Raw genomic sequence first — 112,947 nt, forward strand, 5'->3', positions numbered from 1 at the left:
CTTTGTTTATTTTACCGCATTTCGTAGTTCGTCTTTTTAAATTGCGATCTTAACCCAAATCTTAAGAATTATACAATTTCTCACATAGTCTTTATATATTTGTCATTAAATTTTCCTGTTACTTTTTAATTGTGCCACCCACTCTATTCCCAAATGTTGACAGCCCCAAATAAATTTTGTATACGTGTCTGTGCTAATCCTCTCAATGTTAATTTTCTGCTAGTCCCCCTAAGGCCATTCGAGACCTTCAAATCGTTTTGCAAGCTTCAGCGTTGGCGGACCGTTTCAAATACTAACCAAGGCCCCATTATCAAATTTCTCCAGCACCACAGGGAACACCAAAAGCTACAAAATTATTTAAATGATATTTCCTTAAAAATTTTGGTAAACCTTGATAGGGGATCTTAAATGTGTCAATAGTTCGAAAAGCTGTTGAGAGGCTAAAATAGAGTTTAAAGTTTAAATAAAGAGAGTTTAAAATAAAGAAAAATTTAACTTTTTACTTACTGTTAACCAAAGCGCTGTGTAGTCAATGTACTTACAGCATAAATAATACGTCCAAGCTGTCAAATTGCTCAAATTGTATTTCCTTTGAGCTGATTTTTAACGTTTTGCTAGTAGGCGTGTTGGAACATTTTTAGGGTTGCCCTTTCCTGAACTTTAAAAAGAAAATTTTCTTGATTTAATCGAAAAAACTAAATTTACTCTTTCTAATGATGTGCACAAGTTTCGTTAAAACTGAATATCTATATTTTCGGCACAAAATACGAGAAGTTGAAAAGTTTTTCTGAGGTTTTCGGGAAAGTGGGAGTCGGCTTTTAGGTTTATGTCGTTTATTAGGATTTCTTATCCAAGCTCTAGGAGTTATGAAAAACCGCCTAATCAATTCTAAATTTGGCCAAACAAACGTGATTCTTTAAGGTGCCCCATCGCCTTAATTCTCTTGGTGCAATTATATTTATTTAAACCAGAGGATTGGCAATGAACATGTTAGAGACTCAGCCATGCACATTTTCACTATAATTAATGCTTAGAGCAAATAAATCATTCAGTTAAAAATTTGAACAATTTTAAAGGCTTGCTTTCACTTCTTGGCCATTGCGACCTAAATAAACAAATTACCATGCATAGTAATCATGCAAGGATTTGGAAGACAATTTTTTCTGAAATCTATCTGGCACAATTTTACCTTTAAGTGGTGCAAAAAGTAGACTATGTATAAACAGAGTAATTTCAGACAGATCAGACTTCAATCCCCTGACTGCTTGTCATTCTGCCTGGAATACCTTACCTGAATGGCTATAGAGAGTGTCACTCGTTTGGTGTCTTTAATAGATTTGTAGCAACATTTTAGATCTCTGAATATTTTTTAATTTAATTTATTATTCTTTATCTATTGTTTTCCATCTTTAACGTCCAGGCACGGTTGATATCGCTGGCCCAAGTTGGAATTGCGAGTTGCTTTATTTATTGGGCAAGGTACTTTGTTCTGGCTTTCGGCGAATAGTCGATGGTTGCTTCTTTCTCCCATTATTACCAGTCATAGAGTCTAGCAGAATGGGGAGGGTATTTGATGGCTGATGAAATTTTTGCTGACTATTAGTATGGCATGTTTTTTGTTTTAGTAAAAATAATAAAATCTTATTTTGTTAAATTTTCCAGCAAATTTCACACAAAATTAACTTTGCGTAACGGTAATTTTTAGTTTTCGGATAGATTACCATATTCTTCTAGCTGTAAGGACCACTAAAATTATTCTAACGTTCAAGTCTTCAGGAGTCATATATAAAGCGACTGAAACCCCTATACCTTGCTCAATACAGGTTAGTTTACACCTTTTTAAATTAGGTTAAAGCACTAATTAATATTATTTAATGCTTTTTATATACGCGTGGCAATTAGTCTAAGTGTCTTAGTATGCCTCAAAAAATTAGACCATTGTACAACTTCACTACATCATCGTTTGCAATGATTATTGAACAGTGGTGAGATATGATAGCCAAGCGATAACAAAAGGTAAGTCTTGGTCGAACGTAGATTGGCTGTGTCCTCTATGCTAAAGTTTAAGATTTGTGCCTATTTTCCTCAAAAAACCTTCATTCTTTACAAATTTAAATTTCCGTTTCGCCCGCATGCCCATCGTATTCCCGTCACTCTCAGCAGTTCTGGAGACATATCTTTGCTTCTGAGACAGGCACTCATGACAGTACTTTGACAGACAAAATCAAACAGGACGTGGTAACTAACTGTAAGTAAGGAGCGACTCATCTCATTAGCCGAGCCAGAAATTCTAAAAACTAGAATTTTGATATTAATAGATAATCAAAAGAATTGGTTTTCAATGCTGATTCTAAATATATAACTCATTAAGTTTATTGGTGCCCATCAAAAGCTACGAGCCTGAGAAAAATTGCCTGATTTTCGAAAAAGGGGAGAAACACCCGCAAAAAGTCAAAGAATCTTAATGAAAACTAAATCCTCAGATTTAGCGTATCACAGAACCCTACTATAGAGGTTTAAAGCTTCCATAAGCAAAAATGTGGAATTCTTTTTTTTTTGCCAGAGGAAAGATTACAGATGCATGTTTATTTATTTATTTTTGTTTTTCCCAGGTGTGATCGTTTTGATCCAATGATCCTGGAACATCAGAAAAGGGCACATTAAAACGGCAATTAGAAGTTCTAGTGCTCTTTTTAAGTGAACGAGAAGATTGGAGGGCAACTAGCCCCCTTCCCACGCTCCTTCCCCCTAAAGTCGTCCGATCCAAATTTTGAGATAGCCATTTTGTTCAGCATAGTTGAAAGATCCAATAACTCTGCCTTTAGGGGTGGATATGAGCCCTACAGCCCCCGGTGAAAGTTCTCTATTTTATTAAATTTGCCATTTGTGTACTTATAGAATATTTGCTATTGGGAAGTATACAGACATTTTTCAGGAGGGGGAAATTTTCTGCTGAGGGTGGATTTACAAGGGAAGACTTTTTCGTGGGAAGGCAACTTTCCGAGGGTGAATTTTTCAGGGGAAACTTTACAATGGGGGAATTTGACAGACTTTCTATACGGAATTCTTTTTATTTGTCTTACTTTCTCTTTGCCAATTCAATTTTGCATGTGGAGATATTCCAGGGGAATTTTCAGTAGGATTGGAATTGTCCGGAGGATTTTCCCGTAGGGGTGGGGGATTTTCTACCAGAGAAATTTCCTGGTGAAGGATTATCTGCTTGAGAAATTCTCCGTGGGTGAATTTCTCGTGGAAGCAGCTTCCGACTGGGGGGGGAGGGGGGGGAGGGAAAAATTTTCAACCGGAGAAAGATTTCCCGAATGATTTGAAAAGTGATCAGACCGATTTTCACATTAAAGTATGCCAAGGAGGATTTTTCAGGCGGAATTTCATAGTGGGGATTTTCAGCGAAGATGGAGTTGTCCAGAGGTACTTTTTGGGGGCGTGTATTTTACATGGAAATAAGGCTCCACGGAGGAATTTTCTTGAGGGGAGGGAATTTTTCATGGAGGGGTAGCCAGATTTCCTGGCATCATTTAAAAAAACACAGAAATTATATTACAAAAAAACAAGTTATTTCAACTGAAAGTAAAAAGCAACATTAAAACTTAAAACTAACAGAAGTTACTCCGTATATGAGGGGGTTGCCCCCTTTCTTAATACCTTCGTTTTTACGTTAAAGTTTGACCCTTTCTCCCAATTCCTTAAGAACGATTCTTAAAACACAAGGGCCGTTTAATTAGAATAAGCACCATTTTTAGAAGTACTAAAAAACTTTAGCGTGAAAAGCAAGGTATTAAGGAGGGGGACACCCCTTCAAATACGTAATAATTTCTGTTCGTTTTAAGTTCTAATGTTGCTCCTTACTTTCAGTTGTCAAAACGTTATTTTTTAGTAAAAAATCAAATAAACCTTTGTTTCAAGCCAATATTTCACCAGGATTAAATCCATAGGCTAGGGGTATTTGCAGTGTCGTAGATTTAGCGATATCCATGTACGAGAAGCATTATATTAGAGCGTTTATTTGCATGTCATTTGAATGAGTTGAGAGACACAAACCAACGTTTATTAGGCGAAATCCAAAAGAAGTTTGGTTGCTCGCGATTGATTACGAAGTAAAACTAAGATTTGACGGCGAATTGCAGTCTATTTGATATCATACAATGAGCTTGGTATGAAAATCAAAGAATATAAAACTTTCAGCGTTCTATATGGGATAATCTCTGCTCGTTTGAAGCTTTATTGTTACTCTTTACTTTACTTTGAAAAAAAAAATTAATTTCAGTATTTCATAGGTCAAATACACTATTAATTACTTTTTTGTCTTATATGTTAAGATCTATACTCAATTCATAGTAAAAGTGAGACTCCCGGTGCAAAGTCCACGCGGCTATGGAGTAATTCAGACGACTACGCATCTAGCAGCAAATGTTCTACGAGTTATTGTATTGGGCTTAAGGTCCTGGAAAGCACCTAATAATGTATTTATGTATAAGCCTTATCTCATTTGACTGAGCTCCCTAAGTCCATTTGATGAACACGGATGACAAGAATAACCATAAAAAAAACTATAACTTAAGCTGTTGGTCAGCTTTGATTGAACTCTATCAGTCTACCTAGTCATTGGGCTGATGAAATGGTTTAGAAATGTTTTCTGTCCCCTCCCCCTAACTTCTCACGGTATAGGTCATATGAGGGTTGTATACCAAAGAAAGGCACAACTATGATCCCTGTTTTCATTTTCCTCCAAGTTCGGTTGTGACCTAACGTTCACTCCCAATATGTGTATTGATGATAAGAATTTATGAGCCTTCTTTTTCCAGCAATCCACAGATGTTGGATAGAGTCAGGATTTCTGAAATCTAGAATTTAATCGCTAGCACTTATTTCTGTCTAAGTTCAGTTTCTGATCAAATAATCTAAAAGATATCGCGACGTTAAATTTAAGGTTTTCCTCCTTTTCCCCACAGAGGTAGAATAGGCTACCGACTTCAAGAAGGCCTATTTATAACGTTAACTGATACACCTAACGATTTTAGCTGACATCTGACAAGTCATGTTGACATATTTATCATAATAACTAGAATTATAGACTGTAAGGCTGAACTGTAGGCAGGAGGTTTTCATAGGAGCGGTAGTTATTTGTTTCGTGACGGGCTTTTTTTTAGAGTTGCAATAGCTGCTCGGTTTAGCTTCAGATCTGTGGTTTCACATTGGAATTACCATTATCTATTTACTATGCATTATACTGTTTTCTTTCTCTTACTCCGCAGGAAATGGGTGATTTCCTCCATTTCGCGGCGCAAACAACAATTCTGTTAGAAGAGAGCTAAAATGCTATAGATGGAAAATTCTGAAACTGCCTATCGATTGGAAATTTTCAAAACCTATTTATATACTCTCCAAGCATCAGGGTATTCGTCCCTGTAGAAATCAAATAAAAAAACAACTTTTTAAATTGAAAACGAGGAGCAGCGTTTAAACTTAAAACGAACATAAATTATTCCATATAAGACTTAGGTGCCCGCTCCTCAATCCCCCTGCTTATGTTCGAGCAGTCGTTCTTAAAGAATTGGGACAAAAAGTTAAACTTGAGCGTAAAGAACAAGATGACTAAGGAGGGGACCGCCACTCTCTTATACAGAATGACTTCCGTTTGTTTTAAGTTTTAATGTTGCTCCTTACTTTCAGCTAAATTTTTTTATTTAATTTATAATTGTTTTTCATAAAATATCCAGGCCTAAGCGAAAATTGATTTGGGACCTTGGATTTAGTATTTTGTGTTAAGAAGCAAAAATGTTTTCTACACTGATGTGGAAGTTATCATCCTTCAGCATCTACATTCAGGCTTAATCCAAATGAATGGAGTTTAGAGATTTGAGCCTCCGAAAACTTTTGTTTCGGCTTTGACAGAGCATGTTTTTCACCATCCTGACCATTGTACAGTTTAGGAAGGATTAGCAGAATGAACTAGAGACGTCAAAGAGATAAAAATATATTTTTGTGAATCTTTGAGATAACAGTGACACTGGATTCAACAATTAACTCAATCTATGGTATCATTCTAATAATGAGCCCATAGTTAATAAGTGCTATAAGGTTTTGCAAATCAACAGGGGATTAGAGTAAATACAAGACCAAAATAATAGCAGCATTAGATGCCAACAAAAGGAGTATTTCTTAACAAAATTATTCATTTCATGTCAAAATGATTCTCGCGTTTTTTATCCAGTTGCTTTTGTGCGTTCATAAGAGCATTTTCAAGTTGTATATTCTCTACAGTGTGTTGGATCATGGAGCAGTAGCCTATTTGTATACATATCGGTTTGATATTTTATTTTTATTTTAGATGTTGTTCCTTTTCTCTTTTAATTAGTTATGTTTTAGATAATTTCGATATTTGTGTTTTAGATTATCGCTGAGGGTGCCTAGTTTTATATAAGCAAAATATTCGTCATGATTGCCGTCTTTTCTTCTCTTTGTACTCGCCATAAGAGGCGAGTAAAAAGAAGTGTTCTGTTTTTTTTCTGGTACTTTTTTTCTGTGTCTACCCCCTCCTCAGACAGTCCACTATATTTACCTGAACTCTGACATAAAGTTAGAAAATTTGGGTGTAAAAATGTGCTTTTGAAGCATCAGCTCCCCCCCCCCCTTTAGCCAACACCAACTGACCCTCCCTCATAATAGTTGATGTAAAACTACCTCGCCTTATAGAATTGCATCAAATGAATGAACTTGATTGATCAAGACTTAAAGTAAATATCTACATTAAGTGTTTATCTTGTATGAACTAAGTAATTCTTGAGGAACGAATGCGCCACTACGTCGCTTTACTGCCTCTGAAACTGAAAAGCTTATTATATGGTTTTTCAATAATTTAAGTCGATTTTCTATCTGATAATTTTCAACTGTCAACAACTTGGCCATCCCTCGGTAATAATTGTAGTTTGATGCAATAAAAATGGAAAAACATCCCTTTTCTGAAGTAAAATTTTTTTGGTTACTTAAAGATAGCACTAGAATTTTTAATTTCCAATGGAATGGCCTATTTCCTCATTTTCTAGGAATATTGATTCGATATGATCACCATATCGAATTAGTGATTGGTTCGATCAATATGATAGGGAAAAAACAACAACGACAACAAAAAAAATAGATAAACAGGAACCCGTGATTTTGCTTCTCGAAAAAAGAAGCAAAATTCCATTTTTGCGCACATGGAAAATTCAAACCCTTTACAATAGGGTTCTTTGAGTTTTAGATGCATTGTATGCATATTTTTAAATGTAATGAAATATTATTCATAAATAGGAAAAGAGAAATGTTAACATTTAAAATGGCTGAAAATAAAGTTCCTGGTAACAGTTACCAGTCCCCCCCCCACAAGAAATTTCGTCACGAAGCTCGCGGTACTCGGCCTCACTTTTACACCTCTAGACCTTTAGGCATGTTAGTGTAATATTTTATTCTATATACAAAACTATTGTCATAATAGGAGGGGAAATATTACCCTCCTTCCCCCAACAACAATAATAAAAGCATATACAAAAAATATTCCCAGGAATTAAGAGGGAGGGGGAATATTACGGAGGGAGAGGAATTACGATATTACGTATATGATTGGGTTCACCCCCTAGTCAATACCTCACTCTTTAAGTCAAAGATTTTTTAGTACTTTCATAAGAGCTATTTATTCTAATTAACGGCCTTTGTGATTAAGGGGTCATTTTTAAAGAATTGGAACAAAATTCGAACTTTAGCTTAAAGAGCAAGGTATTGACTAGGGGGCGAACCCCCTAATATACGTATTAAAAATCAATGAATATAGAACTTCGTTACGTAAGTTCGTTCGTAAGTTACGTATATCTTTTACTAATAGAAACGTTCATAAATAAAATTAAGAAACTTTCGAGAAAGCCATTTAACCAAAAATAATAAAATTAATATGCAAACTTCGTTTTGATTATTCATGTACGACGAGCCAAAATCAAAACCTGCATTAATTAAAAAACGTTCAAAAATTAAATTTAAAAAATCAAGTTTTTTAACTGAAAGTAAGGAACGACGTTAAAACTTAAAACAAACAGAAATTATTCCTTATATGAAAGGGGTTGTGCCCTCCTCAACGCCTCGCTCTTTACGCTAAAGTTTGATTTTCTCAAAACTCTTTTTTTAAACAATAAAAAACTTTAGCGTAAAGAGTGAGGCGTTGTGGAGGGCACAGCCCCTTTCATATACGGAACAATTTCTGTTCGTTTTAAGTTTTAACGTCGCTCCTTACTTTCAGTTAAAAAAAAATTTTTTTTATTTAATTGCTACAAGGACCACAAAAAAAGAAAAAAGTTCAAGTTTCAATATTCTTTTTCATCAGTAAGCTAATTTTTCGCTCTGATCAAAAATTAAAATAGAAAAAAATTACAGCTGAAAGTAAGGAGCAACATTAAAACTTAAAATGAACAGAAGTTACTCCGTATATGAGGTGGTTCCTCCCTCCTTGGTCCCCTGCTCTTTAAATTAATGTCTTAGAGTGCCTGAAAAATACTTCTCATTCCAATTCAACGGCTCTTTTGTTTGAACAGTCGTTTCTAAAGAATTGGGACAAAAAGTATAACTTTAGCGTAAAGAGGGAGGGGTCGAGGAGAGAGCAGCCCACCTTATATATGGACTATTTTCAGTTCTTTTTAAGTTTCAATTCTGCTCTTTACTTTACAGCAAATAAGCGTCCAGTTCAAAGCCTAACAGGGCTCGTCCGCCTACCTAGAATGTCGGGTTAGGTTAGAACCAAATTCATAAGCTCAGAATAAAAAGTCAAAAGTAGTTTTCCAAGCGTTTTGGTAAATGGCGGGAGTAGCTATGACTCTCAAATTCGACCAATACTAGCGTGTTAGCTTTTGGAGTGGCACAACCGCCTAGAGTCTTAGGTAGGTTGACCAAATTTTAGGATTGACACATGACCGTTAAGTTGCCTGGAAATGCAGCCAAATAAGCGTCCGGCACAAAGCCTAACAGGGCTCGCTCCTGTGCCTAGAGTGTCTGGCCAGGTTTAAAACCAAATTCACAACCACACCCAGTTACGCTAACAAAAAATAAATGAAATATTGGATTGACCGAAAAGTTGCCTGAACTCGGAAGGCAACAAGCGTCCAAAGCCTAATAAGATCATTGAACATAATTTAATGAAAAATCAATTGACTGAACTTAGTAATAAAGCATTAAAATAAATGTTTATACGTATCACCCATTTACCTTGTTAAGGACTACGCGACTTTTCAGAAATGGATGCGCAACTTATTAATTGCTGTAGACTTTGTCATCCTAAGCCTTCCCTTGTCCATAGTGGCAACTATAGTTCGCCTTCTTTTGCTGTCCTTGTTTGTTTTGCTGATGATAGCACACTTGGCACTTTGGGAAACTGTGAATCCGAGCTTCGATTGAATTTGGAAAATTTGTTTGAGAGGGTGATTTTGTGGCTTGATGCTAATTATCTTACTCTGAATTTTTCTAAGTCCAGTTTTTTTATTTTTTCGCGTGTTTCTCAGGTTTATCCCCAATTATCAGAAATTCACCAGCCAAATGGAATAATTCATAGATCTAAAGACCGATATGTTCGTTTTTTGGATATTCTTGTTGATGAAAACATATCTTTCAAACGTCACATTGATTTTACTAAAATGAAGATATGCAGGAGTCTCGGTATTTTAAGGAAACTTAGACATACTTTTCCAGGATCGATTTTGAAAATTCTTTTTTACTGCTTGATCCAATCTTACGTTTCTTACTGTCCAATTGTGTGGATGTCAACTTTTCCTTCACTGTTAAAACCACTTTCTAAGGTTTACAATAAGGCTAGAAACCTCATTCAGGAGACTGATCGTTCATTAGTTATACCATTACTTGATCTTGAGTAACTATACATTATTTCATGTGCATGTTTTACTTTTGCTCAGCTTCATAGCGACTTCCCCCGGCCCCTAAGTGTTCCACTACCTTTTACCTCAGATCAAAAAAATTATAATCTTCGTAATATGACAAATCATGTTCAAGTTCCATTTACTCTTTGCATGAGGTCAGATTTTAATCCTCTAATGGCGTGTCATATTGTATGGAATAAGTTGCCTGAATCAGCTCGAGGGTGCCACTCATTCGGTTTGTTTAAAAAAATTGTTAAAAATTCTTTGGCTTCGTACAAGTCTTTTTTTTAGTCTATTTAATCTTATTAATTAATTTAGTTTATTTATTCTATATTTTCTATAGTTTTCATTTTATCTATATTTTCTTTATTTCTCCTTCATATGTGAGTAGGTGATCATTTTATATTTTCTTTTGTTTTTTAACTCTGAGTAAGCAATTCATATGTCTTTCCCCTTTGTACAGGCCAATGGGCCTTTGAGGGAGTAATAACATGTAATATTGTATGTGTATCTAATGAAGGATAAAACTTATCTTATCTTATCTTACCGTGCAGCATTAATTCCTTGGCAATTGGGAAGCTTCATACATAGTTTTTACTATTCTTATAAATCGATGGACAATCTTACATTTTTCAATCGATTGCAATTTGCTTCTCTTTGGGGCAAAACCGTAGTTTGGCGAAAAGAAATGGCAGAATACGTCACTTTCCCATGTCAAAATCTTTTTGGTTCCTTAAATAGGCTACTAGAACTTTTAGTTTCAGTTTGGATGAGCCCTTTCCTTATCTTCTAGAACTATGATCGAAACAATCACCCCTAGGAGAAACAAGAAAAATCTAACGAAACGAAAATAAGCAAATAAATACACATCCGTAATCTTTCTTCTTGGGAAAAAAATAAGTAAAATTCTAAATTTTTATATACAGCCTATGTACTAAAAACCTCTACAGTAGGTTCATATGATACACTGAATTTGAAAATGTGGTTTTCAGTAAGACCCCTTGCCTTTTTCGGGTAGTTTTCCCTTTTTTTGAAAATCAGACAGATTTTCTCAAGCTCGTAGATTTTGATGGATAACATTACATTTAGTGAATTTTCTATATTTGGAATCAGCATAAAAACTAATTTTTTTATGCATTAATTGTCATAAAAATTCCTTTTTCTAAAGTTTCGGTATATATTCCCCAGAGTCGCTCCATACGCACTTGTCGGTACCACGAACTGTTTCATTAAAAAGACCAAAAAGGTGTGGCCTTTTTCATTGTTTGTTACCCACTTGAGAAATAGCTAGGAAGAAATAAAAGTCCCGAGTATAAAAAGCTAAAGCTCAGAAGGTCACCTTTTAATCAGCGTCAAAATTGGGTTTTCTGCTTTTAAACCTTCAAAGAAAAATCCGAATATGCTTTGGTTATTAGGCACGTTAGGAAGGACTTTTATGCAAACATATAATTTACAGCCTAATTTTAACAATAAATACCAGACCCTTCGCCAATTTGAGCGAAGAATTGTAAATTTTACAGCATCAAACCAGTAAATATAGTGCAATCTGCCGTTCAAATTTCGTACCCCTTTGACCCCCTTCTTGTAGTTTGCAAAGCGACATAGCACTTCGCCAGCAATAAGATAGATTTAGCAGCTAAGGCAGAAGATTTATTCTCTTTTATCCCATAGGTCTTTAGTTGCATTATAGCGGCAATAAAACAGGGGGGATGAAACATTCATTAGCCAATAAGCAGCCGAAGCTTTGTAGGTTATACGCTAAGGAACAGAAGGTATTATGCTTTGATGCTTGCTGGAAACATTGAAGTGGTCTTGAAATTTAAACCCATTCAGCAGGGGAGTAGCTTCAGCATTTTATTGGGGGAGACAGTGGTCCCTATCTGGATAGTCAAGGGGCATGGGCTATATAATAGCTATTTTCTCCAAATTATTGAGGGGACAGCTACCCCCTCCCCCCTGAAACGACGCCCCTGCCCTTCAACGAGGCTGCGTCTGCGTTAGCTTATGTTTTAACTTTTGCTGCATTATTTCTGATTTGAGGCTATCAGGAGTGGTGATAACTATCTGCAGCCTAACCCTCCAACTACGCTGGGGAAATGGAAGGAGTTAAGAGGCCTTAAGATAGCATACACTTCAAAACATGACCATCAGAGAAGGTAGCTTGTCTTTATATAGACTGCCAGTGAGTATTATGCTGAGAGCGTGTATTCGACAGTCCGAAAGGGGAAAGGAAAGGTCTACGTGCAAGGAAAGGGTCCGTAAACCAGTTTGGATAGCCAAGGAGAAAGAAGAATTGGTTAAAATGGAACTAGAAAGTGAGGTATTTCATTCAATTTTGAGTTTTTTAGAACCAGCTGAATTGCACCAAATTGTTTCTGTATTCAAAGATATAATTTATGAGAGAATCAAGCCTTTATCTCAGGATAAAAAACATCCGGTCAGAAAAGATGAGGGTCTTTTCGATAAGGAATGTAGGCAGAAAAGGGAAGAGGTAATTATGGTTTTCAGGCTACTTAAAGCAACAGGCCCATTGGATCAGGAAACGAATTTGCGCAGGTTGGCTGAATGTAGGAAACTAAGGTCAGATTATAATAGAGTTAAAGAGAGAGAGAGAGACATATGAAAATTAATGAGGAAATTAAGTGAGCTTATAGTGTGAATAACTCAAGAGAGTTTTGGTCGGTTATTATAAGTCCAGGGCCCTGGAATAAGAGGAGCCGTCCCAGCAGTTGGGACATGGCCAGATTATTATGAGAATAGAGAATCAGAATATGTTAGGGCAAAGGATTAGAATGATTCAGAGGATAGGGAGCCCGATCTAGGGATAGCAACATATCCTTTAAGGTAGAATGATTATGATTTAATTAGGCCTGTATCTCAACAAGAAATTTGGGATCAGTTGAGAAGGATGAATGGAAATTCGTGTCCAGGAACAGATGGTATATCTACGAAGGTTCTGAAGTTAGGGAGGATAACTTTGATACCCATGTTGGCTGCAATTTTCTCGTTTGTAGTAGAGAAAGCTTGTTGGCCTCGCTCATGGGACATTTTTGTAGCAGTGCCTCTTTTTAAAAAAGGTAACAGGAAGTTACCTGAAAACTTTAGGTCTATCCTTATGGGGGATGAGGTAAGTAAACCGTCTTATAAGGTTCCGGAATTTAGGATAAGTGACTGGTTAGATCAGGAGAAAGTATATAGCCTGATGCGAGCGGGATTGCGATCGATATTCAGCACTGTTGACCATATTTTTACCTTGGATGCATTGAGAAGGAAATATTCTAGAGGAAAAACTGGTAGACTATTCGTAGCCCTTTTAGATCTAAAAACTGCTTTCGATTTGGTAAATAGAAAGCTATTAATTGAGTTTGTTAGAAATAGGCTTGCCTTCTTGCTTTGTAGCAATAATAGCAGATATGTATCGGAGGGTGAAATTTTTTGTGAAGGTTATGGGAAATTTTTCTAGGCTGGTCATGTCTCATGTGGGTGTGAAACCAGGATGTACATTATATCCTAAGCTCTTCTCTTTATTTTCTAATGATTTAGACAGGTTTATCAAAAATATTTAAGCCCCTTCCGTATCTTTGAATTGGTTTAGGTTATCATGTATGTTATTTGCGGATGACAAAGTTGTAGAGGTGGACAGTATAAATAATCTTCAGAAACAATAAGATGTAATAAAAATGATTTAGAGAAGAAGGAGTTAGAGTTCAAAGCTAATAAATCAGTAGTATTCGTAGTTAGGAGTTAAGGAGATGTTGATTCAGAGGTTCATTTTAATTTTGGAGGAAAGGTTTTAGAGGTTAAAGATGAGTTTGTTTATTTGGATGTTAAGTTTAGTGCGTTAAGGAGGATGTATAGGCATGTAGAAGAGTGTAATTTAAGGGGTAATAGGCTAATAAATATGCTTTGGAGAAGTAATTTAAATCAGCTAGCTGACATGAGGATCCAGAAGAGCTTCCCAGACAAAAGTAGCTTCTGGTCTACATTGGGGCTCTGAGGTTTGGGGCTTTGCAGAAGGAACGAAGCTTGAAATAGTTCAGCTAAGATATTTTAAGAGAATTCTAGGCTTGAAGGATTCATTTAGTTCAGTGGTACGGACAGGAGATTTGGGGCTTTTTTCTTTAAGGAGTGTTAGATTGGTTAGAATTGTAAAATTCTGGGAGAAGATAATTAGGCTAGCTAGAGTTCGGCTTCTTAAGGCAGCTTATTTGGAGAGCTTGAAGGATGGTAGACGTGATTCATGGTCAAATTAGGTTAAGAAAATACTGGACCTTTGTGGTCTTTCGGAGATGTGGAATGAAAGAAAAGGCCCTATGGATGAAACCGTGTCAGCATGAAAAGAAGTCTAGCGAACCCTGAAGGACCAAAAAATCCAGGAGTGGCAAGCTTATAAGGACCAATCTATGTCTTTGAGGTGTTACTCCCAAGCCAAAGACGGTTGGGGGGAGGAGGTTTATTTTAAATTTGGGTTGAAAAAAGAGGATTTGAAGAATTTGTTGTTGGTAAGAGGGGATAGTTTGGATTTAGGTGAGAGAAGGAAATTTTTGGGAAAGTTTAGGCTGGCCCTTATTTTTGCCCAATGTGTGGATTGGCGAATGAAAACTTATTTCATTTTTTATCCGAGCGTGAAGAGCTGTCTGAGTTGCGGGATGAATATTTCGGACGAGTGTTTGGGAGCGAACGCTGGTTAATAGAGCGGATGGCTGAGAGGAACACATGTGCTATTAAACAGTTGTGTAAGCGTCTTCGTTTAGGGACTAAATATAGGGAATCATGTTTGAGGGGATAGCCTGATACTATTTTTACGATTTGAATTTATTATATGGTGTTTGTTGGTTAAAAGTCGAACCTTGGTGTGTTTCTTTTTTGTCGTTTTGTTGTTCTTTTTCTTTTTTCCTTTTTTGATTTTTACTATCTAAAGTTGTATTTTGTTCCTGAGTGTTGGTTTGTAGATTGTATTATGTGTTGCTATGGCCCACAGGCTTTTTGCAATAAATCTTATCTTATCTATACAGGAAGGCGCAGCCAAATCTAGTCTCAACAGTGTTGACTAACCTAAATCTTATCCTTGCTCGAAAGAAACGCTTAAGAACGTTGTAAATTCTGAATGATGTATCTTAGAACAACGCTGGGTAGGCAGATAATCTACTTTTTAAACTATGAAAGAAGTCTTAGGCCAAAATGTTAGTGTTTTGATTTTTGTTTCTTACGAATACAGCTGAGAAATCAATTATGTTCTTGGTGCTGCTTTATAGCGGGGTTTCACCATAATCGTTTCTTCAGGATCAACTAGAGATTTGTGACACTGCTCATTACTGCTTCTACCTGTTTAATTGGCAAAAGCCACGCCTACCATCTTTTAGTAAATAAGACCCCATATTTGTCGGCGGCCACTAAAATACGGGTACTCCTGTACTAAACGGACTCTTTTATATAGTGCTAGTTTGGTTAATGGTAATAAAATAAAATAAAGTAGGATGAATATATATTAGTTTAGAAACAAATATATTTGCACATTAGGGGAAGGGGGTAAAGCATAGCATATATTATTACCAAGGGCGGATTCAGGATTTTTTTCGGGGGGGGGGGTTACTAATTTTTGAATTTTTCGGGGGGGGGGGGTACTAATTTTTGACTCAGTTTTTGACTAATTATACTGATTTTTACCTAGGTTTTACTAATTTTCGACTTATTTTCGACTCGGTCAAAAATTTCGGGGGAGGGTTCAAACCGAGTAACCCCCCCCCCTCTGGATACGGCCTTGATTATTACGTAACCTAACCTATGTACATTTCTCCCCCCCCCCCCAAAAAAAAAACCAAATAGCAACAGTTTAAATATCGTATACATAATGAAAACCACGCTATACATTGCATTGCTCTATAGCGGTGTCTTGCAATAACCCGTCAAAAACGGGTTTTTCGTGACTGGATTCCATTGCAGTATATCAATCAGTTCGTGGTAACGAACTGTAAGTAAGGAGCGACCCGGCTCAATGGTAACCGAAACTCAAAAAAATGGAAAGTTGTTACCAATAGATACATCAAAAGAATTAGATTTCAATTCTAATTTCAAAAATATTAGTTTCATCAAGTTTAACCTTACTCATCAAAAGTTACGCGCCTGAGAATATTTGGCTGATTTTCGAAAAAAGGGGGGAAGACCCCCTAACAGTTATAGAACCTAAATGAAAATTACACCATCATATTCGGCGTATCAGAGAATCGTACTACAGAAGTTTCAAGCTCCTATCTAGAAAAACGTGGAATTTTCCATTTTTTGCCAGAAGAAAGATCACGGATGCGTGTTTATTTGTTTTTTGTTTTTTTTTTTTGGAAGGGCTGCAAGATTTGAAATTTGCCCTTTGTATAAACATTCTTTTTGTTATTGGGAAGTATACAGACAATTTCCGGAAGGATTTTTTTCTGGTGGGGGGGGGCTGGAGGAGTGTGCTACTTAGGAGACTCTTTCCGTGGATGATGTTTCTTTGGGCAAGGGACATTTCTATGAAGGGGGCGCCGGATTTCCAAGCATTATTTAAAAAAAACGATCATAAATTAAATTTGAAAAAAAACAAGTTTTTTCAACTGAAAGTAAGAAGCAACATTAGAACTTAAAACGAACAGAAATTATTACGTATATGAGGGGGATCTCCCCCAAGTCAATACCTCGCTCTTTACGCAACAGTTTTTTTTAGTGCTTTCAAAAGAGCTACCTATTCTAATTAAACGGCCTTTGCGATTCAGGGGTTTGTGAATTAAATTTTTGTTAAATTTTTAACTTAAAGCGCGTGTTTTTGACTAAGGTGAGAATCCCCTTATATACGTAATTGCATATGCGTAATGAAAAAAAAAACAATAAAAAAAACAAGCGATACAGCTCAATAGTAATTGAAACTTTTAAAAACTGAATTTTGATGTCAATAAATGTATCAAAAGAATGGGCTTATAATGTGATTCTAAATATATAAATTTTATTAAGTTTAGTATTACTCATCAAAGGTTTGAAACGTCCCCTAAAAGTGAAAGAATTTTAATGAAAATCACATCGTCAGATTCAGCGTATCAGAAAACCCTATTACATAGGTTTCAAGCTCATATTTGTAAAAATCTGCAACTTGGTATTTTTTGCCAGAAGAAAAATATACGAATATAGAAGTTCGTTACGTAAGTTAATTTGTAAATTACGTCAGAACTGAATTTAGAGACAGCCATTTAGCAAAAGAAAAGTAAAATTTTTATGCAAATTTTGTTTACTTATTCAGTGACGGTGAGCCAAAATAAAAGCTACATTAACTAAAAAACGATCAGAAATTAGATAAAAAAATAAGTTTTTTAAACTGAAAGTAAGGAGCGATATTAAAATTTAAAACGAACAGAAATTGTTCCGTATATGAAAGGGGATGTCCCCTCCTCAACGCCTCGCTCTTTACCCTAAAGTTTGACTCTGTCTCACAAATTTATTTTTTAAAGCAATAAAAAACTTTAGTGTAACGAGCGAGGTGTTGAGGAGGGGACAGCTCCTTTCATATACGGAATAATTTCTGTTCGTTTTAAGTTTTAATGTCGCTCCTTACTTTCAGTTTAAAAAACTTGTTTTTTTATTTATTTAATATATAAAAGAGTCCGTGTAGTAAAGGAGTACCAAAATAAGTTAAAGACAACACAAACTTGCTTAACATTATAATATAACTTATTTTGAGGTTATTTTATCATCATTTTACTTCTAAAAAAATATGAAATGAAAAATGGGCACACAAAAGTTTCGCATGAGCCAAGAGGATGCCTACTCACCGTCATCTTCTATAAATCTCTGACTGCCACGTGTGCCGCACAATTCTGCTACATTTGGCACAGTTTCCGCCACCTTTGACGCAGTTTCTACCAAGCTTGGCATAGTTTCTGTCATGCTTGCCACGCGTACGCCATGCTTGGCACGTGCCACCTGGTATACGTGATTTATGAAAGTTGACCACCCCTTGGAATGAGCATGCTCAATCATCACTCCTTTTTTATCTACCCCCTACCCAAGTATGAAAAATCATGCATAAATATTTAAGTTTAGCTATGTCATAGCTATAAAAAGCTCTTTTCTAAGATGACCCTTCCCCTCTCTATCCCAAGACTTTGAACCCTATAACATCGCACAAAACTATAACTAAAAACCTTTGTTCAGGAACGACCCTGAGCATTTCAACAGCTAATACGTTTCGTATTTAAAGAGTTAAAACAATAAATGAATGTTTGTTTATGTTTTTTCTTCCATTTCCTTACAAAACTCGTAAAAGTGGCTGCCAAATAGATCTATGGCTGAAAATTGCCACTTTTTCTTGATAGCTATTAATTATTTTAGACTTAAAACGTGTTTTTTTTCTTATTGAATTGTAATTAATCTGTTCATTACGGCAAAAAGGGAGGAAGCCTCATTCATTGCCAAACTGATAATTTTTATTTAAATTGTACTTTTTTTTTGTTATTTGTATACTTTAACTTTGTTGAATAAAGACCATTCTTCAAACATACCTTTTTAAAGAAAAACCTCGTGACCAATGACATATATTTTAACTATTACTTTTCATGTATTTCAACACTGGTATATTTACCCCCCCCCCCCACTGGGTCCAGCAGGTATGGGCCATTGTGACAACTTTCTGGCACACTGAGAAAGAACCCTTAAACCTGGGACTACTATGAATTTTTTGGGACGTGCAGTCACCATGACCTTTCTGGGCTTCTGGCAAATGATGTTGCTTCCAAGAATCATAGATTTGGCAAAACGTGTAAGTCAAATGTGTTTGCCTAAGCATAATTGTTGCTCGATTGCTTCTGTTCTTGAAACTGTTGCTCTTATAAGCTTTGCTATGATTTGTTTTCTTTTCACTTTTTATTGTATTAGATCATGCTGATAAGATTACAAGTTGATCTTGGAAAGGGTATATCGAAAGCTTATTACAAATAATTTAATGGTGAAACAAGGATGTACGCTCTCTTGGATTTCCCCTTTTACATGGATGATATTGCAACTTTTCTGATAGAGAACAATGCACCGAACTTAAATTGATTTTTGAATACATTTATATTCATATTAAAGAGTTCACTCTTTAATATATAATACCCCAGAAGATATACCCCATAATTTTCCTTAATATACCCCAGAAATTTTCTTTATTTCGTAATTTTCTTTATTATACCCCAGAAAAGCAACTTCAAATGGCTACTTCAACTTCAAATCATATTTACTTTACCATTAGCCAATTTCATAGCTTCATTTCCCAAAATTAAAGAAAATCTTCAGTTGCTTTAAAAATAGATAGGCTTCGAATACATAGAAATGTTTCGAAGAAATGATGTTAAAACTGAATCCTGATAAATATGTCAAAATGGCAATTAGGAGAAGGTTGATGGCAATTTTTCTAAAGAGGCAAGATATTTGATCGCAAAGAGTCAACAGGTGACCTGGGTCTATATTCATTAAGAAATTCAAGATTAGCTAGTATGGTAAGATTTAGGGAGAGTGTCTTTGCTACCAAATACTAGATTAGTCAAGGCTAATTTCAAGGAAATACTGTTAGATAATAAAAGAGAATCATGGCCAGATAAAGTATGAAAGACTATGTTGCTGCAAAATGCCCTAAGCATGGAATGATGGAGAGGGAATAATAATTGTTAAATGCTGAAAAAATAATCTAAATGGACAACGTTATGAGAATTATAGCAACATCTATCGCCAGAATCATTTATTGTCAAACAAAGAAGCTCGGGGAAACGATTTTCTTTATTTAAATTGGTCTATCTAATATATATTTATTTTAAGTAATGGACAATCGTGGAGATTTTGTGTCCAATGAACCAAAAAGAAACTACAGTTGAAATTTAGGGGACAGAAAAGTCCGCATATTTTTAGACTTTGTATCCGATTTGTATTATTTAATTCTATTTTACATTGCTTTTTTTAAGGCTTTTGATTTTTCTCGGTTTTATACCTTCAGTCTTGGTTGCATTTGTGAGTACAGTGTTAGCTTTTAGTTAGTAATTTTCACCTCTGAATTCACTTTTAGGATTACAATGGTATATAGTTTCTACTTACTTACGATATTTTTTTAACTATTCATTTTTTAATTGTGCCTTTTCTTTGCTTCTTATCTTCATCAGCATAAAAATTATGCTCCTGCAAACTATCTGTCTTGAGTAATATTATCGAGACCATGACATTATCGAGATTCGAGTAATATTTTACCATGGTAAAGCATTTCCCCGAAGATCTGTGACAAAAAAATCTGTACTTAACTATTTTGGTTATTAGTACCAGGGTCAGTTTTATTTCTATATAGCCTACAAGATATTTTACAAATATTACTTCAGTACAGTATTATTATCAGCGCAACAATAAACAAAAAATGCATAGGAAGAAAAAGTCTTTTAGTCTTGCCACTATAACATGATCGACAAAGAGCAAAAAGTTAGCCAGGTAGCCTATTAGCAATTTCGATTATATGTTCTGTAGAAGTTAAACAGAGCAGAGAATTGGACTCTAAAGTCTACTAGTGAACTCCACTTCTTCTAATCCAATCATTGTTTTTGTTTGGTTTTAATTTGTTACTTATCATTTTTGTCAACTCTTAATTATTTTTTATTTTTCTTGTCCTAAATAGGTTATTCGTCCTTTTTCCTATTTTTCTCTGCTTATTCCCAATATACTAGGTGGGCTATCTACAAACAGGGACGTAGCTCCAGTATTTTATCGGAGGAGGGGGGAAAGAGGGGTCCATATTTAGATAGTCAAGGGGCATGGTCAATACAATAATGTTTTCTCTCGAAATTACTGGGAGAGGGGCAAAGCCCCACTCCCCCTGTCTACAAACAAAGTGTAAACATTCATTCCTAGAATTTCTAACAGTTAAAAATCAGAATCCTGGGACAGGTAGTACAGGCTGGAAGGGTGGAGACAAACTATTATATTTCCTGTTGAAAATCTCCTTCTCAAGAACGTTTTTAAACACTAGTTGACATTTTTGGCTGTCGTCCAAGTTTCATGCCAAATTTGTCTTCTGTCTTCCTTCATATCATTATAAATACAAAAATAGCTTAAATTATGTTTAATCTAAATATATCTTTACTCGGTTAAAGTTTAGCTGTTGCTAAAAAGAACATTTAATTCAAGAAAGCAACGTTAAAGATATGGAATCTGCGCTTAAGCCAAAAGTTAACCGCTGGTCCGATTTCACTGTCTCCTAACCTATATTCACTTAAATCTGGTTACGTTCAAACCTTAACGTTCTTCAAATGTTCACATGGATATCTGATACAAGGCTCCTTTGCTATTAGGTTTCAAACAACTATTAAGTGCAGACACCAGGGACAGGGGGATATACGAGAGGATGCTTATGGCTTATCTCTTTCCAAAGTCACATGATTTCAGTATTCCTTCTCAAATTTTCTATAGTTTTCCTGTAACTGTTTTTCTGCTGTTCGGACAAATTTGTTCCCCTTTTCCTAAGCGCTTATACCCTCACCATCAAAATAAGATAGATTTCTGTGTGTAGTTCCTAATCCTTTGAGAATATTGCTAGCTTTTTTTGAAGCTTAATCCGTGTCCTAGTTTTGGAATAACTATGAACAAAAAGTTGTACCTTGCTAGATTGGGCAAATATGTTTCTTCCTTAAAAAACCTCATAGTCTCCTTCTAAAATACAAAAGATATTTATTGCATGTTTACTGGACTGATATTTGAGATCTTGGAGCTTACTTGGAGCAGTTTCAAGGGCAAACTTTTTATTTCAACTATAAAAATAGTAAATATTAGAAAGCTCTAGCTGGATATTTAATTTAATTTTGAAGAAATGAAACTATCAAGCAGGAAAAGAGAAAAAAATTCTTATTTGAACTTTCTTGCTCTGCTTGATTAAATCCTTAAGGTTTTTTTTTCTTTTTTTTTATCAAACTCTAGCTTAGAAATTCATACAAAAAGCAAAATCATTATATTTTGTTTTAATGTTGAAATATATACAAATACATAGGAACAACAAGAGTAAAACGCAAAGGCCTTAATTTAGGTCGATTTAAGTAATAAAAGGACGAACAAATTGCTGTATCTCCTTACGAATTAAAATTAATTTATAATCGGTGCAACTGCATTTTGGAAAATATTTTATCTCTGATTGAGAAGATTTAATATCGTAAACCTTATGTCCAAATGAAAATTTTTTCATCACATGTCGTTCTTAAATAACAAAGTACAAATATAGTTTAGTTATAAAGATACCAGGTCAACTGTAAACGCCATTAATGGCAGTTCATTAAATAAGATTAAAAAATAAAAGAAAACAATCATTGAGAATGCATTCTAATTGGTAGAGGACAGTCAGCTAGGCTCAAATTCAAAACTGCATCAGCATTTACAATTTTTTTTCATAGAAATTGGATAGTTCTTTCTGATCTCTCTCCGAGAATGGAGGTGTCAGAATACCTAGAAAAACGAAGTCAAATTCCAAAATGTGTTATCCGGAGCATTGAAAGCCATATCAAGGGGTTTGGACGTGGTTTGAAACAATCTCAAAATATTTTGTTAGTCTCGAATAGCATTACAAACATCATATACAAAACTTTTGATACGTTTTTGAAGTAGAATAAAAGTTCAAAATAGGGATAAATCATCTTCAATAGACAGTGTACAGAAATTCACAAAAATACCAGATATTTCTTTCACATATACAGTGACCGTCATCAGTAGTAAAACTGATGACGGTCACTGTTTTACTATTAATGACGGTCACTGTATATGTGACCGAAATATCTGGTATTTTTTTGAATTTCTATACACTGTCTAATAAAAAGGATTTAATCTCTATTTTGAACTTTTATTTTATCTTCATGGAAAGGCAGTGTGGTTTCCGGAATTATCTACGATTTTTTAAATCTTTCTATTCCCCCCCCCCGAACAAAAATCCTGGATACGACCCTGAGAAGGTGTAGCAACCCGTATCAAAACAACCATCCACATAATAGTAATATCTCCACAACCATATATTAAAGCTTGTCCCACTACCTTTTTTTTACAAGCTTAAAACTATCAGAAATCAGTGACACCAATTCGTGAAAATTTGTTTGTGTATTGGGGGGATTTCTTAGACCTTTTTATACGAAGGTACAAAAAAAAGGCAATTGTCTAAATCTAGGGAGGGGGAGGGGCTATTTTCTCGTTTTTAAAAGAAAATACAGAAAAAGGTATTTTCAAAATATATGTGGAAATTATCATAAAAGTAGGGACTGGAGGGTAGGCACACTCCTTAAGCCTTATTTTTGTACTCTAGAGATAACTATTTTCAATAGTAAAGGCTACTATTCAAAAACTTCTCCTAGAAGTAGCAAAAAAAAACTGGAAAAAATGCACACATAAAATGAATTTCCGAAGGGAGGGCCTAAAATTGTAAGAAATGAAATTTCAGGTTATCAATTCACGACTTTACAAGACATTGTGGACTCTCTGGACGAACAGTATCCTTGAGAGACGCCGCTTTCCTCCTTCTTTCTACTTACAAGAATAAAAATATAGTCTTATGTGTTATGTTTAAAATTATCTTCGCAATAAAATGGAAGGTGCTGCTTCTCAGCACCCCAATTACAACATTTAGTCCAAATGCATAGTTCATGCACATGGAGTTAAGTTATTGGTATACCCTTCTCCCCTCCGTATTTATCAACAGAACATCTCATCAAAAGCTTGAAAATTTGAAAGATGGGAGCTATTTCAAAACTGGAGGTTCTATATTCCCTGTTTTTCAATTGTTTCAAACCGGTTGTTTATTTTAGAAGTTTTGTGTGATACTATTTATAACCTTTTTTGGGCTAAAATTACTGTTTTCTGCCACAGACAGGCAAGAGTTTCTGTCTTGCTGTGAACTCTTTTGATGTTTAAAAGATTATTACAATGTTAAAATTCTATTTGAATGAGCTCTACCTGTTAATATATGACCCATTTGTTCAATACTGTCATCCCTGCTGACAAACAAGACATAAAAAAAGAAAAAAAAACGCATCAAAGACCAAAAAAGGATACTTAGCGAAGTTCCTAATAGGCTGAAACCTATACTCCTAGAGTCTAGGCGAAAATAATCATATTGTAAAAAAATTCTTATTCTTATAAGAATATTATAAGAAACCTTAAAAGAACTTAGAATGTTATCAAGCGTAAGATAAAATCCCACAGTCGCACACACAGGCAAATAATTTTTCTTTTAGATTGTAGTTTTAAAATATTTCAATTAATTAGAATCAGTTGACATAGAGATTCTACAGAAAAATTTAAATTTTATGTAGTTGCAGCATGAGCGTCTTCATATATTTTCCGAGAGGAGGACTTAGTTTTCATTTCTAATTCATTTCATCCAGTTTTGGTTGTTAGGTTGTTTTTAAATCCTTGAAAACTTAGAATAATTTTATTTTGATCCTGGAGACGGACTCTGAATGGAGTCCGAAATATCTACGATTTCTTTGAAGTTTTTAGCATAGGCCTTAAACTGTTTTTGATAATTAATAAAGTTAGTTTCTTCTCCTAGAATCCTGTTAGTTCTCCACAACCTCTCTAAAGAATTATTCAGTCTAGTTCTAAGCCAATCAATCAATAAATCAATTTTTTCAACCAATAAATTCACAACAAAGATCGTTTTACTTTCTAATCTAGAAAAGTTGGCTATAGAAGATACAGTCCTTATTTTTATTGAAACTTTTTAAAGCAGCAAAGAATTGAAACACAAATTAATGAGGCAAAAGACCTTAGTCAGCTGAATTTCCTTTCATGGTATAGTCTTCATACAAGAATGCAATAAAAAAGTTGTAAAATTCAACCATTAATCTTTTCACATTATCAACAACATTTTATGCAGTTCGCTGGGCTCTCATTGGATAATATCTTGGATGATCCGTCCTATTAGGCTGCGCGATAGCGATGCTCCAAGGTTTTTAACATTAGATCAATAAGAATATTACGAGGCTCTTCGAAAAATGCGTAGCTAGCGCCAATGTTTAGCTCGAATCATATGATAAACACAGAAATATTTGTGAATGTTTTTAACTTACGTTTTTTCTCCTTCTCATAGGTGATTGTGTGCTGGAATATCGACGAATTGTGTATTACCCCCTAGACGTATACTGAATGTATCCTGAACTATATTTATTCCGGTATACCTTCAGTATACGTAACAGGAGGCGATACTGATCAACATAATATCCATCCTTCTATGTGCTTTCGAACCCATGCACGTGACACTTACTCTACGAACCCCATTTGTGTTTGAAGTGATGACAGTGATGTGCCTCAGAACCTAAATTTGGATTCAAATATGGTAAATAAAGCGTTTGAATTTACTTGGTCTATTATTTTGTAATTAAAGATTTATGCTTTGAAATAAATATAGATGTTTTAATTATTATTAGTTTTAGCATTTGTTGCAAAAAAGACATAGGCTATATATATATATATATATATATATATATATATATATATATATATATATATATATATATATATATATATATATATATATATATATATATATATATATATATATATATATATATAACTAGGAAAACAAGAAGATATTCAATTTTGCAAACTTCTGCAACTCGATTATTATAGTGTTGTAAAAGTTTCAAACCCCTATCTACAAAAATAAAAACCTTCACATTTATCCACAGAAGAATTGCCAGATATTTTTTTCCAGGAGTGGCCTTATCGAGCCTTTGACAACAAAATATTGAGTAAGGCTTTATTCAATAAAGGATAAAAAAAAACCTCTAATTCTTGTTTAAAGTAATAAAAAGACCGTCACGCGAAAAAGGGGTAATTTTTTGTAAATTCGTGGCATAAAACAACAATTTTGGAACGAAGTATTATTTGCAGAGCAGTGTTTTGTTGCTCTAAACTATTAGGAGGGACAATATTAGATCTTTCCTAGGTTGAAAGGGGGTCTTGGAGCTTCTAAGACTGCATTCCTAGACTCAGATAAATATTGAGAAGTACTTTGGATGAATGCGAAGAGAAATGGGGGAAAACTTTACCTTATAACCTTCCTTCACTTTGAGGAACATATTTTGGTACTTATGTGTTATATAATACACACTCGAGAAGTGAAGTCTGGTGAATTCTAATGATATAAAACAAATATAATGAAAATAAATTCGTGGCATAAAACAAGAATTTTGGAACGAAGTATTATTTGCAGAGCAGTGTTTCGTTGCTCTAAACTGTTAGGAGGGACAACATTGGATCTTTCCCCGGTTGAAAGGGGGTCTTGGAGCTTCTAAGACTGCATTGCTAGACTCAGATAAATATTGAGAAGTACTTTGGATGAATGCGAAGAGAAATGGGGGAAAACTTTACCTTATAACCTTCCTTCACTTTGAGGAACCTATTTTGGTACTTATGTGTTATATAATACACACTCGAGAAGTGAAGTTTGGTGAATTCTAATGATATAAAACAAATATGATGAAAATACAATACTTCAGTAATAAAATTATGAAAACTACAACAAAGAATTATGGAAGGGGGTCGCCCAGAGCACATTATGTTAAATACGTAACCTAAACTAACCTAACCAAAATACCAAGTAAAAATTTAATTAAAATATAGCTATAATGTAGTCTCCCACCGAGCCGAAGCTAATTGTCTGGTATAAACACAGTGAAAACCGTGGATTGTCTCATGTTCGCGACACAAGTTTTCGAGTGTGTATTATATAACACATACGTGCTTATATTTTGAAAAAGTTTGTAGCATGAGTGATGTAAAGTGAGGGGTCCCCTCTTATTGTAAATTTAGTTTGCAATGTGCTGTAAAAAAAAAAACGGGAATGAATACTGTATATACATGCTTATATGTAGGGAAGGCAGGGGCTGATCCAGGATTTTTTTTTTAGGGGGGGGCACATAATAGGTTGATCCGATAAAAACATTTTTAGGGGGGCGCTAAATAGGTTGATCCGATAAACTTGCGTTTGGAGCAAGTTTAATTAACGCAAACTTGGGTTAATTAAGTAAATTACACTACTTTAGACTACGCTAGGGGGGCGTACGCCCCCTCCCCTCCATGGATCCACCTCTGAGAGAAGGGTGGGTGGAAGTTTGGTCAGATTTGCTTAAATGATGATGTAGGTTTCTTCCATATAACCCCTTCCTTTTTTAATGGGGTCTTATTTCATATTTTAAAACCACAAATTACCCTATACTAATGCATTCTGGCTTGAAATTGAAAACTTGATGAATTTTGCCTATTTGGAATCAACAGAAAAACTCCATTTTTATGCATCTTAATGGAATTAAAATCATGTGTTTAGAGTTTCGGCTATTATTCTATTTACTTGCAGTTTGTACTATTTAATTATGCTTCTCAAGGAAGTTATCAAACTATTTATACTATTTATGGTAGCGATTCAAATCGTTAAATTTGAAAAAATATTCGTTTTTAGTTTTACTGAAAATCTATTTTTAAGCCAATCATCTGAATAAATAGCCTGCATTCATTCTTGAAAATATCAGAAAAATTCCTTCTTTCGCTATCATTTCTTTTTGCTTTGTGCATTATTTTGACAATGAATATTTTTTAAACAAAGTTTGTGTCTGTGTGTGTTTTTTTAAACTGATATTTTCCATCAAATGGTTAATTAACTTATGCTTTATGATGAAAAAAAAAAAAAAATCAGGATTCTTTTGGGGAAAAAGCATGAGCATGTAAAAAGTTTGTGAAGTTTCTAGTTTTCAATTTCAGCAAGGAAGAGGCTCATTTTTCTGTACTATTGTTACAACGTGATAATCTAAAACAATAAAACGATTACATCAACTGTTCCGATGCCCATTTTACCAAGTCCATAAAAGAGACAGCAGAATTTATTCAAAAGGAATATTTATTGATTTGTTTGACCACTGAGAAGATTTATGAGTGGATTTTAGACTGGAGTTGGTCAAATTGGATTTTATAAAGCATGTAGTGCTGGGTAATAAAGACGTTTTTGAGTATTTTTCTTGTATTAATCATTGCTTTTAGGAAATGAAGAGGTTACTGAAATAAGATAAAAGCCATCAACATTTTAATGTTAAAACATTTTAAATCTAATAGACTTTTCATGGATTGCAAAATTGTTAAAAATAGAATACCTTTTGAGACATAATTTTTTCGTGCCCAGAACAGGATATATCGGGTATTTTTACAATTAAAGAGATTTCCAAATTAAAATTAACAAAGCCATTTGTGGGAATGAGTTTTGCTCAAATAATACAATCTCTAAAAAATACGGTGCGTAATTAAATAAAGAGGCTTTATTTTGGTTAATGGTAAGTAAAAAACAATCCAGGTTAGTCTCTGGGTTAGTATTACTGAAAGATGTTTTAAACCAGTTCGTGGTAATGAACTGTAAGTAAGGAGCGACACGGCTCAATGGTAACCAAAACTCTAAAAAACGGAATTTTGATACAAATAGATACATCAAAAGAATCAGATTTTAATTTTCAAACATATAAGTTTCGTTAAGTTTAATCTTACCCATCAAAAGTAACGTTCCTGAGAAAATTTGGCTGATTTTCGAAAAAGGGGGGAAAGACCCCCTAAAAATTATAGAACCTAAATGAAAATCACACCATCATATTCAGGGTATTAGAAAACCTTACTGTAGAGGTTTCAAGCTCCTATCTACAAAATGTGGAATTTTCCTTTTTTTGCCAGAAGGAAGGTAACGGATGCGTTTTTATTTGTTTGTTTGTTTGTTTTTTGTTTTTTTGTTTTTTTTCCCAGGGGTGATCGTATCGACCAAGTGGTCCTAGAATATCGTGGAAAGGCTCATTGGAACGGAAATTAAAAGTTCTAGTGTCCTTTTTAAGTGACCAAAAGAATGGAGGGAAACTAGGCCCCCTCCCACGCTCATTTTTTCCCAAAGTCACCCGATCAAAATTTTGAGATAGCCATTTTGTTCAGCATGGTCGAAAATATGATAAAAATGTCTTTTAGGATGACTTAATCCCCCAAAGTCCCCGGGGGAGGGCTGAAAGTTATGAACTTTACTCAATGTTAACATATAGTGTTGGTTATTGGGAAGCATACAGACGTTTTCAGGGGGGATTTTTTCTGGTAGGTGGGGGAAGGGGGTGGGTCGGGGCTTATATGGGAGGATCTTTCCATGAAGGAAGTCTTCATGGGGGAAGGGACATTGCTATTAAGGGGGCGCCGGATTTCCCAGCATTATTAAAGAAAAAGATCAGAAATTAAATAAATAAAAACAAGTTTTTCAACTGATTTCAACTGATCAACTGATTCAGATTAAGGGGTCATTTTTATAGAATTGGAAAAAAAATTGAACTTTAGCTTAAAGAGCAGGATATTGACTAGGGAGCAACCCCCCTAATATACGTGTTAAAAATTTATGAATATAGAAGTTCGTTACGTAAGTTAATTCATAAGTTACGTATATTTATTACTAATAAAAACGTTCGTAAATAAAATTAAACAAGTTTCGAGAAAGCCATTTAACCAAATAAAAGTAAAATTAATATGCACATTTTGGTTTAATGATGCATGTACGGTGAGCCGAAATCAAAACCTGCATCAATTCAAAAACGTTCAAAAATAAAATAAAAAAACAAGTTTTTTCAACTGAAAGTCAGAAACGACGTTAATACTTAAAACGAACAGAAATTATTCCGTTTATGAAGGGGGCTGTCCCCTCCTCAACGCCTCACTCTTTACGCTAAAGTTTGACTTTCTCACAACTCTATTTTTTTAAACAATCAAGAAACTTTAGCGTAAAGAGCGAGGCGTTGAAGAGGGGACAGCCCCCTTCATATACGGAATAATTTCTGTTCGTTTTAAGTTTTAACGTCGTTCCTTACTTTCAGTTAAAAAAAACTTGTTTTTTTTTATTTAATCTTCCAATTAAAGCCCAAGCTTAGCAACAACTTTCTTTCACAAAAATTTTCATGTGTTCCTGCCATTCATTTCAACATGATGATTTATAAGCTGATTTGCATGGAAAAGATACTGCGGTTGTGAAAACGAAATTTTTGGTACCAGTCCAAGCTTTACTAGTTGAATCATTGATCACAATTTCTTTCCAGTGGGAAAACCACGGATATCTTAGATTTTATGCCTTCATGACACGCGAAATTACGGCTTATTTCATGGTTTAATTCTAATTGGTAGAGTCTTGAAGAGAGCATTGGGCCGGCAGGAATCTTTAATTAAAAAAAAAGAGTATAGCTTTATGAAATCACCAATCTTACTGTCGTTTGTACTACAATTTTACAAATATTTTGTGGCTTTCTTACAAATTTAATAGCATTATGCTTTCATGACACGCGGAAAACCCCCGTAAATGGTGGGGGCTCGTAATTAAGATTATACCATCAAATCCAACCTATAAGAGAGCTCATTGGAAAGACAGCATACGAGAGAACTATTTTAGAGATTTCAAGCCTCTATCTGCAAAAATGTGAAATTTTGCACTTTTTCTGAGAAGAATGATGACAGGCTCGTGCTTATTTACTTGTTTATTCCCCCAGGGGTTATCACATTGAACTATTGTCCTAAGAAATCGGGGGAGGGCTCCTTTGAATATAAATTAAAAGTTTAGATATTTAAAGATTGCGCCATGGCAAATCAAAGAATATCAATGTACGAGATCCGCCATTTCCTTGGGACGGCATACCCAATAAGTGTGACCCTGAGTAACATTATGTATTGATAACACATTGGAACTTTGCTATTCAAGAATTTTACGTTCAACTACGATGTATAAGCATCTTCTTCAACAGCTCGGGTTCAATTCATCTTCAACAGGCCATTCTCAGGTTATAATGCTAAAGTTGATAACACCTTCTTATTCTCGAGCATATAAAAGTGTTGATAACCCTTGGAACTCCAAGGTCTAATGATGCCTCCTTCCAGCACTGTATCAAGAGATGAATTTTGACCATTACCGAAAACCCTGCCAAAGAAAATTAAGAAAGGAGACCAAGCTTGCACGTCCTGACTTGTATTGATAGATATTCCGTGAAAAAAAAATATTCGAAAGAACGCAGCCGGTCGCATTAACAAGGGAAGCACCATTTGCCTGAACGCTGAGTCTGCCAGAAGCATACCAGCAAGGATGTCTAGGAGAAAATGGAAAATTGTAGTAAACATTTGTTTCTTCATAAAAATAGAGAATGTCCATGGAAAATAAAGGGCGATCAAACAGTTCGTGGTAACGAACTGCAAGTAAGGAGCGACCCGGCTCAATAGTAACCGAAACTCTAAAAAACGGAAATTTGATACCAGTAGATACATCAAAAGAATAGGATTTTTATGTTGATTTCAAGTATATAAGTTTCATCAAGTTTAGTTTTACCCATCAAAAGTTACGAGCCAGAAAAAATTACCTTATTTTCGAAAGAAGGCGGAAACATCCCCTAAGAGTGATAGAATCGTAATGAAAATCAAACCATCAGATTCAGTGTAACAGAAAATCCTACTGTAGATGTTTCAAGCTCCTATCTGGAAAAATGTGGAATTTTGTATTTATTGCCAGAAGACAGATCACGAATGTGTATTTATTTGTTTGTTTTTTTGTGTTTTTTTTTCCCCAAAGGTGATCGCATCGATCCAGTAGTGCTATAATATCGTGAGAGGGCTCATTTGAATGAAAATTAAAAGTTATAGTGCCCTTTTTAAGGGACCAAAAAACTAGAGGGCAACTTGGCCCCCTCCCACACTCTTTTTTACCAGAAGTAATCTAATCAAAATTTTTAGATAGCCATTTTGTTCAACATAGAAAAAATCTAATAAATATGTCTTTGAGGAGGAATTAATCCCCCACAGTTCCCGGGGACGAGTCTGCAAGTTATGAACTTTGCCCATTGTTTACATATAGTAGTGGTTATTGGGAAGCATACAGACATTTTCAGGATGTTTTTTTCTTGGGGGGAAGGAGTTGGAGAAGGGGGTAAGAGCAGGGGTTTACGTGGAAGGATCTTTCCATGAAGGGTGTTTCCTTGGGGGAAAGGGCAATTCTATGAAGGGGGCACCGGATGTCCCAGCATCATTAAAAAACGCTCAGGAATTAAATTAAAAAAACAATTTTTTTCAACTGAAAGTAAGCAGCAGCATTAAACCTTAAAACGAACAGAAATTATTACGTGTATGAAGGGATTTGCCCCCTAGTCAATACTTCGCTCTTTACGCTAAAGTTTTTTTAGTACTTTCAAAAGAGCTACCTATTCTAATTAGACGGCCGTTGTGATTCAGGGATTTGTGATTCGAACAAAATTCGAACTTTAGCGTAAAGAGCGAGACATCGACTAGGGGCAGAGCCCCCTCATATACGTAATAACATATACGTAATAAAAAAAAGCGATACGGCTGAATAGTAATCGAAACTTTAAATAACGGAATTTTAATGTAAATATATATATATATCAAAAGAATGGGCTTATAATGCTGATTCGAAATGAATAAATAAAAAGGAACAAAAAAATAGACGGCAATAGGACCCCCCCCCCGCCTTTTTTTCTCAAATTCGTACGATCAAAATTTTAAGAAAGCCATTTAGCCAAAAACAGTAAAATTAATATGCAAATTTCGTTTTAATTATTCATATACGGTTATATAATTTCAAAACCTGCATTAATTCAAAAACGTTCAGAAATTAAAAAAATAAAGTGTTTTTTTTTTTTTACAGAAATTAAGGAGCGACAATAAAAATTAAAATGAACAGAAATTATTCTGTATATGAAAGAGGCTGTCCCCTCCTCAATGCCCCGCTCTTTACGCTAAAGTTTGACTCTGTCTCTCAACTTTATTTTTTTAAACAATACAAAAAATTAGCGTAAAGAGCGAAGCGTTGAGGAGGAGATTACCCTTTTCATATACGGAATAATTTTTGTTCATTTTAATTTTTAATGTCGCTCCTTATTTTCTGTTAAAAAAAACTTTTTTTTGTATTTAATATTAGATTGAACCGAACAGAAATTAGCTTGTACGAGATGAATGAATGAGTAATTTTTTTCAGTTAAAATTGTTTGACTTGACCCGTACAAAGTATTTCACTATCTAATCTACAAAATAGAGCACAAAATATCAGAAGATGAAGAAAATACTAAATAACACAAAGGAACAAAGAAAAACAATGAATAGGCAGAATTTACTAATAGGAAGTAAATACAAGAGAAAAAGAAAAAAAAAGGAATCCTTATACAATATCCAGTCTCTTGGTTCGATTAAAATATGCCAGAACTACGTACCAAGCCTCTTTAATAAACCAAATAAAATTAATATGAAAAATATCAGAATGAGAAAGCTCTTGTATTTTAAATTGCATTTCGGTCCTTTCACTTTCAAAAAGTTTATGCTCAAAAAGAAAATACAAAGTCACAATCACAACCACAATCACAAGTGAAACAATTACTTTTATTAATTCTGACTGTTTGACTCTTTCTCACAAACTCTATTATCTAAAACAATATAAAGCTTTTTTCAACGCCTCGCTCTTTAAACTTAAGTTTGACTCTGTCTCACAACTTTATTTTTAAAAAAAATAAAAACTTTAGCGTAAAGAGCGAGGCGTTGAGGAGGGGACAGCCCCTTTCATATAAGGAATAATTTCTGTTCGTTTTAAGTTTTAATGTCGCTCCTTACTTTCAGTTGAAAGAAACTCGTTTTTTTATTTAATTTCTTTACGTTTTTGAATTAATGCAGCTTAATTTTAGCAGCTTAATTAATTTTAGCAATAAAATTGCTAAAATTAATGCAGCAGTGTAAGTATAGAACTTCCAAGTTTGAATTTTGTTATAATTCTTTAAGAATGACCTCTGAATCAGAAAGAGTTTAATTAGAATAAATAGCTCTTGCGAAAGTGCTAAGAAAAACTTTAGCGTAATGAGCGAGGTATTGACGACAGGGTGAACCCTCTAATATACGTAATTATTTCTGTTCGTTATAAGTTTTAATGTTGCTCCTTACTTTTAGTTGGAAAAACTTGTTTTTAAGATTTAATTTCTGGTCGTTTTTTAAATAGTGCTGGGAAATACGGCACCCCCTTCATGGAAAATTCTCTTGCCCCATGAAAAATTCCTCCAAAAAAGATCCTCCAATGTAAACACCTCCCCCAGCTCTCCTTTACCAAAAAAATCCCCCTGAAAAAATACGTATACTTCGCAATAATCTATACTATATGTAAACAATGGGCAAAGTTTGAAACTTGCAGCCCTTCCCCGGGAACTTTCCCCCAGCCCTTTCCCCCGGGAACATTCCTCTGGGGACTGTGGGGGATTAAGTCATCTTTAAAGATATAGTTTTTACATTTTTCGACTATGCTGAAGAAAATAGATATCTTAAAATTTTGATCGGGTGACTTTGAGAAGAAAATGAGCGTGGGAGCCCTAGCTGCCCTCCAATTTTTTTGGTCACTTAAAAAGGGCACTATAACTTTTATTTTCCATTCGAATGAACCCTCTCATGATATTCTATGACCACTGGGTCGATACGATCACCCCTGGAAAAAAAACCGAAAAAACAAATAAACACACATCCGCGATCTTTCTTCTGGCAAAAAAAAAAAAATACAAAATTTCCCATTAGGAGCTTGAAACTTCTACAGTAGGGTTCTCTGATACGCTGAATCTGATGGTGGGATTTTGAAAATAAGGAAAATTTTATCAGGCTAGTAGCCTTTGATGGATAAGACTAAACTTGATAAACCTTATATATTTGAAATCAACATAAAAATCTAATTCTTTTGATGTATCTATTGGTATCAAAATTCTATTTTTTAGAGTTTCGGTTACTATTAAGCCGGGTCGCTCCTTACTTACAGTTCGTTACCACGAACTTTTCGATGTAGGAAGGCATCCTTCTAAAGCCGTTATTGTCTCCTTTTTAGCGGATAGAAAGCTTTGAAACCATAAGGATTCTTTGGACAGAAACTAACTTTCTTACAATTGTTTTTATTATTCAGCGCTGAAAACCACACAGCTATTGCATATAAAATGGTGGATTCAATAGCAGCTTTATGTAAATTTCTCAGGGTAAATGGTTTAAGACCCCAAGTGGCTCTGGTGGCACATAACATTTCTATTGAATGTTGCCAGGCAACTTTTACTTTACTTTCAACATGGTCTTTCCAACGCAATTTTCTATCCAGAATTAATCCCAAATATCTTATTTTATCATTTGTTTGCATTCTATGACTTAAAAATTGAAGGTTGATCTGAAGAAGGGGGGAGGCAGACTTCCCGGAACTATTTGAAAAAAAAATAGAGATTCAATAAGAAAAAGTTTTTTTTCAGCTAAAAGTATGGAGCAACATTAAAAGTGAAAATGAACAGAAATTATTCTGAATATAAGGGGGCTGCCTCTTCCTCAACCATCGCTCTTTACGCTAAAGTTTGACTTTTTGACCTGATTCTTTGGGAAAGATTAATCTAAAAACAAGTTTTATCTAAAAACAAAATCAAAACAAGTTTTTCAAAGAAAAGTAAAGAACTCCATTAAACCGAAAATGTGCAGAAACAATGTCAAATAATCTTTCAATCGTAAAACTACTGCAAATCGCCAATTCAATAAATAAATGAAACCCAAAACAAAACAGGAATTACAATATAAAAATAACCGTGTCAAACTCAAAACAATCAAAATTTAACAGGATTAGGGCTGACAAACCCCATGCCTTGTCGAGACCGGAACATAATTTTCACTTCAGTGAAAAAAAATGACCATGGAATGTCAATTTAGTATGCATATACGGATATTTTTCCCTTGAGGTTTTAATAATTTTGTATTTATTAAAGTAAAAAAAGTGAAAAATTTTTAAATGTATTTTGTTTTCAGTAAAGTGCAAATCATGTTCCGGTCTTGAGAAGGCATGGGGTTTGTCAGCCCTACTCATGTAGATTTTTGCCTGTTTTGAATTTGACTCGGTTATTTATAGTTTTACGCTTGGAAGATTATCTGAATTTATTTCTGCTCATTTTTGATTCCTTTGAAAAACTTGTTTTGTGGGAAAAGTTTTTTAAATTATTTCGGTTTACTTTTTATTAACATAGTCTTTTTCATTGAAAAAAAATTAGTATTTTACATCTTTTCGGTTTTTTTTTCTACGAGAATCCATAGTTCGGCTTGCTAATTTGTATGTTGGGGAAACTTTTTCAGAAATTTTTAATCTTTGACACAAATAGCATTGTTTAATGTAATTTATACCTCCTCAAGTTGACTTGAAAAATTTAAACTTAGTATCGTTCCCAAAAAATTTTATCTATGCCCTTTGACAACCTAGATACACTTGCCCTCTTTTGATTCATTTAAATTGTAAGAGCAGAATCGGTAATAATAGTAGCCACAAAAGTTTCAATTTAATACTACTACTACTACTAAAAACTCACTGTAGCACCAACCCACCTGAGGCCAACACAGCTATGCACGCTCCTCCTCCGTCCCAATCTATTCAAAGCCTCCCTCTCTACGCCCTCCCAGGAAGTTCCCGCTTCCCTTAAATCCTTCTTTATGACATCCTTTGAACTTAACTGTGGACGACCTGTTTTCCGTTTAGCCCTAGACGGTTGGGCAAACAGGACAATCTTTGGCAATCTATCATCCTTAACCCGCAGAACGTGCCTTAGCCATCTGAAACTTTCTCTCATTATAGCCCTCGAAAACGGGATTGAACCACACTTTTCGTACAGCCTATTGTTGAAAATACGGTCAGTCAGAACAATCCGTAGGGAATTTCTCCAACAATCCGTACCCAGAACAATCTGTAGGGAGGTCCTAAGCTTCATAACCATATATGACCACTGTCATCACTGCAGCTTCTATTATTCTAATCTTGGTTTGCATCAGACTTATCTTCCTACTCTTCTAAACTTTTTTTTAACTTTGAAAAAAAAAACACCCTGAACCTTGGCTATTTTACTTTTAACATTTACTAATAATACTAACAAGGTAAGTGAAGATATGCCTCCAGTCGTTCTTGATATTTTGCTGAGGTGTCTTATTGGCAACCAAACACACAGTGCCTTTTGATACAGTTTTAAAGCAACATTTAGTTTTAAAGTATTTAGGCCAATTACCTAATTGTGGGGGGGGGCTGCTTGCCCTCCAATCTCTTTTGACTCTTAAAAAGGGGACTAGAAATTGTAATGTCCAATCAAATTAGCTGCTTTAAAAGTTTCAATGGTATTTCTAGCTATTAAACTGCGCTTTAAGAGCTTTAAGATTTCACCGTAAAGAACGAGGGAGGAAAGGGCAGGCCCCCTCATTATGCGGAATAATTCATTTTCATTTTCAGTTTTAATATTGCTTTTTATTTTCTGTTGAAAGAACTTGTTTTTTATTAAATTAGTAATAGAGATACCACAAGGCACAATTTACAAGAGGGATAGCTAAATTACAACATTGAAGGGGATTAGCAGTAAAGCAATTTTAGGGAAGAAACTTACGCGTATCAAATTAAGTAAGTATAAGAAAAACAACACACGAGAAGAATCCATTTGGGCAAGACTATTTTCGGAACGGCTCATCAGAAAATGGTCTTCAGTTTACAAGGCAAGAAATACCAGCAAAACCTAGAAAAGTAAGTGCTCAAAATCATAGCCATAACCCCGGAAATTCAAATATTAAAATGGACAGGGATAAGACCACACGCTACTTTACTTCTATTCACTCCTTTACAATATTACTATTGCAAATGTTGGTTGAAGAAAAGAACTGGACCACTAAAATCTATTCTAGGAGAAATTGTAACAGAAAGGTTAACACAGAACTATGAAGGAAAAATTGAAGCTGATCGTGGAGCAAACTATCGAACGTTTCTGAAAAGTCTAAGGCACAAATATAAAACTATTTTCCTTGGAAGATTTTACAGGTAGTAAAAAATATGGAGTCAAATACACACAGGGACAACTCACCCTCATAGAAAAACCAAGTTGGTTCTCACCAACGCTTACAGTACCTCGCTAATATAACCACAAATAGTAACAGGTCTATACAAAGAAAATCAACTGGTTATTTTTTTTTTTTTTTTTGCATTAAAGATTAGCCCCATACTCAGAAAATTGGTCAAATGAAGCCAAGCTTAAAGCAAATAGATATTGCCCCAAGTAAGGGCCGTATTACCACCCCTAGAAACCACTAAAAAGCAGAAGTGTTATTTTTCTGTTACTTAAAACTAAATAATGTATTTAAATGGAACACTTTGCTTACCTGGCTCTTTTTTTCCCCCTACATTAAAAAGAAACGTAATGAGCCCATTAACCTCAATGGTAGGGCACCATTGATAAATGAAAATAAAAAAAAGTGACCCGACACGATTTGACGAAACAGACCCAACATTTAATAAGCTTGGTTAGTTGATTTGTTTTCCAATAGTTCCTAAGCTGTTTCCAATGGAATTCAAATGAATCAACTGAGGCTAAACACAATGATAAACTACTTTAGTCATAACTAGAAACATTGCAAGGCTTACAAACATGATCGTTATTATTCCTAAAAATCAATTGTGACCTATGCAGGCGATACTTATATTTAAGAATCGCTCTGTCAAATGTGTGTGAGGAGCAAATGGTTGAATATATGCACAGTAGCTGATACAATTATGTCTATTGATCCATCCCGTGTAGTAAAAAGGCGTTAAGCTGCAATTCTCAGTTTTGAAGCTGTTAAATTTTGGGGATTTATCCCTTAAGTCATGTAATCATTTTTTTTATATGCAATAGCAATGACTATTTTCAAAGAAAAATTCGGACCGAAAATTGGATCAAATCAAAAATAAAAGTATTTAGGGTGAGAAGATTGAACTTTGATTTTTTAAAAGTACTTTTATGAATATTGATAATATAAATCTGCTGGTTTGTCCCATGGATGCCCAAGGCTTTCTTATGTTAAAAAGTTTTTGTAAATGTCACCCTTGGAAGCTTATCTTTACAGTAATAGAGTAGGTAAAAATTTTTAGCCCCTACTTACATCGTAACAAGACAAACTGTCTTGAACAGTAAAATTTGTGAATTCGACAAACGCTTTGCTTGAATTAAATAATAAAAACCAAATCTTTTCAAATTGAAGTAAAGAACAATATTAACACTTAAAAATGACAGAAATGAGCTTAAACTCACTGGGCCTGCCTGCCTTCTCAATCCCCCGCCCCTTACGCTAAAGTTTATGGTGCTGTATTGAGAGCATTTATAAATGCAACAAATGTAGTTAATTGATAATTGCAAATCTCTTTACCAAATAGTCTTTTAAATATTTGAGCTAAAACTTTAGTGTTAAAAGTAAATGTTCCATAGCCTCCATTTTCGAGGGTTGATGAAAATACCTTTTATTATCCCACTGAAATTGCCCTTGTGATTGAGCTTCTATTCTGAAAGCCTCGGGGACGAAAAGTCAAAATTAAGCATGCCGAATCATTTCTATTAGGCGAAACTGTCAATGTTGCTGTTCACTTTCATTCGTTTCATTTTATATTTAATTTCCGTTCATTTTTAATATCATGCCTAGTACCACCCTTAAGCGGAGGGCACTACTGCCCCTTCCAACTCGCTCTTTACCTTAAAGTTTAACTTTTGCTGAGCAACGCTTCAAATAGAAGAGCTATTTTAGTGCAAATGCTTTTTGAAATAAAACATAATTTTTAAAGATAGAACATTGTATCCATAACAAGAAAACATCTACATTTTGCTATTACAAACTGCGTGACGGCAGGATTCTCACCCTTTTCTACACCCCTTTTCTCACCCCTTTCTACACCTTTTTTTTATTTACGTTTAATATTCGTGTAAAAATGTTTAAATCATCCTTGAACGATCCAGGTCGCTCCTTACTAACAGTTCGTTACCACGAACTGTTTGAAAGATCTCTGAAAATCACCCCCCACCTAAATGTTTTTCTTGAGGGGGGGGGGGGGACATAAAAAAGAATTTTAGGATTATTCTTTTATGTTTTTCCTGGGGATTATTCCCAATTTTTTAAGGGAAAAATCTCCCCCTCCTTTATTTACAGGTAAGCAGATGAACCTAATTTTTAAAGTTAAAACTCGTACTGTGGTGCGATGTTCTTTCCTACTTAATAAGTGTACTAGAATTTTATTTCCCGCTCGGTTAAGTGTTCCTCACATATCTTAGAACCATTGATTTGGTACTATCAGCCTGGGAAGAAGATTAAAACAAAAAAGGAACACACAGGCATCCGTGCCCAACTCTCTCTCTCTCTCTCTCTCTCTCTCTCTCAAAAAAAAAAAAAAAAAAAAAGAAAAAAAAAAAAAAGATCTTTGTGGAAAGGCTTGAAATCTCTGAACTAGGGTTCTCTGATTTGCTTCTTTTTTATTTTAAGCTTAATAAATTTTATATAGTTGGAATCATTATAAAAAGCTAATTCTTTTGGTGATATATTATTGTCAAAACTCTTTTTTATATTTTCAGTTACTATTAACAGGAGTCACTAAATTTACAATCCGTGACTACGAATTGTTTGATACCTACTGATTTCGAAATCCCTACTGCAAATCCACTTAATTTCATGACAACAAATAAGTTAGAACGTAATGACGAAGTCCAAAAGTTATGAGCACAAACGAGTTTTTACGATCTTTCGGCCAATGGGACAGTAGGTGAACAAACGCATCTCTTTATTGGTAACTTGGCTATTGAACGCATAAATGTTTCGAGTTTGGGAACTTTGGTGTTGGAAATAAGGTGTAATGAACTGCGAATTAGTAGTTGTCATGGGAAGATGTCAAATGTAAAAAAAGGAAAAAATAATGAGGGGTAATTAACTAAGTTTTTTTGTAATGTCGAACATAAATATATTTCACGGGGTAATATATTTCTTGATTCTTTGAGTTTTGAATACTAAAATAAACTAAATTAAATAATAAAAAAGCAGAAGAAGCAAAACCTAGTAGATACCCCAAATGCCTGGGATATAGCAAAATTCCTCAAGGTTTAATTTTGTCTCTTTGAAGGTTTTCCCTAAGAATATTGCCCCCCCCCCTTTGGCATAGCCTATCCAAATATCTCTGCTGAAGAAAGTTTATGCTTATGTGTCTGAATACAAACTTCAAATAAAATTCTCGGAAACTAAATCCTTATAAGTCCAATTTGACTTACAATTGTACCTATTAATTCCATAGAAAAACTTCTTGAAAGTAGCCTTCAAAACGAAAATCAAAATTGTCTTTTGTCACCTGACTCACTAAGGCAAGAATATAGCTCATATACGAAAGCACCCATAGGGGAGAACAAAGAAGGTTCAATCCCCCATCCTAGGTTGATAGAAATGTTTTAAAGAATGCAATGTTCTGTAATGTTCAGAACGATGGGTTGTCCACTCTCAGAAGCCTTGTACACCAGGTCGTGCGTGCCCAGCGTGGCAGAACTTTATCAAGTTTCGTGGATTGTGCCAAGCGTGGCAGAAGTCTGCGGTGCAAAACGGCGTTTCAAGATCTATAGCAGGGGTGGAAAGTGGACAACCCCTTGATTCAGAAAGACTGTGATACTTTTCTCACACACAAGAATTCCTGCAGATTCTCTGGGGTTAAGTGACGAACTGCTTTCGCAACAATCCCTCTACATTCCTATATTGGAAACAAAATCATGGGGATGTGCTTGTCAAAAGCGCTGTAGCCTTTGTCCGACGTGGAGGTATATGTCCAGAGCGATTTTGAACGAACGAAAAGAGTGAACCAAAGCTGTTCGCTTTTACAAGAAAATACATCATTTCCAGGAAAACCAATAAGGGAGGGGAGAGGGCAATTGCCCCTCCCACTAGACTTTGAAAAATACCTTGTTATTTCTGTTTTATAGCTATTTTCCATTTTAGCTATGTGCTCTATTAAAGCAGCGAGACTGGCTAACTGGTCATTTTCATTTGTTACCCCTATGCTTCTTTTTTTTCACAGTTGTTAAATAGTACTGGACTCCTAAAACTTCTAAAAATGGTTTCAGATCCAAAGTACACCGTTAGAGCCACCTTGGCCGAAAACCCTATAAAGGAGACTTGCAGTCCCTTGGCTTGAACAGCAAGGAAAAGGCATTGGCTTGAAAAAGAAGGAAAGTGGTTGTAACCACGATATTCTGAATCGAAAGATTTAATCGAAAGATTTGTTTTCGTTTTCTCCTTCTCCGCAGCTAGCGGGTTACTGGAACATCATAGAGAGCATGGCTCATTTTAAAGGAAATTGCTACATATAGTGTCTTTTGTAACTAGCAAAAAATGATTTTTAGGAATAATTTTAATCGTTATTGCAGCGGTAGCTGCTAAGTAAGATAATTAAGATCTATGGTTACCCCCTGTTTTAGGTATATTTGATCAATGTTTTTCTGTTGTTGTTTTTTTTTCTTCATTAAAAAAAAATCTCTTGTCCACCCCTCTAAATTTTCGTGAATCGGTACCACTGATCATTTTATGATTTTACATTCTTGTGTTTTCGTTTAGACTTAAGTTAGAGGGGGACTAATCCAAATAGACACAAAAAGCGGCAGGGTGGGGAGTTTGACTGCTTCAATAAAACAATCCATTAACTGTGTGCTGGAAAAGCACCAAATGTGAATATTTAATACAATAGTTTATTCTTCCCTTAGGAAAATCTAAATCTCTTGCCCCACCCTCCTAAAAAATTAAAATCTTAGTAAGGTCTCTAAAAATGAAGCCATTTATTTTGAAATGGGTATATTCAAGGGGAGGATTGGTCAAAATAAAAAAAAATCAGGCATGTTACTGGAAAATTGATGAACTGTCTGCATATATTCTGAAAAATTAAACTCAACAAAAAAAGAAGATATCGTCTGCATTTTCCGATGGAGAATGATTATTGACGTTTTTTTCCGTCAGACAGATTCGTTATTGTCCCTCCACAAATGTGACCAGTTAAAGGGAACAAAAAATATTACTTTTATGAGTGGGGTTGTCCCCTTCTCAATACCTCGCTCTTCACGCTGAAGTTTTGTAGTATTTCTAAGAAAAAAAGCTTCATATTGTTTTAATTAAATGCCCTTATTTTCCACGAGCCGTTCTTAAAGAATTGGGACAAAATTCAAAATTTTAGCGTAAAAAGAGAGGTATTGAGGAGGGGACATTCCCCCATATACGTTATATCTTCTGTTTGTTTGAATTTTTGATGTTGCTCCTTACTTTTAGGTGAGAAAACTTGTTTCTTCTTCTTTTTTAAATAATGCCATGAAATCTGGCCCCCTCTATGAAAAATTCCTTCTTCCTATGGAAAGTCCCTCTGTGCAAAATTCCTCTCATGTTAAATACACCAAGAAAATTGCCCCAAGACAATTCCATTCTCGCTTAAAATTCACCCCGAAAATTTTTGCGGACGTTTCCAGTTGATAAATTTATCTTGGCACACTTTCATTTAAAAATAACTTTAGTTTCTGATTTTTTTTTAATTCATGCCGGAAATCCCCCTTCCACAAAAACTGTTTCTAGCAATCCTCCCCCTCCCTAGCAGAAAGTTGCTCCTACAGAATATTCCCCCTGAAGAATTTATACCGCAGAAAATTTCCCCTTAAAAAACTTCTCTCGTAGAAAATCCCATCCACGGAAATATCTTATAGACAGTTCCAACCCGGTAGAAATTTCCCTCTGGCAATTCATCTTAACATCTCTACACGTAAAATTGATCCGGCAAAGAGATACTTTTGATCTATTGATATCAAAAATTCAAAAATTGAGCCGCATCGCTCCTTACTCACAGTTCTTTACCACGAACTGTTTGATAAACTAATGCTAGGGGACAGGGCCGTATCCAAGATTTGTTTCGGGGGATAGTACTTTCTTTTTTTTGTGTGTGGGGGGGGGAGGGTTACGAAAGCAAACTTTAAAAGCGCATCGAAATTTGTTTTTACGTATTTTTGTTATGTTTTTACGAGTCAGACAAAAATCTCGGTGGGGGGGGGATAAACCCTCTGTTCCCCCTGGACAAGACCTGGCTAATGGATATTTAGAACATATTGGATGTTTTTAGTGGCATATTTTGGAACATGATTTAGTTTTACACCCCCTCAACTTTTCCGGAAAAATAAATCTTGATACCCTGTTCTGTTCCTAAGACATTTTAACTATACTATTTTGACAATCTGGATGCAATTACATCCTTTTGGTTTAGTTACAATAGTAAGAGCAGACGTAGTAACATCAGTAGCCCTGAAAGCTTCATTTATATACCCTTAGTCATTCTTAAGATATTGAGATTTTTAGAGGTTAATTTAAATAAAGACAAATATAAACTTTTACAAACTGTTAACAAAGTGCTGGCTATTTTATGTACATACAGCATAAATAATATTTCTTTTGAGCCGATTTTTAACTTTTTCTTAGCTCTGCTATAAATTTTTAGGTACAGCCCTTTCCTTAATCTTAAAAAGAAAATTTGGTTCCATTTAATAGAAAAAATCGCACATTCTAGTGGTGGAAATTTCATTAAATCTGAATATCTCTATCTCACGCATAAAATGGGAGAAATTTAAAGGTTTTTCAAAGATTCCCAGAAAAGTAGATGTCGGCCTTTAGTTTTCTGTCGTTTATTTGGATTCTTATCCAAGCTGGCAAGACGATCTTCATTCTAAATAGTTTGCCTACACAAACTAAAAAGTTTCTAATGGAAAAGGTTGGGTGATTCTTTAAGGTACCATATCACCTCGAACAAGAGACAGATACTCTACACACACGGACTGAGATATATTTTCTTTATCACTTATTTACAAACTCGGCCTATTTTTGGTACTAAATAAAAGAAAACAAGTTTTTTTAACTGAAAGTAAGGAGCGACATTAAAACTTAAAACGAACAGAAATTATTCTGTATATGAAGGGGCTGTTCCCTCCTCAATGCCTCACTCTTTACGCTAAAGTTTTTTATTGTTTTAAAAAATAAAGTCGTGAGACAGAGTCGAACCTTGGCGTAAAGAGCGAGACGCTGAGGAGGGGAAAGCCCCTTTCATATACAGTATAATTTCTGTTCATTTAAAGTTTTCATGTCGCTCCTTACTTTCAGTTAAAAAAACTTGTTTTTTTTATTTAATTTCTGAACCTTTTTGAATTAATGCAGCTTTGATTTTGGCTCACCGTACATCAATAAATAAAACGTAATTCGTATATTATTTTTTTTTTTTTTTGCTAAATGGCTTTCACGAAACTTTGTTCTGACATAACTTACGAATTAACTTACATAACCAATTTCTATATTCGTATGTTTTTATTACGTATATTAGGGACTTCACCCCCTATTCAATACCTCGCTCTTTACACTAAAGTTCAAATTTGTTAGAATCACAAACCCCTGAATCACAGATAGCTCTTAGAATAGATTGCTCTTTTGAAAGTACTAAAAAAAAATTTGCGTAAAGAGCGAGGTATTGACTAGGGGGCAAACTTCCTCATATAAGTAATCATTTCTGTTCGTTTTAAGTTTTAATATTGCTCCTTACTTTCAGTTGAAAAAACTTTGTTTTTTATTTAATTTATGATCGTTTTTTAAATAATGCTGGGAAATCCGGCGCCCCCTTCATAAAAATGTCCCTTCCCCCACGGAAACATCCTCCATGGAAAGATTCTCTCCCTTAACCCCTACTCCAACCCCTCCCCCACCCCCCGCCAGAAAAAAATAGTCCCTACAACACCCCTTAGAAGTTATAAATGGATGTCCGAAGTGCTTCTAGATATATTGCGGATGCCTTATTTTGTCGACCTGGGTACATATACTACTACTACTACTACTACTACTACTAACAAATCACAGCAGCACCAAGCCGCCTGAGGCCAACACAGCTACGCACGCTCCTCCTCCATCCCAATCTATTCAAAGCCTCCCTTTTTACACCCTCCCATGAAAAGTTACCATTTCCTTTAAATCTTTCTTTATAACATCCTCCCACCCCAAACGAGGACGACCTGCTTTCTGTTTAACCCTAGATGGTTGGCCCAAAAGAACAATCTTTGGCAATCTGTAATCCCTCATCAGCACAACGTGCCCTAGCCACCTCGACCTTTCTTTCATTATAGCCCTAAAGAGCGGTATTGAGCCACATTTTTCGTAGACCCTATTGTTTGAAATACGGTCAGTCAGCCGGGTGCCCAGAACAATCCTTAAGCAATTTCTCTGGAAAACATCTAGCAAATCTTCATCTGCTTTTCGAAGCGCCAATGCTTCAGAACCATATTTGGCTACTGTCATCACTGTAGCTTCTAATATTCTAATCTTTGTATGCAGACTTATCTTCCTATTCTTCCAAACTTTTTTTAACTATGAAAAAACACCCTGAGCCTTGGCTATTCTACTTTTAATACTTTCAGTGCTCCCAAAATCTCCATCAACAGTACTACCAAGGTAGGTGAGGCTGTCCACTTGATCAATCTTTTCATTACCGAAGGTCACTTTTTCATCTTTACTTATTCTTAGCCTTAGCGACTTAGTCTTCTTAACATCAATTTTCAAACCTATTCTAGTCCCTTGAACTCGATAAAACTCTAAAAGTTCATTCATTTTGCTAACACTTTCCTCTAGGATGCTTAAATCATCAGCATAATCTAAGTCCAGGAGACTTTTTCCTCCCCATTTGATTCCGTGGTCTCCCATTGCCTTTGCTGTGCTCCTCAAGACATAATCCATGAAAATAATCCCAATAAAAAGGGATAGAACACAACCCTGCTTAACTTCTGATTTAATACAAAACCAGCTGCTAACCTCATTTCCAACCTTAACCGCAGCAGTGTTATTCTCGTTTATAGCACTAATCACTTTAATGTATTTGTCTGGTATACGATACAAGGAGAAGACCTTTGAAAAAGCTCTTGTATCAACAGAATCAAACATTTGCGCACTATAAAATTGAGGACCAATGGTGTTTGACAATACAAGCACTTCTCAATTATTGACCTAATAGTGAAAATTTGGTCGACACATCCTCTACCTTTTCTAAAACCGCACTGTTCTTCTCTTAAAACTTTGTCTACCGCATCTCTCAGTCTAAAAAGTATCGTATTAGTAAGTAATTTGCTACTTTCAGAGACCAGACTAATGCCTTGATAATTACCACACTCACTTTTATCACCTTCCTTATAAAGTGGCTTAATTAAGGTTTTCCTAAAATTATTAGGTACTTCCCCCTTTTCAAAAATCATATTCATAATGTTCAGTAACTTATTTTTAACCTCAGAGCCACCATATTTAAGAAACTTATTTACCAGCCTATCAGCACCTGGAGCCTTCTTATTTTTTAATCCGTTTAGTACTCTCTTTAATTCTTCCTCCCAAAACAAATGTTCCTTCATATAGTGTCTAAAGATTTACATCACTGCTTCACCGTGAATAGATTCTAGTCCCATGAGGAGTCAAATTGACGAAATTCCTAGGCATTTTTGATGCAAAGTATTTTTAACCCTTCTCTGTTCCCCCTATCCAAGTCAAAATTTGAGATCGGTAGGACACTTACCCCATAAAATAATCTCAAACACTTAAAATTTGATCCTGATCCCTCAAGCCTTCCCAAGATATTACAAATATGTTATTTCGTGACCTAGTAACACATAGAGTTAGTTGATTTACTTCACTGTTTGACCTGGAGAATAGATTGTTTGGTGTCTGCCTCCACTCAATATAAAATTTGAATTTACACTCAATATAATATTTGAGTCCTTGCCCTACCCTTCTCTCTTTTTTTCCACAAAGTACCTGAAAGTTTCAACTCCATTTTCCGAGCAATTACCGAAATATTGTAGATACACATGGTGCTTCGATGACCTGCATAAGGTCTTCTGATTTAGGTTTACCTCTGCCCCTTTCTCTAAATAAATTTCGAGGTCCACTTGATCCTCTACGACCAACACTCCATCAAATTTTTATCTACACTCCCTAAGCCATTCCCAAAATATTGAAGATAATTTGGAAACTCGGTTGCACATAGCGTCATTTCATTTGCTCATTAAAGCGAGTCGTTTTGAGAATATACCCATCGAAAACTCTAGAATCCTTACCCTAGCGACTAACTCTTAAGCTCTCCAAGCTGATCGGACAGCAAGAACAAACATTGTATAAACTATTACTAATACCCGTATAAGAACAATGGGTAATTTAATGTTTTAGGGCCATCACCCCAAGGGCTATAAGGTTGATATCGGACACGTAGGTATACTCATTTGGCATTTTGGTATTTCTAAACAAAACGATTGTTTCAAAAAACTTTACATTATGGCTTCACACGAGATGGTTGAAAATGGCATGGGAGGGGGGCCTGTCGCCCTTTAATCCTTTTTAAACCTTACAAAGGGAACTAGCATTTTCCATTTCCAATCGGGTCCCTTTTTTTCGGGTCCCTTTTTGGGGGAGAGGCTTGCCCAGAGCTTTTTTTGTTTCTTTTCCCAAAGATTTACGGTTGTGAGTTTCAAGCTGATCAGGGACGAAATGATTTCTTCCCGTTTTCCATCCCCCTTAGCCCCCTTTCACAATAGAATGATTTGGGTCTTGCAGTCTCCGGATGTATACTTTTGGTTTCTCAGCTATTTTCAACAAAATCATCATTTCAAATTTTGTAGATATCTTGGAGGGTCATGGGGATTGGAAAACCCTGGCAGCAAAAGGGACACTGGAAGGAGTTAGCCTCCCTTAAATCACTTTTTACCCTTAAATGGGGCACTAGAACTCCTTTCAAGTTTCCACACTACCCTTCCAAATGTTTGAGCCGGGGAAAAAATAAAATAATGAATGCATGTAAGTCACATGGCTCTTTACTTAGGCATCGCTACGGTACCGGCTCTGATAGACGAATAAAAGGTGACTGAGATACAGACTACGCAGTTGTGTTTGGGGTGGGGGATACTGTCATGCAAAATTGTCCTTGAGAAACCAAACCATATTGTGACTAAATCCACCCGCAGTTTTATAATATATAGGTCTTTCTGTTGCATGAACAAAATTTGTTAACCCGGCCAGTACAGGGTTAACAAATAATATCCATCAAATATTACGAAAAGGTATGTTTCTATGCTTTACGATGTCGTGACGCTTATTTGTCCTGTGGTAACCATGTATAATAGCTAGTACTCTCCCCGTTCAATTACAACAGCGTAATCCAGTTTCAGACGAAAGATGGTGCAGATAAACCCCATGTTTATACGTTTTTGAAACTTTGAACTACGTATTTGGCCAAACAATTTGGGTGAAATGATGAGTATTTAACGATTTACAAATTCAAATATCGCATCAGCGAACTTTAAGTTTTCTTCAAAAATTGTGCAATATTTACTATAGAATTTTGTATTGTGTATCCCTCTCCTTTATTTTTGAATGAAATGTATCCGCTGAATGAATAAATATTGACAAAAACATCTTGGTCCATCTGGTAAGAATTTCATTGCTCAGACTGGTCATTGCAGAAAAGATCATTTCTCAGACTGATAATAAGCAGTTTGAGACAACAAGGTCTGCTAAAATTGGTCAGACAGTAACCCTGTGTGTGACAGTTTGTGCCATGAGGACTTACCTCCCACCGTTTTATATCTTCCCTAGGAAAAATTTCAAGATTAGATTCTGACTGGAGCAGAAATCCACCTTAGTGGACCATAGGTCATATCGTTGACATCTTTATCAGATCAAATATTTTGTGATGCGTGCACATTATGCTTCTGATGCTGAGAAGCTACTCAGACTGGACAATCATAACGTTCATTTGAATGTGTTAAACTATACCAAGAAACACATGGTTTATAGTGCTGAAAATACAAATCCATTGCAATCAATACTGCAACCACTGGATATTTCTTTCTTCAGCCCGTTCAAGAGTTGGCACCACCAATACATAAACACGTGAATCGTCAACAATCCTGGAAGGAGTGTTACCGTTTACGATGTAGCTTAATATTCACACCATCAAAGTCCAAATGGGATTTCCTGCTTTTTCAAATCTCAGATGACATTTGAAAAAGCAGGATAGGAATAGAGACACATCACGAAGTTCATCAGAGATTATATTTCAAGCCCCATCTTACATGTACTTTCATCCCCAAAATATCTTATAGCAGCACCAAGAAAAGCAAAACTCTCCCAGAGTAAGCAAGGAGAGCATGACAAAAGTGTTCACTGATGCACCAATGAAGGCTGAGATTGAAGCTGTCTTTGCTGCAAGGGAGGCAAACAAGAATGAGAAAAGAAGAGAGTAATCAACAAAAACAAACGATACAAAGAAGAAGAATTTGAAGAGCAATTGGTTTGGATGATAGCACTGATTGTGAAAATAAAACTGTGTATATCCAGACTGACACTGATGATGACGACATAGATGATTCCCTTAGGTCAGATAATGAAAATGAACTTCAACTTTGTTTTGATCCGGTTTCAGTTGTTGACTTTGTAAAATGTAATCTATGACAGCAAAGAATGTTCTAACGTTAATGAAGACAAGATAGATTCTACTGCAAAGGTCACTGAGTTGAATATGAATGTTGGGAGAAGCAACGCATGGAAGTGGTGGGAACAACCAAAAGGATATTACTACCTAAAAGAGGATATACTGAAGAAACTTGGTAGCCCAATTCCATTCGAAACATTTTCAAGGACATTTTTGCTATTTGTATTCACGGGATTTTCAGTTCCTGAATGCTGAACTGTATTTCTTATTACCAGATTTATCTTAAATTTCTGTTCTAATGCTGAAAAAAATATCAGAGGGATCTTATAAGTGAAAGGTCAAGCTGCCCCAGAATGTACCTTAGTTATGTTCTATGTCCCACTACAGACTATAACCAAGTACCACTTGAATCAGTTAGTGGTTTGTACTGGGACAAGTGGTCCATTCGCTCAAGTGGTCCATTCGCTAAAAAAAAGAGTTAAAGACAATCCAGGAAAAACATGATACAATTCTAACATAGAGCAAGTCATATTCCATCATCTAGTAAAAAAAAGCTCTTAAATTTGCAAAAATACGCCCAAGTGAAAAAAAGAGTACTAGTACATTAAACGTACTCTTTTATATACTGTATATGAAATGTCAAACTGGAGATGCTACACAGATACTGGGACAGATACCCGCCAGACTGGTTATTTCAATAGACCGCTATTAAGAATTGGAATGCAAAGACCAGTTTTCATTGCGTTTACGATATTTAAACTGTTTTTTCTTTGGGGGGGGGGGGGGTTAGGGGGGGAAGGTACCTAGGTTAGGTTACGTATTTAATATATGGTATGCTTTATCCCCAACCCCTTAATGTGCAAATATATAGCCCAGATTGGTTTCTAAACTATTATATATCAATCCTACTTTATTTTATTTCATTAGCATTAACTAAACTTGACTTCTTTAGCAGTATATAAGAGAGTACGTTTAATGCACCAGCACCAAAAAAATTATCCCCATAATGGGTTGCTCTCCCCTATAAAATTTAAATTCTCAAAGAAACTCAAGCAAAAAAAAGAAGAAAAAAAAACATAAAAATATTTTCGTAAATAAAAAGTCAACAAGAAGCAGATCAAGGAGGCACACTTGTGCCTCTATAAAGAGGCGACCCACCACAATAGTCCACAATAGATAGAATGGTCTAGGCTATAGCACTTAAATTAGGTTTGTCTACAAAATTATAATCTACAAGTGTTACCAAATTAAACAAATTCAAATCATTTAAAAATGACTTGAAATACTTTATTTTTCTACTTTAAAAACCTCCTAAGTTGGTTTAATCTTCTACTCTTCAAAAGTCAGATATTGTTGTGTGTTTTCAGTAAAGCGCTAGTTTCTGACAGTTCTACAAATACAGAGAAATATCAGAGTCAGTACACCCATGATCGAAGCATTGCCACCTCAGCCTAAATGACATAGGTTCATAATTTCTAAATACTCACAATAATCAGAATGGTAAAATGAAAAAAGGTGCTTCTTCGATGCGGGGGGGGGGCAGGATAAGTGCAGTTCCAAGGCTAAAATGCTTTTTTTTTTCTTTGTATCTAATAGAAATTGGGCACGTGGCACCTTTTTGGAATCAGAGTCATAAAGGGTTTATTAATCTGTGTGACTAAAGAGCTAAAAGTGAGAACCTAGGCTCCGTGTCTTCAACCCCTCTCCTCCTATCAAAGTTTCTCCATTGCTGAAATTATACCCCAAACAAGGGTTTCGTTATCTCACAGATTTTCAATTTTGTCATAAATGAACGGCAGACGGGCCTGTTCCCTCCTCGATACTGCTACCCTACATGTTTTAATTTTTATAAGAAGAAATATTATATTTTGTTGAAACCAGAGTCTTAAAATGAGTCAATCTGTATGGAATAAGGCACAAAACTGAGACACTTGGGCTCACGTGTTTTATAGCCCCTCCCAATTTCCCCTAGAAAAAAAAATGGTGGTGTTTATGCTGAAGTGGATGATTATAAATTTGAGATTAATATCGCAATATAAAAATAAAAAAAATAACAGCAAGACTATTCTATGTTGTGGTAAAATTCCTAAATTTAGAACTAATTTAGCTTTGCTGATGTAATGAATCCTAATCTTCGCCAATCTTTCTTCCAAAATTAAGGTATAAACAATGGTGTAAACATAACCCTTAATTTCAATAGTCTAATTAGTTTTAGTTCAATTTCAAATGAAGCTCTAGCCTTTTTGGGATTCGGGCGTTAACACAATCTTTATCCGCTTTAGTTTATTTTCGCTTGGCTTCATTCCTCAGAGTACACTTCTGTTTATTTTAGGTACTATTTTTTCAACCTTAGTAATTATTACTCGTTCTAGGCTATCATAATTTGTTTAAGCTAATTTCTATTCACTTGGAGTTTTAATTTCAGTCGCCATGTTTCATAGAAAAAGTGAATTTTTTATACTTAACTTATTAATAAGAACAACATCACCCAATCATAAGAGATTTGTGACATAATCATATAGGCACTGTTAGGATAATGGAAAAAAAATAAGACAATCACTTAGTTAAATGAAGGGTCTTCTGTTTATATAAGAATTAACAAAAGAAAACTTTTTCCTCAAAATAAGTTTTTCAAAGAAAAGTAAAGAACTCCGTTAGATCAAAAATGAGAACAATAAAGTCAAATAATCTACCATGCGTGAAACTACCACAAATCAGCGTCGATCAATAGATGACCCCCAAAACGAACAGACATTTCAATAATTAACTGGGGTCAAAGTCAAAGTGAGCAGAAATTAACATGATCTTGGCTCAAAACCACTGTGCCCTCTTAAAGTCATAACATAAGTTGCACTTTAATAAATAAATATGAATGCTTTTACTTTTAACACTTTATTTATACAAATAATGTTAATATTTTGATTGCTAAATATCAGTATACTTAGGCTATACTAAACTTAAAATGTAGAGTCATTTGTATTTTTTTCAATAAAGTGCAAATTATGTTCTGGCCTTGGAAAGGCACAGGGATTTTGAGCCCAACTCATTAATTTCTGCTCGTTTTGAGTTTGACTCGGTTATTTATTGTAATTTAAATAAAAAAACAAGTTTTTTAAACTGAAAGTAAGGAGCGACATTAAAACTGAAAACGGACAGAAATTATTCCGTATATGAAAGGGGCTGTCCTCTCCTCAACGCCTCACTCTTTACGCTAAATTTTTTATTGTTTAAAAAAAATAAAGTTGTGAGAAAGAGTCAAACTTTAGCGTAAAGAGTGAGGCGTTGAGGAGGGGACAGCCCGTTTCATATACGGAAGGATTTCTGTTCGTTCTAAGTTTTAATGTCGCTCCTTACTTTCAGTTAAAAAAACTTGTTTTTTTTATTTAATTTCTGATCGTTTTTTAGTTAATGCAGCTTTTATTTTGGCTCACCATCATTGAATAAGTAAACAAAATTTGCATAAAAGTTTTACTCTTCTTTTGTTAAATGGCTGTCTCTAAATTTGGTTCTGACGTAATTTACAAATTAACTTACGAAACGAACTTCTATGTTCGTATATTTTTCTTCTGGCAAAAAATACGTTGCAGATATAGTTGCAGATTTTTGCAGATATGAGCTTGAAGCCTATGTAATAGGGTTTTGTGATACATTGAATCTGACGGTGGGATTTTCAATAAAATTCTTTCACTTGTAGGGGATGATTCCCCCCTCTTTAAAAAATCAGGTAAATTTTCTCAGGCTCGTAGCCTTTGATGAGTAATACTAAACTTAATCAAATTTATATATTTAGAATCAGCAATATAAGCCCATTCTTTTGATACATTTATTGACATCAAAATTCTGTTTTTAAAAGTTTCGATTACTATTGAGCCGTATCGCTTGTTTTTTTTTTTATTACATATATATTATTACGTATATGAGGGGGTTCTCTCCTTAGTCAATACCACGCTAGTTACGTTAAAAGTTAAAAAAAAATTAATTCACAAACCCCTGAATCACAAAGGTCGTTTAATTAGAATAGATAGCTCTTTTGAAAGCACTAAAAAAAACTGTGGCGTAAAGAGCGAGGTATTGACTTGGGGGAGAACCCCTCATATACGTAATAATTTCTGTTCGTTTTAAGTTCCAATGTTGCTTCTTACTTTCAGTTGAAAAACTTGTTTTTTTTAATTTAATTTCTGATCGTTTTTTAAATAATGCTTGGAAATCCGGCGCACCCTTCATAGAAATGTCCCTTACCCCAAAGAAACATCCTCCACGGAAAAATTCTTCCGAGTAACCCCCTCCTCCAGCCCCCCCCCACCAGAAAAAAATCCTTCCTGAAAATGTCTGTATACTTCCCAATAACCAATACAATATGTAAGGAATGGGCAAAGTTCATAACTTGCTGCCCTTTTTCTGGGAACTGTGGGGGATTAAGTCATTCTAAAAGACATATTTATTAGATTTTCGACTATGCTGAACAAAATGGCTATCTCAAAATTTTAACTGGGTGACTTTGAGAAAAAATGAGCGTTGGAGGGGGCCTAGTTGCTCTCCATTTTTTGGAGAGCACGCATCGTGATCTTTATTCGAGCAAAAAATGCAAATTTCCACCTTTTTGCAGATAGGAGCGTGAAACTTCTTTAATAGGGTTCTCTGATAAGCTGAATGTAATGGTGTAATTTTCGTTAAAGTTAATTAAAAATGCAAAATTCCACAGTTTTGCAGATAGGAGTTTGAAGCTTCTTTAATAATGTTCATTGATAAGCTGAATCTGATGGTGGGATTTTCGTTAAAGTTAATTAAAAAAATTTATAAAGAAAACAAAATTTTATTGTTTAAAAAAATTGAGTCGTGAGAAAGTCGAACTTTAGCGTAAAGAGCGAGGCGTTGAGGAGGGGACAGCCCCTTTCATATACGGAATAATTTCTATTAGTTTTAAGTTTTAACGTCGCTCCTTACTTTCAATTAAAAAAAACTTGTTTTTTATTATTTCATTTGTGAACGTTTTTGAATTAATACAGATTTTGATTTTGGCTCACCGTGCATGAATAATTAAAACTAAATTTGTATATTAATTTTACTTTTATTTGGTTAAATGGTTTTCATGAAACTTGTTGAATTTTATTTACGAACGTTTTTATTAGTAATAAATATACTTAACTTACGAATTAACTTACGTAACGAACTTCTATATTCATATATTTTTAATACGTATATTAGAGGGTTTGCCCCCTAGTCAATACTTTGCTCTTTAAGCTAAAGTTCGAATTTTGTTCCAATTCTTTAAAAATGACCCCTTAATCACAAAGCCCGTTAATTAGAATAAATAGCTCTTATGAAAGTACTAAAACTTTGCTAACACAAAAATCTTTGTATTAGTACTAAAAATCTTTGGCTTAAAGAGCAAGGCATTGACTAGAAGGTGAACCCAATCATATAGCTAGTATTTTTTTGTTCGTTTTCAGTTTTGATGTTGCTCCTTACTTTCAGTGGAAAAATTTGTTTTTTTTATATTTAATTTCTGATTTGTTTTTTAAAATAATGCTGGGGAGTCCGGCGCCCCCTCATAGCAATGTCCCTTCCCCGATGAAAACTTCCTTCATGAAAAAATCCTCCCATATAACCCCCGACCCACCCCCACCCCCCACGACCAGAAAAAATTCCCCCTGAAAACTTCGGTATACTTCCCAATAACCAATACTATATGTTAACATTGGGTAAAGTTCATAACTTTCAGCCCTCCCCCTGGGGGCTTTGAGGAATTAAGTCATCCTAAAAGACATAGTTATAATATTTTCGAACATGTTGAACAAAATGGCTATCTCAAAATTTTGATCGGGTGACTTTGGAAAAGAAATGAGCGTGAGATGGGGCCTAGTTGCCCTCCATTTTTTTGGTCACTTAAGAAGGGCACTAGAACTTTTAATTTCCGTTCCAATGAGCCCTCCCACGATATTCTAGGACCACTGGGTCAATACAATTACCCTTGAGGGAAAAAAAACAAATAAACACTCATCTGTGATCTCTCTTCTGGAAAAAAATGTAAAATTCCAAAATTTTTTAGATAGGAGATTAAAACCTCAAAGGTAAGGTTCTCAGATACACTGAATATGATGGTGTGATTTTCATTAAGGTTCTAAAATCAGCCAATAAGGTTCTAAAATCAGCCCTTTTTTCGAAAATCAGCCAATTTCTCAGGCGCGTAACTTTTGATAGGTAAGATTAAACTTGATGAAACTTTTATATTTGAAATCAGCATTAAAATATGATTCTTTTGCTATATCTATTTGTATCAAAATCCCGTTTTTTAGACTTCTGGTTACTATTGAGCCGGGTTACTCCTTACTTGTACTTCGTTACCACCAACTGTTTGATTTCTGTTCATTGTGGATTTCGTTTATTTATCGATGCTGACTTGTGGTAGCTTCACGCTTTGTAGATTATTTGATTTTAATTTTGCTCATTTTTCGTTAAATGGAGTTCTTTACTTTTCATTGAAATACTTATTTTTTGGAAAAGTTTTTTTTAATTAATTTCTGTTCGTTTTATATTGACAGAGTCATTTCAGAAAAAAAGAAAATAATACTTTACACATTTTCATTCTTTTAAGACTTTATAGTTTGGCCTGCTATTTGTATGCTGGAGAAAAATTTTCAGCAATTTTTAGCAGCATGCACCCTTCTAAAAATCTGGACACAAATAGTAGTGTCTAATTTAGTTTCATACCTCCTCTAGTTGATCTGAAATGGAATACTTGATACAATTCACAAAAGAATCTGTTTACTTTCTTTGATAGCATGCATACACCTACGCTATTTGGATTTGGTTAAATTTTAAGAGCAGAAGTAGCGTCGAAAGTTTGAACATAATACCCTCAGTCGTTCTTGGAATACTGCTGAGATGCCTTATTGAGAATTAAATAAAAAAAAACAAGTTTTTTTAACTGAAAGTAAGGAGTGACATTAAAACTTAAAACGAACAGAAATTATTCCCTATATTAAAGGGGCTGTCCCCTCCTCAACGCCTTGCTCTTTACGCTAAAGTTTTTTATTGTTTAAAAAAAATAGAGCTGTGAGAAAGTCAAACTTTAGCGTAAAGAGCGAGGAGTTGAGGAGGGGACAGCCCCTTTCATATACGGAATAATTTCTGTTCGTTTTAAGTTTTAATGTCGCTCCTTACTTTCAGTTAAAAAAACTTGTTTTTTTTATTTAATTTTTGAACGTTTTTGAATAAATGCAGGTTTTAATCTTGGCTCACAGTACATGAATAATTAAAACAAAATTTTCATATTAATTTACTTTTATTTGGTTAAATGGCTTTCTCGAAATTTGTTTAATTTAATTTACGAACGTTTTTATTAATAATAAATATACGTAACTTACGAATTAATTTACGTAACGAACTTCTATATTCATATATTTTTTATACGTATATTAGGGGGTTCGCCTCCTAGTCAATACCTCGTTCTTTATGCTAAAGTTCGAATTTTGTTCCAATTCTTTAAAACTGACCGCTTAATCACAAAGGCCATTAATTAGAATAAATAGCTCTTAAGAAAGTACTATGAAATCTCTGGCTTAAAGAATGAGGTATTGACTAGGGGGTTAACCCAATCATTTATGTAATATTTTCTGTTCATTTAAAGTTTTGATGTTGCTGCTGTTGCAGTTGAAAAACTTGTTTTTTTATATTTAATTTCTGATCTTTTTTTAACCCTTTCGGGACTGACGGGATTTGCAGGTCCCGGCTGAAGAAAAGCAGGGTTTGGGACCTCAGAGTAAAAATAGCGAGATTTTATTGATGATGTCGGGTATTCCGCTCAGAGACGATTAGATTGATATGTCATTTACCCCTAAATATTCGATAGAGACTGCAGAACACGGTCGGTAAGTTTGTCATACATAAGAGAGTTAAACACAAAAATATATTATTTTGCAATTAAGCGTTTTGACTGTTCTGATAAAGGTAGGTAGACGCGTTTTTTTTCCTAATTTAACAAACACTGGTTTGAAGATCGAGTTATATGAAATTTGGCCATTCTTCTTAGGTTCGGGATAACAGAACTATCTATCTCTGGGACCCAGAGGTCCCGCCAGTCAGTAACAGTACTTGTTGATTGAAGTGTGTTTTGATCTGTTATTGCAAAAAATACTGGCATACGATCTTTTAAAACTAGTTACTATACAGCGAGATGCCTCAGCTTGGCGGAGCAGGGCAAGGGGGAATGGCCCTTAGATTTGTTGTTTCCCCTTAGATTTTTAAACATACCTTTTTATACTTTTTTTTTGAAAAATAACTGTTTTAGGCATTTCATAAAAAACAATAAAAACCAACAAAATACCTCCACTAGATTTTGAAAATACATTCAACTTTAGATTAGATCCTTAAACTTTGCTAAACGATGTGTCATCTGATTATGTATCTGACACCGTCGTAAATTCAAATTGTAAGGTCTTCGATGTTCTATGTGTCTTGCTTTAGTCTGGCCCCAGCATTGAAATGATGGATGCACTTCAAATTGTAGAAATTGATTTTGAAGAACCAGAAAGTTATACAGCTACGCCTAACTCAAACTTAATCGCAAACAGTCAAGCTCAAATCATACCACTAGCCATTCCTTGGTCCTAAACTGGAAAAGAGTTCTGCAAATCTTGCCTTGAGGGCTGTTAGATCTTCAAGTGGCAATTTTACCTCTTCTACTGTCAAGCAAACTGCAAACGGAAATTCTTGTGCCCAATGTGCTTCTGCCCAAATTGAAGAAACCAATGGTAGTAGCACCAATCAAGGATACGTTTTTGGAAAAAAGTAACCTTTTTTGAAGATTATAGCACATTAACTGATTCCTTCCTTCGGTTGTGGGACGGGAAGTTACTGGGACAGATTATTGAGCAAATTAACCTCTACTCCTAGCAAAAGACCGATAAATTAGACTCCTACAAGGCCTTCAAGCAACTAACCATGCCTGAACTCTTGAGTTTCTTAGGCATCCACATAATCTTGTAGTACCATACATTCCCAGATATGAAAATGTAGTGGAAGAGCCCTGACGATGGACAAGTCCCAGTCATCTGTAGGAGCACGACCAGAGACAGATTCTAACAAAGACGACAATTTATCCATTTCGATGACAACCATGTAATTCCCAGAGATTGTAAGGAAAAGCTACTCAATATTTGACAATTGATTGTAAAGCTGAGCATATAGTTAGAAGGTGTTTGGAAAAGGACAGAGACTCTCTAAATTGACGAAAATATTATATTATTCAAGTGTAGATCCAGTAGGAAGCAATACAGCCCTATGAAGTTGGTAAAGCGAAAACATATATTTGGTGCATTGCTTTTAAGGCTGGGTACATTTAATGTTTGAATCTACCAAGAAAAGAAAAGTAAGAGGAAGTATGCGTACAGGTGCAATTTGGATTGGAAGGCAGAGTAGTTGTCAAATTGACTGCCCAAATAGGATCCAAACTCCGCTTGGTGTACGTGGACAATTATATTACATGAATTGAATTATTGTGCTACATGAAAGAAAAAGGTATTCGTGCGTGAGGGCTAATATGAAAGACAAGCAAAAATTTATCCTGACCTTATGGAGGACACAAAGATTGAGAGAGGGGATTCAGATTGGCAAGTTTTTCCACAAGACGTTGGTGCTAAGAATTGGAGAGACAATAAAGGTGTCTTCTAAGCGTCTACTTGGCACTCGACTGAGCTGACGACTCTTTTTAGGAAGAACGAGGACAGAAATAAACCGACCATATCTTGTCAAGAATGGTTAGCAACTATAGACATATATACGACGAGTCGATCATGCTAAGGTGTTGCGTTGAATTTATGGGTGTAATCGAAAATGCTAAAAGAAGTGGCATAGGTTGTTCTTTGGTCTCTTGGATACAACCGTAACAAACGCTTATGCTTCACATCAAGCAGTGAAAAGTTAGGGGGCAAGAGTCTCAAAGATAGAGTTACAAAGAAGGTTATCCAGAGGCCTGATACAGTTAATGTAAGCCACCTATATAGACGACAAGGAGACACTCTCGTTCCTAACCTCAGTTAGCTACTGATGACAAATTAGAACCTGAAAAGAAGGAAGGTAACTTTCAGCGTCACGGATGATGTTCGTCTAGGGAACGTTGGAACCCATTTACCTGTCTGGTCAGCTGAATATTCCGGTTCTCGTTGTGAACTCTGCGACAGTAAAAAGAAGGAGTGTTGTCCAAACAGTTATTGCAGATATTGTGGTATTTTTGTCTGCTCCCTCAAAGAAAAAACTGCTTTCTTGAGTATCAGACGAAAAAAAGTGAAAAAGGTTCTAATAAATATTACTTTTAGTTAACAAGCTGTTGTGTAGTCTGATTCTTTTAATATAATAGTAGTTTTCAGCAAAGATGTATTTAGTAGCTAACAGACTGGCGGGATCTGGAGATCCCATTTCGCTGTGGAATGAATGGTAAGAATTGGGTGTTTAGAAAAATACCTAAAAATCACAGAAAATTATCGTGAATAAGTTTCCAATGGAAAAAAAAATATTTGTCATCTAGAAATAAATGCCGTCCTGAAAGGGTTAAATAATGCTGGGAAGTCCGGCGTCCCCTTCATAGCAATGTCCCTTCTCCCATGAAAACTTCCTTCATGGAAAGATCCTCCCACATAACCCCCCACCCCCCCCCCAGTACCAGGAAAAATCTCCCCTGAAAACGTCTGTACTGTATACTTCCCAATAACCAATACTATATGTTAACATTGGGTAAAGTTCATAACTTTCAGCCCTCCTCCCGGGAAATTCGGGGGATTAAGTCATCCTAAAAGACATACTTATGATATTTTCGAACATGCTGAACAAAATGGCCATCTCAAAGTTTTGATCAGGTGACTTTGGGAAAAAAATGACCGTGGGAGGGGGCCTAGTTGCCCTCCATTTTTTGGTCACTTAAAAAGGCCACTAGAACTTTAATTTCAATTCCAATGAGCATTCCCACGGTATTCTAGGACCACTGGGTCGATACGATCACCCCTGGGGGAAAAAAAACAAACAAATAAACACGCACCCGTGATCTTTCTTCTGGTAAAAAATGGAAAATTCCACATTTTTGTAGATAGGAGCTTGAAATCTCTACAGTACGGTCCTCTGATACGCGAAATATGATGGTGTGATTTTAATTAAGGTTCTATAATTTTTAGGGGTTCTTTCCCCCTTTTTTCGAAAATCAGCCAAATGTTCTCAGGCGCGTAACTTTTGATGAGTAGAATTAAACTTGATGAAACTTATACATTTGAAATCAGCAATAACATCCAATTCTTTTGATGTATCTATGTGTATCAAAATACCGTTTTCTAGAGTTTCGGTTACCATTGAACCGGGTTCCAATAACCAATATGTTTGGGCAAAGTTCATAACTTTCAGCCCTCTTCCTGGGGGCTTCGAAGGATTAAGTCATCCTAAAAGACATAGTTATAATATTTTCGACCATGCTGATCAAAATTGCTATCTCAAAATTTAGATCGGGTGACATTGGGAAGAAATGACCGTGGGAGGGGGCTTAGTTGCCCTCCATTTTTTTGATCACTTAAAAAGGGCACTAGAACTTTTAATTTCTGTTTCAATGAGCCCTCCCACGATATTCTAGGACCACTAGGTCGATACGATCACATCTGGGGAAAAGAAAAAAAACAAATAAACACGCATCCGTGATCTTTCTTCTGGCAAACAATGGAAAATTCCACATTTTTGTAGATAGGAGCTTGAAACCACTACAGTAGGGTTATCTGATACGCTGAATATGATGGTGTGATTTTCATTAAGGTTCTATAACTTTTAGGGGGTCTCTCCCCCTTTTCTCGAAAATCAGCCAAATTTTCTCAGGCGCGTAACTTTTAATGGGTAAGACTAAACTTGATGAACTTATATATTTGAAATCATCATTAAAAAATAATTCTTTTGATGTATCTATTGGTATCAAAATTCCGTTTTTTAGAGTTTCGGTTACCATTGAGCCGGGTCGCTCCTTACTTACAGTTCGTTACCACGAACTATTTGATTATCACTAACACAGGGCATTTTGATTTAATCTTAAGGCAACATTTAGTTTTTAAACATATTGGGCAAATGGGAAGGTGGGCGTGGGAGGGGGATTAGTTGCCTTTCAATCACTTTCGACAATTAAAAAGGGCATCATCCCTTTCTATTTTCAATCGAATGAGCCGTTTTCGAAGCTCCTACGCCAAATCCTTTGATACGAAGTGCCCTGGTCTAAACACAAAAAAAATAATACATTGTACCCACATCAATCTTTACTATAAAAATTTCAAGCCTTCCAATCCTTTTTGACTATAAAAAGGGCACTAGGCCTTTCAATATTCAATCGAATGAACCCTTTTTGAGTATCTATGACAACACTTTATAGAAACACCTTAAATGCCCCCAGGGCAGAAATTACAACCCTTATCCTAATTGCTGTGAGAGGGGTTGTCATCGTCAAAGACCTAATTTCCAGAACTTTCAATACGTTAAACAAAATGGCTATCTCAAAATTCGACTGGATGTGTTTGGGGAAATAGTGGGAGTGAGAGGGCTGTTAGTTGCTCATCAATCACTTTCAACTATTAAAAAAGGCACTAGCCCTTTCAATTTCCAAACAAATGAGCCCTTTTGAAGTTTCTACGACAACGCTTTCAATAAAAAAATGATATGCCCACAGGGCATAACTTACAACCCTTTCTGTGAGGGCTGGGGGGGGGGAGGTTGTCATCCTCAAAGACCTAATTTCAAGAATTTAGAACTACGTTTAACAAAATGGCTATCTCCAAATTTTGATTGGATGTAGTGGGGGGACGGGGGGGTATGAGAGGGGGGATAATTCCTCTCTAATCGCTTTCGACTATTAAAAAGGGCACTAGTCCTCTTAATTTCCAATTGAATGAACCCCTTTTGAAGTTTTTCCGACAACGCTTTCTATAAAAACCTTATATGTCCCCAGGATATAACTTATAACCGTTGCCCTCGGGGCTCTGGGGAGTTTGCCGTCCACAAATACATAGTTTCCAGAACTTTCAACTACGTTGAACAAAATGGCTATCTCTAAACTTTGAAGGAATGTGTTTGGGAAATGGTGGGCGAGAGAGGGGGTTAATTACTCTCCACTCATTTTCGACAATCAAAAAGGGCACTAGCCCTTTCAATTTCCAATCAAATGAGCCCTTTTTGAAATTTCTACTATAACTTTCTATATAAACCTTACATGCCCCCAGGGCATAACTTACAACCCTTGCACTGAGGGCTCTGTGGGGGCTATCATTCTAAAAGACCTAATTTCTAGAACTTTCAACTATGTTGAACAAAATGGATGTCTCAAAATTTTGATTGGATGTGTTTGGGAAAATGGTGGGCATGAGCTTAGTTGCCCTTCAATCACTTTCAACTAGTAAAAAGGGCGCTAGCCCTTTCAATTTCCAATTGAATGAGCCCTTTTTGAAGTTTCTACAACCTCGCTTTCTATAAAAACCTTATATGCCCCCCGGGCACAACTTACAAACCTTGCCTTGGGGGCAGTGAGGGGGAGGGGTTATAAGACCTATTTTCCAAAACTTTCAACTACGTTGAATAAAATGTCTATCTAAAAATTTTGATTGGATGTGTTTGGGGAAAAGGTGGGCGTGAGAGGTGGACTAAAAAGGGCACTAGCATTTCGAATTTCCAATCGAATAAGCCCTTTTTCAAGTTTCTACGACAAAGATTTCAACAAAAACCTTATATACACCCAGGGCATAATTTATAACCCTTGCCCTGAAGGCACAAAGGTACAATTTCCAGAAATTTCAACTGCGTTGAACGAAATGCCTATCTCAAAATTTTGATTGGATGTGTTTGGGGAAATGGTGGGCGTTGGAAGGGGTGGTAGTTGCTTTCCAATCACTTTCGACTATTAAAAAGGGCCCTAGTTATTTCAATTTCCAATCGAATGAGCCCTTGTTGAAGTTTCTACGACCATGCTTTCTATAAAAACCTTATCCGGGTATAACTTACAACCCTTACCCTGAGGGCTGTGGGGGGGGGGGAGATTGTCCTCCTCAAAGACCTAATTTCCAGAATTTTCAACTATGTTGAACAAAATAGTCATCTCAAAATTTTGATTGGATGTGTTTGGGGAAAAGGTGGGCCCGAGAGGGGAGTTAGTTGCCCTCCAATCACTTTCGACTATTCAAAAGGGCACTAGCCCTTTGAATTTCCAATTGAATGGGCACTTTTTGAAGCTTTTATGACCACGCCTTCCATAAAAACTTTATATGTCCCCAAGGCATAACTTACAACCCTTGCCCTGAGGTCTGTGGGGTAGTGTCCTCTTCAAAAATATAATTTCTATCTGGAAATCAACTACGCTGAACAAAATGGCTATCTCAAAATTTTCATTGGATGTGTTTCGGGAAATGGTGGGTGTGGAAGGGTTTGTTAGATGCCTTCCGATCATTTTCGACTATTAAAAACAGCACTAGCTGTTCCAATTTCCAATCGAATGGAGTGAGCCCTTTTCCAAGTTTCTATGACAACTCCTACGATACGAAGTGCCCTGGTATGGAAAAAGAAAACAAAAAATAAGTAATACATTGTGCCAACATCGTTCTTTACTTAGGCAATTGTGGAAATTTGAATTTTTATCATTAGTCAAACAATTCGTGGTAACGGAGTATAAGCAAGGAGCGATTTGGCCAAATAGTTCAAAAACGGATTTCTTATAACAATAGAAACATAAAAAATGGCTTTTTATGCTGGTCCCGAATATATAAAATTCACTATGTTTAAAACCTATCAAAAGCTACAAGCCGGAGAAAATTTGCCTGATTTTCAAAAGGGAGATGAACCCCAAAAAGTAAATGATGTTATTGAAAATAGCACCATCAAATTCGGTGTATACGTAAACCCTACTGTAGAGGTTTCAAGCTCCCATCTGCAAAAATGCGGAATTTTGTGTTTTGGCCAGAAGAATGACCACGGATTCGTATTTATTTGCTGATGAGTTGTTTTTTTTCTAGGGATGATTGCATTGAGCCAATAATCCTAGAAGATCGGGAAAGGGCTCATTCTAACGGCAATTAAAAGTTTTAGTGCCCTTATAAGATTGTTATACAAGTTGCCAAAAAGATTGGAAGTCAAATAGCCCCCTCCCACGCCAATTTTTCCCAAGAGTCGTCCGATCACATTTTTTTATATAATCATTTTGTTCAAAATAGTGAAAATTCCAAAAGCTTTGCCTTTAAGGATGATAAGAATCCTCACAGCCCCTAGAGAAAGGGCTGTAAGTTATGAAATATGTCTGTTGTTCACACATAGTATTTTTATTGGGAAGTATAGGGACATTTTTCGTGGGAGGGGGGCTGATTTTCAGCGGGGATAATTTTTTTAGGGAGGGTAGTTCTCAGGGGTGAACTTTCAAGTGGGAATTTCACACGGAAGGAATATGCCAGAATTGTTTTATAAAATTCTTTTTATTTGTCTTACTTTCTCTTTGACGACTCAATTTTACATGTGAAGATGTTCTGGAGGATTGTCCAGGGCAAGATTTTCTACGGGAGAAACTTCCATTACGAAGGTGTTGATTTCCCCAAAAAACTTTCCCTGGAGGGGGAGATTTCAAGCATGATTTGAAAAACAATCAGAAAGAAAAAACAAGTTTTTTAATTGAACGTAGGCTAAGCAGAATTTTTCAAGCGGGATTGTCCGCAAGAATAAACTGTGCCCTATAGGGTAAGAACAAGCAATTTCATAGAATAAATAGTGATAAATAGTGAATAAATAGTAATGTGAATGGTAGTGAATGATAGTGATAATGAATAGATAGTATATTAACTATCACTATTATAGAAATGATAGTGAATAAATAGTGAGAATCATAATGATTCTCAACTTAGTTTTGATTTGAAAGGGTACATTTTTTTCCATCATTTTATTCTTTCGATTCCATTTAGGTTAAAAGTGTTAAATATATAAATTCTAGTTACGATATATATACAACATAAAAACTAAATAAATATATAAGAAAGTATAAATGCTTCAGTAAGGCTTTCAAAATCTTTATTTGTAATTTTTTAGGCAGCTTGTTTGGTTTACTTAGGCCACAACTTGTTTAGAACTTGTTAGAAAATGTTGAGAACTTGTGAATCAACCAATGATTCATCAATCGATATTGCATTCATTTCAAATGAATATTCATGAAAACTTACTGCCTATTATACTAATCAATGAAACTAAAATGACGGTTTCAGTGTTACTGACATAGAACAAAAGAGAATTCCTGGAACTTTGAGCAATTTTTGTTCATTAATGTTACGGTAAAAAAGGAAAACCGTTCAAAGTAAATTTTGTTTTTGGTAAATCGCAAGTGATACTTCAGGGAGTGTCTTAAGGAGAATCTTTCGGTGGCAGTCCAACTTCTATAATTTTATGAACAGGGGGCAACAGTTATTTTTCAAAATCCGGGTGGCAAATCTTTATTTTTTTTCAATTTTTAAACAAAAATACCAAAAGAGACAATTTTGAGTGAAAATATCTCTAAAAAGTGATTTTTCAAAGTCCGGGAGGACATTCCCCCACCCTCCCTAAGTAGATTCCAAAAATACTTTTTTGGGTTGTTTTCAGATTTTAATAGATTAATTTAGCCCCCGTCTACATTTTTTTTAGCCCCAGTCTACATTAGATAGACACGATTGGGGATGGGGTTTTGACCTACTGTGTTTTTTTTTTACTGCTTTGGGCTATCTAACTGAGACCCTGTCAAAAGAAGCTTAGAAGCTCTTGAATAGCTCTTATGACAGTAGCGGATCCAGGGGGCCAGGGGAACCCTGGGCTCTCCAAAATATTTTCTGGTAACCTTATTCCCTTTTTTCTGTTTTTCACTCTTTTTTAAAATATATTTGTCAATTTTGTCAATTATTGGCACCCTTGTCACATTGCCCCTCCCCCCAAAAATTTTGTTATTGGCACCCTTGTCATATTGTCTCCTCCCCCAAGATTTTGCTCTATGTCCACCCCTGTCTTAACATGCTCTTACCAATAGCGTAGTTCGCATCCCTTTGTGTTCATCGGAATAGCAAAGCCAGAATTCAATTCTGGGAAGAATCCAGCCTTGGTTATAACTATGGAAGAGGCCTTTAACACATATTATACAATAAAATACACCTTTTTTAACATAGGTTCAGACATTTTGAAGGGTATAAAATCAAACTCACTCTGTGTTTTCACTACTAGCTTGCTATCATCACTAATCGAACGAATTTAAAGGTAAATTACAGTAGAGAGAAAAGCATCGGGTATATCTCTTTGAAATCTTTCTAGGCTCACTCCCCTCTCTCATTCCCTCTTTCTTTTGTTCGTTCTCTCTCTCTCTCTCTCTCTCTCTCTCTCTCTCTCTCTCTCTTCTCCCTCTCTCTCCCTCCCCTCCCTCTCTCTCTCTGTCTCTCTGTCACTCTTTCTCACTTTTTAAGCTTCGCTAGTTATGATTCTGAACGTGTAATAATGGTTCGATTAGAGCGTTTAGGGCTCAGGGGTTTTGGTCTATTTCTCCATTTTCGATAGAAGTGAAAATGCTGTGGAATCAGGGCCATATCCAGGATTGTTTTAGGGGGTATTTTACAAAAGTATTTTTTCGGGGGGGGGGGGGTGTTAACAAGAATTTTAGAGGGGGGTGAAACCCCTAAACCTCCTGGATACGGCCTTGCGTGGAAGTGACTGTATTAACAAGACACGGAATAAAGCCTTGTCATTCTAATACCTTTGTCGGCATCCTTAGTTTTCAAGAAATGGCTGAAAATATAACATTCTTATGAATATTTGAACCTTGTAAAACACGCCAAGGTAAAGAAAGACTCACCTTTTATTTTGAAACTCCGTTTCACACGGCTTAGACGATGAAACTACTGAAATTCATAAGATTGAAATTTCCCCTTTTCCTTCCTTCTTGTCCCACGAGGTATATAAGCTATTGTTGACTTCTGTTACCGTTTGAAACATGTACTCTAGATCAGAACAAAAATTGATTAAATTCATTCAGAAAACTCAATTTCAATAGAATGGAGGAAACAGATGGATTTAATATCTTTTTTCTTGAATTTGCTTGAAATTTCCTTTTAAGAATCTGTTAACATGATTTTTTTAAAGCCTTAGAAAAAAAAACCAGGTAAATAATTATTCAATTTTCAGTTCGGAAGTAATTTCATAGGTTTCACCCAATCAGAGAAGAAGTAATGAAATTAAATTCTAAGCTCCGCCTTAATTTTGTCATGCCGAGCTAGCTGGATTCATAATTTGGAACAAGAGAAAATCCAATACTTAGATCAATACTGAGATGCACAGTTTTTGCCCATGCTTTTATAAGAGATTTCAATTCTCTAGAGCGTCCAAGAAGATTAGAAAGAGAATGGGATACTTCTGAAAGTAAAATACGAATTACAGCCGTAGAGACTTTTTTTGAAAATGAGGAGGAGATTTACGAGGACATGTGTGGATCAGTTTAACTCAATCTTGAACAAAAATACGAGAAAGTCCTAAAATTGCAAGACAGAAAATTATATGTATACAGGATTGAATTGAAAAGAAAATCAAGTTTAAAGTTCAAGCTATTCACGTATATAACTGAAAGTGAAAAGCAGCTAGTTATCATTATAGGATAATCCTTAACCTTAACATAATATAATCCTTAACATACGCTATCATTATAATCCTTAAATAGTTGTTTTTAGATAAATGTTTAGCGTGTTTTTATTTCTCGTTTTGTTTAAGCTCTGACCTTTCTGAGTGAAAGTAGGTTAATAATAGTGAGTAGGTAAGTGAAGTTAATAATATTAAATAAATATACGAAGTCAAAACCTGAACCTTTACAGTAAAACGCCAAAATAGGCTTGATACGTCTGATCAGTTTGAAAAAAATAATAAAAAAACTGAGCAAAATTAATAAACTTTATGATATAAAGAGTATTACTTAAATTGAAGTACAATGATACCATTAGGAAATATTATTAGTTGTTAAAACTTAAAAACAGATAAACTAAGCATGAGTTTTATTCAGATATTTTTCAGGCTAAACTTTGCTTTCTGTATCTTAAACTAAGAACTAGAAACGATTTTACATAAAAGTTACGACGGTACTTGTATAATTTACCCCCTACCGCTCAAAAAGTGAAGTTAGGTTAATCCTAATAAAATATACCAAAGTATGATAAAAATTTACTACTTTAGAAACAAATTTGGACTATATATTTGCCCATAAGGGGTGGGGGTAGGGGTAAAGTACATCGGGCGTGCATGCAAAATGTGTTAGCTACAATTATTCTGATATTATGAAGTAATAATTATTTTCTCATTTCACACTGTCCAAATACTTTACCCCAGTCCCCTAATGTGTTGATATATAGCCAAAATTATATATTTCTCATCTATTCTGTCACTTCTCTTTGTCTTTTGTCACGCCAAGTAGAAAGAAACTAGCGAAAGAAACCAGTTTACAGTGTGACAATGCATGAGAGCAGTAGGGGGTATATCATACAAGTACCATTACGAAAACAATAATAACGTTAATATTGATAGAAAACAACATAATTGCGGTTTTAAAGTTACAATCCGAATGGAATAGATATATTATGAATAAAATGGATGATCAATTGATTTTTTTTACGGGATAAATTAAGAGACTAAAGTACGTTTAATATCTTTTTTTACTATGGCTAGATACAATATACCATGCATTACCACGTCTATTTGATACAACCTTAGTAATTTTCCTTTTTCGTATTCGTTTATTTAAATACCTATCGTACCACATAAAAATGAATCCTAAATTACGCTACTTTTACAGTTACAAAAGAAATAGAAAATGAGATAAAAGCTATTCACATGTTATCCCGACCATGTGTTATCCGTTAGGTTAGGTTAATACAGTGCGTTCTGGGCCGCCTGCTTTCCTTAATTCTCTGCTGTAGTTTCCATAAATTTGATTATATCCTCATCATATTTTGGTATATTTCGTTTTGATTAACCTAACTTCACTTCTTGAATGTGGTCGGGATAACACGTAAGTACCAGAAAAAAGTTCAATTTATAAACACGCTCATAAAATAGGGCACAAAGGAGTTTACGAATATGTTCGTATGGTACTTAAGTGGTTGTAGTTTATTGTTATGCCTAGTAGTTCTGCTGATCTGTGTAGTGGCGGATCCAGGATTTTTTTAGGGGGGGGTGCAAAACAGGTTGCTCCGAAAAACTTGCGTTAGGACCAAGTTTAATTAACGCAAACTTGCTTTAATTAAGTAAATGACACTACTTTAGACTATTTTAGGGGGGGCGCGCGCCCCCGTCCCCCCACCCCTGGAACCGCCACTGGATCTGTGCAGATGGTCGAAAAATAGAGGAGCTACTATTTTTTTTTTTAAACTAATTTATTTTATTCAATCATACAGATTGAAATACATATTTAGGTGCAGACTACATATTATTTTTCAATATGCCAATTATCCTTTTAGATTCATAACAAAAGTTTTTTCGGTGCTAGCGAAGCTAGGTAAGGTCTTACCATTGGCAAAGGGTAATCTATTTGCGTCACCATTTTCGCATCCCTATTTTAAAATGATAACAAATAAGCGAAATCATGAGTTGTCAGGAGGGAGTACCACAGGAGGGAGCCTCTCTACCTCTCCTGATTGCTCAGAGTTTATAAAGCGTAAATCAAAAGCAAGACAATGCTTTCTAAACAGAAAATTCGCTGAAACGAGGAGTTACCATGACTTATCCTCAACCGGGTAATTATTAGTAAATTTCTTCTTCCTGACATTACTGTAAAACTGGAAGCACTAAATAGAAAGCTTTCAAATACCGCTTGTATCCGTTTTTCTCCGCACCATCACCTTATCAGGTTTTTTCAGTCGTAAGTTATTTTTTTCAATTTGTTTGTTTGTTTTTCTCTCTTTGGTCACTCCACATTTTTTAGTATTTTAAAGAGCGAGTAAAAATAATGATAACAATAATGACAGATTGTGTCCATATTTCTGTATGTTACTGCTTATTAGATTCACCAAGTAGTGAGTTTTTTTTTCTTCCCTTTCCCCTCCTTTTACGTTATTTCTCTTTTGTTTTAGTTTCTTTTAAATTTTATGTGTTACTCTGTAACTGGTATTCTTGGATTTCTATAATGATTTGCGTTGCATTTTTTTGTGTTTTTCTCTGTGATACTCCACGTATTGTACCTCTGTGTAGTGTGGGTTAGAAATAAATAATAATAATAATATGTAAAAAGGCAATTCTACCTTTGGATAAATGATGTATATATTCCGGTATTTATTTTCAAACCCAATTCATTTTCCCTCATCATAAACATTTAAATATATATTAAGGTGCAGACTACATTTTATTTTTCAATATGCCAATTATTCTTTTAGATTCATAGCAAAAGTTTTTTCGGTGCTAGCGAAGCAAGGTAGGGTCTTACCATAAGCAAACGATAATCTAATTTGCGTCACCATTTTCACATCCCTATTTTAAAATGATGACAAATAAACAAAATCATGAGTTGTCAGGAGGGAGTACTACAGGAGGGAGCCTCTTTACCTCTCCCGAATGCTCACTGTTTGTAAAGCGTAAATCAAAAGCAAGAAAATGTTTTCTAAACAGAAAATTTGCTGAAACGAGGAGTTTCCATGACTTATCCTAATATTTAAAAAGGCAATTCTACCTTGGGGTAAATGATGCAGCCCCTTAAAACAAAACTTAAAATGGCAGATCCCAAACTCCTTCAGTTGATCAAAAGTGATCGTCAGTGATATTAATCTTTAAAAAAGACTGTCGTCCACTTATCTTACAAAAGCTTTCGTTTTAATAATTTTTACTAGAAATAACAAAAGACTTACCCAAAGTCTGGTTATTAGTACAAAACACTCTTTTCCTGTATATTAGATAGTTTATTTATTTATTACAAATCCTGTTTATTTACCATTTGTCCAATTGATATTTGAGCATTAAGCTGATAGGATTCACACTTTATTGCACTGATGTATAACACCAACTACTGGAAGATTCCAATACAAGGCAAAAACATGCTTGGTTCTTAAATCTCAATCCAGGTAACGGAAGAAACAGATCTTGTCATATTGTAAGTTTTATCGAAGTTCTGCAGTGTGTAAATCTGTTTTCTAAACAAGCTTGAGCATATTGACTTTGAAATGCTTTGCTTTCTTTTCTTTCATTTAACTGGGATTTCAGTAAAAGGAAAGAAACCTACCAAATAAATAATCATGGGGGATATATAAGGAGTACCAAGGGTTCAACCCCCTGGTTGAACTTCGCTGAAGTAAGGATGCTGGGACTGCTTTGAAAAAAAAATTATTTTTGGTTTGATTGGTCGCATGTTGTTGTGAGTCTTTTTTCTTTTATATATTTTTGTCTTGCTGAGGACGACCCTTGGATATAGGCCGGAAATATTCATTCAAATTATCTTCACTGTCTTACAAAAAGATTTCCCTATTGTTCTTCGTGCTTTTGGTGTTTGTTAGGGAGTACCAATTTTAAAAACACCCCCCCCCCCTAAACTGAGAAATTACATGAATAATATGAAAAACTGTAGAAAACAATCTCAATATTTTGAAGGTACTGGGCCAGTGGACCAAGTTCATCCACCGTAAAAATCTGGGAATCGACAAACGATATGGGAAATACAATATTCTCTCTCTCTCTCTCTCTCTCTCTCTCTCTCTCTCTTGTTTCTCTCTCTGTCTCTCTCTACCTCCATTACAGAAATAATCTAGAAAATTTGGGGATAGCAGACTCGATGGCCTCATTCAATATAAACTATCTTTAATAGTTTTGTAAGCCTAGAATTGACCCTGACTGATTCATTTACAACCCAGATATTTAATTTCAATGACCCAAGTTGAAGCGGTAGTTGGAGTTGGAGCTAAGAGTAGTGTAGCAAAACATCCTTTGTAGATGCAATGCTAAATCGTGGTGGCAAATAGATCCGTGATAACATTTGAGATACGGCAAATAAGTCCATTTAAGTGCAGTTTCCATTTATTTTTGTTTTGAAATCCGTTTGTTTCCTTACCTTGTTCTTTTTTGTTCTTTGCTTCTAGTTTTAATAATAATTATAAGAAGAAGACTAAGCAAAACAATATTGAGAACAATAACACCTAATATTTTCTTATATCGAAATGTATGAGTGTTATTAAGAAATGATGGACTATGCTTGCTACTAATGCAATTTGTATTGCGACGATTAGGCGTGATGGTAATAAACCAATACAGTTTAAATGCTCTAAAAGGTAGTATTATTTATTTTAACATGAAAATAAATTAGTCGTATATGTTTCTGAGGCTTTTTATTATTTTAATTTTCTCCCATGGGGAAGGGAGAAGGGGCAATTGTCCTCTGGCCCCTTATTTCCCCCAGTGTTCATGACTGTATAACACGAAATTATTAGCTTAATTAATTTAAAGAGATTTCATATAATATTATTTGCTTAAAATGAATGAAATATCTTAATTTTTTAATTGAAATCAAGTACTAAGACTTATGTGGAAGTATCTACAGTAGCCTACATAGAGTTGAAGAACCTTGAATCTAGTACGCAAAGACATGGAAAAGCATGCTAAGATTTTATATTTTTTTTAATTTTTGAATTTTGGTTCGATGGCAAATTTCGAGTTTATGCAGTGGTTTAATAGTTCAACTAACTCGGAAAAAAATAAAGCAAAAATTCAAACCCGGAGGCAAAAATATTAGTACTTATTCTGCATTTTGTAACAAGCTCAAATCTCTAAAACCTTCAGTCTCCTCTAAGATTTCTTATGTATTGCGATTGCGAATTATATTGGATCTGCATTTTGATATAAAATTAAAAGCGTAGTTTCAAGAAAAAGTCATATGACAATAATTTCTAAGCTAAGTGATATTTCAGAAATAAATTTGTTTTTCTTGCTAAGTACAAATTTTTCATTACAGTATCCTTTCCTAAGTAATCTACACAATTCAATATATGTTAAATACCTAATATGTGTATAAAATCTATTTCTTTTCCCCGCTCCCTTTCCCCCCCCCTTTTCTGTTGAGTTGTGTTACGATTGAAACTTCGATAAAACAAGAAATGAAAAATATGAGGCTTTCAATAAATTTGAAGTAAGATAAGAACAAGAGATTTGCTTCTGACAAAAATACAGTAAGTATTGAATTATTGCTGGCGTACCCTTGCTAAGTAGCTTTCGAATTCTAATTTTGTGAGCAACAACAAAACTCGCTTTGTTAAACTGAATAATAACTTAAACGTCTTGAATGCTAACAAATTCACAAGGACATATTCAGTGGTTTCAGACGCTACCATGCAATGCAGTGGTGTGGATGGTCATTTTGGGATGATCTGATCGAAACCACAGAAAGATATTAATAATATATTTTCTATTTGGGCACTTTAAGGGATTTATGCGTACATTCACATATTTACATCGCAAAAAATCCAAAATTAACAGCCAAAAAAATAGGCCGTACAGCAGAGTATTCTTAAATACACTCCACAAGAAAAATAACATAAATATATAACTTCCTCCCCCCTAGCAAAATAAAGTCAAATTTCACTTATTGATGTCAATCAATAAGTGGCAAGAATATGAGCCACACCATCAATACCTAGATTACATCTAGGGCAAGATTAACCCCCATCTGCATCTGGGGCATTCCTTTTTCTTTCAAATACTTTTTTCTATTTTTTAGCGGCAGGCAATTCGCTCGGATCCGAAACCAAGTCCTTAGTGTCTCCTCCAATAATCCTAGTTTAAAATAATGTTCTAATCCAAATATCTCTTTTACTTGGGAATAAAACTTCAATGTCTCAGATGTTTTAACTGCCTGGGTCCACATTTGAACTTCCTGGTCCTATAAGCTTATCCAAAAACAAAAAAAAGATACATTTAAAAAAAGAAACTGGAGTCTCTCTAATGACGGAATTACGAAAAAAACTTATTTTTATCCCGTTCTGGGAACTTCTTCCCTATTTGACACCAAATTTAAAGTTCAAATATTGTAACTCTTGTTCTGAATTTTCCTATTTCTAATAGACCAATAGATAGACTCCTAGAAACAATAGCTAAATAATTAGAATTATTTAGCTGGACTGACTGTTTAAGCAAACCTAGCTTAAATTTTACACTACAAGATATTTGCAGTGGAGCCAATTGCGGAGGAGGGGACTAGAGTTATATGCTATCACCACCACCCTTCTAGACTGTCTTGCTCAACTAGATTTTGAAAAATCCCCCTTTTGGCGCATTTTCAATAAAAAAAATTCTCTGTTTTAGCTTTTTCCCAAAATTCCCAATAACTTTGTGCTTGTCATTATTGTAAAGTGTTGAGTATAAAGTATTGTTATTGATAAAAAAATTTTTGGACATAAGGTCACTAATGGAGAAAAAGCTTAGTTTATTCAAAATAAAAGGTTTCCTAGGCGTAACCACATGTTTTATATTGTTTAATTTGTTTAATACAATGTTGCAGCTTTTACAGCAGAAGCCAATATCAAAACAGTAGGTTAGTAATGACCTGTAATCAAAGGGCAACCCATGCCAAAAGCAAAAGTTTGGAAATAATAGATACAATGAATGGATCTCCGTTTCATTTTAAATTCAAATATGTATATTAAACTTAACCGTACCTTTAAAAGTTATTACCATAAGCAAAACTTATATAATTCCAAGAAATAAAAAATGGGAGGACACCCCAGAAGGGGTTCAACCTTCATAAAAACTACGCTATTAAATTATGCGTGTTGGAAAACTGGGGCGTATCCAGATTTTTTTGTTTTCTGGAAGTGGGGATATTCTTCTTCGGGGGAAATGTGATTAGCCTACACAAAATACTTTAAAAAAAAACCTTATAAAAAATATATTTTGCATTTATGCATTTTTGTTACGTTTTCACGAATCGGACAAAATTCAGGAGAGGGGGCTCTCAAAACCCTTAACCCCCCCCCCCTTCTGGATATGGTCTTGTTCGAGAAGTTTTCTAACATAATTTTAACGCCCGCCTCTAACTACAAAATGCAACATTTTTTGTTTTCGATGTCACAGGTGCGTGTTTATTTCTTTCTCGTTTTTTTTTTTTTTTTTTTTTTTTTACCAGACATCATCGTATAAAACTAATCGTCGTAGAATTTCAGCAATGGTCTCATTTACAATGAGATCACAACTTCTAATATATTTTGACTCGAATAGGACGATTTGGTGTAAAGGATAAATTATGGATATTTTAAGTAGAAATTGGAAGTTCTAACTCCTTATTTTCTCTATGAATTCATGTATCTAAAATACTTGATTATTTTTTGTTTCTTTTTCTATCCCAAGAGCCACTTCCTCCACTCTACCCACGTTATTCAGGTGTTCCAAGAGACATGAATTTTCTTACTCCAAAAATGTTGGTTCAAAAGATTTAATTGTATAGTTAATGTTTACAATCAGTTTACATAATTATTTGGTAAACGTGGAATCATCGCTCCTGTTCCTTACCCCCCATAAACAAACAAATGAATTGGCAAGATATTATAAACTTAGAAACTGGAAAATAAACTAAAATGGAAAAGTAAGTGCATTTGTTTGCAATTTTAACTAATGTCCAAATAAATACACATTTAGCATATTTTAGTCTTCCCTTAATTTTTTTTTACCCCTTTCAACACCAGTAATCAAAATTCTGGGTTTGTGTCGGGGGTAAAGGCTGTAGAGGTTTTCCGGAGAACCACGAATAAAAGAAAAATACGAGAATAAATTTATATTTATTAGAATACATTTTTTTTTTTTGCTAATTTCCTACATTTGGTGTTCCTAGTTTCTTTTTGCCATTGCATATACAGATTGAAAAATACCTAATTTACATCTTTGAAAAAGAAAATATTCGCTAAATGCTACCCCCTTCTAATTTTGTTGACCTTGTGCATACGAAAGCCTTGGGTACTTGTCTAGAATCCGGTAAGTACGCGAGAAGTGAAGTTTCGTTAATGTTAATGAAATAAAACAAAATAGGATTAAAATATAATAGTTCAGAAACAAGTTTGGGCTACATATTTGCACATTAGGGGGGTGGGGGTAAAGCATAGCATATAACAAATACGTAACCTAACCCAACCTAGGCACCTTTTAGTCCCCCAAAACCCCAAAAAACTAAAGTTTAAATATGGTTCCCGGAATGAGAAACCCTTTGTTTATACAGCGTCTCATATGAATTTCCGGGTAATGCCTATCTGATCTTCGCAATACAATTCTCGCGTGCTTACCGGATTCTAGACAAGTACCAAGCCTTGAAATATCTGAATAACAAATTCACCAATTTATGTCAGCGATATAGGCTACTATTCCAAAGTTGCTTTCTCAAATCACATTTCAAAAACCTTAAACTGAACTAGTCACTTGATCCAAGCAACACAATTGTAACCTCTCAAGTTCGCATTGCATGGAGTTGAGCAGTTTCTGCAGTTTTTTGCCATGATAAGAAAAAAATCACCCTTCTATTCATTCTGTCAAATATACACTCCTTGCAGGGAGTACAGTAAAGTTTTTTTCAAAAGTTACGGTCCATAGCAAAAAATCGTTTCCTCATTCGACATCTGCAAAAACATCTAAATTGCACTGAAGAGTTACACAAAAAATTATGCAGGCGAGCAGATCCACTATTAACTTTAATTTGCAAATGTTTCCGTCTCGACGAAAGGGTAGAGTTTAAAGTGGGATATAAAATATTTACATTAAAAGGCTGAAAACGTCACGAATGAATTTTGTCTATTGTGATTTTACTGGTCAATTTAGTGAGAAATTTGGAAAATAAAGCAATAAGTGTTTGACTTTCCTTTTGAACGTGATAAAGATAACGCGGAAATAAATAAAAAAAACAACAAAAATGAAACAAAAAGGAAACGGCCGCACTTTGAGAATAGAGAAAAGTAAACCAGTTTATAATTTAATACAAATTGCAGGTGTTTGGAAGTGAAAGGGTTTATTTATTTATTTTATTGTAAGTTAAGATCAGTTGATGTGTAAAAAGGCAAAAACTATTCGTTTTGTCTTCCTTCTATACCCAAACAACGGTACTGGTGCATTATGCGGGCACCACGAAAGAAGTCAAGTTTTGTAAATGCTAATGAAATAAAATAAAATAGGATGAATATATAATAGTTTAGAAACAAATTTGGGCTATATATTTGCACATTAGGGGGGCTGTCGGGGGTAAAGTATAGCATATATTAAGTACGTAACATAACCTAGGTACCTCCCCCCCTAAACTCCAAAAAACAGTCGTTTAAATATTGTAACTCATTGAGAAAACACGGCTTTGCAATCAATTATATATAGGGGTCTCTTACAAATAGCCCGTTTGACGGGTTTCATGACTGGTTTCCTTGATAAGTATATATCGGTGCCCTCATAATGCACTAGTACCAATTTCACTTGAAAAGTTCACCCCACCGAAAAGTTCCCTTCCCATGAAAAATCCACCCCGTGGAATATCTCCCAAGCAAATCTCCCCCTCCCCACCCGAAAAATGTATGCATACTCTCCGATAACAAATACTATAAGTAAACAATGCGTAAATTTTATATCTTAAAGACCTTTACCCAGGGACTGTGGGAAGTCATGTTGTCTCCTAAAGCAAAGTTATTGGGTCTTTCAACTATGTTGAACATAATGACTCTCTCAAAATTTTGATTGGATAATTTTGAGAAAAACGGGGCGTGGGAGGGGGCCTAGTTGCCCTTCAATCTTTTGGTTGCTTAAAGAAGCCACTATATCTTTTAATTTCCGTTTGAATGATCCCTCTCCCGATGTTCCTGCGTCATTGGTTAAATACAATTACCCCTGGGGAAACAGAAAAAAAAATTAATAAACAAACACGCATCCGTGATCTTCCTTCTTGCAAAAAAAAAATACAACAGTCTACATTTTTGCCATTACGAGCTTGAAACCTCTTAAGTTACTGAAATACAGTTACATGGTAAACTCCACAAATACCAGGGAAACGCCCACTGTAGGGTTTTCTGATACGTTGAATCTAATGGTTTGATTTTCATTACCTTTCTTTTTATACTTTTAGGGTGTGTTTCTCCCCTTTTTCAAAAGTCAGACAAATTTTCTTAGACTCGTAACCTTTGATGGATGACATTAACTAAATGAATCTTATATATTTGCAATCAAAATAATTAGCCAATTCTTTTGATATATCTTTTGATATCAAAGTTCTGTTTTTTAGAGTTTTGGTTACTACTGAGCCGTGTTGCCTCTTACCTATAGTTTGTTACCACGAACTGTTTGAAAGTCTGTATTCATTTCAATAACAAACACCACGTGTATTTTTGTTTCTACGTAACAATATAGGCAAATTCAACTTTTGAGATTTTCACGGGACGAATTAGCGAGGGAATAACTTTCCACAGAGAGCGAGAGGAGATTTCCAGCACGATTTATAAAAACGATCAGAAACTTAAATTTCCATATGAAGAAGGATAATTTTTTCAGGGAAAATTGCACTGGGGGAGTTTTTAACTACTGCAACAACTAATACTAACAATTCCTCACAGCGACAAGCCACCTGAGGCCAACATAGCTAACCACGCTCTTCCTCCATCTCAATCTATTTAAAGCTTCCCCCTTTACACTCTCCCAGGAATCTCTCATTTCCCTTAAATCTTTCCTTATCGTCAATATTATCACGACTCGGGAGGTGATTGTCATGATATCGCCAGTTCGGTAAGTAGATGAAATTGGATGCCGTGATAACATTAAATATCAAATAATATCCAATTTGTTGACTAAGACCTCAGAAACGCTATATTAAAACGTTAAGACGATTACTACTACTAGTACTACTACTACTAACAACTCACCTCAGAAACAATCTGCCTAAAACTAACAAAGTTGCGCATGCTCCTGCTCCGTCCTAATCTATTCTAAACCTCCCTCTTTTCACCCTCCCAGGAAACTCCAATTTCTGTTAAATCTTTCCTTACGACTCATCTCATCCCAGCTGAGGACGACCTGCTTTCCATTTAGCCTTAGACGGTATACCGAAAAGGACAATCTTTGGCAATTTGTCAAAAATTAATCCGCAGAATACATCCTAGCCATGTTAACCTTTCATTTATTATAGCCCTAGAAAGCGGGATTAAACCACACTTTTCGCACAGCCTACTGTTTGAAATACGATCAGTCAGTTTAGTACCTAAAACAATCCGTAGGCAATGTCTCTGGAAAAAATCTAACAGATCTTCCTCCGTTTTTTAGAGCAATCACATAAATCTTAACAGGTCTCAGAACCGATTCTCTTTAATAGCCTTTAAAATTCCCCGAGAACTAAAATTATTCCCGAAAATAAAATATGATTATACCTTTGTTAATTATCCGGGGGCGGGGTCAAGAAATAACAATAAAATTACTCTAGTTCTCGGGAACTTGAGAACTAAGGATTAGAATATCTTTTTTAATATTCCTCTGGATTAATTAAGGAAAAACTAAAAATAATTACCAAAATTAAGTATGTTTTTTTTAAACCACAAATTGACAGTACATACATCCGTAATGCCACTTAATAAATCATCTAAATAGTAAAATTGGCCATATATCTTTGTATATCAAATATATAAAAAATAAAACATGTAACAGGAAATTTGTCGTTAGGTATATTTATTGTGGCTTTTTCAGGCAAATTTGGCCAAGTAAAAAATGATTTTGTTTTGCCTGATTTGACTTCTCCTGAAAAAAAATCAGACGCGACAGGCCACAACCAGGAGCAATTGTTACAAATTTCAACACATAATTAGCGCGGCGTTGACATCACACCAAATGAGTAATAACTAAAAATAAAATCAGAGAAGGCAAATCCCGAGCCTCTTGCATATCTGTATCTCTGTAATCCCAAAAATTTTGCCAAAAACCACAGATTTCCAATAACTTCATTTTTATCATTTTTGCACCCTTGGTTTTTCTCAATTATATTTTCTTTCTCCATATTCATATCCTCCTTTTGTCCATATCGATTCCACGGTTGATTGCAATCGTTTCAAAATCTTGTAAATCAATACGAAATTTTTCCTTAGTATCCCCCCCCCCTTCATATCCAGTGCCAGTTAAAAAACATAAATAATGCAAGTATTTTTCCACATACAAAATGAAGTGTCTAAAATAAATAAAAAATTAAATCAAATCGATTGCACTAGTTATCTTCCTTGCAACAGCCGGGATCGAACCACAACCATAAAGTTTCCAGGCGCGGCGTTATCCACTGCGCTGTTCCAAGGTGTCTTTTCCTGATATTCATAATATTTATGGAATGGATGTAGCTTCTCTTTGAGAGAAAATGGCGTTATATCCTTGAGAAATTACCGTCACAGCAGTCATTATATCACTCTTTACTTTCACATTTAAAATAGCCGAATGCGGTATAAGCCTTGAATTGGGGTTTGGAATTAGCACAAAAACTGGAATAAGCACATATTAAAGGCATTTCCACTATTCTCTAACACCCAAATGTGCAAATATATTAGGTGGGCAAATCTATGTTAGATAATATTATGTTATCTAATATAGCATATATATTAAATATATATGCAAATGTATCTTTTCATTTCATTGCGAATTTAAAATCTTTAAAATTACAATAAGCTTCCTGGCAAAGATAAGGTGGCTTCGGGCCAGCCCTCTTCAAATACTAAATTTTCGTACAAATTCTGGGCATCTCTTAATCAAATTATAAATTAAATTTTGAGTTTTATTATTGGTCCCCCTTGAATATTTTTTTAACTGTGCCCCTTTCCCCCGAGAAAAATCATAAATACGTGCCTGAAAAAGGTAATTATATATTGCCAAGTTATTTCAGGGAAAGAGACAAGCAAGAACATTATCGCATACTTCCATGTTAAAATGATTCCACTGGGTTGTTTTGTGAAGCAAAACGTAACGATTTTATTTCAACACACCACATATATAACTCTGCCTTTTTCTCGGTTGTTGCACTCACCTGTTGCTGATCTGTCAAATTTTGAGCGTATGAAAAGAATGCGAAATGTGATCTCTTCTATTTTGACATTTTAGAGAAATAAAAAGAACAAAACGTTTGAGCCACAACATTATTTACAGGTAACCTCTCAGTTTTTTTTATTATTCAACCATAGTCTGGATCATTTAGTTATTCCAGACGAAGCCAGTTAACATAGTCCTAGCGTATTTTTCGGATGACAGATGACAAGAAAGCCAAAAATCGTGCAAACAAGATACGGTTCTTTCCCCAATGAGGTGATAAGAGGTCATAAGAAAGGATCTTAAAGAACTTGGAATCTTGTGGGAGGGATAGACGATCAAAGCTTCGAACATATTGGGTTAGAAGAGGAGCATATGCTATTATGCTGGCCTCAATTGGCTTGGCACTGCAATGGATTGTTATTAGTAGTAGAAGTACTGAGAAGATCTCTTTACCCATGTGTTAAAAGTTAGAGGATAAAGAAACTGAAGTCTTAGAAAAAATAGGGGATATAATTTCTTATGAAAAAAAAACTCCATATGAAGTAACACAGTGTTGTACTGCAGTTACCTGACAACACAGCTGAAAATCGTGTTTTCTGTCCCCCACCTCCCCCTTTTGAGCCAAACAAAATACAGGTCGTCCCCCAATGAGATGGCACGAGCTCATAAGGCTAATATTATCCCTTTATCTATGCGTCAAATTGCCAAGGACTGTGAAAATGAAGTCTTCGAAAAATTGGAGAAAACGGAAATATAAATCTTTAAGAAAAAATCCTTAAGCAGTTGCGCAGTTTTTGGTAAAAGAGGGTGCCCAATTTGAAAACAAGAAAAGTAGGTAAAAAATTAGCAAGCAATAAGTTATAAAGATATGATGTCAAACGGGTAAAGAAAATGTAAATCCTCGAATCATTTAATGTTTTAATTTTACTGACAAAAGGGGTTGCCAAATTTAACTAGTTTCCATTACTTATTTATTTTTACGGTTCAACGTGGCAGCAGTGACGAAACCTTCTTAAAAAATCTAAGAAGTTTTAAATTGGTAATGTTTGAATTTACTGACGAAAAAAGTTGCCAAAATTAACTAGTTAGTTTTGCTTATGGGTTTTTACGGTTCTTAGATCTATTATGTTCTTCGGCAACTATGGGAAAAAGGGTGTTTTTAATTAGGTGCCCCTAGTACTTAAACTAAATTATTAACACGATTTTAAAGCTAAATGACTAACAAGTTATAAACAGGGCAATTTGCCCAATCTCAAGATGTAACTTCATTCAAATATTAGTAAAGATTACCGATTGTTTCACATTCATTCCGCAGACTTTGTTGAAAAAAAAATAGACTGGTTTCCTATAGTTGCATGGTTTATTATTTCTAGAAAAAAGTCAACTGGTTTTAAAACATTATGTGTGAAATTTTAAGCCAATAAAAGAACGTACATTTTTGAGTTTTGAGACTTTTTACAAGCCGTCCTTGTTTTTGTTTGTGGCGTAAACTACCAGATACCGAGTGAAAACAACTTCGACTTTGAACAATTCTTTCCAATTCTCAGAAAAAAGTTTGAGCATTTAGCTCTTTTAAATAAGCTTCCTATTCTAATTTAACGGCCCTTTTGTTTCAAAAGCCATTCTTAAGAAATTGGGACAAACAGTCAAACTTTAGCATAAACAGTAAGGTATTGAGGAGGGGGCAATCCCTTAATATACGGCAAATTTTCTGTTCACTTGGAGCTCTAATGTTGCTCCTTACTTTCAGTTAAAAAACGTATTTTTTGTTTTTAAATTCTGATCATTTTTCAAATAATGCCGGTAAACGTTGCTTACCCTCAGTGAAATATTCTCCCCCTCTGTCACGGGAGACTTATTCGTAAAAATTTCCTCTCCCATAAAATATATCCTCCTCCCCCCCCCCCGTAAAATTTCCCTTCAGATAGTTCCATCCTTGCTGAAAATTCGCACTCCCCTCCCCCCTAAAACTTCTTGCGGACGATTTAGCTTGAAAAATTCTTTCTAGCATACTTTTATTTAAAAAAGACTAATTTTAATCGTTTTCTCAATCACTCTGGAAATCCTCCCTTCTGCGGAAATTTTTTCCCGAAATCCCAGCACGCTGAAAATAGATCCTGGATAATTCCCCCGGAACATCTCCACATGCAGAATTGAGTTGACAAAGAGAAAGTGAGACAATTAAAAATAATTTTGCATAGAAATTCTATCAAATCCCCCCCCTGTAAAATTTCCCCTGGAAAATTTAACCTAAAAAATCCCCCCCCCAACGAAAATACTCCCTATGAAGACCCACCCCAAACACAAAATCTCCCCCACCCAAAAATTGCTTTATACTTCCTAATAACAAATATTATATATAAGTAATAGGCAAATTTCATAACTTACAAGCCTCTCTCGACGGACTCTGAGGAGTCATTTTACTCCTTAAGACACAGTTGAAGGATCTTTCAACTCTCAAATTTTTGGGTGATATAGCTCTCTCAAAATTTTTATTGGACAATTTTGAGGGAAAGGGGAGTGAGAGAGGGCTAGTCACCCTCCGATCTTTTTGGTAACTTAAATAAGGCACTGGAACTTTTAATTTCCGTTCAAATGCACATTCTTCCGATCTTCTACGACCAATATTTCAGTATGATTATCCCTGGAAAAAAATAATAAACACGTATCCGTGGTCTTTCTTGTGGCAAAAAATGATAAGCTGAATCTGATAGTGTGATTTTCTTTAAGATTCCTTGAATTTCAGGGTGTTTTCCTCCTATTTCAAAAATCACGCGTTTTTTTTTCTGGCTCGTAACTTTTGTTTGGTAATACTAAACCTCACATATCTTATATACTCGGAATCGACATAATAAGCTGGGTTTTTTTTTATGTATGTATTGATGTCAAAATTAAGTTTTTATAGTTCCGGTTACTAATGGTTGTATTGGTTGAATTATTTTTTTTTTTATCGATGAAAGTAAAATAAAAATCAACAATAAGGTTCCTCTGTGATGTGCATAATTTACAAACTTATTTTAAATACAGTTTGCAATTTAGCACTTGTAGGTAATAAAAGTCAACTATAAATACATTACTAAATAAGTAACCAGCATATGCTGTATCTGTCCTAATGTCTAGAAGAAGGTCCTAAAATTTTGATTCACACTGAATACTCGCCCCCGACATACTCTACCCCAAATCTCTCAAGCAATTCCCCACTAGACAAGTCCATTCTAAATTAGAAATAATTGAGTTGCGTGGATAAATATGAGCTTCCTAAAACAAGACACAATATAGCTTCCATTATCTTATTGCAATCTAGGTCTTATCACAATCCATATTGAGAATATTTTTACTTTTGTAGTAGCTGATTTGTGACCAGTATGTTTTTCAGTTATTTTGTTGGCTTACTTTTTGGTATGTTTCAACTATTATTAGATATGTTTCAGTTAGTTTGATATGCTACTGTATGTTTCCGTTATTATGTTTTCAGTGTGTATGTTTACTGTATGTTTCAGTTCCTGTATGTTTATGTTATGTCGTCAACATTGTCATAGACTTTTTTATAATTGCTTAGTGGGACAGGGTTATTAAAGCTTACCGTATTTTGGTACTAATAAATAAACAAATAAATAAATTATAATAACCAGAGTGTTCAAATCGATGGGTCATCAAACCAGCTTTATTTCTAGCAATTCATTACTTCTTCTAGAATAGACATTGTCTCATTTTATTAATAGGATAAAACACAGCTGTCCTACATTCCTCGTACATCTTGATTGAGATGATACAAACAAGCATTTCGGAAACTCATTTTTTAGATCTCTAGAATTTCCTAATGAAATAATATGTCAGTTTAATATGTAAGAGCCAATTTAGCAAGAAAAATTGGCTATGTAAATACGTTACCCATGGCATTTATGGTCGGAGAACGTATCATAGACAAGAACAAGAGATATTCAAAAATTACGAAAGGGATCTTGAGGAGGAAGAAATTTGGAAGTTTCAGCACTTTCAACATAGTTTGCCAAGAAAGAAGACGTATACGTGGGGATGAATAAATCAATTCTATGAATAGAGAGTCAAGTAAAAAGTATCAAATTTTTGGCAAGTTCTGCCTATCGTTGACCTTCAGCTGCAATGGATTGTGAACAATGTAGGCTATATAGAAAATAGCGTCTGCTATTTGAAAGTTTTTACGTTTTCAGTCGCTATAGCAACATAATAAGAATCAGGACGAAGAGCCCCCCAAAAAAACTAATGCCCGTATATAGGTCAAATTAAGTGTTTAATAAATAGACTTATTGGATTGGGTTCATCTGTTTCGGACGCTCCGTTCAATTGATAAAATTAATTTACATTTATTTTATGTAGTGTGTATAATTTGTTATGCACGAAGATATTTTGGGAGGAAGGACATTAGATTGAGGTGAGGAGGGTTTAAAAAATACAAGAAACGCACAAAATACAGGAAAATATATAATATGTCAGGAAATATATAAAAATTCAATATTGTTAGAAGGGGCAAATTAAAACTAAAACCCCCTTCTCCCTTTTTCACTTGCCTACTAAAAATCATCAAGTTCTTCGCGAAAAACTGTTGCCACATCAAAGGACATAATCGAAAAAACTTTTTGGGGCTTAGAACTTCCAAAATAGGCATAGTAACAACCTGATATGTCATGCGATAAGCTTTAAGAAATATTCAGTAGCAGCTTACTTAGAAATCAATAGAAAAAACAAGCATTATTCGACAAAAAGCTTCGATATTACAATAGATTATACATTTTTGATGATCAATGTAACAATGATTCTTGCACAAAATTAAAGGCAGTCACAACGACAATGGGAGAGAGTTTGGAATTTGCTGTTATTATATTCTTGTCAAACAGTTCGTGGTAACGAACTTTAAGTAAGGAGCGACCCGGCTCAATGGTAACCGAAACTCTAAAGAGCGGAATTTTGATACCAATAGATACATCAAAAGAATCAGATTTTAATTCTGATTTCAAATATATTAGTTTCATCAAGTTTAATCTTACACATCAAAAGTTACGTGCCTGAGAAAATTTGGCTGATTTTCAAAAAAGGGGGAAAGACCCCCTAAAAGTTCCAGAACCTTGATGAAAATCACACCATCATATTCAGCGTATCAGAGAACCCTACTGCAGAGGTTTCAAGCGCCTATCTACAAAAATGTGGAATATTCCATTTTTTGCCAGAAGAAAGATCACGGATGTGTGTTTATTTTTTTAATTTTTTTTCTTTTCCCCAGGGGTAATCGTATTGACCCAGTGGTCCTAGAATATCGTAGGAGGGGTCATTGGAACGGAAATTAAAAGTTCTAGTGCCCTTTTTAAGTGACAAAAAAAAATGGAGGGCAACTAAGCCCCCTCCCACACTCATTTTTTTTTCAAAGTCACCCAATTAAAATTTTGAGATAGCCATTTTGTTCAAAATAGTCGAAAATCTAATAAATATAATTTTTAGGATGACTTAGTCCCCCAGAGTTCCCAGGGGAAGGGCTACAAGTTATGAACTTTGCCCATTGCTTACATATTGTATTGGTTATTGGGAAGTATAGACATTTTCAGGAAGGATTTTTTTTCTGGTGGGGGGGGGCTGGAAGAGGGGGTTACTCGGGAGAATCTTTCCGTGGAGGATGTTTCTTTGGGGTAAGGGACATTTCTATGAAGGGGGCGCCGGATTTCCAAGCATTATTTAAAAAACGATCAGAAATTAAATTTAAAAAAAAAACAAGTTTTTTCAACAGAAAGTAAGAAGCAACATTAGAAATGAAAACGATCAGAAATTATTACTTATATGAGAGGGTTCTCCCACAAGTCAATACCTTGCTCTTTACGCTACAGTTTTTTTTTTCAGTGCTTTCAAAAGAGCTATCTTTTATAATTAAACGACCTTTGTGATTCAGGGGTTTGTGAATTAAATTTTTTTTTAACTTTTAACGTAAAGAGCGTGGTATTGACTAAGGGGAGAGCCCCCTCATATACGTAATAACATACATGTAAAAAAAAAAAAACAAAAAACAAGGGATACGACTCAATAGTAATCGAAACTTTTAAAAACGGAATTTTGATGTCAATAAATGTATCAAAAGAATGGGCTTATAATACTGATTCTAAATATATAAATTTTATTAAGTTTAGTATTACCCATCAAAGGCTACGAGTCTGAGAAAATTTACCAAATTTTTTAAAGAGGGGGGAAACATCCCCTACAAGTGAAAGAATTTTAATGAGAATCACACCGTCAGATCCAGCTTATCAAAAAACCCTATTACATAGGTTTCAAGCCTATATCTGCAAAAATCTGCAACTTTGTATTTTTTGCCAGAAGAAAAATATATGAATATAGAAGTTCGTTACGTAAGTTAATTTGTAAATTACGCCAGAGCCAAACTTAGAGACAGCCATTTAGCAAGAGAAAAGTAAAAATTTTATGCAAATTTGGTTTACTTATTCAATGACGGTGAGCCAAAATAAAAGCTGCATTAACTAAAAAGCGATCAGAAATTAAATAAAAAAAACAAGTTTTTTAAACTGGAAGTAAGGAGCGACATTAACCATAAAGCCGACAATGTTTTTGTCCTTTTATTCAAGGTACGTTCCCATACTCACCGACTTGAAATTAACTATACTTGTTTAATCTTTAACAAAAATTTATTTTTTAAAACAATAAAAAACATTATCTTAACTCTTAAGGTATTGTGGAGCAGACATCCCTATTCATATACGGAATAATTTCTGTTCGTTTTAAGTTTTAACGTCGCTCCTTACTTCCAGTTTAAGAAACTTGTTTTTTTTATTTAATTTATAGACAATGCCTGTATTCTAGCCACATTATTTGAAAAATTACATCTACATCTCAATGCGGTAGTTTTGGGTAATCTCAATGGGTATAACCATGACCATGCACCATAGAAATAGGCGGAAACAGTGCACAAAGTTGTAAATACCCATCACATTCAACTAAAGGTTTGTCTATACAGATGGAAACATACAAATATATCTTAAAAACTATTGCTTTAAATAATTTCTATTAAATTTTTGAATAATCTTTGTAATTACATTGCAAATCTACAACCCTAGTAGTAAAAGCTTGTTTTTTGATAATTTTTTTTTTTTACCTACTTGCAAAGCAAAGTATTGTAGTTTCAGCTACACTAATAGCCTTTATGTAATGACCCAAAACCTATAGCCTAATTCATCCAACGAAAACGGTAAAGTCCCCTACTCTAACTTATTTTTGACAGTTTCACGTTTCATAGACTTGATTTTGAATTCGATTGCATTCTCTTTGCACGTTTTTGAATAGTTTGTTATTGTTTTGAATGCATTTCATTAACTTTCATGTTTTTTTGTTTATGCCAGTTCATTAAAGAATTTTTGTCTATACATTCGTTAAAGTTCAAGAACAATAATTTGAATAACACTGTTTATTCATTTTAGCAATCACACTCCGTTGCCGAAGCGTCAATGGTTCCATGTATTGTTTCTAGATTTAGATCCTCACACTTTATAGGTGGCTCTGATCTCAAGAGAATTAAACTTAGTTAATCGTAATGTTACTTAATCGTATTTTTAGTTCATTGTTGCAATTTCAGCTTTTTAAATAAGGAATGGTAAAGGACAAAGGCGTCATTTGAGGGGAAAAAGAAGGTAAACCTACAAAATAGTTGGTGCGAAACTTGTTTATGTGTTTCCAGTTTCATTTTTTTGCCAAAATACAAAATTGGACTACGTTAAGAGGTTCATTTAAAATTAACTTTCGATTAAATTAGCGTAGATCCGGCAGAAATTACGGCAATACTAGTTTTATGTGAAGTGTGATTGGGTAAGCTACTTGCTTGTCCTTGTACTTAAATCTGGACACAAGCTGTGTAGCTTTCCCTGGCATTAGGAAGTGCCAAACATCGCATTCCGTTGGTTGCAGTCAAGGGTCAAAGGGGCAACAAATTTCAAGTCGAATCGGCTTGACTTCAGATCTCACCATCGGCAATCTTGTCGTGTGAACGCCCTCGCCCGGTTTTAAGCCAAATTTGATTATGTTCTTCTAAGAATTTACTGGCTTCCGTGCCTTTTTTCGAGTCTGGGAGTATTTGGCATCAAAGTGTCCAAGAAACAAAGGAGTTACAAAGTCTGCGATAGATATAGCTGAACCAGGTAAGACGGCGGTGCCAAACGATGGTTTTCAGATCATACCTCTATTCGAAACGTTTTCTTGCCATTTCGTCCAGGATTCGGTCACGCAGATTCAGTCAAATACGTTTCTTATGTGCCTAAGGTCAGATGAATTGATTTTTTTGACCGTGTTACTCATCGGTACTCGGTACTCCTACACTAATCGCCATCTTTTCCAGAGCAGTCCACACAGTTGTGAACAGATAATGGAGGCTACTGATGTGTTGGCACTAATTTCATCACTGCATCCACCATTGAGGTCTATGATTGAGTTTAGGTAGTCATATTTGTCAACTAGCTCAATCTGAAAGTGAAGCCATATTAGAGGTGATCAAGATTCATCGTTGGTCATTGCTTTTGTCTTCAAAATACTGATCTCCAATCAAATGGGATCAGCTACTACAGATACTCTCTAGAGCATGTCTTGAGTTTCTTCGGATGAGCTACCTAGCAGCAAGACCGACATCTTTGACGCAGTTCAAATCGTTGATGTTGAACTTCTAGCTTATGTTAATTCCAATGCAGCCTTGCAAGGCTTTCCTCAAAATCCAGTCCATGACTAAGCTGAAAAGCAAGATGATAGTTCTCCGTTGACTTAAATGCAGGATCGAGTGTTTGCAGTATGTCTGGATTAGGTGAATGATTTTGAGCGGCACTCCGTCGTCCAGCATTGCCATCCAAATCCCACAAAGGAAAAGTGAACCGAACAGGATCGCAAAATCGATTAAGACTGCTTCTGTGGTAGTTTTTTTATTCAGTTTTTCCCCATCTTGAATGCGGGGATGTTCACAGAGTCTTGCCAATCCTTGTGGAATGGTTCTTGTGTCTAAATTCCTGTGAAACGATCCTGAACTCTTGAACCTAGGCTTGGGGCTGCTTTAAAATTTCCGTTGGGGTCAAGTCAATTCCAGCGGCCTGCCAGGATCTAAAGCTAGGATTAAGAACCGATTAGAAAGCTCTAAACGTAATTGTTCCATTATTTGTTTGTCTTGGAGGTGTCTTACATCGTACTTTGAGGGGGGATAGCTCTTATTCGCGTTTCTAGTTAGAGGGCTAGGATAAACTAAACTAGTTTGTGGTTAGGCCCGTTTTTGGAGACCAGCGTCAGTGCCACTAAAGGCCATACAGTTCATAATAGAGCTTCTCCAATAATCCGGTGTTAGAATGTGATCGAGTTAAGATCCTTTCCTTCCATCTCTGGATCTCCAGGTATCCTTGTGCAATGGTTTGTGCTTGAACAGGCTATATGGCTATGACTATGTTTTAGAGTTGAGCAAGCTCCACGAGTCTTCTCCATCGCACGCATCTATCTTTAAATAAAAATTTATCCACAGCCCGTTCATTGCCGGCTTCATAGCTACCGATGTAAGCGGTGAAATCTCCAGCAATAATCAGAAGGTCACACCTTGGTATGGATCTAACTAAATTGTTAGCTTATCAAAGAGCTCATCCATTACAAATTCTTTTGAGATTCTAGTCGGATGTGACAATAGCAGTGATGTCGAATAAATGGCTCTTAAAGCATGCCAAACTCAATCACGAGGAGACGTATTTCCGTTCTAGGAGGTTGATTCTGGCTCCGTTATTTATTAAGAGTCCTACAATGTCTTGTCCTGAAGCATCGTCTGAACCGGAATTAAAAAAGAGTCAGGGGTCCTCTCCATCGAGAGCAAAGACAAGTTCATTGCAATGGTTTCGCTGCCTCTCGTTTCAGATTGGCCTAGGATGGCCATGTCATATCATTTAGACTCTCCAGCAATAAATGTTTTTGTTGTCAAACAATTCATTGAGCAAACAATTCCCCACCCCTCAAACGGAAGGATTGTCGTCGTTTAAATAGAGGGCCGGCTTGCTGACTTTCCACTGGGACTGCCAGAGCCTCCGGCGCATTGCTTACGGAGAATGCTTTAGAAGTAAGAATTTCATTACTATTGTCTTCTATTTCTATACCATTCAAGAAAATATCTTTAACCGTCTGGTACCCAATTCCAAACATCACTTTTTCTGCCTGGTAGCTAGCATCTGTCAATGATAGTTTCAGAAAGTGGTTCCCACCCTTCTGAAACGGTGAGGACACGTAACTGGGTTTCTCATTGAGGGGCTTCGGACAGAGGCATCCCCTATTGCTCGTACAAGCAATGCTCCTCGACTGCCAAGAATTCACTAATGAGTCTCCACCACCAGACAAATGCAGTGGCGGGATTGTCATCTGAATTTAACGTTTGTTTGATGTGTGCATTGTTTTTAATGTATTATGTATTGTGTAATATCCTCAATTATTTTTGCAGCGTTTTTGCTAAATAGTAGCTTTTTCCTCGTTACCACTTGAAGAAAAATGTGTTATTGAAGACTTAGGGTAGGTCCACACCACCTTTACTTTTTCACTGTTTGGTATCGATTATAAAATGTTTTCCCGAAATAAGTTTCCAGACAGCTTTAAAACATTTAGGCTTGTATTTTTCAAATATATTCTGGGGGACCCTTTTCCCCTGAAGGGTAATTCAAATCCCAAGATGCGGAACCCCTCTTGCGCTCCCTCAATCGAAATGCTGAAATTAAGCCCATGATAACGGATAGACACAAGGCTGGGGATATTGTTACAAGCCTTCAACAAATCTGAACTCCAGGTAAAATAGTGTATAGCACTGTGCTCAATTTTTTTTCTTTTTTTCTTTTTTTTTGTGTCTCTTAACGAGACTATTCTGCCTAATCAGCAATGAGATAGGAAAAAAAATTGGAAGCTAGTAATGATATCTAGAAGTCAAATTACTGTATAGTAACATAACCTTGAAAAGAAGTATACATCCCCTTCACGAGAAAAAATACTAAAAAAAAACAAAATGGTGTGTATTTTGTTAGCGATTCATCATCACTACGGAAGAGAATATATCGTATAGACTGATCCTCTTTGCCTAAAAGAATAATTTTAGTTCCCTTTTGTATGTTTCTCCATCTTTCAAAGTTAATTCTTTTATTCATATTCTATAATACAAATATTTCCCGGTAAAATAGGAGAATTCAAAATATTTTCCGATCAAAAAGAAAAGTAAATTTTGGTATCTGCAATTACATGGATGATCATCTCATCACAATCTTTTGTACTTGAACAGCTTGCGCGTCATCTATCTAGCTACAAAATTGTTAACGAAGACTCAGGATTCGTAGAAAAATATTATATTTGTGTGTTCAGAAGGATGGCAAATAATGACTAAACCATAGAGTTTACCTAAAATATTTAGGGATGATTAGAAAACCCATATGCAGGGGGACCAGGGGGTTTTCATCCCCCCCCCCAAATTTTTGTCCGACTCGGCAAATAAGTAACACAAATGAATATAAATAAATATTTGATGCGTTTTTCAAAGTTATTAAATTAAAAAATATAAGTTTTTTTTAACTGAAAGTAAGGAGCGACATTAAAACTTAAGACGACCAAAATTTATTCCGTATATGAAAGGGGCTGTCCTCTCCTCAACGCCTCGCTCTTTACGCTAAAGTTTTTTATTGTTTTAAAAATAGAGTTGTGACACAGATTAAAACTTTAGCGTAAAGAGTGAGGCGGTGAGGAGGGGACAGTCCCTTTCATATACGGAATAATTTCAGTTTAAATGAGCACTCCTGCTAAATTCTAGGACCTCTGGATCGATACGATCACCCCTGGGGAAAAGAAAAAAACGAAAAAAAAAACAAATAAACCCGCATCCGTGATCTTTCTCCTGGCAAAAAATGCAAAATTCCACATTTTTGCACATAGGAGCTTGAAACCTCTACAATAGGTTTTTCCGATACACTGAATCTGATAGTGTGATTTTCATTAAGGTTCTATGAATTTTAGGGGGTGTTACCCTTATTTTTTGAAAACAAGGCAAATTTTCTCAGGCGCGTTACTTTTAATGGGTAAGACTAAAACTTGATGAAGCTTGTATATTTGCAATCAACATAAAAATATGATTCTTTTGATTTATCTATTGGTATCAAAATTCCATTTTTTAGAGTTTCGGTTACTATTGAGCCGGGTCGCTCCTTACTTACAGTTCGTTACCACGAACTGTCTGGAAAAAAACGCCTGAAAAAAAATTGTTGGTACTGTTATATTATCTGTAACACACGCGAGAAGTTTGGTTAATACTAATAAAATAAAACAAATAGGATAAAAATATAATAGTTTAGAAACAAATTTCGGCTATATATTTGCACATCAGGGGGTGGGGTGGGGGGGTGTGTGTGTAAAGCATAACATATTAAATGCGTAGCCTAACCTAGGTACTTTTTTCCTCCTAAACTCCAAAATAAAGAAGTTTAAATATTATAAACGCAGTGATAAAGCACTGTTTGCAATCCTCAGCATAGGAATTGTCCCTTGAAAGAAACCTGTTTGACTAGTTTCTTCAGCATGTTCGCTGTACAATATCGCGCATATAATGTATTACGGTAACAAATTATTTTATAACACCCTTCCGAAAAAAATCCTGGTTACGAACCTGATGATAAGTATTTTGAGCTAATTCGGCGAACTATAGAGCCTCTGAATGGCATTTTCAGCTAGTACTTAAAGTATGCTTCTTGACCCCCTTGAAACGTCTAATATGTCACTTTTATGATCTATTGTACATAAAAACAGTAGTTTAACAACCAATATGTTATACAATTTATGATTTGACAATTCCATATAATAGAATATCAATTTTAAAATAAGGAAATCTATCTGTCATATATAGTCGTCTCAACAACTGAACATACTACTATTTACAAGAGTATACAAGAGTATAATACCTGTCAAATATTCACAGCCAAAATTAGGTACTTGAAATCATGTCCTGCTTAGCATCTTATTATAAAATCAACTTAAGCAAGTCAGGTTCTTATGATTAATAAAAAACAATTCAAAGATGAATTTTTCACGAAAAAATAAAGAGCCATATTAAAACCTAAGATGAGAAAAAGAAAGGGACATAATAGGTTCCACAAATTACTATCAATGAATAAATGAAACCCTAAACAAAAGAAAATTTAAATTAATAATCACACCAAACATAAAGATTACAGATGGTGCTATAGATAAACAAATGAATCTTAAAATGAACGGAAATGGGAATGAATATTCCAGTCAAACTTAAAACGAGCCCAAATTACACAGACAGGAGTTAGGCTATCTTCCCCTAAACCCTTTAAAAGCTATAGCGTCATTTGTGCTTGGCTAAAAATGACTGTCAAGTGTATTTTTCATTTTTCTTAAGAATAATGTCATACAACAACAAAATGTCACAAGGCCAATCAAAGTTTACAAATAAAAGTGGTCCTATTCCCCCTCTGTCAAACCCTCCAAACAGCTTGAGTATTGATTGTGTTGTACTAAAAACGATAGGCATTTCGAACAGTGTGGCTTTATTAGTCAAAATATCGAAAAAAAAATACAATATACATGATAATCAAGACAAACGGAATAAATAATAAATAATGAAAGTAGACAGGTAGTTTAACATATAATTATACTAATTCCTAGAAACCTCAGCAATTTTAGATTTTTAAGTGTTCCAATTATAAAAGAAACAATGTTTGAAAAATATTTTGTTTATAGCACTATTGCCTATAAATGGTTCAAGGGTTGGTAAACCTAACCCCTGTGTGTGGTATACTCTGTTAGTTTTAAGCTTGACTTGATTATTCATTTTGATTCCTGCTTATTTTATGGTCTGTTTATTGATCTATTGCACTATCTGTTTTGTTTATATTTGATGCGGTAATCTATTTTAGTTTTTGCTCATTTTGCGTTTCATTTGTTCATCCATATTAATTTCTATTCGTTTTACGTTTGAACTGATAAAGTAATTTATTTCTGTTCATCTTAGGTTTTACAACGGCTCTTTACTTTTCCTTGAAAAACTTCTTCTTTTTTTTTAATTAGACTTTGTTCGTCTTTTATTGGCATATTCTTTGTTTTTAACTTTTTCTGCTTAAAAATCCAAATGCTGGATTGTAATTTAAGTGCTATACAGAACTTGTAAAATCAGTAAAATATTTTGATCAATAATAATTCTGCACAATAAATTCTTCATAATGGTTTTACTAACATAATTCTGGGCAAGGATGGATCCAGGACTTTTTTTCGGGGGGAAGGGGGGTTACTAATTTTTGACTTTTTCGGGGGGGAGGGGTTAATAATTTTTGACTCAGTTTTTGACTAATTTTACTGATTTTTACCTAGGTTTTACTAATTTTCGACTTATTTTCGACTCGGTCAAAAATTTCGGGGGGGTTCAAACCGGGTAGCCCCCCTGGATACGGCCTTAATTCTGGGTGAATGAATCGGGGTATTATTATTCATATGAATTGGAGATATGTTTAATTTTTTTCTTCTAGAGGGCTGGAGCTATCCTGACCCTAATCCTGTAATTACCCTTGAATACACACGTATCTTAGTCCGCTATTTTACTAATAGAAACTTTTATGCTATAATTTTTGTAATTTTCTGTTGCCAAAGTAAACGCATTTCGCGGTCATTTATTAAAAGGAGTTCTGTTTTTTGTGGTTAGAAAAGGATATATCAATCATAAATTTCTTTTACTGCCCTCTCATGAGAGGCGGCCGAGGAAAGATAGCTTATACGCTTTTTAGAGGCGCTTTGTTGGAATATTTTTGGGGAACCAGTAGATTTTTATATTTTTCCTTCTCTCTTAGGGTCCCCTTCTCTCTTAGGGTCTCTCTTAAAGTTTCAAGCCAACTGCACACCCAACACCAAACAAGCCCTATTTCCAATTATAAAACCTAAATTTAAACAATGGGCAAAGTACATTATTTATGGCCCCTATCCCATGGGGCTTTGGAGATCATATTATTTTGGGAATCGTATTTATTGGACCTATCGACAATCTGAATAAAATGGATATCTCAAAACTTTGATCAGATGTCTCATCGGGTTACATGGGGGATCAGGAAACAAAAAATTCTTGAGCTTTTCATTGCCAGCACTTGATCTGTCTATTTCCAATAGAATGAGCCCCCTCTGAAGTACCTACTACCATTTATTCCTTGGAAAGTGGCAGGGTGAAAAATAATAATACGTTGAAGTCAAATGACTCTTTACTTAGGCAGTGCTACTGCACGGCCTTTGATGAAACCAAGGCATTAAGTACTTCCGCGGTGATAAAAACTTAAAATTTAATAACGGCTATTTTTAACGTTCATTAAACAACTATTATCTATAAAATCATAAAAATCAAGTAGAAATCTGGCAATGAATTTGAAAAACAAACAAAAAAGTTTCAAGTCAATAGTTAAAAACCCTTTCCAATTCATAATTTCAATACACGCAACAACTGCTGAAGGATTTCAGTGTTATAATGTTTTCTATTGTTCAAGATCTCAGTATGATCCGATTTAAAATTTTAAAACTATCTTCAAGCCCATAATTAGTTACTCAGTGATTATTCGTCTTTTTCTTCAATTTAGTCAAAACAAGTTATTTGAAATTGCTTCATCTTTGTCACTAGTGAAAAGATTTCCACTGTCTGTCCAGAGTAATGTCGATTTTGTGATTTTGTGACATATGATTTTGTGAAAATCAAATTTAAAGTTGACACTCCCTATATTTTCAAAGGCAGCATAAAAAGTTTTATCTAGCACATCTAGACAAAGAAAAAAAACTAACTGTTTTGACCATTTTTAAAATGTTAAAAGTGATATCGGATATCAATTTCACTATAATTAGGGATGTAAAAGAAATGGGTGGCCTGTGTGGGAAATTCAGTCTGTACCATAAATCAGGAGTCCTAAAACTTTGAAAAAGCATTTTCAAAATTTACCTCGATTGAAGTCCAAAGGTTTGTTAATATTGTTCCGTATATATTCTCTCAATTCTACATATCTGAATACACGAAAAAACCAGTCCTGACAACCTGAAACGAAATAAAGAGCTTTAATGTGTGAGTTAATCTAGGTTATTAATTTTACTTTAAGAAACTAATTCAGTAAGTTCATTCATATCTTGACGTTTCATTACAGATTAAAACGAACAGAAATTATTCTGTACATGAGGGGAGTTTTCCCCTTCTTAATGCCTCGCTTTTCTCTCTGATTTTTTTTAGTATTTCTAAAAAAGCTTCATATTGTTCTAATTTAACGACCCTTGTGTCACTGGAGTCTTCCTTAAAGAATTGGAACAAAATTCTAACTTTAGCGTGAAAAGCGAGGTATTGAGGAGGGGGAAACCACCCCTATAATAATAATAATAATAATAATTTATTATAAGCCAAAAAACAGGCCATACAGAAGAGTATCCTTAATTACATTTTACAATAAAAATTGCATAAATATCAAGTTATACTCGTTGATGTCAATACTACCTTTATGCAACTATAACACTGCATGATTAACCTTTTTGCTGCTGTGTTAATGATACCGCGGACAACTAAGTTAACACCCTCCAAATACTTTTCCCTGAATATAGAAATTTTCCTGCCCACTGTTTGAAAATGGGCCACCTCCTCAATACCTAGGTTACATCTTGGGCAAGAGTAATCTGCATTTGCATATATACGTAATAATTTCTGTTCGCTTCAATTTTTAATGTTGCTCCTTACTTTCAGTTAAAAAACTAATTTTTTATTTAATTTCTTATCTTTGTTTTAAATAATATTGGGAACTCCTGCTCCACCTCCCGGAAAAATCCCCCCCCAATAGGAAAATACCCCCAGTGTGAAATTTACCCTGAAAAGTTCGCCCCCTGAAAACTTCCCTCCACATGGAAAATCCTCCTGCAGAAAATTCAACCCCCCCCCCCCGCCCCCCACACCCAAACAGTCACAATAACAAATACTATACGAAAAAATGGGTAAATTTTATAACTTAAATACCTTTCCCCAAGGCTATGAAGGGTCATGTTATATCAATAGGCATAGTTGTTGAGCCTTTCAACTGTGCTGAACAAAATGTTTATCTCAAAATTTTGATCGTATGATTTTTGGGGAAAAGGGACGTGGAAGGGAGGCTAGATACCCTTCAATCAGTTTGGTTACTTAAAAAGGGCAGTAGAACTTTTAATATTCGTTCAAATGAGCCCTCTCTCGATATTCTTGGACAATTGACTGGATACGATCATCCCTGGGAAAACAAACTATTAAAACAAACAAATAAACACGCATCCCTTATTTTTCTTCTGGCAAAGCAAAAAAATACAAAATTCCACATTTTTGCAGATAGGAGCTTAAAACCTCTACAACAAGGTTCTCTTATACGCTGAATCTTAGGGTGTTATTTTCATTTAGATTATTTGACTTTTAGGGGGTGCCTCCCTCCTTTGTCATAAATCAGGTAAATTTTATGAGGCTCGTAGCCTTTGATGGGTAACACTAAACGAATCTCATATATTTTAGAATCAACATATTAGCCCGATTCTTTTGATATATCTGTAGGTATTAAAATTCCATTTTTTAGAGTTACGGTTACTTTGAGCCGCATCGTTCCTTATTTACAATTAAATAAAAAAAACAAGTTTTTTAAACTGAAAGTAAGGAGCGACAATAAAACTTAAAACGAACAGAAATTATTCCGTATATGAACAGGGCTGTCCCCGCCTCAACGCCTCGCCATTTACGATAAAGTTTTTTATTTTTTTAAAGAATAAAGTTGTGAGACAGAGTAACACTTTAGCGTAAAGAGCGAGGCGTTGAGGAGGGGACAGCCCCGTTCATATAAGGACTAATTTCTGGTCGTTTTAAGTTTTATTGTCGCTCCTTACTTTCAGTTTAAAAAACTTGTTTGTTTTATTTAATTTTTGAACGTTTTTGAATAAATGCAGGTTTTGATCTTGGCTCACCGTACATGAATAACTAAAACAAAATTTTCATATTAATTTACTTTTATTTAGTTAAATGGCTTTCTCGAAACTTGTTTAATTATATTTACGAACGTTTTTATTAGTAATAAATATACATAGCTTACGAATTAACTTACGTAACGAACTTCTATATTCATATATTTTTAATTTGTTTATTAGGGAGTTCGCCCCCTAGTCAATACCTTGCTCTTTAAGCGAAAGTTCGAATTTTGTTCCAATTCTTTAAAAATGACCGCTTAATCACAAAGGCCGTTAATTAGAATAAATAGCTCTTATGAAAGTACTAAAAAATCTTTGGCTTAAAGAGCGAGCTATTGACTACGGGGTGAACCCAATCATATATGTAATATTTTCTGTTCGTTTGAAGTTTCGATGTTGCTGCTATTGCAGTTGAAATAGTTGTTTTTTTATATTAAATTTCTGATCTTGCTTTAAATAATGCTGGGAAGTCCGGCGTCCCCTTAACAGAATTGTCCATTCCCCCTTTAAAACTTCATGTACATATCCTACCCCCTAACCCCCGAACCACCCCCCCCCCCCACTACCCGGCAAAATCTCCCCTGAAAACGTCTGTATACGTCCAAATAACCAATACTATATATTAACATTGGGTAAAGTTCATAACTTTCAGCCCTACCCCCGGGAATTTCAGGGGATTGTTATCCCAAAAGACATACTTATTATATTTTCGAACATGCTGAACAAAACGGCTATCTCAAAATTTTGATCAGTAGACTTTGGGAAAAAAATGAGCGTGGGAGGGGGCCTAGTCGCCCTCCATTTTTTTTGGTCACTTAAAAAGGGCACTAAAACTTTTAATTTCCGTTCCAGTTAGCCCTCTCATGATATTCTAGGACAACTGGGTCGATACGATCACCCCTGGGGAAAAAAAAAAAAAAAAAACAAACAAACAAACACGCACCCGTGATCTTTCTTCTGGCAAAAAATGCAAAATTCCACATTTTTGTAGATGGGAGCTTGAAACCTCTACAGTAGGGTTCTCTGATACGCTGAATATGATGGTGTGATTTTCATTAAGGTTCTATAACTTTTAGGGGTCTTTCCTCCTTTTTTCAAAAATCAGCCAAATTTTCTCAGCGCCTAACTTTTGATGGGTACAATTAAACTTGATGAAACGTATATATTTGAAATCAACATTAAAATCTGATTCCTTTGATGTATCTATTTGTATCAAAATACCATTTTCTAGAGTTTCGGTTACCATTGAGCCGGGTCGCTCCTTACTTACAGTTCGTTACCACGAACTGTTTGATTCGTCACTACGAACTGTTTCATTATGAAATTTTGTAGCAAAAATACAATGGAATATTTTTATGTTCTCAAAACAGGTGAAGATCACATCATCACATGCTATATACTAGAATACGAAAAAAGAAATCAATCAAAGGTAGAATTGACTTACTTTGTTTATTAAAAGTAAATAATGACATTAAAACTTAAATCAAACCGAAAATATCCTATATATTATGAGGCTGCTCTACCACCTCAATCTGTTCTTTACAGTATACTTTCCTCCTTGATACTCTAAGACAGGGGCGTTATTTGCTATGGGCCAGGGGGGCAACTGCCCCTCCCAGACCTTTGTTTGCCCCCAGCTGAAATATAGTTTCTTCCAAAATCTTGTCAAAGTTAAGATAAACCTGCGTAATTCATGCATCAACAGGAACAGATCAGTTTTTTAGTACATAATTACCTTTACAGTACTATAATACACCTTTATATAGTATTATAATGTACCTTTATAGTACTTTTAAAGTAGTAAATAGTACCTTTATGGTACCAAACGTCTTTTTTTTTTTAGATTTTACTGTTATTTTCACTTGATTTGGGAAAATTGGCGACAACTTTGCCCCACCCCCCTCCAGGATTCTGACGAAATTACACCCCTGCTCAAAGAAGTTTCATTGTCTTATCATAATCTTTGAGAATGGAATGTCTTGTTTATTCATATTTGCTCTTGGCAATGTAGTTTCTGTTCAAAAGTTTTCAAATGAAAACGGTAAATAAAAGACATAAAATTATCAATTGACTATGCTTGTTAAATTCTAAAATTCTTTCAGTAAGACACCAGTCAAAATTTATCTTATAGAGCATAGGGCTGAGGAGGATGCCATCTCCCCTCCCAAATAAAAGATAGTTTCTTTATTTTAATCTTGATCTTTAATTTAGGCACAAAATACATTTTTTTAAACTAAATTTCTCTCTATTTTAAATATTACGAGTTAATTTAAATATGATGGGAATTGCCGTCTCCTAATTCACACTACGAAACTCTCCCAACTAAGTTGCTTATGCTAAGATTTAACGCTTTGAAAATGAAATCAGCCTTAAAAAAGGCGGACCCTCAAGACAAATTTTGTAGAGGGGGCTGAAACGTAATAAAATAATTTTTAGGTCCTGATTATCAAGAAGAAGGGGAGTTATTGCACAATATTGCTCCTGGGGTTTCCCCGTCCCCTTCCGACATTGTGTATGAATTTCAATGTAATCTTTTATTTCATACAATATACATCCACAGTAATAAGTGATCTTTCTCCCTCCCATATTGCACGGTTAGTTTATCCATACAAATAAAGGAATATTAGAGAGGAAGTCTCCAGCCGAAATACATATGAAGGATCTATCAGGAAGAGTTGAAAAATTCTGCAATAAAATGTACAATTTTTAAGGCTTCAGGCTCCTTCTCTCCCCATGAAATGTCTAATGACCTACTTCGACCCTGGCGTAAAAAATGCAGTATTCTGGAATTTGGCATATGTAGTATTGCTACATACATGATTAATATGCTAGCCGTTCCTTCTGTACGGACTGCGCGTATGTTTAGGCAAGAATGCGCCACCGCTTACCAGTATGACCTTTGAAATGAAGAGACAATACATACACTTTTTTCCATAACTTCAAACTACAAGGCTATTTTATAGTTTTCCTTTAATATCCTTTTGACTCTAGTCGGTCAAAAAAAATTATTTTGTGGCAAGAAATGGCAGAATTCGGTAATTTGTTGTGGCTTGATCCTTTTGCAAATTTAAAAGGACGCCAAACTTTGACGTTCATATTGAATGAACCATCTCTCGATCTTTGAGCATCATTGTTTCGACACGATTGCTCCCGAGCAAAAACGAACAAGTAAACACGCTTCCACGACCAGCTCTCTCAGAAAAAAAAAAATAAATCTCTTGATTTTTTCATATAGCCACTTGAAACTCCAATGCACAGCTCTTGTAAATTCTTAATTTAATTAAATAATTTTCATTACACTCACAATCATCTTTGCAAAAGAAAAACTAGGGACATGGGTTCTCCCCCCAGACCCACTCTCGATCGACGCTACTGAATTAAATTTAGACTCAATTTGTCAGGATCATATTATTAAGGGGCCTAATATGTATCAAATACAACATAGATGCTCCACCCAAAAACTTAAGCGATTGTAATAATTATTTGCACGCTGTATCAAAAACTGTCAGAGCGAACAAAGTACCTAATTTAGAACCTTGATAAGATAAAAAGGCTCATAAAACAGACTTATCCCGTTTTGGGAGACGGACAAATTTCTCATTGGGCAAAAACCTGCCTCCATTTATAGCAATGATTTAAGCATTCAAACTTTTCTGGATTTTCTAGATAAACTGACTGGTCAAGATTCTAGATACACAAGATTTTTAGATAAACTGACTGGTCAAGATTATCAATTGCTTTTGAAAGATCAGAAAAAATAATTGCAACAAATGATCCCTTACAATACAAAATTTCTAGAATAGTATCTGACATTAAAACAAGGCATTGAGTTGCACTACGCTCTAGTCTGAAGACTGATATAAGGTAATCAATGATAAAGTAAATACAGATGGCACCCTTCAAAATTAATTTAAAACTTGTAAGGGACATGCAATTCTAAACCATATGATTAGTTTCTGATTGTCGATAGTTTTGGACAAGCCTGAACTGATAATATCAAAGCCAGTTAGGTTTGTAGTACGAACCATGATAATCAAAAGGGGGTGTCAATATGAGTACGACCAGTCTTTACTACAGGTAAAATAAATACTAGGAGAAACAAAAGCCCTGCTACGGCATCTTTTTTTATTTTTTGAACGGGTAATATTATCTCACATAGCTGAGTAAATAAATCCCGATGAAAAATTTCGAAAAACCTTAGGAAATCACAATGTTTTTAAATAGGTCAAAGGTCAGTAAGATTTCTCGAGAAGTATGTCTTAGGAATCAGAAAAAAAACAGAAGAATATTTCAAAATATGTATTAATACGTGTTAATGGACTGTCGACTATATTTAACCTCTTTTTTGTGAATTATGCAAAGGAAAAGCCTTATATTCTCGGTCAGGGTTTGTAAGGCTCTTTGGAACTTCTAACTTTCTTAGGCCTTTTAACCTCTTGGAACTTAAGAACAATTACAGGTATGTTTTCAGCTCTGTTTTTATTAGGTGGTAAGAAAATGGAGAATTCGATTGAAGATATTGAATCCATTGCCTTACAATGTTGAAAGAGAAACTGTTTAAATTGAAATTGAAAGTTCTAGTGCCCTAGAACTAGTTTTAGAGGTATCACCACAGCAAAGTGATGTTTTCTACCGTTTTGTGGCACAAAACGTAAATTTAGGCAGAAAGACGAGCAAAATAATCATAAGTGCAAATTCTTAGAGAGTCAATCGATTTGGAGCTATAAAATAATATATATATATTAAGCTTCCAAGTCCAGAGGTCAAAATAATATGCAATTATTTTCATGCCTCTCTTAACTGAGTGGAGCCATCTGAAGCATCATAAAATATGTATAGTGGTGTGCAACTACACATAAGATAAAATAAGGAGGAACTTTGAATCTTTCTATGGGGGAGGGGGTGCAAGAAGCCCCAAAAAGTGCATTTTCATGCCTAACTTTTCTAACTTTCAGGGAACCTTCAGATTTTTTCTTTACCAAAGCTATATTACAGGCAATACACAAATTTTCTAAGTGTGACATGAAAAAATATATTCATATGCTTGCCTGTATAAAAGAAGGAGGGGTAGGGGTATTCTTTACAAAAAAGATTTGTCGAAAAAACTTCTATTGAAAACTATAGTAATAATGACCACAAAATTCTTTTTTTAATGCTTCAGACCTCCCCCTTCCCAGAGAATTATTTGAAAGGATGTACATTATAGGGGATAATTATCATGTTCGACACATCATCATACGAATATTAAATCTGGATATAAGAAAATATGCTGAAGAAAAGAGTGGTAGTCTCACTTACATTTAAAAGAGCTTTGGTTCAGGCAGTTCGAAGTAAAAGGGGTTAAACTCCCTAAAAAAGGGGGTAGGATATTGATACAGACTATACATTGAAATCCAGTATGTATGAGATCCCTAAGGCCGCTACCTGCAAAAGATGGAATTGCTTACTTTTCTAAAGTAAGATGAGCACACATGCGCGTTTACATTTTTTCCACGGGCGATCACAAGGAAGCATTATTCGTTGGTTATTTGAAATAAAGCTTCGTTTGAATGAAAATTTCATGATGTATAGCCCTTTTCAATTAATAAAGATATCACGCTACAGGAAAGTATCAAATCTTGATATTTTGTCCTGTAAAACAGCAATTTTAGCCAGAACAAGGCCAAAATATTATCCAGCTAAAGTTCTGTTAATTATTAAATGTTGTTGGCTAAGGATCTAACACTGGGAAAAAAGATTCTTGGGAATAAGCTAGTGAAGATGATTCAATAGTGACAGAAAATTCGTCTCCATAATTTAATTTTTTTTTATCTAAGCTAATGTAACAAAAGACATTCTGTGTCATCTACACATTTTTATGCTAATATTTTTTTTTACTATAAGCATTAAGCAATAAACAAATTTGAGAGAAGTCAGCTAAACAAAAAATTAAATAAAAAAGTTGAATATGACGTTTTATATGGTTTCAAAACATACCTATGTTTTTTTGTTTTTTTTTTACCATAGGCATTAAACAATGAACATATTTGAGAGAAGCCAGTTAAAAAAAAATAAATGAAAAATTTGAATTATGCTGTTTTATATGGTTTCAAAATATGCTTGACTGTAATATTTAGAACATGATTCAGGCCCCAATTATAAATTTGAGCTAGTGCTGATATCCAAGAAAGAGTGGAAGCCGGTTTTCCGTTTTTCTTTAGTCTATTGTATTAGCTCTACCCCATTTAATTATTATTAATAATAATGAGAGCCGTAAACTAAATTAGGCAGACATAAAAAAATCTTAAAAAAGGTTTCCTTATTTGACCTTACCACGCTTAAAATATGTAATGAATCCAGAAGGACCGGTGGTCAAGAGCCATTGATTTAATCATGATGCGAAATTATAATTACTCAGCACAAATTCACCGTTTTGAACATCCAAAAGACTATTTAAATAATACCAGATATAAAAAATTGTTATGCATTCAAAGCCTAAAAAGGAGATCGGAAGCATCATTTTACAACTCTTTATAATAACTTTTTGAACACGCAATCCGTACCCAATGATTAAGCGTAAAATTACGGCATACATTAATTTTGTAATTTGAATTGAAATGATTCTATTAGTGTTTAGTAGGTATAGTATATTCTATTAATAGATAGCTTGCTGTAGTCATGTCAAGATGATGCCAAAGAAGGGACTGAGCCCTCCTGTGCTTTAACCTTTTTTTTCAACCACTTTGAACGTTTCTACAAAGCAACTGTCATTACCGGACAACCCTAAAATTTAAATCTTAAGGTTATTACCAACGTCTTTTAGTCATCACAATATACTGTTTGAATAGAAACATTGCTAAGAAATTATAATATTAAAAGGGCAGGGTGACTAAGCTATCTCCTTTTGTTTTCGATACATTTTAACCTACTTTGAAAGCTACCTTTAGAAGCTAATTACAATCGTTCTAAACGCTATTTCTAATCAATCACTTTAAAGGATATCAGTCTAAAACAAAAGGGATTTACGAAATATAGGTCTAAGGATAAGTCATTTAAAAAGTTTCTTCTAGGCAAAAGGGCTAACAGGCATCAATATTTTGAACATCTTAACCACAAAGCTAAACCTTTTGGCTTGAGCAGTAAACAAGTTTTCGATGCAATGGGGAGAAGAATTATTTATATCAAGCGATTCATCACAAAAAACCGTTGGTATAGTGACTCGTGCTTACAGTAATAGGAAAAATAAAGACGAAATCTTACAAACAATATATGCATCAAACATTTTCCATTTCATTCTGATTTATAAGTAAGAATAAAAATATTTTAAAGGTACCCATCAATAGTATTTAGCAAAATTGATTTTGTAAAATTTTAGAAAAGGGGGAAAACATTTTTTAAGAATAACTCAATCCGGATGAAATTGCACCTCATTCCAAATTTCCAAGCCTCAACTACAAAAATGCAAAATTTTGCATTTTAGCGTCATAGATGCCTGCGTATTTCTTCTTTTTTTCCCTTTTTTTTACCAGGGTAGGATTTTAGGAAGTTATTTTATGAACGGAATTCATGATTACTAGTAATCTTTGAAAGAGCAAAAGTGATTAGAAGAGAACCTGACCACCTCCTGCGCGGTTTAGGGACGGGGAAACGTCGTGGCACAAAACGGTGGTGTATTAACTTTTTAAGGTGGTCTAAAGGTCGTAAAGGTCGAACTGTAAAAATCTAAAGGTCGAACTGTGTAAAACAAAGGTCTCCAAATGTCGCACAAACCATGCAACCTTCAGGACATGGGCCCAAAGCTCTAAAAAATTACTCATTTTATATAAAAGGATTTATAAATGAATCTACGAAGAAAAGTGGACATTTTATACATTGTTGAACTCGTATATTTTGGTCATTGGTGTTATGGATTTTACAAGAAGTGACCCTAACCTATCCGACTGACAATTTCCAAAAATAAAGTTTATCATTAAATTGTGTTAGAAAAGTGAGAATGTTATACCTGAGTAGGATTTTGATTGTACAAAAATTTTGTACACAGTTGTAGGGTCCAAAGTCCTTCATTTTTTCATGCGACTGAAATATTATTTGAGTACATTGATATAGGTTCAACAGCTAATTGATAAACTATGAGAGAAAGGGATCTAATCATGACATTTTAAATGGAGCTTTGGGAACAGCTACAGTCCTGAATGATTGAAGGGCTATGTATAAGCTTCCTCCCTTTTTCGCCCAAAACCGCAGTCGCAGTGACTGCTTGAATTGAAAGAAGAGTCGTAGAATATCGTAAGAGGCACAAAACCTCATTATAGCAAAGCATGATTTGAGACTAAAAGAGAAAATAGTTACTATAAAGAGATTCCCTGAAATACCCTGGATTTGATCTAAGAAAATAAACAGAAATTAAACCGAAAAAAAACAAGTTTTTACGCATGAAAGTAAAAGACAGCAACGGAACTACAAACAAAAGGAAACTATCCTAAATATTAGGGGGCTTCCACCTCTTATATATAGGAAAATATAAATGATAATGCTCATATGTTAATATCTGCTCATTTTGTTTTTATATCAACATCACTCTACATTTCAATGCGGAAAAAGATTTTTTTTTAGTTTAAAAATGTAGACCATCGTAGAAATTAATTATCAGCCATTGCTGGCACGAATTTTACTACCAGGGGAATCCCTGGCTATATGATGAATCCACTTTAATATATTTAAGAAGAATGAGTGTCAAATTTTTCATTTTTAAAGTTTTGACACTATAACATGAAAAACTAGATTGTTTCTTACTGAAAGAAAAACACTGGTGGATGTCAAAATTAATAAGAACCTGAAAATTTTTTATGGAAACCCCAATATCGGGCCAAAAAATACATTTAGTTTTTGAAACCCAGAACTTTGTCTAAATTTTGCTTCCTGATTTCAGTATAATCTTTCATTTTGTTTCTACTAGCCTCATTCAAGTATAATCTTGTCAATAGTGAACCATGTCAATAATGAAATCTTGTCAAATATTTTTAGAATAAAAATCACCAATTAACGTTTAAACAGGCAAAAAAATATTTTCTAACACTGAATAAATTTCAATAAGATAAAATAAGCTTTTCAATTGAAAATATTGCGCAACATTAAAATTTAAAACAGAAAGAATTTAGCCTGTATATGAGGGGCTGCCATCTCTTTCAATGCTTAAGTTTTTTTTCTCCCGATGCTTCAAGAACAAATCCTCTTGTACACACGCAGTTTGATAAAAAGTTTAATTTTATTATGAGTATGCTTCGAGAATTACAGGATGTGTACTAAACAATAAAGGTTTGCAGTTCAAATATTTTGAAAGAAATTCGATAAATAATACACTTGAATTACTAATTTTCTATATCTGTTGTACTTCAACATGCTTTGAATGAAGCACTAGTAAAACCTTAGTGTAAAGAGTCAGGGTTGCAGGGGGCTCTCATGTGCAGGTTAATATTCGTTGGATTATATTTTTAATATCCTTCTTTACTTCCATTTGAAAGTTTATTTTTTATTCTAACTTGTGTTTATTTTTCATTTATTAAATGTGAAGGGGGGCTCAACCCCAACTACTTAATTTTTTAAGTAAAAGTTTTGTGCAACAGTTTTTCAGGAATGATAAGTTTCTCTGGAAAGCCAAAACCCTTAAAATATTTCTCGGTGGGGTTTTGGGTCTCAAACTTCAGCAAAAAATTTTAATGTCATAATCTTTACGTTTATAAAGGGTGTTTCCTCAAATAAATTTACCATTAAAATAGATAATATCCTTTTTTCTTTTGTATTGACTGCTTGTACTATGAGGAGGAAATGTGCCACCCATGACATTATAGCTTCTGAAAATTAGAGAATATTAAATATATTCTTGACAACTATAAATCGATTCATTGTTTAAGAATTTTACTCGATAGTATTTTTTCTCTTTTGGGCAAAAACTATTATTATGTACCTTGAAATGTAAAAATTGTCACCTTGTGTGATGTCATTTATTTATTTGCATAAAAAGAGCACTAGGACTTCGAAAGCTCCTTTTTGATGTTTATGTCCGATGGTTTGATGAAAGGAAAAACAAAATCGTGATTGTGATTCCTTGGAAAAATATGGAATGATTTCTTATGCACAAGTTTAACAATTGCGTTCTATGCCTCTCAGATACTCTAAAGTTGATGGTTTAATCTTCGTCAAAAATACCTTTTTTTGTGGCTTTTCTAAAGCCTGTTTTTTTTTTTAGAATTCCCCAATTTTTTAGACTAATAGGCTTTTATAAGTAACTTTAAATGATTAAAGTTACTAATAAGTAACTTAATAAGTTACTAATAAGTTAAATAAGTAACTTTAAAGATGTATATGTTTGTAAAATTTCCATAATATTCAGCTTTTTTGTATTCATATCCTGCTATCAAAGGTCCTTTTTGATGTTTCTGTTATTATTGATACGGGTTGTTCTTTGCTTTTGGTTCGTTACCACGAACTGGTTGATAAATTATGAAAACAATAGTCATCAAATCAGAAGGTAAAATAATTTGTGTTAGCACATAAAAAGTCCAAGATGTGACGAGGAGAGAAGTTCATTCTTAGGTCATTAATTTTGCGAAAAACCAAGAAAACAGGAAAAACTCCACTTCGGTTGTAAACCAAACCATTGGTTACTCTTTCTCATCAAAATCTCTCAATAGACCTAAGATGTTGCTCTTGACAATTCTCTAGTAATTATAAGTGAAAAGCTGTAAAATGCGGGAACTGTGTGTGAAAAATTTTCCTGAAATATTTTTTAATGGTGTCACAGTGGCTAAGCAGGAATATCATGATGGTTATACATAAGGTCCGTTTGTGCTTAAATTTTTTGGATGACCAATCATAGACCATTTTACGTAGCACCGTGACGGAAGTTCTTATTTGGAAATATTCAAGGGCCGTAACTCATTTATGACATCGACCAAATATAAACATAAAATAACTTTGCAACAGAGGGTATGCGAAAGAAGAAAGTTAATTTTTCTAAAAATAAAGTAAAGTTGAGAATAATCAGAGAATAAAGTATGTTCAGACTTGAAGTTTAAAAATACGAATATCAGATTTCCACATTAGTACGTATATCTACCATCACTTAAAGCTCTTTAAAAAATGTTTTCAGAAAAATAAGGTAAAACCTTATTTTGAAAAATTTTCTAATGTAACCGTCCATCTAACACATACACCCTCACAAATTGGGCTCTGGTAAAATTCAAACCTTCTTTTTCTTGTTTAGTGCCATCTACATTAATGTTTTTAATTGACAAAAAACTGCACACCAAGATTTATAATTCCCGATAACGGTTAGGAAGAAACAAAAATAAATAAAGGACAGGATAACACAAAGCCATGAAGAGTTTGGGGATTAACCCCCTCTCCATTCTTTTTAGCCAGGGAAATTTTTTCCCAAAATCTTTTATTTCTTTCAAAAAATTTTACAAAAAGAGTTTGTATGAATCTGGGGAATCAGAACCAGAATTTTTTATTAGTTCTTGCAACGGACCTGAAACATGAGAACGCTGGTTGAAAACTATTAATGATATGGCAATGTTAAACTTCATTCCAAAAGGCTCAAAAACATGCAAACCCAGGCATGTGACAGGGAAGGAAGTCTGCGAGACCTAGATTTAGGATTTCAGAAGGAGATCATTAGAATCTTGATATTTTTCATTTGCTTTTTTTTTCTAGCATAAACTTAGGACAAAAGAACGACACAGCACATCTACCGCGTAAAAACGAATTGCTTTTGTATTTTCATGAATTCTTATCTAGGAGCATTCCATTCAATCTGTAAATCAACATTGGAATTGCTACATGATTTAGATTTATACCTAAAAATAATAAAAAAAACCCATTAAAGTCACTAAAAAATCGGATGATTACTTGGTTCAACCAAGTAAAAAGATTACATTTAGCGAAATTGATTGTAGAATGCAATCGCAAGAAATTATAGCTGATCATCAGAATTTGACAACACCAGCCTCAGTCCCTGTAGGATGGGTATGCAAAGATATTAAGCTAAAAAGTGCAGCAGCAGAGCTTCAAGTAAAAGGTAATTTCAATGCGGTGAGTCTTCAGACGAAAAAAAAATCAAAGAAAAAAAAATTTCGAATCTCATCAAACGGTATAAAAGAGTTCAACCAAGTAAAAAGATTACATTTAGCGAAATTGATTGTAGAATGCAATCGCAAGAAATTATAGCTGATCATCAGAAATTGACAACACCAGCCTCAGTCCCTGTAGGATGGGTATGCAAAGATATTAAGCTAAAATGTGCCCGAATATACTTACAATCAAACAATAGGTTTTGCTTACATCCTAATATGGCTTTGAAGTTGGAACTTTCACGAAGAAGCAGAAAATGACAAAATACTTTAGAAATATATCGCTTCAAGATTAAAAATGGTTCTCGGCAGTACTGTCCTTCGAGGAATCGTCTACAACGAAAGTATTCTTACGTAAAAGAGATAATTCTAAAAGCTTTTGGCAAGTTTTATAGGAACAATTGATACTGGGTACTATCTTTTCTAATTTCTTTTTAAAATTGCCAGAGAAAATTAAAATTTGGAAAAGAAACAAGTCGTACAAAATGAGAAATACGAAAGTTAAACAACTTCACATAAAATATGGAGTAATCTGTTAAGGTGTTTCAAATATTCTATTACGCCTACATTA

At 34.8% G+C, this 112,947-nt stretch overlaps 1 protein-coding gene across 1 annotated transcript; it reads right to left on the reverse strand.

Moving 5' to 3' along the window:
• Positions 1–22,887: 22,887 nt before the first annotated feature.
• Positions 22,888–110,083, reverse strand: LOC148943480 (uncharacterized). The gene is made up of 5 exons (XM_089101146.1): positions 110,011–110,083; positions 105,565–105,690; positions 98,255–98,347; positions 68,111–68,255; positions 22,888–25,230 (listed from the first exon to the last, which is right to left on the reverse strand). The coding sequence occupies exons 1-4, from the start codon at positions 110,081–110,083 to the stop codon at positions 68,164–68,166; spliced, it is 384 nt and encodes a 127-aa protein (XP_088957272.1). The 3' UTR covers positions 22,888–25,230; positions 68,111–68,163.
• Between the last annotated feature and the right edge of the window lie 2,864 nt (positions 110,084–112,947).

The sequence above is a fragment of the Artemia sp. Qi Xiang Cuo genome, chromosome 15 (assembly GCF_049724085.1).
Source record: "Artemia sp. Qi Xiang Cuo chromosome 15, ASM4972408v1, whole genome shotgun sequence".
NCBI lineage: Eukaryota > Metazoa > Arthropoda > Branchiopoda > Anostraca > Artemiidae > Artemia > Artemia sp. Qi Xiang Cuo.

Coding starts and splice junctions, on each gene's coding strand:
- LOC148943480 (XM_089101146.1), bottom strand. CDS start 110,083: ATGGGTGGCACATTTCCTCCTCATAGTACAAGCAGTCAATACAAAAGA. Junction 105,691..110,010: donor GGATATTATCTATTTTAATG/GTAAATTTATTT, acceptor CATCTTTTGCAG/GTAGCGGCCTTAGGGATCTC. Junction 68,256..98,254: donor ACCTTTGGACTTCAATCGAG/GTAAATTTTGAA, acceptor GTTCTGATCTAG/AGTACATGTTTCAAACGGTA.